The 144,179-nt window shown below is 39.4% G+C and overlaps 1 protein-coding gene across 3 annotated transcripts; it reads right to left on the bottom strand.

Annotated features, from left to right (window-relative positions):
- Window positions 1-58,498: 58,498 nt before the first annotated feature.
- On the bottom strand, window positions 58,499-140,051 carry LOC134527647 (xylulose kinase-like). Of its 3 annotated transcripts, none has more exons than XM_063360511.1 (13): window positions 139,541-140,051; window positions 131,252-131,334; window positions 125,294-125,444; window positions 123,216-123,395; window positions 117,533-117,634; window positions 99,450-99,581; window positions 97,473-97,626; window positions 95,843-95,987; window positions 70,817-70,932; window positions 62,860-63,033; window positions 60,812-60,909; window positions 59,381-59,521; window positions 58,499-58,796 (listed from the first exon to the last, which is right to left on the bottom strand). In XM_063360511.1, exons 1-13 carry the CDS (start codon window positions 139,589-139,591, stop codon window positions 58,734-58,736), a joined length of 1,590 nt encoding a protein of 529 aa, XP_063216581.1. In that variant the 5' UTR covers window positions 139,592-140,051; the 3' UTR covers window positions 58,499-58,733. The 3 variants fall into 3 exon arrangements, with proteins under 3 accessions (XP_063216581.1, XP_063216582.1, XP_063216583.1); XM_063360512.1 differs by having other exon boundaries at window positions 139,438-140,033; XM_063360513.1 differs by lacking the exon at window positions 139,541-140,051 and adding an exon at window positions 131,832-132,466.
- Between the last annotated feature and the right edge of the window lie 4,128 nt (window positions 140,052-144,179).

The following is a 144,179-nucleotide window of genomic DNA, read 5'->3' as shown; positions in this document are numbered from 1 at the left end:
CGAATTTAAAAAAAAAATAGTAATTCAGTAATGTGGTAAAGTTGTTTGACACATAATTATCTGCAAGTTCGGGTTCAATTCCCACTGGATTTTTTTTTATTTTCATTATTTTATTTCTCGCAATATTAAAGAATTAAGTACAGAAATTAAAATATATTGTTACAAACACAATCAAACCGGCGACACATGCCAGGTTTGGAGCTGGCTGGCGGCCCGGCCAGGCCACTGGAGTCATGCATGTGTCACATGGCCTCCACTGATGTAAGCCATACCACGCGTGCCTGGCCGGATAACAAGGGTCGTCGCTATCCCCTCCTCCCTCCACATCGCATGCATCGTCCTGCCTCGGCAACGTTATCTATCGCTGAGCGGCCTTGGGAATTCCGCGTGCCGCCGCGCGAAGTGGTGTGAACTTGCAATGCCCTTCTCAAATGTTCAGGCGTCGAGTCGGCCCAGGATGACGCGATACTTTACAGCTGCTCTCGTCGGTTCGAGAAGGGCGCCTGAGTACTTAAGTCGCGACATAGGCCTCCGCGGGAGTTCTGAGTGAGTCTCGCGACTTTTCCGAGTAGATTCCGAGTGAAGGAAAGTGCGACATCGGCGAAAAGGGTGAGATACCCCCTTGATAGTGGCTCGATGCGGAGTTCGACTGGTACATGAGAGTGCAGCGACTGAGTGGCGCATAACTGTCTATGTGGATAGACATGAGGTAAGAGGCGAACCACTGTTTAGCCTAGCTCCAGTGAGGAGTGCAAACTGCAGAGCTTGAGATATATTGAGTGACTTGATAAAAAATTTAAGAGCCAATGATTTGTGTTTTATTTAAATATTAGTAATCTATAAAAATGTAATAAAACTTAATTGGCTATCCCTTACCAACCCAGTCAGTTCTCCCCAAATTATAAGGTAATGCCGATATTAACGCCAGAGTGAAGTGCAAACGTTTAGGGCAGGTAGATACGTCAGCAGCAACGAAGCAGTGTGGAGGATCTTGGTATTACTGCTGCACGATGTTACAGCATTGTTCATTAATATTAACCAAAGCAGATAGAGAATTAACCTCACTAAATGCTACCATTTTTGTTACAGCTTAATTCATTATTTTCATTTTTTTACTTTGAGGCAGTATAGTTAAATCAGATTAAGTATATAAATAATAGGGTTTATATTATACTCTGCTGTAACGGTGGATCTTTAAGTTTCACAAGGATATGAGGAATGAACAGAAACAAGGTGTGATTCCAATCTGAATATAAATACTCCATATTTATCTAAGGAATTATAACAGATATTAAAACTTGTTAAAATACAATTTCAATTACATAATTAATGAGCTCTGAGATACATTAAAAAATATGGGCCGGCCATAAATTAGATTATAAAGGTTTCAGTTAATATAAATAAACAAACTCAGTTGAATTAAAAAAAGAAATACAAAGCAATATAACAATCCCAATACTGATTGTGAAAGTCCAGAACGGATGTTTTATATACTTAGTTAATTTCTTCGAACTTAATCAATTTAAAAAAAGTTCCAAAAAGGGTTCATAGATGCTGGAGCATCGGAGGTCGGTGGTTCGCTTCCAGGAGTTCAGTAGTCAACCTTGTGCCAGGGCGCCTGTATGTTGAAGAGGAAAAGTGGGGAAAATGCTAAGCCTGCATCCAGGCTCTTGGACCCTGTCTGTGAACAGTCCAAATCAAACATGATCAGAACTAGTACACAGACAGTTAGCAAACTGGGCAGAAAATGCCCGCAAAAGATAAGGGGAGGTTGGGGAATAATGCTGATAGTAACTCACCAGACAGGGAAGTTGGCTTCTCGTTTCTGATGCATCGCCAGTACGGATCTGGAACTCGCGAAAACGCGGGAGGCTCTAACGTTTCCATTGTTTAAAAAATAAATTATTTAAAAGAAATTACTAATATGCTGAGTACTGTACAGACGGACTAAACTACATAAAGAAATTTACAGGGATAGCATCGCTTGTCTAATTGACTACATTGTCGGTTGCGGCCAGATGGACGTCTTGTAGTGCGTCTCGTCGATCAGCCGATAATCCCGAACAGTCCGTCTGGAATCGCGACGCGAAGTGTCCGCGGAGTAACGCTCAATCCAAAGGGGGGGGGGGGGGGAGACTAGGGCGTCCGGACCGAAAGGTTCCGAAGTTCCCCGAGTGGGAATCACAAAAAACTCTGACTTCGATATCTCGAAGTTGGTAGCACTGGCCAATTTTAGCGCTACCTGTTAAGGGGTGTCTGAAACAAATAGGGATCGACTCGCCCGAGACGTTTGCTACAGCCTGGGGCTAAGGGCGCAGTCGGTGCTGCTCTCTGGCGGCCTACAGGGGAAGGTAGCAGGGAGGTTAGCAAAGTCACCACCAGATGTCGCGGGCGTCAGCTCTACGAGCTGGCAACAAGAGGAGAAGTTACTATTTCTGCCGCTAGATGTCGTGTGTGGTCCATCTTTGCACATATTTTTTTCCATGGCAAATCGTCCTTGAAATCGGCCAACGCCTGGCGGGGTTCACGTCAGGGCAAATATCCTGGGCTAAATTCTGAGAAACCGGAAGGAGCTGGGAGCAACGAGACTGGGAATGAGCATCCTAACGTGACTTTCGAGGAGAGAACCTTAGACATGTGCGTGACAGGAAAAGCTATGGTAAGCTCGTCTCTGAGAAATAGTAACAACTCGTCCAGAGCTGTTATATGCAGTTTTAGCCATGCAGGGAAATAATGTTACAGGCCCCGGACGTAACTGTAAGCGGGAGAAATGTCAAACGGACTGCCAAAGACGTCTTAGACTTGCAAAAGATCAGATTGGTCCCTGAGAAAAGTTGCCTCGGTCCACTGGCACAAAGTTTAACTAAGTGTAAATCACCCTTTTTTAACCAAATTATATAGAAAATAAAATTTCCAAAAATAATTTAAAATTATAATAACAATTTTTAAAAAAAGTGCCGAAATACCTCATTTCCGGCACAATGAGAAACACCCCACTGTCACCCACCTGGCAGTCCACTTACTCACTCAATGACGAGAAAGTGTACTTGACTGAACAGAATTTCCGAGACAGAGTGACATCGCTTCCGAAAACAACACTGACTGCATTCTTCCAACTGTGCGAAAATGACATATTTGCAAAAACCCTGCTCTATTCTGAAGTATCACAGTAATATACATGGAATGCATCTAGGAAGGAATGGAAGTGTCGTATAAAGGTGTTATGTTTAGTGTTGTTGATATGTGTCAGTTGGCACCCGGCATGAGAATTGTGGAGACAGAGGTTGGCACGCGTGTGCAGAGAAAAGGACGAGCATCATATAATAGGACTCGGTGTGTGTAAACAAGGTGATGTAATGAATGTGATGTGAGTGAGATAGTTAGTGATGTATTAGGTTATAGAGCAATAAAGTGAGAATTTATTACTGGCGACGAGGATGGGATACAATAGATAGGTTTCACAAACAACCAGCATCATGACTAACTTGGGTAACATCGAAGAATTTGATGTGGCACATCCACAGACCTGGGATGCCTACTCAGAGCTCTTAGAGTTTTTTTTGAAGCTAATGAAGTCACAAGTAACGAGAAGAAGTGTGCTGTTCTCTTAAGTGTGTGTGGCCCAAAAAAGTACAGTGTTGTGAGGTCGTTAATCTCGCCAGCTGCTCCAGCCACTAAAACGTACCAGGAGATAGTGGCGCTGTTAAAAAACCATTTCGCGCCTACACCATCGGAAATCTATCAACATTTTAAATTTCACCGTCGCAATCAACAGGAAGATTAAAGTGTGGCGGAGTACATTGCCGAATTGAGAAGGCTGGTCGAACATTGTAATTTTGGCATTAACCTTGACCTTACTCTACAAGACCGTTTTGTTTGCGGTATGAAGGATGAAACGGTGCAGCGAAGGTTGTTGTCTGAATCTGTTTTGACATTCGCCCAAGCCCAGGAGGGGGCCCTTGCTGCCGAGGTTGCATACCAGAACACTCGTGACATTCGTGGTGCATCGGCAGCCGTTGTGAGTGCCGATTATGTAGCACAGGAAGCAACTTGGGGGAAGGAATACATCCTTGTGAGGGTAGACCAAGTGAGTAACCGGAACATTGCACCTAGGCGTAACCTAAATTCTAAGACACCTAAGTGCGCATGTTGTGGTGGTCATCATTTCAGGGCGCATGGTGGTTTTATAAATGTAGAATGCTATTACTGCAAGAAGATAGGCCACCTTGAAAAAGTCTGCAGAGCAAAGGCGGCTGATAAGAATAAGGGCAATGTAAATCAGGTGGAGCAAAGGCAAAAGGAGGAAGTGAATAGCATTCCAAGCTCTACAGAAGACCAGGTGTATCATCTTTGGAACGTCAATGTGCAAGGGGCTGCTGAGTTTGGTACAACAGTGTTTATTGGAGGTTATCCAGTGGAAATGGAGCTAGATACAGGAGCAGGAGTGTCAATTGTTGATGAATCCACCTTCTCAAACATCTACCCCCAGGGGTCACCGGCACTAAAGAAGAGCACAGTGATTTTACAGGATTACAGTAGGAATCCTATAGAGATGCTGGGTACTTGTGAAGTTGACATGATGTATGGATTGCGGAAGAGTAAACTGCCATTAATTGTGTCTAGGGGGCACCACCGATCGCTCCTGGGTAGAAACTGGATGAGGGTGCTAGGAATAGAAGTTAGAGGTGTTCTCGCAGTAAGTCATTCGGTCTCCGACTTGGTCAATGATTTTCCTGATGTGTTCAGTGCAGAGTTGGGAGAGTACAAGGGCCCTCCCATTGGGTTTCAGTTAGACGAGGAAGTCAGACCTCTGCGACTGAAACCACGGGCTGTTCCTTTTGCACTCCTGCCAAAGATTGAAAGTGAGATTTACAAGTTAGTAGAGCAAGGGGTCTATACACCTTTCATGCATTCTGAATGGGGTACCCCTATTGTTCCAGTATTAAAACAAAATGGGGAAGTGAGAATTTGCGGGGACTATAAAAGCACCATCAATAAGGCTTTGAAGAAAAACCTGTACCCTTTCCCTCCCATTAACCAACTGCTAACCAAGCTTTATGGGGGCACAGAATTTGCTAAGATCGACTTGGCTCAGGCATTTCAACAGCTGCGAGTGGATGAAAGTGCGGCCATGGCCCAAATGCTGGTTACGCAAAAGGGGGCATTTAAGGTGAACCACCTACAGTTCTGTATTAGTGTATCCCCTGGTAAGTTTCAGCGGTTCATGGAGGACTTGTTGGCGGGCATGGATGGTGTTTTGCCATATTTTGATGATGTGTTGGTGAAGGGGACATCCATCGAGGATTTATATAGCAGGGTAAGGCAGATCCTATAGCGTATTCGAGCAGTAGGAATCCATATGAAGGCACAAAAGTGTGTATTGGGAGCATCTGCGGTGACTTTTCTTGGATATATAGTGGATCAGAAAGGAATTCGTCTAACCACTGATAAAATGGCTGCTATTCATGAAGCTCCGGTCCCCACCAACTGACGTCGTACCGACCATGGCTGTTAAGCCCGTGCTCCGCACCGCCAGTACCGTATCCCGTTTTTGGTGCGCGCCCCTCGCCCAGCCGGATTGAGTCAAGCGAGCGCCCTGGGCGTGACCTCAATTAACTGAATTAAAACAACAGGACACGAAACCCCGGGGGCTCGACTACGGAAAACAATGCCCAAACGAGGCATTAGGATGAAATTAAGTAATCACATGCAGTGAGCAAGTGCGTCGTAGAGACTCTGTGCGTGCGCGGCTCGCACGGAACATAAAACAACCCTCGTTACTAGCCGCAGCGGCTACGGGCCTTGATTAATTGGCCTGTGATAATGGTCTAGCCAAACTATGGGAATTTAAATCCAAAAAGTGCACATTGAGACAATTTGTAGTTAAATTTACAGTCGCCAACTTGGTGCCGCTTTTTAAAATAGTTATTCAAGTAAAACAATTGCTAAGCCTTAGGCAAATATTTACCAGGTGCAAAGTTTTAATCAAGCACCTGGAGCATGTATTTTACTCATCATATAACCAATTAAATTATTATAAGTTTTTGGTGCCGACTCACTAAGAAGAGAAAGTTTCTCTTCCTTGCGAGGCGGCCATGTTCGGCAGTCTCCAACCACTCCGCGCCGGGAACAGACGTGTGTCCATGGGCAGCATTCAAGTTTGTTTCATTGATTATTTTTATTCTGTACTACATCTTCAAATTTAAAACCTTTTATTAATTCACCGCTGCCCACGTCGACTCGGCGCGTATTTTGCGTAACTGGGCCTATCCCGACCGTCTTCAGTGTGAAACCGCGCTACGTATCGTATCACAGAACGTACGGTACTGGCCGACTCCAGCGAAAGTGTTTTTACTTAAGGACACCATGCATATGCCTGCCGGCTGCACACACGTAAGTGTTTCGCCGAATTTAGGAGCCTGCTCATAGAGCCCCCCCTGCACCCGTTAACTTTCGGCGCTGGCTGTCTCCAGCGAGCATCGACCCACGCTCTGCGAGACTGCTGTGGTAACCATTAGTGTCGCGTAGTGTTATGTTTTCTTTGTGTTAATTGTGTAACGGCTAGACGTCGCCAAGTGTTGGTGAGAGTGTTTTGTAGCGGGACTAAATTAAAGGTAATTCTCACCAACTCGTGTACAACACTATTTTTCCGTAGTCTCCCGTCCTCCACACGGCCGAGCGGCCTTCACAGTCAAGGGAGAGCCATTCAGAGTAGATTCGAGCCGTGTACCTGGCGGGGCACGCGGGGGCAGAGTACCCACGACCCAACACCAACGGCCTAGCAGCCCGCTAGCCTGGCGCCCCTCCGGACAACAAGAGCATCGCGACGCCCTTAGCGCCCGTCAGGTACCCCCCGGGCCTTTCACAGAGGTCGGGTCACGGCAATATATATGCACCATTGTATAATTTCAAAAATTTTATGTCATGCAGGATAAAATAGACCTTTTTTAAGGTATCCTATACTATTTTTTGTTTTCATTCAATTTCTGAAATGTCTGGATTTAAGTTCGATGTATATTTTTCTTTATAAATTTATGGAAACATTTCTGACATATTTAGATTATTTAATTATTTAGGTTAAGGGGCAATGCCACTAGAACAGCAGAATATACCAGCAGGCAAACTGAGGAAGGTCTAAATTACATGGGCATAAAACATTACAATTAATTACCACAAAATTAAGAAATGCTAACAGTCAACCAATGTGAAAAAAAACTTAAGTTCTGTTAGAATAACTTTCCTACTCTTTGAAGAAAATCTTTAATTTAATAGAAATTAGAGGAATATGACTGTGATTAGTTTAACCTGATTTATAACCAATAATAATTATACTCAACTCTAAAATATCTACTAAAATTTGCTTTATGAAAATATGACCGTCATCTGGGTTCTCGTGTTCGAGACTGGGCGTGGATCCTAGCGGGAAAACTGGCTCTTAATGGAAATGTGTCCGGGAGGGCGCCAGGCTAAATCTGTGTCTAACCAAATTTGGGTTCTGTGGGTGCGTTGCCCTGGGTGGCCCGCTAGGACCGTCGGCGATGGTTGCGGTTGGAGGGATCCCTGGTTGTTAACATGTCACATGCCCTGTGCAGCATAACACGCTGATTCCTGGCTGGGTAGGGAGACTCAATACAATAACACACACGAATTCGAATTTTGTACTGTAGATGACATGTCGCGCACAGATTGTGCGGAGTGGACGTTTAATCGGTTCGAACAGTTACAATTACAGTTTACACTTACATCACGTACATTGAATTACCCTACGAAATTACATTGAATTAACACTGAGTGCTCTGACGCACTGTCACTAATTAAAACCCTCACGCCAGTCGAGGTTAAGGGGGAGGTTGATTGGAAACGGTCAATCCCGAAAATTGCTAATGCGGTGGTATCCGGGTCCACCTGTGTGGACCGCAGCCCGCAGTTAAATTAGATGCCAGTTCTATGCGTAGTTGTCGTCGGTGCCTGTGCACTCGACGTTTAACAAAAAGTCACTGGTAGCGGGAGTCGGCCCGTGCCGTATGATGAACTGCCCCGCGTAATGTCTAGTGCGGGGAGTTTATAGTTAAGCGGCTGGGTTAGGCCCTACACCGTAAAAAAACCGGGGATGCATGGGGAGTTATTGCAACGAAAAAAGGTTTTGGTTTAAATGACTATAGTTTTCAGCAAGAATGTTCAGAGGAGACAAAGGGTGATGACTCCCCGTGGAATGCACGTCCGCCCCGGTCCGCGAGTCGCTCAGTACTGGCGTTTGCCCTTGGCGCGAAGGAAGGTCTCAGCGTTCTCTCGCGCCAAAGTTTCTAAAGTTCCGTTATTTGGAAATTATTTTAATAACTAGAAACTGAGAGTGTCTGTAAATTTGTAAATTAATTTTTAATGATTAATCTAATTGGCAGATACTCTCTAAGAATTAGGTTTAACAAATTTACATAAATTAAGTTTAAATAATAAGAGTCACACCAGAGACTGTTCGTCACTTGTTGACTGCTCCAGTGGCGAGTCATACACAAAAATCGTGGAGGTAATATTTATGTTACACAATACTCTAATTAATTTAGGCTGAAGGCCGCAAGGGAAACACTCACAAACGTATTAACGTAATTTCACACGTGAGTGACCCGGGTACTCCTGTGTCGCACTTTCCTTGGGCGGGGTTTTTAATAAAAAGTGGTGTGACTATTAAATTATGTCTGATTTATAATGAACTGGGGTCGAGGTGTTTGATTAATTAATAAATTGCCCTTGGTTCTACCTGGTACTCAGGGGCTCGCCTGACATGGGTGGGCCATTACTAGGGGTGCGTTCCGTTAGCGGGGTCGGATACTGGTGGTTTCAGGTCGGGCTTTGGGGTGGTCTTCGGTCGGACGACGTCACAGTTGACTGCAATATTTAAGCCTATAATAGAATGCTGCTGGATCGAGTAGTGTGTGGAGTGCGGGATAAAACATTGCATCATGCAATGTTAGCCAAAGATAATCTAACATTCCACCTGGTTATTAACATGGCCACTGCGGCAGAATCTACTAGTCGGAATGTGAGTGATTTACAAGGTGAGGTACATGAGTTAGCAGAGACTGTAAATCAAATAAGTGTTTCGAAATGTCAGGCTGTTCATGAAAGAGCTCTTCCATTGAACAGGTCAAATCCACTTCAGGATCAGAAACCCTGTTGGTGTTGTAATGGGTTACAAAACCCAGAGAGCTGCAAAGAACACAGAATAGTGTGTAATTTCTGTTATAAATCAGGTCATCTGGAAAGAGCATGCATCAACAAAAAGCACAATACTCATTACACAGATACACATAGGAAACTAAAAGATTAACCAGAGTAATGACAATTACAATATTGTGGTTGAGGGAGACTCATCCGAAGAGGAGTCAGAGTACAGTTTATTCAACTTCCAGACACAATCATCTAAGAGCCATCTGCCAATAAGAATGACAGTATGTGTTGATGGAAAGAAGCTAGACATGGAGGTTGTCACAGGAGCTGGGTTTTCGATTATTAGTTAAGATGTATTCGAGCTGTGCTGGCCGGATAAACCATTTATGCAGGAGGCCAAGTTACTACTACACACATGGTCCCAAGAAAAGCTGCGAGTGCTAGGGGTTTTGGCGGTGTGTGTGCAAACCAAGTCTGCAACTGCAATGTTACCGTCATGAATGGCCAAAGTAGAGGTCCAAACATTTTAGGACGTGATTTTTGGAACCTCTTTAAATTTACATTGAAGGGATATTTGAACTTCGGCCTGCAGCGGTGGCAGACATAGTGAGGCAAGATCCAGGAGTGTTTGCTAGCATGGAATTGGGTCCCTATAAATGACCACCAGTATAATATATAAAATAGGAATCTGATGCAACACCAGTGTTCTGGAAATGCAGTTCGGTAGCATTTGTATTATGTGGAGCTGGGTATGTGTGAACCTGTAACTTATTCGCATTGGGCTACTCTGCTTCACATAGGTAGTGCATAAAGCAAATGGGACCATGCAGATATACGGAGACTACAAGGGCACAGTGAACACTATGAGCAAAAATAATGTTTACCCACTCCCAACTATAAATGAAGCTTTCTCTGACTTCGCAGTAAACACACTCAACCACAACACCAAAATTAGTCTAATCATTTCCAGCCTAGCAGGCCTAATTTTAAAAATGAACAGAGGCAATATTGCATGTGCTGTCAGATCAGGGCATTCAATAGAAGACTGTCGGAATAAAAACAGACAACAAAAATTTTCCACCCAAAAAAACCAGTAAGTAGGTGGCCCCGAAAACAGTTCTCTGGGTCACCTAAACCAACACACACAGTTTAATCACTCATTCATATTCGCACCCGAACATATAATTTACCAATCCACCAACAATAAAATAAAACTTTGTAAACTGAGAACACCTGCCACCACCAAATTTTACAGAAAACATAAGAAAATAAAAATGAAAATTACACAACAAAACAAAAGGGCCCCAAAGGGTCGAAAAGAAAAAAAAATTATCTAGTCCCCACACAATATTTCAACACATGTATGAATCCTAAAATTGCTGGCAAAAGAATCTGTTACAATACTTTTGCAAAACTACCCATAGTTTTACCCTATGTTAACACTTTAATCTGGATTCATGAAATACCAGGACTTATCGTCACAGGCTCTGTCCGTAGTTTTATTTCAGGACATCTGCTTACGATTTTGCAATAAGACAAGTTAGTTCATAAAACTGAACCCATATAAGCATACAATGCTTTACTGCATCAGAACTATCATTAAAAGTAAACACGGTAGCTTTCATACAATTAAAATTGATTTATTTTCCTGAACTTTTCCATTTCTAGTATTGCAAGACTTAGAACAGAACTCATTTTCGGATCCGATTTCATAGCCAAAACAGGGTTGATATTTGATCTGCAAGCAGCAAATTTCAAATTTAAATTTAATAAACACGTTTTCATTTCTTTTGTGTCCCCTGCAAGCATCAGAGTAACGTAAACACAATTGAGACTGGAATGGAGGATGGAAATGAGTTGTCCTTGGACCACATCAATACAGACCAGAGAAATAGATTGAAAATGTATGTCAGAATCTTCCAGATGTTTAAACAAAACAAAACTAGGGCGCACACATTTAGTACAATAGGAGATAAAACTTTTGGACAGATCTCCAGTAAAATGACATCCTTATCAACTATTAGGCCCCAGATGCAAATTATGCGCGAACACATACAAAGTCTATTGGACAAAGATGTGATCGAATACTCAACCCCCAGCTTTGCCTTTCACCGGCATGTTGGGTGTCTAAAGGTTGACGCCGTCCCCGTTGCCTGATCTGAATTTTACGTGAATTAGAAATGTTTTGATTAATTTTGGTCTCAAGGGCGGGGTTCCTGGCCTCGTGGCTGCAGGCAGGGACGCGTCGACAAAGGACTCCCCGGGCTGTTATGGCCTCCCAGGACGCCTTATTAATAAAAACACACACGTACTTTTAGCTGGTTTATTCCGTCGCACACTTTACACGTTACACGCTCACGTAACTGGCCGCTTCATCGTCGACCTAAGCTCCACGCACGCCACCCTCTATTGGCGGACTTGTTACGGCCACAAGGTAACCCGGTGGCAAGTACGTTGATAGGGGTTGTTCCCGGCGAATTGCGAGTGGGATGCTCTGGCGAACGATAAGTCTGTTCCTACCTACATGAAAGTCTGCGGAATGCAACGTGAAATGCGTGGGCGATTGGTCATACAAAATTACTTAATACAAAACACTACACTACAGTCACTGTGGTTAGTCCCGGGTTCGGACCAGGCCTGGGTGTCCCACACAGGTGGTTATACAAAGGCGGCTACTCCGCGTGGTGGCTGGGGCCACGTTACGCTGGGTACGGGCGCGGTGGAATCCGGCAGGATATCGCACTCGCGACCATGGCACGTCCCAGTTAATGACTCGTCTTAACACTTAGGTTCGCGTTTGGCGCAGTGCCGCCCCGCGTGGGCGAAGAACTATTTCCCGAGATGGGATTTCACTAGCGTGAGGCGCAGGTGCCACGAGGGGTCACCTAATTGATTACGTATCACACGAAAAGCCCGGTATCGGGCTACACATTATATTAAAGGACCGTGCGAAATCTCGAACGGCCGATTCGGGCCGACCAGGGAGCTGAATTAAATGGTTTGACTATATTTACCTATTGTAGTGACTGGTGAAGTTGGCGCGAAAGTTGAGAGCTCCCCGTGCGTGGGCTGCCGGCCCTGGCGAGTGCTGGATGGCGACTGACTAACCTCCCTGGCCGCCGTGGCCAGGGAGGGGGGAAATTCCGCGGGAAACTGCGGAGCGCGGGAAGATGATTTCGGCCAGTTTTGTGAATGATCCCAGTTTACAAAATGATTATTAAATTAACATTAATTATTAGTTATTTTACAAGTATTAGTTTTTGTTTGTTTTATCGAATGCATGAACCAATTATTTAGTTGCGCAGTGCCACACCCGGCCGGGCGCTTTGCACATGTAGGGGGCCGTGACTGACGTCACGCCGTTCGGAGCACTGCACTATGTTGCACGCACGGGCGCGTTCGAGGCGTGGCACTAATTAGGTGTTGAGGACACATAACGGCCTGTGCTCTCAGAGGGAGCACCGACGACGGCGTCAAGGTCAAGGTCACTGGGTAGTTGTTTATTTTACAAAGGTCAACCGGTAGATAGAAATATAGATGGTGCCCATACCAGATTTAAGTTCAGCTTGTCATTGGTTCAATGAAGCCAAATTCTTTAGTGTTTTCCATCTTAACTCTGCATATCACCAGATACCACTAACTCCTGAATCAAAACACATCACCGGATTTTGCGTTACATGGAATTTGTACCAGTACAAGGTAGTTCCTTTTGGTCTAGCCACAGGTGCACAAGTATTAACATGCCTACTCGACAAGGTTTTCGGCGATTTAAAATTTAAATTTATATTCAACTAGAGTCAAACGGGGCTACTTTGGTCCAGCACATAAAAGAACTTATTATTTTGTGTACAAAACAAACAATACGAGATAAATAATATTTTTTGGGCTTGAAAAATAGTTTTTACTCTGTTTGAGGGTAATTCAGTAGTTTGGAGTAAATTTAATTTTTTGTTATTGGCAACACTGCAGTTTTTTTTAAACATTTGTTTGAATGCAGTGTTGCCAGATCGTACCATAATTATCGTTTTGCACCTTATTTGCATGCTTTGTACCATATACGATACATACCTGCCGATAATGGCTAATTGTACCATAATTTTTCACAGCATGAAAATCCTTTTTTTCCTCCTTTTTAATTTTTTTTCCTGGCTCAATTACGCAGCGTAATCATTTGCCGAGTGAGTGATAGCGATAACTATGTATAAGTTACTCCTCATTGATCGTCGTAAGGATATAGTATTACGAGGAGACCTTGGAGTAAGAAAGAGTATTTGAAGATTACAGAGTTATTTTTTTTTACAAGTAAGGACAATATTGTTGTCCTCTGCAGATAAAAGTGAAATAAATACATTTTTTTACTGTTCGTGTTCCATTACAAAAGTCACTCTTAGATAGGAGTTCATCGATCACACCACAGTAAGCTTTGGTTCGGCATCGGCAGTTAGTACCGCGATGATGTGAGCTGAGTACACAGTAGAGTCGGGCTTGCGCAACGGGATTGTTCTGTTTTAATGCCACGGTTTATATTAAACACCAAGTGCGATTTTTGTCGGCTTTACTACACAATTCGTTGAGGGGTGAATATACTTTATGGATATTTTTGGTGAGTGATTATAATTTATTTTACTTATTTTTTTTCCTGCATTGCTGCTTTACAATGGAGGATTCATAAACAGTTAAAATAAGTGCTTGTGGTTCATCGGGTGTTAGGAAAAAATGTAACAGGGCCTCAAAAATTGTTGGTGCACTAACAAAACGAGTACAACATTACAGAAGAGAATGGGAAGAAAAATTGGAATTCCGAGGATGGTTACAGAAAGTTAAAGACGATTCACAAAAAGCTTCTTGTTAACTTTTTAAAGCAGTATTTAAAGCAGAAATTTCAGTGATAAAAAATCATAGAATTAGCCAGAAACACCTTGAAATTTGCAGAAATGTTGGTTCTGGGTCGTCTCAAAAAACTATCGAAAATAGCTTTTGTAAACTTGATGCGTTGAACAGTTCCGAAACACAAGTGAAAGACGCAGAAATTTGCTTGACAGGTTTCATTGCTGAGCATAACATTTCGCTGCAAATCACATCGCATCTTGCTTCTGCGAACAGGAAGTGCTATCCAGATTCCAAAATAGCTCAACAAGTTTCTTTAGGGCGAACGAAGGCAACAGCTATAGCTAAACAAGTTATCGGGAAGTGTCATTTTACAGAACTGAACAAACAGCTTATCCAGAACAAATTTAGTGTGATTATTGACGAATCAACTGGCATAGGTACAATCAAAACTCTCGCTATTTGTGTGCGCTATGCTACTCTGAAAGAAAACGTAGTTACTAGATTTTGGAAGATGGTACAAATTTTTACGAGCCAAGATGCAGATGCAGCGAATGAGGGTGCAACAGCCGAACGATTGTTTAATATTTTGATTCAATCTTTCAGTGATGCTGGGGTTCCTGTAAACAATATCATGGGTTTCGCAAGTGATGGTTGTAATACTATGATGGGGACAGAAAACTCAGTAGCCCAGCGACTGTCAGAACTACTGCCGGGAATTATTATTCAGAAGTGCATCTGTCATTCACTCCATCTTTGTACAAGTCAAGCTTGTACAAAATTGCCAAACAGATGTGAACATCTCGCTAGGAATATTTATGGTTATTTCATACATAGCAGTAAGCGACAGGCACAATTTAAAGAATTTAAAGAATTTTTTAATGTTGAATCACACAAAATTTTGCGGCCATCACAGACAAGATGGCTTTCACACTTAAGTGTTGTCCAGAGAATAGTAGAACAATGGCGGCCACTTAAATTGTTTTTCTGTTCACGGTTATTTGAAGACAAGTTAGGGACTATCAAAGCTATTTTAGATACAATGAATGAACCTTCCATAGAGTTGTATTTTTACTTTTTGGAATGGGTACTTCCTAAATTTGTACGACTCAATGAACTATTTCAAAGTGACCGAACGTTGGTAGCAGCTGCACATAGTAAGATGAACAGCACATTTAAGGAGTTGCTGGATACATTCATGAACAGAGATTACATTACTAAACGATGCTTGAGTGCAGTTGACTCTGCTAACGAGACACAATATAAACACATTGAGCAAATTTATCTTGGGGTTAAAATACACCAGAAAATCCTGGAAAATGTGTTATCCAGAGATGAACTACGATATTTTTATTGCACTGCAGGAACTTTCTCGTTGTTGCTTGTCAAGAAATGAAGAAAAGGTTTGATTTTTCACCACAGTCACCTTTTGCAAAAAATGTTATGTTTGCAACCAGCAGTAGCTCTATCGCATGATTATTCTCGACCATCTACACTGCAATCCCTAGCAGGATGTGTTCCACGAGTGTTGTCACCGCAAGACACCTGTAAACTGCATATTATAGATGACCAATGGCGAGGTATGGTACTCTCCAATTTTTCGCCAGAACTCATATCTACGGAAGCTGATAAGTTCTGGACCCAAATTGGTTCATTTACAGACTTAGGCGGGAAAAACGAATACAGAGAGCTATCGGAATTTGCATTAAATGTATTGGCCCTTCCACATTCGAGTGCTGTATGTGAACGAGTTTTTTCTAAGGTGAACCTTATAAAAACTAAAAGTCGCAATATACTCATGACAGACACTCTGAATGGATTATTGCTCTCATCACAGCATGTGTCCCTTAATGGAGGTTGCGACCAGTTCCAGCCAACACCGGCAATGGTCGCTTCGATGAGAGCCAATGTCCTCTATCCCCAAAATTTCTCTTCAACACCAACAATGTTAGTGGAAGTAGAAGATGGATTCAGTTTTGAAGATTTATGAATCGTGGACCCTAAGGTTACCCAGTGTTGGTTGCAACAACAAAATAAACTAGCGAGTTTTTTTGTTATGTGCTAAAATTGGAAAAAAAGTTAAAAACAGTGATTAGATTTGTTGCAATGTGATGGTGGACATGTATGTGCAAATGAGCGAATGCAGGAGTGAAATCGTAAACATATTTATTGGAGAATGCAGATGAAATCATTCATAATGGTGAGTAAACTCAGTTGTTACTCAGTTTTGTTTGATATGACTTAATTTGTATAGGTATTTAGAAAATTTTACAATTTGTTTTGCAATATAATTTTATATGATAACAATTTTGTGAAGAGTTAAAGTCTTAAAAAAATATTTTGCAAAAATAATAATTTACCATAATTTCTTTCGAAAAACGATAATTTTGAGCACTGAAAACGATCATTCGTTTAAAAAGACATGGCAACACTGTTTGCATGTGAAGATTTTTATCCTACAAACTTTCTCCTGTGAAGCAATCTTGAGAAGAGTTTAAAAGAAGGTAATCGTCAATATATAACCTTTAGTAACCTGTTACCAATGCTTGATCGTAGTTTTTCCTGAATTTTTGTGTTTTGACTGTAAATTTAAAAGTTTTCACAATCATAACCTAAAAACTAGGTTTTCGGGGTTACTGTGTGCCAGGCCTAGTTTGGATCAAAGTTACCCCAGCTACTTACAAATAACATTTTTTTACCACGAAATATTTTAAGACATGTTTTTAATAACTTTCTTCAAATGTTACTGTTGTAAAATATTATTTTAGTCATTTTTGTTCCAGCTGCTGATGGCATCATAGCAAGAAATTACAAAAGAAAGGCAGGTTCAAAAAAATATGCCGATTGCAATGCTGAGACCTTGCAAGCTTGTTTAACGGACATAAGAAGTGGAGTAAGAACACAAACAGATGCAAGTCAGTATTATAATAATACCTAGAAGTACAATAATAAATAAGCTTAAAACAAATAAGGTGAAAAAACATGGCCATCCTATAGTGTTTTCTTATGAAGAAGAATGTTCATTTGAGGCTCATATCAAGAAGTTGGCTGAATTTGGATTTCCAATTACTGATTTTGATTTGAGATCTTATTCCATGAAATGCTTTTTTGACAGAAAGGGCGAATCCTACTAATATTATAAACGCGAAAGTTAGTAAGTATGGATGGATGGATGTTTGTTAATCTTTCACATAAAAACCACTGAATGGATTTGAATGAAATTTGGCCTACAGCTAGCTTATAACCTGGATTAACACATTGACCCCTTATTATTATGAAATTATATCCCTAAGGGAGTGAAAAAGTGATAATTTCATTTTATAACAGAAAAAATCATAGGTCATAGACATACAAATAGTGAGTGTCATTTATCTATGTCTGACACACGATCATACACATAGTAAGGTCTGGCAAATTAATATCTTTCTCCTTGGTGAGACCTGTCCGCTTAGTGGAGCTCACAGCGGCTAGCAAAATAAAGGCGCTAATAACTTTTTTGTTCTTAACTTCGTCAATAGATAGAATTGCCTTGAATTTTAAACGCACCATCGTTTGATACGTTTGTCATGTCTTTAATTTTCGTTTGTTTGTGCCGTATGCGTTCCTATACCAATCATCCGATTGCGACGAAATTTTGGTGATTTGTTATGCACATGCCCATGAAGGTTACTGAGACGGTATAACTATTTTTCAATAGTTGGAGCACGAATCGTGTCAAAAAATGTGTTTATTTCATTTTATATAGTGGCACTTCATCTGTTTTTGTTGTGTAAGTGTGCACGCATGACACAATTTATTTAAATATAAAAGAGACAGAGATAGAGACAGAGATATCTCTGTCTCTCTTTTATATTTAAATAAATTGTGTCATGCGTGCACACTTATACAACAAAAACAGACGATATATATATATATATATATATACATGTATATATGTGTGTATATATAGTGAGATAGAGACGGAGAGATAAGTTGAGATAGAGCGAGGTATAGAGAATGAAATGGGTTAGATAAAGAGATATACCTATAGATGTATAGAGCTATATAGAGACATATATAGAAGATATAGAGATAGTGGGAAGTATATATGTAGATATAAAGAGATAGAGATAGAGCGATACATAGATGTATATAGATGTAGATAGAGATATATATATATACAGAGAGATGGATACCTAGATGATTTGTATGTGTGGAACTACTTCAAACATATTAAAAAACAAAACTGAATGAGGCATTGCAATGCATTAGCTAGATAATGGAATCTTTTCAATACTAGTAATCTCTTATTTTTCAGCTTTTTTCTATATTGCTTTATAAAGTCTAAATTACATACAGACCAGGTAAATAACTATAAACTGGCAGAACGTCTGTCGGGATCTGAAAGTGATATAATTTAATTTTCACACTTGACATTAAAATTAAGAAGACAATTACTAACTACACCCTGTTTTTAGCCCGGGCAATGCCGGGTATTGCAGCTAGTATTAAATAACTTTAAAAACAATTTCCCGGATCTGATTTGGCAGCATCGTTTAGGAAACGCCACCCAAACTTAACGGTGCGCACAGCAAGCAACATAAAACAAGTAAGAGCTGCTATTGATGAAAAAATAGTCAATGATTATTTTGACAACTTAGGAACTGTTGTCAGAGATGTTCCAGATGAAAATATCTGGAACTTTGACGAAACTATTCTAAGAGATGACCCAGGGTCAAGTAAGGTTATTTGTAAAAGAGGACAAAAGTATGTAGAGTGCATTATGGAGCCTAAAAAATCTTGTACTTCACTAATGTTTTGTGGAAATTGAAGTGGAGAGATGTTATCTCCTTATGTGGTGTACAAGTCAGAACACTTGTGGTCTACATTGACAGAAGGTGGACCTGTAGGTTGCAGATATAATAGAACCAAAAGTGGTTGGTTTGATATGGGGATGTTCGAAGATTGGTTTTTCTCAACCCTGCTTCCTCGGTTGAAGAAGCTTCCCGGAGACAAGGTTGTGATGGGAGATAATTTAACCTCTCATATCAACATAGAAGTTTTAAAAGCATGTGAGGAAAACCATGTAAGGTTTGTGTGCCTACCCCCAAATTCCACTCACCTAACCCAACCATTGGATGTTACCTACTACGGTCCGATGAAGAGATAGTGGCGTAAGATATTGACTTTGTGGAAAGAAAGAAACAAATCAATGACAAACTTGCCCAAGGAACAGTTTCCTAAACTCCTAAAACAGCTGGTTGATTATTTGTATGTAGAGAAGAAGAAAAACATAATTTCTGGGTTAAAAAAACAGGTATCATACCTCTTGACAGAACCAAAGTTCTTGAACGCTTGCCTCAAAAGGACATTAGCAGCCCAGTAAAGAAACTGATAGGAGACTCTTTCTTGCAAAACCTTGAAGAAAGAAGGGAGGAGTTGACGAAAAAAAATCCTAGTAAGAAACGAAAGAAACTAAATGTGCCAGCTGGCAAAAGTGTCTGTTCAAAATTGTTTGGTGAATCGAGCGCAGATTAAATGGACTTGGAATGAGTACAGACATCTACTCCTAAGCCGAAAAGAGGGCGCCCACGTATAAATCGAAAACCAGAAACTCAATCTGAACACTCCAGTTCTTACAATCTCCACGACGATATTCGTTCTGATGACGGCTCGAACTTTTATGAAAGTGAATCGGAAGATTTCAGAGATGTTGGTACCAGTAGGCCTAGCAAAGAACATCTAACAGAACCAGAATCTCTAAAAAGTAGTTTAGAAGAAGGTGACTTTGTCATAGTCAAATATTCAGGAAAGTATTATCCTGGATTGATAACAAAACTACCGAGTGAAGAAGAGTCAGGCCCTACAATAGACTGCATGAGCAAGACCAAAAAGTCCTTGATATGGCCCGATAAGAAGGATCTTCTTGTTTACGAATGGGCTGACATCAAGAAAAAAATCAACCCTCCCAAGATAATGAAACGAGGACATTTCAGTGTTGCTGAGATGGCTGATTATTATTTAGAATGAAAAGTTTAGCACTGTATAAGTCATAAGGACAAAGGACATGATTTGAGAAATTGTTTTTCATATTTTTCATAACTACAGCTGGTTTATTGTGTTACAATATGATAAAAAAAACATATTCTTAGCTAATTTGTAGTGTCAAATCATTAACAGATCCTTAAACTAAGGGCTACAATTGTCCAACATATGAAATCTATTCAATTTGTATGAAATCAAGTGAATGGACCAAAGAAGCCCCAAGCTACTTTGATCCAAAACTTTAAAAATACTAAATAATAATAAAAAAGGAAAAATATATATTCTAAACAATACAGTTAGTTTCTTAATTTCACGTTAATTGGTTAAAACTCAATTTGGACGTTGTTAGTCCAATATTATATTTTATAATAACAGAAAAGTTAGTGAAAACGTGAAAAAGTGGCCCAGAGTAGCCCCGGTCGACGGTACCTTGATAATGTGGTCGTCTATACTCTATTCAGAGTCTTTCGAAGAGCATATTGTTCACCTGTCTGAAGTCCTCAACCGGCTGCATAAAGCCGGGTTCACTGTCAATACCAAAAAGGTCAAATTTGCAGTCTCGGAAATTTACTTTCTGGGACATTTAATTTCTAGTAAAGGTTTAAAGATTGACCCGGCCCGCACACAAGCTTTAACTGATTTCCAACCACCTAAAAGACCCAAAAGGCATTGCAAGGCTTATTGTCATGGCCAATTTCTATTCAAAATTTATTCCCAATTTCGCAGAACATGCAGCTCCATTAAATGACTTCCGCAAGAAAAACACACCATTTAACTGGGATCCAGAACAAGACAAAGCTTTTAATTATCTAAAACCAGCCATAGTCAGTCCCCCTGTACTTTGCATGGCTGATTTCATCAAACCTTTTATTCTACAGATTGGCACCTCGAGTGTCGCCATTGGGGCCGTACTGTCCCAATAATTCGAAGGTCACAGACAACCAATAGCTTTTGCCTCTCGTACTCTAACCAATAAAGAGAGGAAAGCCTCATCCATTTACGAACTCGAGTGTCTCGCTGTTGTTTTTGGAATAGATAAGTTTCGCTAATAACTTGACTTCTATTAGAAACTGACAATCAGGCACTTTCTTGGCTTCTGGTACACCACAAGCAACTAAGTAGGTAAACTTGGCAGATGGATCACGAAAATTTCTTCCCTAAAATTTACGATTCAACATATTCGGGGATCACAAAATATCGTGGCGGACACTCTCTCTCGAATGTTCGAGAATTCCTCTAAATCCAATATTCAGGAGGAACCTCCAATTTCATGCAAATCACTTCTCACAAATTTCCTGTTGGCATTTTCAGACATGCAGTCTCATCAAAATTCAGACCCACAACCTTCGTACATTATCAAACAAGTAAAATCAGGATAAACACCTTAATATTATAAGTTTCTGAAGGGACTCCTGTATAGGCGAACACAACAGTGCAAAACTTACAAAATAGCACTTCCGCAAAATTTTGGGGGCATGGTATTTTGGTATTACCATTCCTCGCCAATTGGAGCTCATTTAGGTGCTTACAAAACAATGCAAGGCATACGTCGACATTTTATCTGGAATGGAATGCACAAAGTCATAACTGAAAGAGTAAAATTATGCAAATTATGTGCCCTTAGTAAACCAGCTCAGAAAACACAATTTGGGTTTTTAACTTCTGATGTAGCTGAAAGGCCCATGCAAAAATTATTTATAGATTTGGTGTGACCCTTTTCATATTCAAAAACTGGACACTCCATGCCTCTGGTCTGTATCAATGCATTTTTAAAATTCGTATGGCTCATATCCCTTAGGAGAGCCACCACTCAAACAAAAATAGAAGCTTTGCAAAATCAAATTTTTTACATATCCAGACTGTCATCAATCATTGTCTCAGATAACGCGACTCAATTTACATCAAGAATATTTAAGAATGTGTGTTTTTCACATGGCATCTAACATGTAACCACATCCCCATACTATCCACAGCCTTCACAAGTGGAGCTCTTCAACAGGAACCTCCGATCTGCTCTAATAGCATATCATGTGAACTCACAGGATAAATAGGACACCAACCTGGTCTGGTTACAAATGGTATTTAATTATACCAGACCTGAAGGTCATAAAACCACACTTACAAACCCAAAACTCCACATTCAAATCTCTGGTCCTTACATGAGCTGCTACCAGATGACCCCCGCAACATAAGAGAGGTCTGGAGAAGAGCTCAGAGAAACCCGAACCTAGCCCACGAGGTTAGCAGGAAAAAATACAACCAGAAACGTTCACCCAATCCCTACAGGGTGGGTGATATGGTTTTGTGCAGAGCACACACCCAACGCAAGCCATCGATAAGCGATCAGCCAAGCTAGCTTATCGTTGGAGTGGCCCATGGCAAATCCAACCCTTTTTATCACCAGTAATGGTCACACTAGCTGAACCCATTTCTGGTGTGTATGTTATACATGTACACATTTCTCACCTGAAGAAAGTGTACCCAAATATGAAATAGGGCACCCTTTTCTTCCCTTCTATTCAAGGAGTGACAGTCTAAACATCGGCATGGCATGGCATGGCATGACATGGCATGACATGGAATGGCATGCCATGCCCAACACTTATCGTTGAAAACATTAAAAAAATCCTAGGTCCTAATTATAATAAAAATCCATGGTATTAGTTGGTAAGAGTAGTAGCACATGTTTAAAATATGTTACCATAAAATGTTTATATTAAGATGATTTAAACTACTATGTTTTATAGTAAGAATTTAGTTTTAAATGGCGCCACTTAGTTATTAAGCTTGTTGGTAAATCATTACCACCTATTTCAGTCTGTTAATTAACTTTAATATGAAATAGCTCAGTTAAGCCATTGACATAATAATAATATATGATTACCTGTATTACCTTTCTTCCTCGTTGGGTCACTTACCCTGGCTCCGCCTTTCAGAGAGGGAGTCTGTGCCGTAAATTTGAAATATTTGGCACAAATTATATTTTTCACCTAAATTCTCTAACATCAACTTTGTTAGACTATTGTCCATTCTAATCAAATCTTTCCTACTAGAGTCCCGCGACTCTTTCCTAACGCTTCAACCAATACCCTGATATGATTTCGCTTATGCTAGTATTAGCCTGGTATTTTAAATTAACAGAGTTAAATATTTATACCTTCGAGTTGAGTAGAGTACAGACTCAGGGGCGCCAGCAGGATTTTTCCCAGGGGGGGGGGGGGGGGGCAAAGTCAGCTGTTTCATAATTTTAAACGCTAAATATAGGGATTGAAAAAATAATACAAACAATTTTCAATGAAATCTAACTGTCTGTTTATTACTATTCTTCACACAATCACACATTTTTCATTTTAACAGGAACTGAATGCGTCTGGAGTCAACGGGAAATGCGCCAACTACTTTTTCAATAAAATTGTCATTGTCTTCTTTAATTTGGCCTCTGTGGACAGAGAGAAGACATAGTCCGCTCAGGCGACTATTTGACACATAGGCGTGCGCAGTACTTCAGTAGTGGTGGTGCCAGATTACACAACAGCCCTATCATTCACGGACCGAGCCTAAAGCGGGGGGTGGGGGTGGAGGGTTTCTCCCCCGGAAAATTTGGATTTGAAAGCGCAAAATGGTGCTATTTAAGGTGTTTCCGAACAAAAACATTAAATACACAGATGTAAAAATTTTAACATTTTTTATGACAAATTATGGCTTTGAACATTATAATCGCCAGGAAAACTACTAAACTATTTACAGTTTTAAGCTTTGTTGAGCCATAAAGTAAATTACACAAATTGTTTGCACGGAATTCATGCTGGTGGCTTTGAAAAACCGTACTTACATGTTTTCTGAAGATGCCAAATAAATGCTAGAAAAAACATTCTCAAATGTTAAGTTTTAAAATCAACAAATCAAGGGAGTTTTTGTAACATACCTCAAATATGTAAAATATTAAAATAATAAAAATACACAAATAAGAATGGGCAAAAGTTTTAACTTTTGGAATACAACAAAAATTTTTTTGTCGGCGACTGCATATAAGTCATCGAGTAAGCCTATCCGATTAGTATAATGTATTTTAAGTAGTAGTATATGTTTAGGTACAATATTGTACAAAATTTCTTTTGAAAACAAGTTTACAAGTTCAGAACTAAAAATAAAAAACCTAAGGGAAATCCGCTGAACATAATACTCTGTATTACTAAAGGGCCATTCGTCGATGAAACGGAACAATGTTTTTAAATTCGTCAATGATAGCATTCGTTTTTGCACAAGCACCCAGTTTTTGCTCCACAAATGGAATCATCAGGTTTTTCAAGCGTTCCTGGCGCATTGGAGACCTAAGCTTTGAAAAAGTTATTTCGCTTGTACAGCTAGTTACAGGCATTGTTGCAAATGTATTCATTACTGCACTGAAGCTTTTGTAGGTTGAACTTCGCTGAAACTTTGACAGCCAATCAATTCAGTCAGAAACAGTTTTAGGTAGAAAGTCGGTGTCCATATCTCTCTTTGTCTTCAAAAGCTTCACTTCTGCTTCTAGTTCCGTAGCATTCACTCTGAACTGTTTTGAGAGAACTTCAAAGTCACTATTTTCACACTTCTAAGGACCCAAATTTAACCCCATTAGTTTTCCTATGGCAGAGATCACTTTCTTGGTTTCTTGTGCAAACCTAGAGTTGATACCTTGAACTAGACTGTCCAAAACCGGATGAAATGTAAACAGTTTCAACTCATCCTTTTTGGTTTCTGCGTAGAAGGCAGTAGAAGAGCACGAACTGACAACGCCTTCTAAGATGACTGAGACTTTTCTTTTTCGAACTGCAGGGATTTGAACATCCAGTAAGTTACACATTTCCTTAGTTTTGGTGAAAATGTCCTCAAATTCTTCTTCGTTGTTTCTCATTTCTACCAAGGCAAGGGCCAGGCTTTCAACATCTTCAACTGCTTGACAAAGGTCTATTTTAGGATTTTGCAGGGCTTTGCTCACTTTCACCACAAGCTGAAGGATTAGATGCATGATTTGCAAAGACGCGATGAAGTTGAAAGATTGCATTTGTAGCAAAATGCCTTTACCTTTAGCCCGGAGTTTTGAGTCGGAAGTAGATTCTGTACACTCTTCAATGGCTTTTACAATGTCAACCAAGTGAGCATGAATAACAGACACAGCTTCTGAACGGCACGCCCAACGAGTATCTGAAAATGATTTTAGAGTCTTGATTCTGATAGTAGTTTCTTTTACAATATCCTCATAGATAGCATGTCTCTTAGGACTACCTTCAATATAGCTGAAAATTATCTGGACTATTCCAAAGAAATCAAATATGATTGGATTTTCCTTGTAACTAGTGCAGGCGCTTACTAAGGCAAGGTTCAGACAATGTGCATAACAATGCACATACATTATCGATGAATTGACCTATTTGCATCTTGCCTGTACGCCGGTAAATTCACCTGTCATTGCCGACGCCCCATCAAAACACACACAAACTACCTCTTTCCACAGAACACCTACTTCAGTCAGTACACAGTTTATCGCTTTGAATATGTTTTCGGCATCAGTTGACTTCAATCGCTGTAAGGACACCAATCTCTCGACAGGATATTTATCTCCTTTAGGTATGTAGCGAAACACGACTGCCAGTTGCTCGTGATGGCTCACATCAGATGTTTCGTCGGCAATAATTGCTAATGGTTGACTCCTAATTTCATCACTTATAGTTCTTAGTATTACTGTGCTAAGGGACGCTAATATGTCGTTCTGAATATGGTTGCTGAGATAAATACAGTTCTTAGGAGTATTTTCAATGTAACTCTTAAAAATAGGATCGTATTTTTTCAGAAGGCTAACGATTTCCAGAAAACGACCTTTCTCATCACTCTCCTTGCTCTCGTCATGACCTCTAAGGGGTTTTCCACCTTTTAGCAATAGACGGACAATATCAATAAGCCGTGACATGTACTTATGATTTTCCAGACGTTTTTTCTCTTTTCCTTTTAATTCATCTTCCTTAGCATCATCCAACATAACATTAACTTGTTTACTTACATTAAAATTTTCCCAGCCAACCATACATGACATCTACTCTTTTTATGTGTTTTGAACATTTCGTGAGCTTTATGCCATGAAGAAAAACCCATTGTTGTGAATGCATTTTCATTTGACCCAGGAGCTGAACTGTCATTAAGTGTGAAACAACGGCATGCAAAACAATAAGCAGCATCTTTCATAACGCTATACTCGAGCCATTTGTAATCTTCAAATCATGTAAATTTGAACGATATATTCCTAGAATATTTCCCCTTCCCAACAGTTTTTACAGGGAGGCTGAAAGACAAGGATGATATGGTCCACGAGAAATTCTAGCCAATTTCTCTAGTCTGTTCTTTGGTAGGTCTTGACAAGGATCATCAAGCTCAGCTGGTCTTTTCACAGGTTCTTCATCTGTTTTATCGTCTTTGCAAACAATCTCCGTACTGGGACCACCAACAGCAGCTGAAAGGAAAGGGTATGTACAGGTAGTTTCAACTTCAACTTAATCATTATGAATTATGATTAAGGTACTCGCCTACCCATGCCCAAACTGCACTGTCGTGGAGAACAGGAGAAGCCCTGTAAAGCCTGCCCCACACGATGCCCAATTTCTGCTACACATTCTGTTATACCTGTGGGCATAAAAGTTTGTTTAGCAGTACAAAAGAAAAATTTTATTTCTCCAAATACACGAGACATAGAATGCGAACAGAAAACCAGCCACGTAGTTGCCGACCAAAGCAAGCATAACAGAGTAGAATAAATATGCTGCTGTGCATTTTACCAAATACTGAAAATATATTAAAATTGCAGTTGTTTATTTTAAAAATTATGTAATCTAAAAAAAGTCTTGCAGGTTCATTTAAGCCAACACGTGTGGCGTTTCTAAGAAACATTAAATAAAATGTAAAAATACATGCTACTTGGAACAATTTATATAATACAATAATCATATTACAAAAAAATATTGGTTGATTAACACCGTGGTTTGAACCACACCACAATTCACATTCTGAATCCTAGCTGCGCGCTCTACCACTACACTACCGAAGCTATTATAGTTCGGTCGAGATACAGTGTATTATCAAGAAAGTAAAGCCGGTTTTCTAATGTATTTTAAAACTTCTGATTACTTTTTTTATAACTATTTTAGTTTAAATGATATATTTCACTGTAGTTTCACACTTTCACTATCATATAGTTTCATTTGACACACAAATACGTTTAGTATCTCCCCTAATGCTTACGAAAGTGACTAAGGGTTTTAGTTACTGCACGTGGGTTCGTCATTTTTATGACTCTGGCACGTTCTATTACAGTTTTGTTTAAGACTTCTGTTATGAAAACTTTCATACCCGAAGGCAGACCCGTTGAAAGGGTGCAAAAATGTTACCCACACGAGAGCCAGGCACGCTAACAGAAAAAAGGTATGAAAACTGCTAAGGAAATGGGTATCGTGTAGGGCTGGTCTAAGCACACAAAACCAGCAAATGTGCGTCCAATGTGTTTATCTACAAGAGGAACGCAATTTTCAAACAACTGCCCTTAACGCCTTAAGTACTTTCAAGAAAACGCACATTCAATAACATCAATTTTTAACAGCCTTCAAAACAGCTAAAACTGGCTTATTCAGCAGGCAGCTATCTCTCAAAATATAGGTACTTACCTTGCATTGGACTTTCCACCCCATTTTACGCTAATACAATTAAAAAAGAAATATTAAGTACCACAGATTAAATATAGGAAAAATAACTTACTGTTTTCAGGCTGAACATCTGTACCCTCCGATCTGGAACTGGAATCCTTTTCGGGATCGGGCTTTTTACTTTTAATCACACATTTATACATCATACAGACAAATATATACAGCAATTAACTAACCATAACAACTGTCAACTAGTGAAAATAAAATGATAATTAATTAATGAGTGATCCACGTAACAAACACAGGCTGTACTCGTGTACTCATTAGAACAGTAAACTGATGAGTAAACAGTAAGAGTAAACACTACACAGTAGTGCTACCTGGCGGACGGCGGCTATTATTCCGTGCGCCTGCCGAGTGGAGTGAACAGTGGACACCGAGCGCGCATTCTATGTAATTCGAGGAGAACTAGGAGAAGTATTTACATTTCAGAAGTTTCGTAGCCGCGGCCCGCGTGTACAACACAAGTAATTGCACCTGGCTTGTTTCCGTGTGTATAGTTGGTTCGATTGATAATTGATAGGTAAGTGTTATGAGCACATATCTGTAACACGTCCCGATTGGAAAACATATTTTTTTTTGGAAATAATTCGGTTTTTTGTAAGTATGTATTATTTCTGCTTGTAAAAAACTAAATAACGTTAACCCTAATGGTAGTGCTAAGGCACCTGTGGCACCTACAGTGTGCATGCCTATGATTTGACATCGTGCTTCTTATCCACGTCTTTACTCGTCTGAGAGTGCTGTGGATCAAACATTCTAAGATTAGTTATTGCCAAGAGATAATAGAGCAAGAACAATCCATATGAATTTAAAGTACATTCATAATGTAGGCATATGTAGGCCTATTTGCTTTTTTCTAGTTACTACCAAAAGTAAAAGTGCATAAAAATGTAAAAATTATAACTATATTGTGCTGTTACATGACTATCCCATGCGCAGATAGTGGATTGTTTTTATTTTTAATAACATTTTAATATATGTATTGTTATTTGTTTATTGTTTCATGTTTAATGCTCTATATTTGTAGTTGGACGTGTCTAAGTGTGCTACACTCTATGACGTAGCCCGAGCTGACATGCAAGCAACAATTGGCAAGACTCCTCTAGGGCACTATTGACTTTAACGGCAAATGAAACTTTTTCCACGTATTTTATATAAAAGGATTTTCATTGTTGGAAATTAAAATTTTTAATTTGTGACATTTTAATGTTTTCAGATATATTGTTGAAAGTCAGTATTTTGTTTTGAAGTGTAAATAAATTACGTTAAGGGTCTATGCACTCTGGCCAATGAGAGGCCGAGTTACTTAAGTTAAGCGTTTTTAGAAGGAGAGTTAAGCCCTTTTCACAATACCGCGATGCGACGCGACGCGGAGCGATGTGACGTGACGTCATACCAAACCAGCCAATCACAACTACATCGCCCGCGATGCGCGACAGCTCACTTGGCGACGAGGCTGTTTCGTCGCTTCGGCGATGTCGCTGATGACGTCAGAAATAACAGCCAATCAGAAACAAGATTGTTGTAAAGAAGAAGAAGAACTGAAAACAAGAGTTAAGAAACGATGTATTAATGCATCTAAGTAATGTTAGTAAACAACACGTGGATTTTGTTCAATTGAAATGAGTTTTGAAGAGCGTCTGATTGAAGAAGTTCAGAAAAAGCCGTGTTTGTACGATGTTTCTAGTACCTAACAAATATTAAAATTAGACTGAGAAAAATAATGCTTGGTTAGAAATATATTATGGGCTTCGCGATTCATATCCATAATTAAATGCTTCTACCAGTCAGTCAGTGTACAAAATGCTTCTACCAGTCAGTCAGTGTACAAATATAATAACAATCTGAATATTACCGCCAAAAACTTTTGTTTACAACCATGTTGTAAAATATCCCCAGCAGAGTGCAGGCTGGTTCGGTTTTTTTCGCCAGCTGCATGGCGATCGCGTCGCGCTATTATGAAGTGCACTAGCTGGCGACATATATTTACGTCGCTGCCTTCGCTACATCGCGTCGCCAGATCGCGTCGCATCGCGGTATTGTGAAAAGGCCTTTAAGAATAAGTATTGGAATGGTGACGGCGTTGGCGATATAGCCCGGGTTGAAATCCCTTATAAATCAGATAATCTGAAAAGCTAAATTAGATCATCCAGGTGTAAGGATGTTTGAATCGTCGTGTATTTAAATGTATGTGATTAATATAGGGCACATCCGCACAGATGTGTAATTAGGAGTGTATCCTGACGTGAGTAAAACTGACTCATAATATTCTCCATCGTAAAAGACCGTTTTCCTGCACCGAATGTAATTCAATCCTGCTAACCACGAATAAAAACATTGATTATTTAGTCAAAACTAAGTAAAGCATTCAGAGACAAACATTTTAAACCAATTAATATTCTAGTTACATATCCCAGTTCAGACCCAAGAGGTGAAATGAGATAGGGATCTCATGTTGTTCTACCCACCCCACATACTGAATTAAGCCGAGGTATATTGTTTTAAATTAAATGTTAATGGTAATAAACTATATTTTACATATTTTCTTCGATCTAAGAGTGAGAACAACGGACATAATAAACTGAATTAATGAACTTTTGTTGGATTTTCATGTGTGCAACATATTTACTGTTTGTTTGAGAGACATAATTATATATCTACCACTTCCCAAGCCAAAGATTACATATATTTATTTTATTAAAAATTTCTCCATGTTTTCACTCTACTTAAACATTAGATCTGAAGTGTTATTTTTCTCTTATGTATTCTATTTCACTTGTTTTCTTTGATAACAAAGTTAAAAGTCTACGTAGGAGTGGCGCCCAGTAACAACTACCAATTCAAAGAGCCTCCACTATATAACACTAGTGAGACTCAACCAATAGGGACCATAGAAAGTAGACCCCTATATACACAGAATAGCTACTCAATATAATTATTTATTTGTAGAACTAATTTTTAAGGGTACAAGCTGAACTGTTTAAAAGTTAAGTTGGTTTTTAGAATTTAAAAAAACATTTGTTTTATAACCTAAATAGTTCTGCCGCAACATTACTTGTTAACACTATTACTTCGACGCTTAATTTATATCTAAAATTTTATTTTGATTGTGTTTGAAATAGTTCCATTTTAATTCACCTCAATGTTTAAATCGATTCGTTCATTCATACATATATCTATCAAATATTATTTTGTTGACTTACCTGAACGACCTTTCGACCGTGCAGGTTGTTGGTGGTAAGCATAATGCAATCTGAAGACATTTTGCCACTGCAGGCAAAAAATAGGTGTGCTCATGTTGTCGTATGTCTATAAAAAGCATATTTTTCAAGTCTTCATCATTGGTCTGCCGTCGTCCGGGGTCTCGGGCTCGAGTCCCGGTGTGGCTCCTAGTGGGAAAAGGCGGTTCTTGCTACGTATTGTCCGGGTGGGCGCCAGACTAGCTCGGTTCTAGTCGTGAGTTTGGGGGTCGTGGATGTATGTGCCCCTGCGTGGCCCACTAGGGCCGGCGGCGGTGTTGCGTGAGATGATTTTAAATAAGAGGCGTGGAGTTAAGGTGGTGGTGTCGTACCTTTTATTCATAGGAACGAGTCGTACACAATACAACACTCTACAGAGGTCCCCGGGGGGGGTTTACTCGTTATTCCGTGGCGCCGTATGGTTTGTGTTCCGCGTTACGTGGCCTCGGACGCTGCTACGTCTCATACGTCTCACTGGTTACACGGGTAACGTAATTTCGTAACACAAAGGCGGGACACAAAATACACTGAATTAAGGGGGTGCGCACAAGTTACGTGGCACTCGTTACTCGGGTAACGTAAGTTAGCAATACAAAGTACGGGACACAAAAATACACTGAATTAAGGGGGCGCGCACAAATTACGTGGCACTCGTTACTCGGGTAACGTAAGTTAGCAATACAAAGTACGAGACACAAAAATACACTGAATTAAGGGGGCGCGCACAAGTTACGTGGCACTCGTTACTCGGGTAACGTAAGTTAGCAATACAAAATACGGGATACAAAAATACACTGAATTAAGGGGGTGGACGATTGGAGACGGCCAATCCCGTATGCAAATGTCTCGGCGCGGGTGTTGTGCCCACTGTGGTGAAACACGCACCGCAATTAAGTTTGTCCAAGTTCCCTTGCGGGTTTGTGGTCAGCGCCGTGCGCGTGACCTTAAATAAAGTTCTGTAAGTTGCGGGAGGCGGCCCGTGCCGTATACTGAAGAGCAGCCCCGCTGACCAAGTGTGGTGCGGGGTGTCTTTAAATTGATGCGGCCGGATTAGGTCCTGGACCGAAAAAAGGGACCGGGTACTCACGGAGAGGTCAAGTAATAAAAGGGGTTCTGTTAATTAGTGACTATATTTACCGGACGTTACTTTCGATGTAGACAAAGGATGTTGCCTCTCCGTGGGACGTAGGTCCGCCCCGGTCCGTGAGCTGCGCTGAACTGCCGAACTGGCATGGCGTCCGAGGGAGGCTCGGCCTCTCTCGCGCCAGGCGTGACCTTATTACGCTAGACTCCAAACGGGTGTGTCTGGAAGAGATTTTATTGTCGCTAAAATCCTAATTTAATGTTTTAGGAGGAATGGGTACGGTTCTTCTCTTGTCTACTCAGGTTTCCGCGGCTTTGTCTTTGATTGCTGTTCGGGTCGCCTGACTCGGGTGGGCCATGGCCAGGGGTGTGTTCCGTTAGCGGGAGCGTATACTGGCGGGTGCAGGTCGGGCTCTGGGGTGGTCGTCGGCCAGACGACGTCAGGTCTGAGAATTTTTCCAGAGAGTGTACCATACAGTGACCTCGTTCTGGAAATTGTCCAATAGCTTGGAATATATTTTACCAACATCTTCCATGGATTTTTCATATTATTCCTTTGATATTATTTTTATTTCTCTTGGGTGCGACTTGAAAATTTCAAATGCAGCCCGATGACAGATGGAGAATCTGTCTTTCAATGATTGTATCAAGCAGTCCAAGTAGGGAAGATATATTGATAATCTGTAGTACTCATTGATTGTTTCGGCAGGCTGATTTGCACGATGTGTTTGCTTTTGTACTACTCGAGGTTTTGAAAGACTAATGCTTAGAACTTCAGTATTTTTTTCAAATATCTTCATTATTTTGTCAAACTCTTGGACACTTTCTTCTCTGTGAGTTTCGAAGGTGGAAATTAACTGTTGAATATGGTTTGATACTCTCAACAAATCAACTCTCGGACTTTGAAGCAATTGAATCACAGTCTCAAGTATGCTAGAATACTGGGCTATGATCTGCAAGCAGATTAGAGATGTTGATGCTGTAAATGCACAGTAAAGCTGGAAAGCCTTCTGCCTTGTATCTTTGTTTCCATCTGTGGACATGGTTTCAAGTGCTTGCATAATGTCCACAAACTTGTTATTGAACTTTCTAATTGACTTATATTTTTCTGTCCACCTGGTCTCACAGAGCGTCTGAAGTATACCAACAATTTCTCTTCTCTGCCCATTTTCTCGAAAAAACTTAATTGCCTCTTTTATTGTCCCTACAGTATTCCTAATCTGTGGCAAGGTGTTTGAATTGTGGACAGCTAAATTGAGACTATGGCTTGAACAATGGAAAAATAAAGCCATAGGATACTCGTCGTTTATTCTTTTGACGCCGTCCCCGCTACCTCCGATTATATAGACGTGATTTTGTTAGGTTCGTGTTCTCAGGGAAGGTTCGGCCTTGTGGCTAGAGGTAGGGGTCAACGCAGTAGGGCCCCCCGAGCTGTTTAGGCCACTCGGGACGCCTGAATAATAACACAAAACCTCTTCAGATAGTTGGTGAATTTAATACAGCACAGCCCAATACATGGTGCTGCCCGTTCTGGCCGTAACGGTTTGCCCGACGCGATTCGTCACACGCGCAGCTCACTTCCTCAGTGGCGGCTCACGATTCTTATGCGCGTGAGGGGCAGACTCGTATACGTGACGCGAAAGTTACAAAAGACACTGACATGGCACACGATATTTTGAAGCACAATACACTACACTAATACCTAGCTCTGGATAAACTGGGCTAGCAACACGTAGGTCCGTGTCTCCGGCGACTCTACGTGGTGACTAGGTGTGTCCCAGGGACTGAATCGTTATTGTTTGGTGGCGCACTGCCGTACGACGGTGATACATAAGACCTGACATGACGAATTACACTTAGGCGAACAACTATTCCACTAACACATTACACTTGATAAACTGGGCTAGCAACACGTAGGCCCGTGTCTCCGGCTACTCTACGTGGTGTCTAGGTGTGTCCCAGGGACTGAATCGTTATTAAGTTGGATGGCACGTGTCGCCTGCTGGCTGCCCCGTGCGGGCCAAAACTAAGTAGCCTGTAGGCTAGGTTGGGCGTGAAGCGCCGACGTAAAAACACATACTCTCCCCACAGTACTTACGTATGACGTAAAACACTCATCTCGGAGCACTGATTGAATTAAGTTAAGTACCTCATGGTAAATTTAGGCCGACCGCGGAACTGTACAAAAGGTTGAAAATAAATTACACTATGGAAAACTACATGTCGGTGAATGCAAAGGTTAAAGGTTCCGCGTTGCGCGCAGGCTGCCGGCCTGGTTGAGCTCTCGAAGGACACTAGCGGTGTCGCCGCGCGCGACCCCCCTCCCCCGCCAACCCTCCCGCGGAAACGTGTGAATTTCGCGGGAAACTGAACCGGCCAGGTTCGGGACAAATCGCACATTGAAACATGATTTTGCAAAGACTTAATTATTAATTAATAAAAAATAATGTTTAATAAAATCCTGTGGAAAAACATAATTATAACAATTTGTTGTAGTGCGGCGGAAGGATATGCCACACCCGGCCGGATCCTTGCGCCGGTGTAGCACTCGTTGTATGGCGTTCGCCTCGTCGCACGAACTGCACTTTGCTGCGCGCACGGGCGCATTCGGTGCACACGCTTTTGCGAGACGTTGATGAGGCATAGCGGTCTATGCGACAGAGGAGCATTGGCGGTCGGCGTCAAATGCCCCCCCTTCTCTGAGACCGCTATGTGCATCAACGCCTCGCTTCACACGCTGAGCACTTCACTGACGTTCGCCGCACTGCGAGCCCTACACTACGCGGCGGAGTGGTGGTGTGTTGTGATGTAAACATTCTGCCCTGAATACCTCTCCCACTCAATGAATGATAAGGGGTTACGCCCTGACCCGTGTCCTTTCCCCCCCTGGGACTGGGCAGCGACGTGCGCCTCTTCTAGCTCAATATGGTGACAAGTGGGTGGGGGGGTCAGTGTGGTCGGGGTGTGGCAGGGTGGTGGAATGGATGACGTGGGCGGGGGGAATGATAGGGGTCCGGCCACGAGTGTTGGCACACCTGGATCGCCCCTTACGGGCCGCGCCCGGGTGGAGTAGCTCGACGGGGACCTGGACCACTCGTAATCCGCCAGGTAGGCCGGGGGTCGGCGGGCCCTCTGTGGTCGTGTGGTGGGGACTGTGCTGGTAGGGGTCTCCACTGTGCAGAGTGTGGTAGGTCCCCTCGTGTCCGGTTGGGTGGTCGGGCAGCTCGCCTCCATGGCGGGGACAGGAGCGAACTCTACCGGCTCGCTGTCGTCCGCGCAGCACGTCCTGACCGGGGCCCGACGTCTGCGGGTGGGGCGCCTATCCCTACTGTCCGGCTCCTCCTCCCCCTCCTCGGGCTCGTCCACGGACACCCGGAACGTGGCGTCCGCCAGGCTGAGGTCCAGCGGCCACAGTGGCTCGTCGTCCTCCTCCTCACAGACCTCCTCCCCCTCCTCGTCAGGAAACCAGACCAACGGATTCCCCACCTCCTCGGGGACGTGCGGAACTGTGGCCAGCGGCACCGGGGACCTGCTCGGGGTGTCCCGGAGGTCGGGTTGGTTGCACTCATGTGCCTGATCAGGGCTACCCACGTCTGTGTCGCCCGTGTATATGTCCCCCCGGGTGGTGGGTTCAGGTGCTGCTCCTTCCCGCGGCGTATCTGTGGCTTCCTGGAGTGTGGGGGGTGGTGAAGAGGGGGTCGTTGGGCCAACTCTGACCCCGTGCGCGACTACGCGCAGGTCGTCCCGGTGCACTTTAGCGGGCCGCCCCCTTGGCGTCCGGACCGCATAGGATGAGGGGCCCGTCATCCACAGGACCTCCCGCGGCTCCGACCATCGGGGCGCCAACCCCGCACAAAAGTTACGCGCCCCGGACGACAAGTGGTGCTGCCTGACATATACCAGCTGACCTGGCTGGATGGGGGGTGGGGGGTGACTAGTCATGGGCGTGTGGGCCGCCAGGAATTGGGCCTGCCGTTGTCTGGCGTGCTCCCTCCCCTCCTCATGATTGGGGCACGCCACCGTGCCCATGGCAACATCGGCCACCCTGCTTTCCCCGGGCAAAGCCAAGTTCTTCCCGTACAGAAGCTCGGCAGGGGAATGACCGGTGACAGCGTTGGTGCGGCGCCGGAGGCAATACAACAGCTTCGGCAGGTGGATGTCCCATTTGGAGTGGTCGTCCCCCAACCTCAGCCGCAGCTGCGCCTTGACCTCCTGGTTCCGCCTCTCAGTGGGGTTGGCCTGGGGATGGTAAATGGGGGTGGTGTGGTGGTCGAGACCCCAACGGCGACAGTCAGCTCTCCAGCGCCTCCCGCTGAACTGACAGCCGTTGTCCGTCAACAGCACGCGCGCGAAACCATACCGCGGGAATATCTCGTGGTCCAGCAGGGCGGCTATGGTTCCGGCGCGCACGTTGGACACCGGGAAGGCCTCGACCCACCGGGTGAAAATGTCTGTGATGACGACCAAGAACCTCCTTCCCCGGGTGGTCCGCGGGTAGGGCCCCATTATGTCCAGGGCCAGGGTGTGAAACGGGTCGCGGGGCCGTCGGGGGCGCTGCTGCTCCACCCCGTCAGACCGCCTCGTCTTCCTCTGCTGGCACTGCTGGCAGCGCCGCACCAGGTCCCGTACGTCCCGCGTCACCCCCGGCCAATGGAAGGTCTTACGGATGTCTAACTGGGTTTGGTGCGCACCTGGGTGTCCCGCCAGCTCGTGCGTGTGGTGGAAGCCCATGACCTGCTCGCGGGCACCGAGCGGCACATGAAGGCGCCAGGCGTCCATGTCCCCTGGTACCCGGGTCTCCAACACCCCGTCCACGCACCTGTGGTAGGGGTGAACCTGCTCCCCACATGACCGCACCTCGGCCTGTGTGGGGTCGTCTGTCCGCTGGGCCTGTTTCACGAATTCCACTAATCCGCTCAGGGTCTCCACAGGCAAGACGGCGGGATGATCGGGGGCCCTTGGGATGTGGAATAAAGTTGCGGGCGCCTCCCCTGGAGTGACCGGCGGCGCGACTCCCCCTGGCGGCAACAGCCCCTCCCAGTCCTGGTCGTCCTGAAACGTGTTGTGTGGGTCGGGATGGCGCGACAACTCGTCGGCGAACTGGTTGTCCCGTCCAGGGACGTGCTCGACCGCGAAGTCGAAGTTCTGGAGCATCAACGCCCACCTCGTGAACTTCGACTTGCGGCCCTGGGCGGAGTCCAGCCAGCGGAGACACTGGCTGTCCGTCCGCAGCGTGAACCGGCGGCCCTCCAGGTGGTGGCGGGTAGCGGCGCATAGCCCAAACGACGGCCATGCACTCCTGCTCGTTCACATGGTACCGCCGTTCGGGCTGGCCGAACTTGGCGCTGGCGTACTCCACCACCCGGCGCACGCCTTTGTCCCCCACCTGGTATAGGACGGCCCCCATCCCCTCCTGACTGGCGTCTGTCTGAAGGAACAGGGGAAGGTCAGGCTGCAGACGGGCGAGCTGGTGGCACTCGCGGAACTGCCGTTTCACCGCATCCAGGGCGGCGTCCGCTTCGCTGGTCCACTGAAACCGGAGCTTGGGTGACAGCAAGTCCGTCATCGGGGCGGTGACGCTGGCAAAATGCGGAATGAACGAGCGCAGCCAGTTGAGAAGGCCCATCAACTTCTGCAGCTGCTTGCGGGTTCGTGGGGCAGGTTTGGACTCAATAAGGTTCAGGTGCTTTGGCAGAGGGCGGCAACCTTCCGCGTCCACCATGTGCCCTAGGTACTCCAGTTCAGCCGCGCCCACGTGGCATTTCTGGGGGGCACACGTGAGGCCGTGTCTGGCCAGCCGCTCAAGGACCAGGCCGAGGTGCCGGGCGTGGTCCTCCCACGACCGTGACCAGATGACGTCATCCAGGTACGCGGCGGCGAACTCGCCCGCGTACCCGTCTAACACACGCACCATCATGGCCTGGAAGGTCGCGGGGGCGTCCATCAGCCCGAACGGCATGGCACAGAACTGGAAACGCCGGCCGTCAGGGGCAGTGAACGCGGTCTTCGGGCGGTCCTCTGGACGTACGGGCACCTGCCAGTACCCGGACTTGAGGTCCAGGGACGTGAAGATGCGGGCGTCGCCCAGCCCTGCCAAAGCGTCTGTTATGTTGATGAGCGGTGGTGGGGCGGGTATGGTTACTGAATTGACTGGTTTGAAATTCACACAAAAACGCATGGAGCCATCTTTCTTGTTCGCCATGACAATCTGGCAGTTGTATGGCGACTCACTGGGTTCGATGACTCCATCGCGTAACATTTCCGTGATCTGGGTCTGGATGACGTGCCTTTCAGTGGGTCCGAACCCGTATGGTTTTACGAACTGGGGTTGGTGAGGTCGGGTGGGGATGGTGTGTTCCGTGGTTGTGGTACGGCGGAGCATATCTGTGGCCGCAAACACCTGTGGCTGTTGCGACAAGACATTGTTTATGAGCTCTACATGGGCAGCGGGCACACCGTTCCTCAAGTCCGCGAGCGTGATGGGTGTCCCCTGCTCGGCGGGTGGCCGATAGCCCAGGCTGTAAACTGTGCGCCGCTCGTGGTGGCCAACGTGCAACCTCCCCTCCCTGACTTCCACAGTGGCGTCCTCCTGCGCCAGCCAAGGCAGACCTAGGATCAGCGTCTCCCGTAGTCCCTCTACTACTAGTGCTGTTGTGTGACTAACATGGTCCCTGATGGAGAGGGTGATGTTCGAGCGGCCGACAATACGCGCTGTCGCCCCCTGCGTCGCTAACTGTACCTCCTCCGCCCCTGAGTCAATGTCCCGTACGCTCGAGCATTGAGCCGACACATACGTGTGGCTGGCGGCCGTGTCGACAAGAGCATGCACCGGCTGTCCATCCATCCTGACGGGAATCCGGAGTAAATGCCCCGCCCCAGGTCCCAACTGCCCTAATTGGAACGACTCACCGCACTGCTCTCGGGGCGCTGCCGCTGCCGTCAGGCGGTCCGCAGGTGCTGCCGGTGTCGCCGGGGTCACCTGGTGTCCGCTACTGCTCGCCGACGACCCGGTGCAGGCCGCTGACGAGTCAGGTGCGCCGCGCCCGTCCGTCCTGACGGGGCGTGCCGGTGTGTCAGCGGACACCGCAGGTGCTGCCGGTGTCGCCGGGGCCACCTGGTGTCCGGTGCGGCTCGCCGACGACCCGGTGCAGGCCGCTGACGAGTCGGGTGCGCCGCGCCCGTCCGTCCTGACGGGGCGTGCCGGTGTGTCCGCGGACACCGCAGGTGCTGCCGGTGTCGCCGGGGCCACCTGGTGTCCGGTGCGGCTCGCCGACGACCCGGTGCAGGCCGCTGACGAGTCGGGTGCACCGCGCCCGACCATCCTGACGGGGCGTGCCGGTGTGTCAGCGGACACCGCAGGTGCTGCCGGTGTCGCCGGGGCCACCTGGTGTCCGGTGCGGCTCGCCGACGACCCGGTGCAGGCCGCTGACGAGTCGGGTGAGCCGCGCCCGTCCGTCCTGACGGGGCGTGCTGGTGCGTACGTGGGTACCACAGGTGCTGCCGGTGTCGCCGGGGCCACCTGGTGTACGGTGCGGCTCGCCGACGACCCGGTGCAGGCCGCTGACGAGTCGGGTGAGCCGCGCCCGTCCGTCCTGACGGGGCGTGCTGGTGCGTACGTGGGTACCACAGGTGCTGCCGGTGTCGCCGGGGCCACCTGGTGTACGGTGCGGCTCGCCGACGACCCGGTGCAGGCCGCTGACGAGTCGGGTGAGCCGCGCCCGTCCGTCCTGACGGGGCGTGCCGGTGTGTCAGCGGACACCGCAGGTGCTGCCGGTGTCGCCGGGGCCACCTGGTGTCCGGTGCGGCTCGCCGACGACCCGGTGCAGGCCGCTGACGAGTCGGGTGCGCCGCGCCCGTCCGTCCTGACGGGGCGTGCCGGTGTGTCAGCGGACACCGCAGGTGCTGCCGGTGTCGCCGGGGCCACCTGGTGTCCGGTGCGGCTCGCCGACGACCCGGTGCAGGCCGCTGACGAGTCGGGTGCACCGCGCCCGTCCGTCCTGACGGGGCGTGCCGGTGTGTCAGCGGACACCGCAGGTGCTGCCGGTGTCGCCGGGGCCACCTGGTGTCCGGTGCGGCTCGCCGACGACCCGGTGCAGGCCGCTGACGAGTCGGGTGCACCGCGCCCGTCCGTCCTGACGGGGCGTGCCGGTGTGTCAGCGGACACCGCAGGTGCTGCCGGTGTCGCCGGGGCCACCTGGTGTCCGGTGCGGCTCGCCGACGACCCGGTGCAGGCCGCTGACGAGTCGGGTGCACCGCGCCCGTCCGTCCTGACGGGGCGTGCCGGTGTGTCAGCGGACACCGCAGGTGCTGCCGGTGTCGCCGGGGCCACCTGGTGTCCGGTGCGGCTCGCCGACGACCCGGTGCAGGCCGCTGACGAGTCGGGTGCACCGCGCCCGTCCGTCCTGACGGGGCGTGCCGGTGTGTCAGCGGACACCGCAGGTGCTGCCGGTGTCGCCGGGGCCACCTGGTGTCCGGTGCGGCTCGCCGACGACCCGGTGCAGGCCGCTGACGAGTCGGGTGCACCGCGCCCGTCCGTCCTGACGGGGCGTGCCGGTGTGTCAGCGGACACCGCAGGTGCTGCCGGTGTCGCCGGGGCCACCTGGTGTCCGGTGCGGCTCGCCGACGACCCGGTGCAGGCCGCTGACGAGTCGGGTGAGCCGCGCCCGTCCGTCCTGACGGGGCGTGCTGGTGCGTACGTGGGTACCACAGGTGCTGCCGGTGTCGCCGGGGCCACCTGGTGTACGGTGCGGCTCGCCGACGACCCGGTGCAGGCCGCTGACGAGTCGGGTGAGCCGCGCCCGTCCGTCCTGACGGGGCGTGCTGGTGCGTACGTGGGTACCACAGGTGCTGCCGGTGTCGCCGGGGCCACCTGGTGTACGGTGCGGCTCGCCGACGACCCGGTGCAGGCCGCTGACGAGTCGGGTGAGCCGCGCCCGTCCGTCCTGACGGGGCGTGCCGGTGTGTCAGCGGACACCGCAGGTGCTGCCGGTGTCGCCGGGGCCACCTGGTGTCCGGTGCGGCTCGCCGACGACCCGGTGCAGGCCGCTGACGAGTCGGGTGCGCCGCGCCCGTCCGTCCTGACGGGGCGTGCCGGTGTGTCAGCGGACACCGCAGGTGCTGCCGGTGTCGCCGGGGCCACCTGGTGTCCGGTGCGGCTCGCCGACGACCCGGTGCAGGCCGCTGACGAGTCGGGTGCGCCGCGCCCGTCCGTCCTGACGGGGCGTGCCGGTGTGTCAGCGGACACCGCAGGTGCTGCCGGTGTCGCCGGGGCCACCTGGTGTCCGGTGCGGCTCGCCGACGACCCGGTGCAGGCCGCTGACGAGTCGGGTGAGCCGCGCCCGTCCGTCCTGACGGGGCGTGCTGGTGCGTACGTGGGTACCGCAGGTGCTGCCGGTGTCGCCGGGGCCACCTGGTGTACGGTGCGGCTCGCCGACGACCCGGGGCGGGCCGCTGACGAGTCGGGTGAGCGGCGCCCGTCCGTCCTGACGGGGCGTGCTGGTGCGTACGTGGGTACCGCAGGTGCTGCCGGTGTCGCCGGGGCCACCTGGTGTACGATGCGGCTCGCCGACGACCCGGTGCGGGCCGCTGACGGGCTGTGTGTGCCGCGCCCGTCCGTCCAGACGGGGCGCGCTGGTGCGTACGTGGGGACCGCATATCGAGCCAGCCTGTCCCGGTATCGCTGTAGGAATTTTACGGGGTCTTCGTGCTCCTGCCCTCCGAACATCGTGTCGCAGGTACAGGTGGCGAAAATCCCTGCCGCGGCATGAGATGTTGGCAACCCTGGCAGAAGGCATGCGTGGCATACCCCTTCCATGTCTATGCTTACCGTTCTGTCACGGCTCATGTTCATGCTCATGTTCGGCGCGTAGCAGCTGCGCAGCTGCGCCACCTGATCCGTGTGCGAGGCGCGCGGACTTCCGCTCCCACAGCCGTTATCTCGCCTGGCGCGTAACTTGATGCGCGTCTGGCGTGTAACTTGACGCGCGCCTATCGCCAGGTGCCCGCTCCTTTGGCTGTCTGCGCGTCGCGTCCGTTTCCGCGCGATTCCCGACTTCCTACGCGAGCCCTTACTGGTACACTAATTTGAAGTATAAAATTTGAAAAATTTGAGAAAAAATTTGAAAAATTTGAAACAAAATTTGGAAATTAATTTTTAGAAAATGAAAGCCACACTAGTCGGGCGCCAATTTGACGCCGTCCCCGCTACCTCCGATTATATAGACGTGATTTTGTTAGGTTCGTGTTCTCAGGGAAGGTTCGGCCTTGTGGCTAGAGGTAGGGGTCAACGCAGTAGGGCCCCCCGAGCTGTTGAGGCCACTCGGGACGCCTGAATAATAACACAAAACCTCTTCAGATAGTTGGTGAATTTAATACAGCACAGCCCAATACATGGTGCTGCCCGTTCTGGCCGTAACGGTTTGCCCGACGCGATTCGTCACACGCGCAGCTCACTTCCTCAGTGGCGGCTCACGATTCTTATGCGCGTGAGGGGCAGACTCGTATACGTGACGCGAAAGTTACAAAAGACACTGACATGGCACACGATATTTTGAAGCACAATACACTACACTAATACCTAGCTCTGGATAAACTGGGCTAGCAACACGTAGGCCCGTGTCTCCGGCGACTCTACGTGGTGACTAGGTGTGTCCCAGGGACTGAATCGTTATTAAGTTTGGTGGCGCACTGCCGTACGACGGTGATACATAAGCCCTGACATGACGAATTACACTTAGGCGAACAACTATTCCACTAACACATTACACTTGATAAACTGGGCTAGCAACACGTAGGCCCGTGTCTCCGGCTACTCTACGTGGTGTCTAGGTGTGTCCCAGGGACTGAATCGTTATTAAGTTGGATGGCACGTGTCGCCTGCTGGCTGCCCCGTGCGGGCCAAAACTAAGTAGCCTGTAGGCTAGGTTGGGCGTGAAGCGCCGACGTAAAAACACATACTCTCCCCACAGTACTTACGTATGACGTAAAACACTCATCTCGGAGCACTGATTGAATTAAGTTAAGTACCTCATGGTAAATTTAGGCCGACCGCGGAACTGTACAAAAGGTTGAAAAGAAATTACACTATGGAAAACTACATGTCGGTGAATGCAAAGGTTGAAGGTTCTGCGTTGCGCGCAGCCTGCCGGCCTGGTTGAGCTCTCGAAGGACACTAGCGGTGTCGCCGCGCGCGACCCCCCTCCCCCGCCAACCCTCCCGCGGAAACGTGTGAATTTCGCGGGAAACTGAACCGGCCAGGTTCGGGACAAATCGCACATTGAAACATGATTTTGCAAAGACTTAATTATTAATTAATAAAAAATAATGTTTAATAAAATCCTGTGGAAAAACATAATTATAACAATTTGTTGTAGTGCGGCGGAAGGATATGCCACACCCGGCCGGATCCTTGCGCCGGTGTAGCACTCGTTGTATGGCGTTCGCCTCGTCGCACGAACTGCACTTTGCTGCGCGCACGGGCGCATTCGGTGCACACGCTTTTGCGAGACGTTGATGAGGCATAGCGGTCTATGCGACAGAGGAGCATTGGCGGTCGGCGTCACTTTTTTGTACCCCTGTAACACGTCCAGCCATTGTACTGCATCCATCATATCCCTGGTCAACAGCATTATTAAAGTTTAAGTCCCATGTTTTTAAGGTAGAAGTAATCGTGTTTGCCACGTTTTCGGCATCTAAACGACCTTTTAAGGGTGAGAAAACCAGAAAATCTTCCTAAATACAATTTTTAGTCTTGTCTAAATATCTTACTCCCAGTGACAACTATTCTGTTCCTGAAGTATCCATAGTCTCATCATCCAAAATTGAGAATATTTCATTTCTCTTTACTTTTTCAATAAGATCAAAACTGTTGCGCTGATTTCAATTAGTTCATTTTGAACTATGTGTGAGAAGTAGGTGGCATTTTTTGGTGCATTCTTCAAGTGGTCTGCCAAAAAAAGTCCCCTGACTCTTCCCGAAAACTCAGCAAGTCGTTAAAAACAGCGTGCTTGTCTGTTTTTCCTCTTAACGGAAGATCATGGAGAGCACAAAAAAGGATAGATGACAGTATTGGTTTTACCTTTTTTCGGTTTGCTTCTATCTGTTGAGCTAGCCCTTCATTTACCAGAACATCAATACTTTTCTGTTCACATTTCATGATAGACAAGAAATTAGTAGACTTTTCCATAGCCTCCTGATTCCATGCAGAACCTGCATGTGATTTTGCACTTTCATGAAATTTTTTGTAATTATTAAAGGGACGTGTAATAAAACCACCCTGATAACTATCATGACTCACTCGTGGCTTAAACAAAACACACAACTTACAAAATGCACCTTTGGCAATTTCAGAGTAAGCCAACCAATTGTATTCGTTTAATCACTGGTGCCGCAAAGGCCATTTTTTTAATCAGTTACATCATTTTTAAAATTGTATTTAACCTCAGGTTTACATAAATTCGTATTCGTTAAAAACAAATACTTAAGGTCATCTTTAGGATTTTCATGGATAGCTACCAATATCAAATGAGTTATCTGTTGTTGATTGTGTTTGCGTTGATGATGACGGTAGGGAAAAGGGTGCTGATAGATTCAAAGGAAATTCTTAACAGCCATTATTTGATTCACTTGAAGTAGTTTTGGGTTGTTGAGAATCACTGCTGCTTGATGGTAAAGCAAGAGGTACGAAATCACCTTCAGTTTCAGCAGGTCCACAACTTTTTTTAACACATTCGATCATTTAATGGTTATGGTTTTCAACTTCACTACCATCATTAACTTTCTCATAGTCAACTTCTAAACGCTTGTGTAAAAACTTCCTAATATCCATTACAAATTAAAAGTTTATCAATAACAACTGTATGATTAATCAAGGCAATAATTCTATTCTGAGTTTGACATTTGGTTGTGAATTACAGATAATGTGCCGCAAAAGAGCTGAAAATGGGAAACAAAAAAGAAAACATTAATTTAAACTTAAAAATCTAAATATTTTTGTACAGTAAAAGTTACAATTAACAGTAAATATTTTTAAATGATTTTAATTATAATATTTTACTGAACAATTAACATACAATACATTTCAGTAATGTAAACATAAAAGTGCTTGGTACTTGCTTCGTTACAAGGATACAGTACTGTAAGTACTCAGAGACATAATTAGACACTGCGTGAATTCCGAGAAGGCATGTGGCGTTTTACTGTATAGGTACTGCACACAATACACTCATCAGTAGAGTTCAAATTTACTCACTTGTAATAAAATACAGATTTACATGTGTGCTGTATTTTTTCGTATCATGCGCGGATAATAGGGAGTTTACTGTATCTATGTTTACATGTTTTTGTTGGTTCCTGCTATAATTTTGCATGCTTGTAAAAGGTAAGATATTTTCAGACTTTTATTTTTCATGTAGTTTTACTCCAATAGTTCTAAAAGTATGTTTTGTCAACTAATCTACAAGAATTTTAGTTTATATATTTTAAGGAAGGAAATATTTTCAACCAATTTTTTTTTGTGAAACAGTCTGGGGCTAGTGTGGAAAAGGTATGGGGGGACTAGTGTGGACACATCCAAACCTTGTCCACACTAGCCCCTTAAGCCTCTTCTTAATTTTCATTGGAACTAACATTTATTATTTCTTGCTTTAAGGGTTTTTATCACTTTGGAGATAAGAATATATTTTCTTGCCAGTGAACGGTAACACTAGCCTATTTAAGATAATGTAACCTAAAAATTTATTTTTGTTACAGATGGTGCGGACATATAAAAGAAAAACAACTCTGTGCGACATTTCAGAAGAAAATGTTCGGAAAGCATTGGATGAGGTTTTGAAGGAGAAAAAGACCATTAGAACAACTGCTGAAAAATATGGGCTCAAAAAGTTAATGCTATCGAAGAGGCTTCAGTTATTGAAGTGACAGTTGTTCGTTATCAGTGATTCTGGTAATTCCTCAGAGGAGGACACTCTAGGTGCAACTCTTCGAGTGAAAGGTAGAAATAAGTACTGTGTTCACCAAGTATTTTTAGATGATCAAGAAAACATGTTAAGTGACAATTTAACCACAGCTTCTGCAATGCATTATGGACTTACGTATAAATCAAGCCAGGTGCTTACGAATATGCTGCAAAACTTAAAATTAAATTTCCATCAAGCTGGGAACGAGATCAGACGGCAGGTCTTGACTGGATAAAGAGCTTCATGAAACGTCATCAACAGCTAAGTCTACGCAAGCCTGAGAATACAAGCCTTGCAAGAGCAACAGCATTCAATAGAACAAATGTTGCAGAAATTTTTGATAACTATAGCTCTGTAATGGATCGATATCATTTTCCACCAAACAAAATTTTCTTCAACTTGGATGAAACAGATTGGACAAGTAGTAGCATGAGAGCGAGGTGAATTAGTCACAGTTTGTTGTATAATTGCTGCCTGTGGGAAAAGTCTGCCTCCAGTTTTTGTTTTCCCAAAAATTCGTCTCAGGGACTGCTACCTTGCTGGAGCACCAACTGGAAATTTGGGGCTTCCATCCTCATCTGGCTGGATGACTGCAGACCTTTTGATTAATGTCCTGCAACATGTTCAACAGCAAACAAATTGTGCATCTGATAACCCTATCTTATTGCTGCTTGATAATCACGCCAGTCACATAACTGTAGAATCGGTATCATTTGGCAAGGATCATGGCATTATACTGCTCACCCCTCCTGATTGTTCTCACCGGATGCAACCATTAGATATCTCTGTGTTTGGGCCATTCAAGGCTGCTTTACAGGTGGCTTTCATTGACTTAACCCGATCTCTGGCTTCCCAAAACAAAGTAATACGTGTGGAAAACATTGCCAGCCTTGTAGGAGTAGCATACATAAACTCATTCACACCAAAAAATATTCTATCTTCTTTTTCTAAAACTGGAATTTGGCCTTTCAACCGCCTCATTTTCTCAGAAGAGGACTTTTTGGGTAGTTATGTCTCAGACAGGCCACTGCCTAATGAGGCCACTAATGAAATTAATGGCTACTATCCAGAAGACGACCCAGGTGCTGTTGCTATCTCTCCCCAGGTTTCATTTGAAAATGTGGAGGGAAACAAACTTTCTGTTGCAGATGTGACAGCTGAAGGAGCCACCACTAGTCACAATGAAAAGGAGTCTATTGGTGGAACAGTAACACCATCTGCAAGTCATGTAAACGTTTCAACTACAAGTAGCTCTAATCAAAGTATTCTACATTAGAGTTCTTCTGCAGTAGGCCTACCAGAAGTTTTAAGACTAGAAAGCATTTTGCCTTTTCCAAAAGCTGGACCTCGAAAAGAAGGTACAAGGGGAAGGAAGCAAGGTAAATCTCGAATCTTTACTGATACCCCACAGAAAAGAAGATTAGAAGAATTATAAGAAAATAAGAAGATAAAAAAAGGAAAGAAAAATGATAAGCAATCCCAGAAATCAAAGAGTAAATCTAAGAGGGAAGTAAAAACATGCTTATTTAAATCCAAAAAGCAAGTCAACAATAACACAGAAGAAAAATGGATCCGAAACCGAAGAATCTGATGGGAGGAATGGAACTTCTGTCTGAAAATGAAGGTTTTGATTTTAGTGATAGTGAAAGTGAGCTCAGTAGACCAGTACCTTTGATTGACAGTGATCAAATAGAAATTGGACACTTTTTAATGGTCAAGTTCACAAATACAAAGGATAATGCTGTGTTTTATGTTGGTCAAGTGCAAGTCAAGGGCAACAAAGAATTTGAAGTAAAATATTTGAGGAAAAAGGGTAACAAATTTGTTTTCCCAGACATGGATGACATTTCTATTGTGCCAAGGCAAACAATTTACTAAAAACTCCCCAGGCCAAAAGAAATGAGGGGAACTAAACGAACTGCAAATTATTTGACATGTGAAGTAAATTTTTGTGATTTTTATATGAAGTAATTAGAGTGCAGTATGGAAAAGTATTTGGTAAAATTGGAACTAATGTGTTTTTAAGGCCATTACACCTACTTCATAATGAAAGATTATAAAACTATCAGTTTTTATAGCCTTATCTCAAATTTGTTAAATTTTATATTTTTGTAGGGCCTAACAATATAATTTTACGATTACTTACCTATTATATATGTTGTACTTACCAGTGCTTTTAAAAATAACTGTCACAATTTCCTTTGAAATAAATTATTGCAAACACACAAAACTCTTCCTGTCTACACTAGCCCCATGAATAATTTTCATTTGTCCACTTTAGTCTCTAGATGGGACTAAAGTGGACGAATGTAATGTAATCACAAGAATAAAAATTTTCATATCTAAATAAAGATAATTGGGCAATGCTTGGATTGCAAAATGTACATGAATATAGCCTCTATGTGTTGCTACATCAAAAATGGCTATTTATTTGACGGTTAAGAACTTAACGGTAACGTGAAAAAAAGTGTCCACACTAACCCCCCTCTCCCCTAATATAAACGGCTGGTAAGGTTGTGTCAGCCACAAGAATCACATATTACATATTTATTACAGATTTAATACATATTATTAATGTAGCTTAGTAACATAACAAACCTTTCACTTTGGTTACTTTTCATTTTACTCCTAAGAATTTATATATTGTTTTTACTATTTAATAACCTAAAAACATTTTTACACCATTCAATGGACATGTTAATAAACTGTCAAATGACTAAAATTACTAAAATTGTAAACACAACAGTAAGAAATGACAGCTCTAGAATTATTTCTTCCACTTTCTTCCATTTCCTGGTAAACAATGATTTCTCCTACTTCAAAAACGACTACTCAAGCATTTTTAAAACTTCATGTTAAGTCCTTAAAAAATAAAATTAAAATAACTCTAGATGCAGAATGCATGATAACCTCTATAATAAAGTAACATAAAGCCATCATAATATTGTTACGATCGCGCTTGGCTGCAGTGCTGGCGTCGCCACGCTCGTTCGGCCTGTCTGCGCCCCCTTCCACCCGCATCCTCTCCCTGGTATCTCGTGTCATACTATCGCGCGACATCCTGACCGTCGCAGCGCGCACCTGCCTCAGATCGGGTTACTTAAAAGAGGCCGCACTGCGGAATAAAAGGACTCAGACGCCTTTATCGGCGTTCTTAGAGCAGCCACCGCGTCCTTCGAGGACTCACGACGCGTTTCTGGGCATTTCGACGGCGAAGGTCGCGAGATATCTCGGAGACATGCCCAATTGTTCTGGATGGGAACCTAAGGGCTATTTAAGGAGGTTGGGCCGACCTTCGAGTCAGTCAGTCAGTCGGTGACTGAGTGAGTTCTCCCGCGGCGGAGTTTCCGGGCGATAGTGCCGCAGGTGCGGCAGAGTGGCGAAGTCCTTGGACGAAGGTTCCAGGGCAGGGAGTGAGTAAGTTCAGTGGAGTCGGGAGTTTTCCCGCGGCGGAGTTTCCGGGCGATAGAGTCGCGGGCGCGGCGGAGCCGAGTGAGGCGTCGTGTGGGATCTCGGCGAAGGGTGTGACGGCGGCGGCGGAGTGCGGCGACGGAGTCCCGCGGCGGAGACCCACGAGGGGTGCTGCGGTCAGAGTTGCGCCGGAAGTGCGGCCCAGCGAGGTGTGTGAAACGAGTGACTGGGGAATTGGCATTTCTTTAAGTGTAGTTAATTATTTGCCAATTTAGAAGATTATTTGTAAGTGACAAGTAGTGGTAATAAATAAAACTGTGTGTGTGAAATAAAATCTATTAATTGGGCTATCCTTTACGAACCCCCACGGTAAATCGTAACAATATATAGATATATATATATATCACTTGCTATGTTCATGCAAAAATTGATACTATCGATTGACACTGTAGTGGGAAAAAGTATATGGGAGACATTAAAAAACTTTCTTCTTGAAGTTAGTTAGTTTGTTTTGTTGCAAATCTAAGGCACACTGCAGGCCTTTCATTCCAAAATGGCATTGATTTCTAGTGTTTGTTGACATAATAGCAAGATAAAAGTTTTCTGGGTAGTAATTACATAAAATACAACATACTTAAAGAAAACTGCTTAAATCACAAGAAAACGTAAATAGATTAAATTTAAATACAAAATTTCACTGCAAAGAGTTTACAATATGGAGGTACGTGATTCTATGTTCGTCATGAGAAATAAGTATTGAGTTTTACCAAAAATGCTGTTGAGTTTTGTATGGTCAACATGATGAATTCGACTTTTGAACTTAATGGAACTGAATCTACAAGCTCGACTTGGCTCGCGTTTTCTAATTTCAGCCCGTCTCTACATCGCATTCTTCAAATCGTGCCACTGTGATTCCGACATTACAGTGTTTCTCAAGACATGACTGTAAATACCAACGATAGTCAGACACCAACAGCAACAAAATCAAACCTATTTTAAAATTGATTTTATTGCACTTAGAAACACCTTAAATACACAACTGGAATTATTAAATTTTTTAAATAATAATACAAAAATATTAATGTATATATTATGAAAAATAATGCTTGAAAAAACCTCGTATACATGCAAATTTTATTTTGCACCAAGACTAGATGCTAGTTCATGACACTCCCTAGGTCTTACTGAAGGAACTGAGAACAGTAAAATCTCAATATGACATACACAACTGTTTGAAATAATGCAAAAAAATACATTAGGGACATGACCATTCTGGATAAGTGACAGGGTGTCTACATAAGTGACAAAATCAATTTTAGTGACTTTTTAGTGACCTTTTCAGTGACTTTAACTGACCTAAATGGGAACATTTTTTATCCAGATTTTTTTTTTACTTTGTACTATTGACTAAACTAATTGACCCTTTTACAAAAAAATTACACATTAGGCATAACATTTATGCCTAAAAACTACCAATGACCACCAAAATTTAAAAGGGCATGTTATAATCAATGAGAGATTGTGTATTTACTATACTTATATGGACGCGGAGGCAGAAAGCATCGTTATCGTAAAAAGTTGTACGTACTAGTATACTGTAACATCTATGGTTTGAAAACCTCTGAGTCCTCGTACAAATACGAGATTTTTCATACGTCAGGCAATGCCAATGCTAGAATCGTACGGCCTGTATCCTAAAAAACGAAACAACGAAAACGAACATAGCACGACAATCAGCTTGGCATTGAATTTCACCACTGCGTTTCATGGTATCTTATTTCAGCACTTTGTTCTTCTATCGCAGACCAAACCATACTAAAGAAAGAAAAATACGGCTGTGCTGATTACACAGTCACTTAGTGTCCAATAAATACACGTGAAAATACGTTAACAGAAAACATTTTCGTGAGCTTGTATCAAATTCCGTGACTTTTTAGTGACTTCGTGATCTCGCATCAAAATTCGTTACTTTTTCGTTACTTTCGGGACTTTCGTGACTTGTAGACACCCTGAGTGACTTTGTATTATTATTGAATATCAACATAGTTTAGCAGGAATACACCTATCCCTCACTTAGCACGTCTTCAGACTGCGCGGATTCATTTAGCACGATGTGAATTTTACTGCCCCAGTCTTGATAGCACGTCTGTAAATTTCAGTTAGAACGAAATCTCAGCAGACAAAAAAAAAAGTCTGGCACACCACGAAGTCTGTTTCAACTTCTGTAAACAACAGATGTGCCGTGGGATACAGTTAGCCAACCAAGGGGGGAAGAGATGCGCGCGCAGGTCTGTCTACGCTATCGGCTGTTGTACAAACATCAGCTATGACAAGTTAAATTGCGGCTATGGAGTGTAAAGGACCAAATGTTTTTACGTACGCGTGTATGCCGCCGTGCCGTGCTGTTGTCGCCTGGCCACAAACCGGACCATGAACTCAGTCTAGCAAGTGGCAGGGAATTCACTGAGATAAAAGAAACGTCTGCCCATTCAGTGCCGGTAACCGTATGTGCTTGATCACTCATAATGCATCGTGTTCAAGTATTTGAGACAAAACTAGAAGTATTACGGCGCGCAGATTGTCCTGAAATCCACGCTTATGTTGGTCGCACTTTAGTTTTAAGCAAGTCAACTGTGCGCACAATCGTACAAAATAAGGACTCTTACCAAAAGTTTATATGTCTGATGCTGTTGGTTGTTCTAGTGGGAATATATTTGACATTAGATACCGGAACAGAAATGAACAGACGATTCACGTGGAAAAGGTTGTTAAATGAATGTTGCAATGAAAAAAATAATCATTGGCCTGACAGGATTGGTGTGAACTAAATGGTGATACACGAATAAGCACTTTAATTTTTGAAAAATTAAAATGTAATTATCCAGTCAGTAATATCGGTTTCATTGTCAGTAAAGGATGGATTGGAAAGGTATGCGACGTGAGTTGAAGGTCACGCCCAGGCGGGCATGTCAGCCAGCCGACTGATGATAAAGTACACGACCACGTTATCTCCTGTTACGCGGTGTCGTATTTGTCATACAAAGTGCGATGGGAGGCATATAAAGATAAATGGTGTGACATATTTATAGTTCAGTGTTATTCAATGCATTTATATTATGTAAAGTATATTTTCCTAAACAAATTTGGAACACATTAAATAAATTAGCCTTGCTATTTATTAAAACTAATGCTTCAGAATATGCAATTTCAAATAACACAAGCATTTTTAGGAACGAATTAGTCATGCTAAGTGAGGGATAGGTGTACCACCAAAAATTTAATATACTTAAGAGTACAAAGATGTTTAAAACATTTTATAATCAATCTGTCTGTGGTTCAGATATCTTCTTCCCTAATTTACTACAGATTATGCACAAATTTACAAGTTCCCCAAAGTTATTGCTTTTTCTGGATTGTTGCTGGATTACAGAATGAGCCAAACAAAAAAAATACTGGATTAAAGTGCTGACTGCACTTTTAAGTGAGAAATCCTTTCAAGTACATGTACATATAACATTACATCTATACGTACAAACATAAATTACCATGAGAGATAGAAATCCCTCCCCAATCCCAACCTTTCCCCTCCTGAGTGGATTCAATCCTGGTCAAAGTTTCAATCACAGTCCTTGGCATGACACATCTACGAGCACAGTGTCTGCGATTATTTGAGAAATATCCAATATTTTTAATAAATCTGATATTCGATAATCATGAAAAATTTTTTATTAAATTCCTCATTTCAAATCAAATAGATAGGTATGTTCTATAATGATTCATGCAATGGGGAATTTCGATTTAATGTAGTTTTTTGGCACGACACCACGAAGTCTGTTTCAACTTCTGTAAACAACAGATGTGCCGTGGGATACAGTTAGCCAACCAAGGGGGGAAGAGATGCACGCGCAGGTCTGTCTACGCTATCGGCTGTTGTACAAACATCAGATATGGCATTTGTCATGGAAAAATTTCAACAATAATAATAATAATAATCATAATAAAATTATGAAGATAAAAAATTCTCAGACTAAATCAACCGATGTCGAACAAACGGAACCAACGATAAAACTAAACAAATATTATGGACAACACAATAATGACAGCATGGACAAAAAATGTTCAACTTCAAAATATAAGATAGCACAAGAATTCTGTTTAAGGAACTTAGTCATGAAAAATGATATAACACAGACGAATACAGTGGCCTAACAATGATGAGACAGAATAAAAGCAGGCAGGCAACACATCAAACATATAAACACAACGATGAAGATAAACAAGTACTATGGACAACACAACAACTCTTCTTACCTGGACATTTTTCGCTCATGTCCAGTAGTTTTTTTTGCTTGCATTAATGCATGATTAATTGAACCCGTATGACCCGGCCCAGGGTTTTCTCTGAGTCTATGAAGGATTTACCTGGGTCACTTTAGTTAGCTTTTATGCTAGGCAACCTAAAGGGTGTCAACCATGGCGCTAATCGCAGCCATGACTGGCCAATAAACTCCAATAAACACATGATGCACGTACCCTTATTCTGAATGGTTAAAACCCTGCATGGTACAGTGTATAGGCTTCGGCCTGAGACACACTTAGGTCCTCCCTTATCCTGGACCCCTCCCCCACACACACACACATTTAAATTAACTTAGTCTAGGAAAATATAAAAACAATCGTGCCCATTATCAGTCTGCTTGTGCCTGATGACGGGAACAGATGTCCGTTTCCGAAACATTGCAACTGTTGTCATTGGAAACCTTCTGTTTTCGTCAGTGCTATCGTTGTTGTGTGTTGTCCATAGTACTTGTTTATCTTCATCGTTGTGTTTATATGTTTGTTGCACTTTCCAGGTTTGTTGTCTGCCTGCATTTATTCTGTCTCATCCTTGTTAGCCCACTGTATTCATCTGTGTTATATTTTTTTCATGACTAAGTTCCTACAACGGAATTCTTGTGCTGTTGTCGTTATGTTGTCCATAATAGTTGTTTAGTTTCATCGTTGGTTCCATTGTCTGACAGCTGATTAAGTCTTGTTTTCTGAGATTTTTTTATCTTTGTATTTTTTAATTTTATTTTCGGATTTTTTTCATGAGAAACTGCAATGGTGTATGTTAAAAAAAACTGCATTAAATAAACGGATAGGCCTACATCATGTGAGATGCATTAAAAAAAAATTGAAAAAAAAAAAAAATGAAAAGAAAAAAAGTCTGAGGCCAAGATGATTTATTGAAATAAAGACTTATTTTTTCTGAAACATTATTCACACTTTGTTTTTAAATTAAACAAATACTGTATTTACCCATGTATGGATTGTATACTTTATGTTAATTTTTAGTGTAAAAACATTTACTGCTACCTGTATGCAAATTTTTTACTTTGGGTTAAAAATTAATAATAAAATTGTAAAGTATGGTTGAATGTGTGTGTAAATAAGTAACCTGTGTTGGTTTTTAATAAATATAACGCCACGAGTAAGTATAATATCTTTGATCACAATATCTCGGCAGTCACGTGAAGCTCCGTGAACAGCACAGTTACTGTACATGCACTGTGCCTGCCGCCCTACCAGTCAGGCCGCCCGCAAGTAACATGCCTGCTGCGCTGCGATGGCTGAGCGAGGAGGGGAAAATCTACAAATAAACCAGTCAGAGAGGGAGAAAGAGTGTGTGTAAGTGTGTGTGTGTGTGTGTGCATGTGCACGAGGGCATGTGGCAGTGTTGACGGTTCTCCCTCCCTCTCTTTGTTGTAAATATTACAACGTGTCTATCTTCACAGGTGTTCATGATGCAACTGTGTGCAATCATTATTGTTTTTGAATTGGATTTCCTACCTTTCAACTGAACATACCGTGACAAAACTGCAGCCATTTTTGGTGTTTGTAAGAGCACCTTTTATATTCCTGCAGCCCCACAGTAACGTGAGTGCAAGTTTTTATAGAAGGAACTAACAAAGAGTAGCTTGTTGCCTCTCTTCTCTCTCTGGATGGGTAAAAAAATAAAATAGAAAAAAATGGAAACAAAGGTATAAAAAATAGCAGTCTTCTCCTTTGTCTTTTTGTTAGATGGTGTGGGAATGGAGGGGTTGTAAATATGAGAAGGGGGGAGGAGAGAAAGAGAGACAAACACTCCAGCAGTAAACAGACAAAGAAGAGCAGGGAGTAAGGGCAGTGCCTTATTTCTGATGCACCAATAAGCTGAGAAACGGAACACTTCACTTGTATCCTTTAACTCTAGTGAAGACAGATGTATGGTGCACCCCTCATTTGAGGGCAAAAATGTTATATATTTTTTCCCAAGATTAAAGGTGTGACCCATACGCAGGGGTGACCCTTCTGTGGATAAATACGATAATCAGTGATTATGATGTAAAAATTATTAACAATACTTAATTTCATGCATATAATGATAGTCAGATCATCAAAACAGCTTTCAAACTTAAAATTTATTGGTTTAAGAAAATGAATTGCTAGTTTTTTTTTAAATTTCCTTCATTTTACATTTCTTTATTTTGGCTCCATGCTCCCTTAGTTATTTTACTTTGTTTGGGATCAATTTTTCTTGGACTTATGTAAAGTGTGGGAAAAAAATTTCACTGTACGTATTTTAAAATTTGATTTGAAAAATATTCAAGATTCATGAATATTCGTAATTCAATTTGAATAACAGAGCTCTATGCAACAAAAGACCTTAACTTTCTGCCTGTTGTGTGATTTACAAACTTATTACAGTGAAATGGCTTTAAAGGCACGTTCTTGACCACGGCCGTGCTGGATCAGTAGGGACAATATTATATGGTGAATTGCAATAAAACCAAAACACAGACAAGCACGTCAATAACCATATAGCTCCAAAATTCATGTTATATCATGAAATTAAGCAGTATTTAACTAAAACCTAATACAAATCACACACAAAAAAAAAATATATGTATGTAATTAAAGGAATGTTATTATCGTACCACTATTTAACCAATTTTCATAAATCAGAAAAATTAATTTAATGTGTTCATGTATCTCTTATTGCAGCACCTTTAAACTACAAATATTTGACTATTTATTTTTATTCCATATGTAGGTATCTGTTATATACAAACTTATTACGAATTATTTTATCGTAAAATGCAGCATGTAATAATTACACAATTTTTGTGAAGTAAGTATATAAAAACTAATTTATAAAAATTAAAACTGTAACACCTAAATATGTTTTAAAAATTTCCCCTAAAAATTAATAAAAAATCTTGTCTCTAGATTAACGATATCGCCGGATCATTTAATATCAATAAAGTCTATGGGAATACCACATAAAAATTAATATACAGTACAATTGTATTTAAAATAAGAAAAAAGTGCAGATGAGTGTTAATGTTAAAAAAAGTCACTGATATTGTGTAGTGCCCATTAACCATTATTCATCTCTTCTTCAAAAAGCAATTACCCGCTAAAAATAGGAAACACTGTACTCAATGAAATCAGACAGACTATAAACTCTCAGATAACTAATAATATTCAAACGTTTGGGGATTTGAATGGCCTATCTCTAGCATTAAATTCTCCTAAAACTACTAAAATATGTAATCAGCTCCTTCAGTTCAGTCATTGTCACAATCCACAATATAGAGATACAAAACATTTTGAAATTGTTATATAAAAAAAAGAGGAGAGGTATATGGTTAAGCACCAACTGGAATGAACAGAAACAGTAATAAATAGCACAACTGAAATTCCATGCATAAACTAATCACCAGCCCCTCGAAGTAACGTGCTAATTCGTTTCAGGTAAACAGAGCGCTAATCAAAACTGCACTAATAAACGTCCCCCCCCCCCCCCCCCCATATGAGAGTTTAATTACAATAATTCATTTTACGGCTACTGAAGTGTGTTTGCTGACTACCATTTAAATCAAGATACTAATCCCACTGAAATCAATTTATAGTATTAATTATACATCTAAATACATTCAAACCAATGTTTCAATTGCATTTTGGGAATAAAAAACCAAAATAAAATTACAATGTAAAAATAATTACGAACTGCATTGTTTACATACAAGGCCTTGGCATAACAACATTTCCGAGCTACAAAAAAAATTATGTTATTAATATTGCTAAGAGGACGTTGGCTAGCCAGCATATGCACCTGCCTCGGGTTGGGATGTGACGTAGGTAGTGCTCATCCCTCCAATACTTCTACGCACCTAATCCGATTAGCAGCGATGCCTTCCCTTTCCCCGCGCTTTGCCATTTAGCATGAAGATTCTCTGCATCTCACGAGGGTTCGGCATGTTTCTAGAGCCCCATCTACGTGAGGTGACATAACTAGGACACCACTGTTCTCGAAGCTTTCAGTGTTAAGTTGGATATTGTCATGATGTGATGCTTCAGAGGGCTACATGACCTTTCCAAGTCGGGACTCGGCAGGTATTTAAGACAGAGGCCGGCCTGTGGCGAGTAATGTGAGTGTGTCAGAAGCTGATGGTGACACCGGCGGATCCTCAGAGCGACCTGTGAGAGCAGGGAAGTAAAGAGGGCGGGTGACCCCTTGACGAGCGAAGTGGGCGACGAGCGACGAGCTGAGTGTGTGAAGATTGGTGTATTGGGAACCAAAGTATCCAAGACTGCGTTGTGTGTGTAATGGATGAGTCAGTATTGCGAAGCAGTATGTTGGGACCGAGGTGTGAGGTTAAGAGACGAGCAGTAGAGTGAGCCATATCAAGCCAAGCTCCAGTAGGGATTCCGAATAGTAGACTTCGTAAAGTTTTCCATTAACAAGAAAGAATATTTAAACTGTAATCGTAATTCCCGACTTGTGTATGAAATGCATGAATTCACACAAATCGCCAACTACATGACTGGCCACTAGTGCATCCTGGTTTATTGGAGTGAAACTAACCCTGAAAGTTTCTGACATTTCTCAGTAGAGTTGCTGATAACTTGCGTGATGGCATGAAATAAAAATGACTGATCACTAACAGGTGTCTGTGCTATTTCTGCATACCATTTCAATTGAGTTAAAAAAAAGGGAATAAAGGATGTGAATAGTTATTAAGGAAAATGCTATCTATGGTTTTAAGACTCGTCTTATTATTAATTTTTTGCATTGTGTTTGATGTTACACAAGCGTTGTTGTCATTGCGCATGGATGTAAATAAAAAATTAACATTAATGAAAATGAGCTCTATTTCAAATTTATTAAGTGCTACTTCAAAAAATGACATAATTATTGACTTTGTTACCCCAAAACTGCTCAAATCATTACTTAACGTTACTTAGAGAGGCAGGTGTGTGCAAAGCTACTACTACTTCTCATTGGCGATTGTTGCAATTATTTTCCTGTATCTCTTGACCATTGGGGAGTACACCTGTAAACAAACAAAAAAGTAGCATGAATTAAATTTTACATAACTCAGAATGTTAGTACTGTTTTAATCAAACTGGTTAGTTAAAATTATTCTAGATCTTATAAAATTTTATGTTATAAATTTTTCATGTAACCAAAAATTCTCTATTATTATATTTTTGAAACTAGAAAACATGTTACAGATGACAAAAAATTTGCAGTCCCCCCCCCCCCCCCCCCCCTTCCCAACAAAGATTTAATCAGAACTACTTATCTACCTTGTTCTATATGCTGTTATTACATGACATAAACACTCACAGCATAGCACAACTACATAACAGTAAATCAATTAAAACATTCTAGGGAAAAAATGTCAATAGCACTATATATCTTTCCCACAAATACTACTTTATTACTATTTATTTATTAGTAAAGTGAAATGTATTCATTTCACCAATTTACATTTTTGATATTTTTCTACTTGGCACTGAGGTTGTCAGAGATGGAACACCTGCACTGCAGATCAGTGCCAAGGCAGTAAATGATGGTGAACTAGCCAGGAGGGGCAGGAGCCTGAACTGAGAGCGGGACGGCAATGAGGCAGACCTGGGCTGCGTCAGCGTACGGGCAGCAGGCCTGCTGCGGTGGGGGAATGCATTCGGTCATCTCCTGGAAGGTCATGTTATCGGCCACGAGACCGTACTTGGCCTGGTACGCCGCACCCAGCACAGCAGAGTTGGCAGACTCCTGCAAACACAATGTAGAGCCGCTTAGGGACAACTTTCATGGTAAATTAATTTAAATATATGTTTATCATTGCCTAAAATTATTCTAGTTCATTTTATTTTTTTCACTGTGTATTTTCTATTAGTTTTTTTTGTCTTCAGTTTTTTTTTCCTTTGTTCAACAATTGTTTGGGACACTCTTTGTCTTATTTTGTTATTACTTTGACAAGGATTAGCCATCTTAATCTATAATTTTTTTTTAATGCAGCTGGTTTTTGTGGTTTTGTGATTGTCTCAGACATTTGATTGCTACTGACTCCTTGTTTAAATTCCTAGGTCTACATCGCTTGTGGGTTTTTGTTTACTCATGTTAGGCAACAGAAAATTACCATTAAAATTCATAGAGTATTAATACTTCACCACTGACATTGGACATTAAGATAAAAGATTATGCTTTTTTTAAAGGCTCAATATTTTTCAAATTATATTTTTATAGTTTTTGTTGATTTATGGAGTAATATAATAAAGGTATCATTATGATTATATTATGATGGTTATTATAGTATTATGTATTAGTACAGTATTATGTATACTAGTATTATTATTATTATAGTATTATTTATTGAACTCTGCTCGAGACGACTCAAAAATTTGCAGATTCGTTCAATTATAGTTTTTATTTTATTTTAAAGTATCGTGAATTTAATATATAAAATTATTCAAGTATTGAAAACAGAAATGGTATTATTTTAACTACTAAAGCTAAATAAATTTTTCAGGGGTAAAAATATTTGATTGTGTGGTTTAGGATTATTTTGGGTGCTAATACATTTTAAAATTAAAATTTTACTTTTCATCACTATATTATTATTTCAGTACTATTAATATGAATCACAAAATCAATACAATGTTAAAAGTCCAATTTATGATACTTCTCATACATTTCTTTGCAATGTTTCTCTGTATGATTTTAACCATGTCTTTAGAGTATCAGCTATAGACTGCTTTTATTTTCTTTACTCCACCATATATTCTTGCCTCTACCTATCTGTTACAAATGATCATGTCAAAAAACTTAACTTATCTGAAACTCACGTTACATAACTAGAAAAAAAACCTATCTTGAAGTACGTGATTACAACTTCAAAGTAGTAGGGGTTAGCTTCCGATCGAGGTCGGCTTCTATCAAGTAAACACGGTATTCCCTGATATTTACTGAAATATCCAATTCCCTGCCTATTTCAGGTTTTTCCTGATGTTGAAAATCCTGAAGCAGTTACAGGTCCTAGCTTCTACACAAGATTACACTCACCAGGACGTAGACAGGAGCGTTGAACACATCGGAAAGCACCTGCAGTATAGCCTTGTTGTTCGATGCACCTCCTGTGGCTATTATCCTAGAGTTCGAGTCTACAACAACAAAAGATAACTCTCTTGTATTTTGTGCTTCATCACAAGTTTTGATTATCATTTGCTATGAATATAAAGATGTGACAAAAAAATTACAAAAGATTGAAATTTTTACAAAAATATGTAAAGTAGTAAAATACGACAAACAGAACACATTAGGAAGAAGCACAGAAATTTCTAAGCACTACCTTACAAATTTCTTAAAATGGATTTAACTGTACTAACAAACTGTTATAAAGTTGGTAGTTATGGATTTTTGATTCAATGTTTTATATGATAAAAGAGTTTTACGTTGCACTGTCTCAAACAGAGATGGGGCCTCAAAGATTATAGTGGGCTTTGAACCCCTTGAAAACCAACCCCGTGCTTGTGAACTGGAGTCATGATGTGGTGTTGGGATGGAACTCCAACTCACACCTTGAGAGAATGCTGCATTAGCAGTTGCAGTCACAGAGGACCCAGAAGCTACAGCACAGTGGTGAACCAATATCAAAACTTTTTCAGTACTTTTTAATAAAATTCTCTTACAGTTTTACATCACAAGGTCCTTTTTTTTAAGTAATAAGGACAGTGAAACATAATTTCAAATACATCTACAATTTGTAGAAACATGCAAATTTTGTATGGGAAAAAACAAAACCATTTCAGAGACAATTTCCATATTATTTAGGTGAACAGTGCAACTGTAGATTTTTTTTTGTGACAAGGCTTGATATTACATGCAATGATGATTTTTTTTTATCAAACCTTTTAATTAAGGGCTTTTCCTAAAATTGTGTTCTTATGCCACAAATATTTTCAACATAATATTCACTAAGTGCAATACATATAATATCACCAATGTTAAAGGTACTCAAGTCTTCATAATTATTCTCAATTGCACACCTTTTACACCTATGCAGGTGGTGCCTATCTACATGCAGTACTTTCATAATCATCACACCGTAACTTTAGGGCATAAAAATTTGTAAAAAAAAAATTCTTGCATGAACATTGGATGAAGTTTTTGGTCCTGCTGTTAGATTATGAATGCTTTGTGTATGTATGTGATAGGATAAAGCACCGTGCAACAGCAATCAGTTTTGAAGTTGCTGTCAGGCAATTAGGTAGTTATAATGGGAAAATACAGTAATTACAATTACAGTAACAAATGTTTAAGATGTATTCGCACAATACGAATTCCCATCCAATGTGGTCAAATGTTTTGGTCCCACCATTTTCTCAATAAGATATATATATATTTTTTAACCATGTAAGATGTTGCCCATAAAATTCTTTTCCCGTATAAAACAATGTTTTAAAGTTAAAATCTATTATTTGTTAGGATATTAACGCTTAAATATTTAATTAACAAAAATGTGAAGTTGTCTGATATGTAAATTGTCTTTAAAAACACAAGATTTTTTTTCAATAGTTATAACATTTATATGTTCCTCTTTGTCGCCACTGTGTATTGCTTATAAAAATGCAGCCAACACTAGTTGGCATTACTCATGTTAGGTTATGTTAATGCCCGTAAAGAGTATGCACACGTAGTCAAATATCAATATCAATAATTTGCTGATTGCATACAATGTGTTCTTTCGTGGTTAGTGTGCACTACGACGATAGTTATGTGTTAGTTCCGGCTCACATTGGGTCATGGATTTTGTTTTTCTATTTAAAGTTGAACAAAATATGTTTTTATTGCACAATTTATTAATTTTATTTATTTGGTGTGCTTTTCTATACTCTATTTTTTGAATAAAAGTACTTTCCATTCATAGGTTTTGTTTTTATTAATAACTTTACCTCAACAAAATGCTCTTTTTGGATAAAAATTGCACCCCTACTTTACAAACTTTATGTTAGTATAAAATGTGCAATGACTATGCGACAAAAAATGTACATGGCATGTAAGACCAAGCCATAAGCGACCAGTCCGTGACCGGTAGACAGCCTATACCGTACCGAGGTGGAAGCCCATGTCCTCAGCGTGGGCGCGCTTGGCGACGAACTGCCCCTCCACCAGCGCCCTGATCTCCACCTCGTGGCTCGTGAACCTGCTGAGTGGCTCGTCGTGCTTGTTGAACCGGTACTCGCCCATTGCGAACGGGATTATCTCCCGCACGTCGTAGAACAGCGCTGCGGGGAAAAAAGAAATGGAGTTAGGAGTTGCCAGGAGATGGGGCATGCTGTGACGTGGTTGACGTCCCTTTTTACCTCAGCATCGCCATATTGCAACACCCAAAACATGCTTAACCATACCTGATGATGGTTAATCAGTGTAAATGATCATCTGTGTCAATAAACATAGTCTGTTCCATAAAACAAGAGTCCCTTAAAACATTTTCCACAATACCAAAACTATACTTGAAACAAATTTTTTGGGTGTCCCACAAGCATGGCGCTGACCTTCGCTTGACGAAAGCACTTCAAACTGTCCGTGTAACATGCAAAAACTACACTGGATACAACATAGTACATAGAAGTTCTGGCTTTGTAACAATAAAATGGTTGGTGGAAGTTATTTTTAAAAATGTTTTCGAGTGGTTAAGTCTGCCCTCAATATGACAAATTTTTGAATTTTTTTTTATTTGCATGTATTTAGGAACCACTAAAGCTGAAGAGCAGAAGTATGTGATCAATATTGAAATTATTTTGTGGATTGAACTCAACACTTGAAAATATATTACTTCAAGATAAATAATTTACAAATATATCAGCTCATACACAATAATTTTAAATTATTTAAGAAGGTCCAGCCTGAAATAATTCCCAAATGAGTCCTAAATCAATGCGGAAGGAAGTACGTCCTGTGTTGCTGCATTCAAGGTCTCATCGATGTCCAGTCGGAAGTAATTCCCGAATGAGGCCTGAATCAACCCGGAAGGAAGGACGTCCCATTATGCTGTCATCGAGACTTCATCAGTTGCAGCCAACAAGATTCTCTATTGACTCCCGAACCAAAACATGAAAGGAAGGATGACCAAAGAAGTTACGCTCAAAGGCTGATCCAGAAGCTGTGTTAAACAACTGGAACAACACCAATCTATAACCTGCGATTAACATTTTATTCAACGCATCAAAAAGAGGTTGGTTTGTCCATGTGTGTTCAAAACCTCCCGATACATATTTCAGACGATCAGACGTTATAATTGCCTTTATACCATTTAATTCAATTCCCGTCACAAGTTCGTACTCCATGTTTAAAATTAAACTACAGAACTGAACACAAATGTTTTAATATTGGATCTCTAATGTACATTATTCTGACTTGTCCAAATCTTCATGGTACATCTATGAATTTGACTGTTGCCAATTTTATCTGTCACCAAGATTAAATGTTGTTATAATTTCACTTGGACTTTGTCCCCTTAATCAGCTTTAGTAATTATACCCAGTGGTTGTAGCTACTACCGTTGAGAATATCTATTTATGGCTAATATAATTAGTTTCTTTGAATGTTACTAGGATACTGTTTATGAATATCAATAATTTTGTTTATTCAATATTAGAATATTTGGAATATTACTGGTTAACTCATAGTTTGAACTAATATTGGTTTGGTACTTGATGTGAATCATTGTCCGAAACTATCAAATTCATTTGTCTTATGTAAGGTAGATTTCAAAGAACTACTGGAAAATTTTTATACAGTTTTTCATTTTATGGTTCATAGACCCCAAAACCATAGTCAATTCAAAAGAGTATATATGTATCTGTGTCTGTGTGTGTGTTTGTGTGTGCATATTTGCATGTGTGAATGTGAGTGAATGTGTCTATATAACATTTTTGTGGACACAATAACTGTCACAATTTTTCACAAATCACTTCCAAACTGATACATAAAATCTAGAAGTGAAAAATAAACTAGTACGTTAATGAGCAATGTCCAACAAAAGAGGGAGAAATGGGGAAGGTTTTTTGAAAAACATAAAAATTGATGTAAAATCAAAATATGGAAAATATCACATCTGTTTGAATAGATTATAACTTCTAGGAGTAATATAAAAATCATATTTTGTCTGAATAAGTTTTTGATATGACCAAACATAACTCTGCAACGGGGTGAAGAAGAAAAGAAAAGAAAAAAAAAAGGGTTGGAGGACAAAAAAAAAATCCTTACTCCCTCCATAGGCACAACATCGAAATCATACAGATTATGTATACATCTTATTATTTTTATCTAAAACTTTTGTCTGAAACAATTTTTGATTAGACAAACCATTGCAGCAAAGGGTAAATAATAAGGGGTAGAATTAAACGAAATTCATAACTCCCTTAGTAGGTAGTAGGTACACTATCAAATCCGTTCAGATTGTGTGTAAATCTTATTATTATTATTATATAAAACTTTTGTCTGAAACAATCTATGATAAGACAAACCATAACTGCAAGGGGTTTAAAAAACAAGGGTGGAAATTAAAATAATCCATAAAATCCATACCTTTTACACTATTAAATCCATTCCTTTTTATTGTAAAACATAAAAAGATTATCTACAACTTTCAGCCAAAATTATTTTTATATGACCTACCATTACTGCAAGGGGTGGAAAATAACAGGAGTTGACAAAAACATTTGGATCTCCCTTAGTATGCACACTTTTAAATCCATTAGAACTGTTAGTAAACCATATGAATATCATCTAAAACTTTATTCTGAAATAATTTTTCATACAGCCAAACATAACTGCAAGGGGTGAAAAAAATAAGGGTTGGAGGACAAAAAAAAAAAATCATAACTCTGTTCGTAGGCAAACCATCAAATTCGTTCAAAGTGTTCAAAGTGTTGTAAATCTTATAATTTTTATCAAAGACTTTTGTCTGAAATTTTTTTTTTATATTATGAGCCATTGCTGTAGGAGGTCGAAAAAGACGAAGGGTAGAATTTTAAAAATTCTTAATTTTCGTACCACAAGCACACTATTAAATTTGTTCTAATTTTGTTGTAAAACATTTAATTTTTATCTACAACTTTTGTCTAAAATCATTTTTTAAACGGCCTACCATGACTGTAAGGGGTGGAATAAACAGGGGTTGAAGAACAAAAAATTAATAACTCCCTTAGTAGGCACACTACCAAATCCGTTCAGATAATTTGTAAATCTCATAATTTTAATCTAAAACTTTTGTCTAGAACAATTTTTGATAAAACAAACCATTATTGCAAGGGGTTGAAAAAACCTGGGGTTGGAATTAGAAAATAAATAAAACTTTCCTACCCAGTACACTATCAAAATCCATTCTTCTTTTTGTTTAACTGTCTAAATATTGACTAAAACTACTGTTAAAATAAATTTTTGTTTACCCAAAAATTACTGCAAGGGGTGGAAATAAAAAGATTTGAAAGTAAAAAATAATCATTATTTTTTTTTATAGATATACTCTCATATCCATTATAATTTATAGTATGATTACCATAAAAACATGGGTTGAAATAAAAAAAAATTCTTAACTTTCGTAGTATCAAATTTGTTTGAATTTATTTTAAACCATCTTAATAGTATCTTAAAACTTGCTACAAAGAAAATTTTTATACAACCATGTTATTAGTGCAAGGGATGAAAAGTAGTATTCAAAGGTAAAAAAAATTAAATAATTACCTTAGTTGACATATAATATGAAATTCATTCTAAGCTATTCAATGCTGCGTACTAAATTATTCAATGCTGGATACATTGTGAGTTAAATTTTCGCTGAATGAAAAATAAGCAAATATTTAATTGATCATTTTGTAATATTGGAGAAAATAAATATGTTATGTACATTAAGTTATTAAAATGTTCCAGATGTTTATAGAAGATACCAAAATCTACCCATGGCTGTAGGCTGTGCCGAAAGGGGTTATTTTTTTTGTGTTGTACTAGATTATTACTGGTTATGATACCATACACATACTTAGAGTAATGTAAAAGTGTTAAATGAGTTGTTAAATGAGTTTGATTATTATATGATATTCACAATACACAACACCATTGAAAATAAAGCAGTTTATGAGTTAACTTGTATGTTATTTAAACATTTATTTTTTATACAGCAACTAATGATCTATTCACACTATAGTAACAAAGAGGTATTTAACGTATCACACTATAGTTTATCCATATTGTTTTAAAATACTTATTTAAATTGTAATTCATTAGTACAAAATTCAAAATAAGTACTTTATTAATTTTGAAGGTGCATGTGCGTGTGTGCGTGCGTGTGTGTGTGTGTATAATACATATTTTTCGTGTGCTTGCTGATCCTATACTCAAGTTCCATTTAATATCTAACTTGTTTACTGGTGTTCAAATTATCACTGTTATTGTATTGTTATGATTTATCTGCGCTTGAGCATTTGTGTCACGTTTCTGCTTTGTCATCTGTTGTTTTCTCTTTAACATAATAATAAAATCATGTGCACCGACACTCATGATGCTTGTTATTTTTCAAGTAATTACATATAAATAAACATTGTCTCTGCGTTGTGTAATAAAACACGGTTTCATTTTTGTATGGATTCGTTGTCTGCTTTGTTTGATCAGGGCAGAATTGAAACCTAATGGGTTCAGATTAGACCCGGTACGTTGCAAAGATTTTTTCAAAGAAAACTTTGATCTAATAGTTGAACTAAAACAATTGCAGACGTAACTTAAAGCACATAAACATGAATTCTGAACAAATCATATGTATCATCAAACACCACAAGAGAAAATGTGATTGTACCTTTATTTGTAAGGAAATATATTATAATAAAACATAACTTGTAAATTAAAGGATGTTTTGCTTTATGTACACAGTTCACAAAATTTAGCACATAAATTGTGACAAATGTATTCCAATTCTGGAAATCAACATGCCTCAAGAGACAGCTGCTGGAAACAGTCTCTCTCATTGACGTCCGAAACATATGCCTGTACCATACCACTGACGGGCACTAAGTACATAGTGTGTTTATGTTGTTAAACGTGCCGCCCGACTTCCATATTTAAAACATAATCTTCAGATTTTAAGTGCTATATTTTATGAACTGTGGTACCTAACGTAAGAAATTCTTTAATTAAGAGTTATGAATTATTACAAAATATTTCCTCCTAAATAAAGGAGCAACCACAGTTTTTCTCTTGTGGTGTTTGATGACAACAGCATTCACATATATTTGCTTTAAGTTATATTTGCCGTTGTTTGACAAAGGGGGATAGGGTAGTACAACAAAGCAACCTTTTATGTTACGTTCGACATGCAGATTAATAATCAACCTTTTAAAATACATTATTCCTCTGCATCACAAAAATTATATGGCAAATAAGGATGCTACGCAAAATTATTTCCATAAAATAATTTTACTTCAGCGACAAAATCTGCAGTGTTTGTAGAACTGTTCAATTAGACATCATACAGATGCTTGGCGTTTCAACATAAAAAGTTGTTATTTTTTTCAAAAAATGACCAATTCAGCGTATACCAGTCTTGAGCAGTACCTTAGACCATATGTCATCATTATGTTTTGAACTTATTTCTATGTGATGAAGCTGCAACAAAAGTTTGTCGGTCAAATTCAGACCCACCCTAGTGGAAACTGTCCTTAAACGAAAAATTTTTGTCTCTATAAATTTTAATGAAAGTGCTAGAACCTAAAAAAATTAGACTACAGTACACCATGAAAAGTTTGGTTCAAAGCAAAACTATTGTTTCATCACATTGGAGATAAATGTGCATGTAACAGATGCTAAGCACAGTTTGGGGCCTTAAACAACACTCAAATTGCTTTAAAATGCTGTGAAACAAAATGTCTCTCTTTCAGTAGAGCTGTGCCAATATTTTGTTAAATTGGCATTTCTGCCAATTCACAATACACTTATTAATTTTCAGCCGATATTACTAAAAAATGGAAGTGTCTGCCAAACCTAAAAATTCACGAGTACCCTTTTCACTTTTCTTAGTACTACATATATACTTTGAACTCACATAATTTCTTAGCTATGAATGCCAGCCGTTTATATCAAACTTAAACATTCTGTGTGTAAATAACATTCTTGAATTTAACATTGTAAATAAATATATCACCATTACTGTAAAGTTAAATATAAATAAAAACTTGATATATTTAGAGCTTGGCTACCACTGCAAACAATGGAAAATACCAACTGCTGGAACTCCAAAGAAATGTTAATAATATTGCGATGGAGACATTTTTTAACTAACTTACATCAAGTATGAGGCATCACATAATGCAAATTACCTTTACTGTTTCCCTTACAGTGACCACGTGAAACACATTTCTGTATTAATGTTTGGTACTATTAATTTTCGCCGCCGCACGTATTAATTTGGTATTGAAATTGCTGTTCTTGAATTGTAAACAAGTACTAAGTGTAGTTATCTTGCACATTTTAAATTCTCTTTTAAACTTTGTATTTCATGAATCAATAAAGTTCATAGTTACCTATCATTAAATTATCTTATTTTATATAATTATATATTAAACAATTAAATTTTCCAGCTTCCATTTGTAAATTCATGTTTCATTAAGCAAACAATGAGTTAGTTGCCAACAAACACGTGAAAAACAATCTGAAAATAAGAGTTAAAAAATGAGAGGTTTTTTTCAATTTATAAACCGAAAACTGAGATTGTTTGTTTTGACTAGACCGAACGAACACAAATATGCAGTTGTGGATATCAGTTTTAGAGAAGTTAATGCAAATAAATAAGAAATTTCTGTACAACAGATATTATGTCTTTTTGCTGGAAAGTACTTGTGAGTACTTGTTTACTGTTTACTAGTGTTCTATCCGAGACTTTTTAGCACATTTGGAATTTTTTATGGCACTAAAAGACAAATTGAAAAATTAAGAATTTTTCTTAATAAACATCTAGGAATTCTTAATTGGTGTTAGTTTAGTTAAATTTTTTCTATAATTGTGTTGGATTCTTTATTGTATAATGTTTAATGACAGCGAGCTTTAGGCAAGCACTCCTCGTTTTTGTAATTAAATTACTGCTGGTTTAAAAAAGAAATCCCATTCAGTTCATCTTAGGTTATCTTTACTTTTAATAAATTTCTTTTACTCAAACTAAAAAAACATGTGCATGCTTTTCTACAAATACGGTAGAACCTCATTAAACCAGATCAACTGGGGCCGGGGCCGATCCGAGTTAAATCACATCCACTTTAGCATTAGAAGCTCGTTTGACGATGTTTTGGCTTGGCTCTAGGAATTATCTATGTTTGCTACTGCTTCTGCGTGGGTCATAACCACAGCTGGTTCATTAACACTGGCTGAATCCTCTTCATTATCATTTTCTGTAACACTTCAAGATGCAATAATTACTTCCCCCGTGATCGCTACCTTCGTCTTTGTCAATTTGCAACCTATTGTCAGTGTTTTCTTCATTAACATCGGAACAGCTACAGATATTTAAAAATTTCTATAAAATTTTTTTCCACACATGTGTTTTTTATTCTACTTCAATCTTGTTTTCTGGCAAGTCAAACACACTAGGCCAGAACTTTTTTCGTGACTTTATCAAAATTTCTCTTACAACCTGGTCCCAAGCTTCCATGATCATATAAATAATAGTCTTCATTTACTAACAACATAATATTTTTCCAAAACTGGTTGGGATACCTGAACGTCTGGGTTAAAGAGATCCGGGTTAATGAGGCTCTACTGTAAGACATTTAGGGTTATTTAGTAAATTTATACAAATTTTAAACCAAAATTTTTTTTCAGCCTGTACAGTTCAGAACTGGTGAATTGGCAACAGTTTAATCAGCATATTTTCTTGTGGCATAAATAACAGGAATGGAATGCTTTGTTAACATAGGGTGTGAGTCAAGGCAAATTATTAGTTTAATTAAAGGAAAAGTTACAAGGGGAATTTTGTTCTACTGTATTGAAGTTAATGTAAAAAAAAAAAAGTTTATTAACACTTACCCATGTTTCCAAAGTTTCCACGTGGGGTATTTTCCAGCAGTTCATCGAAAATTGTCCACAATCCATCGGCAAATTTATCTCTAATTCGTTCCCGTGTCTTTGAACCATTCTTGAAGCTGTAATTAAAAACATAAGCAGTTAACTTTACGGGAAACATTACTGGATATTGTTACTCAAAACTTCAGATATTTCCCAAAATATTTTTAATTACTATGTAATATAATCAATACTGCTTTAAACAAAGAATAAATTCACTGTGCAATGCAATAAAAATGTGGCAAATCAAGAAAGAGTACAAAAAAGGTTATTATAGCTTTCAATGTTCTGAACATTTAAAAACTGCAAGAACACCCATGAACAAATACCAAAAATCAAAAATAAATTATAATTTGGTTTATTTTTGATAGTCATGTTCTCTCTGCAGTTTGGTTTTTGTTCACAACCAAAATTATTATTTTTTTCCTTGTGTTCACAGTCTTTAAGGCAGCGAGGTCATTAGAGACAGTGAGTAACAAACAACTGCACAGAAGAAGGACATTGAAAAGGACATGGCTAAGGACCAGGAAAATTAGCATCTTATGCTAGTGATTGTTAATTTACAATTAGATGCTGTTTATTGATGAGTTACAAAATAAATGTTTTTTTAACTAATTTTATAAATAATAGCTTTTTTCAACTAAATAATTTTAAAATTCATTTGTAAAATTGTCTTTATAAAATTCCAAATAACTGCTACGTATTTATTGACAGCTTTCAAATGTGTTGTACAAGATGTATCTTCTCGCACTTAGAAAAACCCATTATTGCAGACTTTCAGTGACCTGACTCACTTTATTTTTGTACTTTGCAGTTTGTCTGTAACACATGCACATTTATATGTAATTAATTATTTTAATTTATGTATGTCACGTAAGACTTATCAGCACATCAGTTAAGGGCTCCGCCTACCTGGGCACACACACGGTGTGCAGAGCTTCAGGAAAAACAAAGCGATTTCAAAACTACTCGAGATATCCGAGTGGGGTCTGCTTACGAAAAGCATTTAAGAGTTTGCTGAGGCCCGAAAAGTACTTTTAATTTTGGATCAAGTTTTTAAACTGTATTTCTAGAAGAGTTAAAATGGCCAAAACCCATGTTTTCATAGTAATTTTTAGGCGTAAAACAACCAGTACAGATTCTTGAAAGCACTTAAGGGACTTATTACACCTTTATCTTCATTTCTCGACCATATAATGTTACGGTCACCGCTAAAATTTCACAGTTATCCTGTGATGACGAGAAGACTGCGCGTCAATTTAGAGCCTTACGCTTAGAGGCGATACCGCGCTAGAAATACCATAGAGCGTCGCGCTTATCATCCCGTCTAACTAACACACATACACCCCTGATGAGGCGGGCCCCTTAATACACACATACAACACATCCATAATCTTTAATGTAGATATTCTCATATCGCAGGCAGAAGTTGTATGGTTGGCTAATATGATGAAAACCAAACAGGCTTGCATTTTGCTTTACTGTAAATGTGAAGTTGACAACAGCTGTTCTACAGATACTTGGCGTTTCCTCAAAATGTTACACTTGACATATGTGGTGATTGAATGGTAATTGTTCTCTACACCAGCATGATTTGTAATATTGCCATGTCTCTGTGATGCAGTTCCAGGTATCCAAAATATCTTCAAAATATAAGCACCACTTGATGAATCCAGTTAATTAGGGTATTATTCTACAAATTAAACATGCAACTTAATGTTTGTTAGCATACTGCACTAACTATTTTTTTTTAAAGTAAAATAAGCATTAATTATTTTTTATGGGTTTTAATCTAGAAAGGCATGATAAAAAGATTTTTTTTTCATCACAAATCTGAACTGGAAGGTTATCTGTAGGTTTTTGTATATGTGAATATTTATATTACAAACATTTAGAATGTAAAATTAGTTTCGAATAAGTAGCATTAAAAATTTCACAATATTAGATGCTTTGCTTATTTACAAAAAATATACTAATTTTTCCAGCCCCTAGCCATGGTTCATTTAGGGAACCATACCAGCATTTATCAGGTGTGATTTTGAGAAACCATGGAAAACCAAAGTCAGGATGGCTGAATCCAGATTCAAACCCAGGCGTTCCGGCTTGCAAGTTCAGTGTGCCACCGTTGTGCCACCTCACTCCATGCAACATTGTCATAAATGAATTGTTTCTAGTAGGTCTCTCTGCCAATACTAGATTTTTTTATACAAAGCAAATATAAAACCGCATGTTTAAATTATTTGAAAAGTCAAATCGAATTACAAATATTTTTCTCAGCATGACTGTGTTACACTTATTTTATAAAATACTGGAATGAAGAGCGAAAAAAAAATTTCTAAGGTTAGTAATGTTTGTACTCATCATAAAATTTGATGACCACATAGTAGTCAAAAATATGAAGGTGCAAAATGTGTCGCTTTTAAGTTAAAATGTTTGCACCAAACATCAATACTATCAACTGACACTGTGGAAAAAAATTTTGACATTTGAGACTTTGAAATATTTTCTTTTAAAAGTTTGCTGTGTTACAAATTTATGACGTACCATTGTCCTTTTATTACAATATGGTGTCGCTTTCCAGGGATTTAAAACAATAAAAGCATTGAATTAATTTATTGTGGCAGTGTAATTAAGTAAAATAATTGTACTTTAGTAAAATTGCATAGCGAGAAATCATAAACAAGAGGTATCACTGTAAAAAGCTTGTAAAATACAATCACGCGGTTTAATGCTCGCTGTACATGTCAAATATGTTTCAAGTTTCAAGTTTCAAGTTACTGTTGACTCTCGTCCCGTTCAGTGAAAGAACTAAACTTTTAAGTTGAGTAGAGACGAAGCTAATCACTAAACTCGACTTGACTTCAGTTTTCGAGTCTTGGCCCATCTCTATAAGTTTTGTTAAATTTCAGATTAATTTCATTTAATTTTAAGTTGCATTTAGTCATTTATGGCATATTTTTTATGTGTAAACATTTCTGCTCTCGGTATACAGCATGCAGTAAGAGATGTATCGTGAATGGAACGGAAATTGAATGAACGGAAATGTGTGACAGCGATGCTGCCATTTACGGAAGTCTCAGAAATCTCAAAAAGATGGCAGACCAGTGTGATTCATCCATGTATGTATATGTGTGTGTGTGTGTGTGTATGTAAGTAAGTGTGTATGTAAGTAAGTGTGTATGTAAGTAAGTAAGTAAGTAAGTAAGTAAGTAAGTAAGTAAGTATGTATGTACGTAAGTATGTATGTAAGGATGTCAGTAAGTAAGTAAGTAAGTAAGTAAGTAAGTAAGTAAGTAAGTAAGTAAGTAAGTAAGTAAGTAAGTAAGTAAGTAAGTATGTATGTATGTATGTATGTATGTATCTATATACAGGGTGTATCAAAATTCATGTTACAACGCTTGAGGGTAGAAAGCTCTTATTATTTGCAAACATTTTTGTCAATAAACATGTTGCCGGAAACACGTAATTAAGCCCCTGTAGCCCCAGAAAGAGTCAGCGTAGGCAACCCGTTGTAGAGTGTTATGTTGTGAATGTGCGGGCGTTCGAGTAGAGAAATAACCTTTTTAATCGTGGCACAGATTTTAATTTCACTCTGAAATCAATCACAGCTTAGGCTTTGTTTCACAACATTGAAATTGTTGCATACGTTTTAACAACGTGACAGCCTAAAGCAAAGGCTCAAAAACACGCCCACCTTGAGCGACACACAGGTGGCAACGACGAATCATGTTTTCATGGATATGCTGGAGCATGTGTGGAGTCGACCTTATGATTTTGAACGCTTCAATGATTCGCTGTGTAAGCTCATCTACCCTTTCTACTGGCGTAGCATAGATAAGCCCTTTTACGTAACCCCACAGAAAGAAATCTAACAGGGTTAGGTCCGGTGACCTTGGCGGCCATGCGACAGGGCCCGCTCGTCCAATCCATCGGTTTGGAAATGTTTGGTTTAAATACTCTCGCACTTGCAGGGAAAAATGAGGTGGTGCCCCGTCATGTTGGTACCACATCACATGTCGGACATGCAATGGAACCTCTTCAAGAAGACCTGGTAGTTCGTTCTGAAGGAAGTGGAGGTATCTGGCGCCGGTAAGCCGTGGCGGAAGAAAAAAAGGCCCGATGAGTACGCCGTCAACAATACCGGCCCACACATTAACTGAAAAACGTTCCTGGCGAGCTGTAACACACGTTGCATGCGGATTGACATCATTCCAAACATGACTGTTATGCGAATTGAGAATAGCGTCTTGAGTGAACTTGGCTTCATCGCTGAATAAAACCGCTAACTCGGGGTTCCTCAATACTCTTCGAATGTACCAACGAGAAAAGGTCATGCGAAGAGGATATTTCGCCGGACCCATGTGTTGCACTTTTTGAAGGTGGTACGGGTACAAGAGTTGCTCATGAAGAACTCGCCAAACAGCCATTATGTCAGCGTCCATATCGGAACCTTCTGCCCTTGTGCTTGTATCCGGACTCTCCTCAAATCTCTGAAGTACAACTTCTTCAAAACTGGGAGTACGAACCCTGCGTGGAGCACCAGCATTTGGTCTTGTGACGGCACATGTACCAGTATCACGAATTCGCTGAGTAAGTCTTGCAAACATGGTGTGAGCTGGAATCCTACGACCCGGATATCGTTCTTCGTACAGACGGGCGGCTCGTCCATTTTGTCTAGCTTCCCCGTAAAAAAGAAGCATATCCGTGTATTCACTAAACGTGTACTCCATTGAGCTCCACTGAAACGTCGCCCTTTTCAGAACCACAGCGAAAGAAATGACACCACGAGTTTGCTTGTACGACAGAACAGTCAACGACAGACCACCAGTGATATCAAAACACACTGCGACACTGCAATGTCACGCTGCGCAGTGCTATGGTATGGCACGAACGGAAGAAAAGAGGTGAGGGCGCCACCAACGGAAGTAAAAAGGGGCGGGGGTCAAAATTTGACATCGTACAGTCCTCTCGAGCGCTGCCCGGCGTCGTAAACACGTAATTCACCACAGCATCGTCAGCCTCGCACAAAGCCCAATGGGTTGCCTACGCTGACTCTTTCTGGGGATACAAGGGCTTAACTACGCGTTTCCGGCAACATGTTTACTGGCAAAAATGGTTGCAAATAATAAGAGCTTTCTACCCTCAATCGTTGTAACATGAATTTTGATACATCCTGTATATAGCTTTGGTGAACATCAAAGAACATAGGAACATAGGTACATAGGTACATAGGTACATAGGTACATAGGTACTAAAAAATAAAACTTTATAATAGTAGAACTACCCTTTGATAATTTATTTTATAATTTATAGTCATAAAAAGAAATAATGTCAACTTAAAAAAATATGCTTTACAATTTTGACAATACTTAGTTAACACCAATTGAAATATAGAGACAGCGCAGCATTCGTCATACTGTAGAGACACAAGAAATTGTTTGCCTACATATATACAATGCCATGATAAATATAAAAAAATTAGTGATGAAATTTTTGCTGTTAAATTTTAAATGTTTAATCAGCTCAATAAGATTTAAGGTTTGTTTGAAAGAAGTATTTACGTACTGATTTCAGTCGTTAAGCAAAAACAAATACACACACATATACTTATTGTTATGATGTCTGTTTCAAAATGTTTAATGTTAATATTTTATTTTTAAGAATACTATGTTAAATTTTGTGTCTGAGATTTGTAATAGAAGTAGTTTCGCAACACAAGAACACTAACATTTTTTAAGTCTTTTTCGCTTTTATTGAAGCAGTTTCATTACCCTGTTTTATCGCATAATTGTCGCATCGCATAATTGTCGCACCAATATTTTAGGGCTCCAAAGTTTGGATAAAAAAAACCTCTTGCATAAATGTCGCATGATTTTTTTGGTCCTACTATTAGATTCCGAGCGCTTTGTGTTGGTATTTTTTTTATTTATTTTATTTTATTTTATTTATTTATTTATTTAATATTGTAACATGCCCACCAACAGCCGAGGGCTTTAGCGGTGGGCACAACACATATAAACAAGGACAACATATAAACAATACAAACAAAATACAAACAAACAAGTAAAGTTAAAATAAGTAAAACTATTAAAAATAAACATCAAAATATAAAATGCATAAAAAGAAATACAAAACATAGACATTACATTATAATGAAATTACTAATTGCAGGCTTATGTAAAAATTAATTAAAAAAAAAAAAATATATATATATTATTACCTAGCTACACTTTCACAGATTAAGATGATCAATTTTATTGAAATTAGAAATGAGTCGAAAAATTATATCATTCTTTTTATGGTATGTACATAAGGTAGAAGTTAAACGGCTGTTAAATTGGGGAATTCTAATGCCAGTATTATCAAGAATGGACTTACAATTTAATTTTGAACAGTAACAGTTTTTAATAAATACATAATCAAGATAGATACGGCGTTCAGAAAGAGAATCCATAGTAATCTGAGAGAAGTTTTTAAGTTTAATTATTTTATCAAATTTATTCTGAATGGATTCTAATTTATTGCTATCGGAAGGATTAATTGAATTCCAAATAACTGAACAATATTCTAACTTAGATCTAACAAGTGATAAATAAAGACAAAGAAGAGAGTCACTGTTTGTAGCATAGAACGTAATATATTTGATTAATGCTAATGTTCTATTTGAACTAGTAACTAAGAAATTTACATGCAAGTGAAAATATAATTTTGAGTCAAGTAGTATACCTAAATCTTTTATAGAAGAAGTGATTGGGATTATTTTATTGTTAAGAACATAATCATATTTTACAGGATGATATTTCCTAGAGAAGGAGATAATTTTTGTTTTACTTGTGTTAAGAGTTACTAAATTTAATAAGCACCATTTATTAATTTCATGTATATCAATTTCAAGTAACAAGCAGTCATTGATAGAGTTAATACTTCTGGAAATTTTAAAATCATCGGCAAACAATACACCACTCGAATGTTTAGGTACAAATGTAATATCATCAATGAAAATATTGAAAAGTAATGGAGAGAGAGTGCCACCCTGCGGGACCCCAGATGGAACATTAAAATATGAAGAATAACTGTTGTTGATGGAAACAAAAAAACATCTATTATGAAGGTAGTCGGAAAACCAGGTTACAAAATTGCCACATAAACCAAATTTAGCAAGTTTACTGAGTAAAATATCATGATTAACAGTGTCGAATGCCTTCGCAAGGTCAAAGTAGCAGGCATCTACCTGACCCCTATTCGTTACCTCATAATAAATAGGATTCAGAAAGGACACAAGGTTGGTTGCTGTGGTCATACCAGTTCTAAAACCATGTTGTAAAGGAGATAGTCGGTTTTTAATTGGGAAATTTAAGAATTTAAAGATATTTTTTTCAAATATTTTAGAAAAACCATTAAGGATGGAAATAGGACGGTAGTTAGATACCTTTAATTTAGAACCGCTTTTGAGAATGGGAATTACCCTTGCTATTTTCCATTTGGTGGGGAACGTTTGACTTTTCAAACTTACGTTAAATAAATGTTTAAGAAGTGGTATTAATACGTATGAACAGCCTTTAAGAACAAAGTTAGGTATTCCATCAGGACCGCATGACATAGAAGATTTTAGGGATTTAATACCCCAAAGCACAAGACTATCAGAAATAACGGGGACCAAAATGGTATCATTGTATGTAATGTAAACAATGTATTTTAAAGTAGAAATCTAATATTTATTCAGACATTACCACTTACTTATTTAATTAACGGACATACGAAGTTGTCTGGTGTGTAAATTTTCTTTTAAAGACGATTTTAAACGTTCTAACCTTTATCTGTTTGTCTGCGAACTTTACACTTGCATACTTGTGCAACAGCATTATTTAGCGCTGACATTCATGCATAATTTTTTTTTTTGATCTGCAATCACAGTCAAAGAGAATTATCTTTCCTATTCCTAACAATATAATAAGGAAGTAGTTTCACTTCTGTCGCACGTGCACTACATGCACACACTTTTTTTTTGGGGGGGGGGGGGGGTATTTATAATTTATAGCAATTGATTTACCATAAAATCTTGTCCCAACCAATATTATAACTACCAGTTTGGTCATTTAAATTGTACTTCTAAACCCATGGAAAAAATGTACAATAATAGCCAAAGCCAATGGGTGCCCATTTGGCCTGGAGTTCCCACCAACCAAAACTTACATAGAATATCATTACACTGTGATTCTAAAAATTATATACTCAGGCCACACGTTTGTGACAATCATTACTTTAGACTAAGTGATTTAAGGTGAAATAATTTTAGTCCAAAATGAGTTATAGGCAAATATCATTACACTAAATGACAGTTCTGGAGTAGCTTAAGGCCGTTTATGCAGGCTAGTAGGGGGAGCACGCCGGTTCTGGGACAGTGTCAACAAAGCGACAGGTGCACCTGCACCTGTCGTGCACCTGTCCGACAGGTGCAGGTGTGACAGGTGTTTTTTTGACAGGTGTTTTTCTGACAGGTGCATGTGTGACAGGTGTTTTTCTGACAGGTGTTTTCCTGACAGGTGCTTGTCTGGGTTGGTGACGTCACGTGGAGGGTGGTTCGGTGTATTGATCGTGAGCCAACTTCGGTAGGATCGATATATCTCGTCATCTAACTTCGGGCGTGTTCGTTGCGGAGGGGGGATGGAGGGTGAGGGTGTGTGTGTGTATGTTTCTAAATGAGGGAGCTAGGTAGCGCTAGTGTCGCGCGCCGGAATTATTTTTTACAAGTATAAAAATGTGAGGGGTGGCGACGGTTGGATTCGAACCTTCGTTTCTGGATCGTTAGTCCGTCATGCTAACCACAGGACCACGAGACCATATAGGAGAAAATAATTTCAGATGTTGTATATATTTTTTTATAGTGCTAGTCAGCAAATTTAAAAACGGGCGGCCGCCATGTTTATTTTTTTATAGTGTTAAGCGGTAAATTTAAACGAGGCGCATCGGCTGCTATGCGGCCGCCATGTTTATTTTTTTACAGTGCTAGTCGGCCAATTTAAACGGCGGGAAATTAAAAAAAAAATATATGTATAGTGTCGGCTGCTAGTCGGGCGCCATGTTTTATATTTTTTTTATATTGCTAAGCGGGAAATTTAAAAAAAACGGGCCGGCCGCCATGTTTATTTCAACATTGAAAAAAAAAAATAATAATTTCGACTGCTAGGAAGTAACCAGAACAGCCAACCTTAGAAAAAAAAAATTAAATAATATTATATATATATGTATGACAATCGATTGCTGAAAGTCGCCATCTTGTAGTACAGCATACCAGGCCGCCGTCTTGTAGCATAGCACACCAGGCCGCCATCATCTTGTAGCACAGCATACCAGGCCGCCATCTTTTTTTTCTTCCCCATTTATAGTAATTGTTTTTGTTTTTTGCATTTCTCTCAAGTTTGAATATAAAAGAAAGTATTATTTCGTCAGCCACTACTCTATGACTATAGTAGTAGTAGTAGTAGTAGTAGATGCCAAATTTTGAAGAAACAAAACACACACTGAAGTGTAGCCATGTTTTCTTATAGTACTAGACCAGTATAGTTATAGTATTCTTAATTTGGTGTGTAGCATGTCTGTCTATAATAATAATAAATAAAAAAATTATAGGCATTACTTATGCTTATAGCGTGACGATAAAAAAAATTATACTTTACGTATTTCAGCGAATTAAAACTAGGATGGGGGGTGTGGTGTGTAGTAGGTGAAAAATATTATAGTATGTATGGCGCCACCGGTTGCCGGCTCAAGATTGGGATTGACTAATCGATTGTGAGCCAACTTCGATAGGATCGATAAAAAAAAAGTATGCTTATTACGTAACTTGTCATTTAAAAGAAAAGGTATTGTGCATTTATAGGCAATATATATTTAAAAAAAAAAAATTAAAATATATGTTTTCCCAAGGGGTGTTGGAGCCGCGCAGACGACGACGATGGCGCGTACTCCCAACGACCCTTTCGTTCGTCCCCCCCTGTGTAATTTGTTTATTTAAATAATGACTCGGACAGCCAGGTGTCCGCATAGGGGACGCCGCTCGCAGAGGGGTGCCGGCTGCAACCGAAGACCGCTTCGAACCCTTCCTCCCCCATTGTCAATTTTTTTATTTAAATAATGACTCATACACTGGCAGCTGTCCGCTCGCAGAGGGGTGGCGGCCGCTGCAGCCGAAGAGAACTGTATACAAATGTAATTTCTTCCAAAGTTAAAATATAAATTTTTGTTTCCCCAACACTTAAAAAAAATATTACGTCTATCTGGTGTGTTAGTTACCTGTACCTGCCATTTGATTAATACCAGGTAAAAGTAACTTGTAATAATAATAATATTTTGCCATAGTCTCGTTTACGTAAATGTTTCTGTTCAACTATAATGTATGTATGTATGTATGTATGTATGTATGTATATATTATTTTTTCACACAGCAGTTTTTTTTTTACGAGTAGCGCATTGCTACAAAAATTATATTAAATAGTACGTTTATTTTTCCAAACAAAAACAGAGTTTTAAACATTAACAGCAGTCTACCATGACCGCATAGTTCTTTACACGTATTACCAATTTTCTGCATACTAAGTTACCAGCCACAAGTAACACATAATGGGTATTGAAATAATGTAGTCAACACAACGATATTACTTAGTTTAAAAAAAAATGTTATTTTTTACCCCCTCCCCTACCCCGCTGGGCGTCCATTGCCATCAGTTTGGCCACGACTTCGCCGCTAGGCAGAGCCGGCACCTTCTGCTTTGTAGCGGGTAGCCGGACCCCTCTTTTTTCGTCGGCTGTTAGCGGCCGACCCCAGGGACATGTCCCAGAGGGGCCCGCCACCAACAGCAGCGGCGAAGTCTTGGCCGGCGGTGTTGGAGGAGGAGGGGGAGACGACGGCCCTTCCAGCAGGTCTTCTGCGAAGAAGGCCGCCGCAATGTCGGCTGGTACACTGGTCCCCACACCCTCCTCCACCTCTTCCTCGAAGAAAGAGGCCGCCAACGCTGATGGTATCCTTTCCATTTGTCTTGGGGTTGGGGAGATCTGTAGAACGTCACACAATTTCAGGCATCCTATCAAGAGGACGATTTATATAAATTTAAAAAAAAAACAGGGGAATATTTTATTTTTACATTTAATCAGGATAGATTGAATATACTTTGAGAGGCAACTTGAAACAAACTTTTATTTTTATGTTAAATCAGGATAGATTGCATATACTTTGAGAGGCAACTTGAAACAAACTTTTATTTTTACGTTAAATCAGGATAGATTGCATTTATTTTGAGAGGCAACCCTAATACATTGCAATGTAATATGCATAGTAATTACGATATCAATTTTACAGGAAGCGATACGATCGGAAAAATGCTTGGTTTTGAACCTAAAATTTACGTGGCAGGTCGAATGCATGAGTCAACACAACCGGTCAATATTTTCCCTGTATCGGTCATACGTATAGATACAAATATCGTGGGCTCCAGCTATTTAAACGGACAACCTAGCTTCAGCATACACGAGTTTTACCCCAGCGTCCCGCCTGGTTATAAGGTCATCGAAGTACCTAAATCTGTCATATACGTTCCGGTGATCGTTAAACGAATACATGAGTTGTCTGTGAGGATAGTCGACCAAAACGGGAAGCTCATCGATTTTAGAGGCGAAGAAATAACGTTACGTCTGCATTTAAAAAAAATATGGGAGTGAATTACTTTGGCATTCATAAAGGCTCCGGCGGTTTCGAAGGCAGACCCAGTAGACAGCGAGACGCCAAGCGGTCAACACGTAAAAATATACGCTTTCTCAAGAAACTAGGATTCAAAGTATTCCAAAATGGATTCCAGCATTCTCCAAGTCGACCAGCCAATTCAATTTGAAAATGATATCACGAAAACGGAAATACATAGCTACCGGCCATTATGATTTAAATTCCGAGATACGTATCGCAATCCAGAATTCTGATATTTATTGTCTGCCTTGCAAAAGCCTGTTAAGAATCCGCGGAAAATTCGTCAAACCGGATGGCCAAGCCGCTACATACGCAAAAATTGTCAGAAATGGAATTTTACACATGTTTAACAGAATTGCGTACGAGGTAAATAATTTACAGATAGATGAATGTCGCGACGTTGGATTAGTCACTACGATTAAAAACTATCTTTCGCTAACGCCCAGTGAAAAAGCCGTTTCCAAGATGGCCGGCTGGGGCTTGACTGAAGATTATAGTGTACCCATTAATGCAAACGGCGATTTTGAAATATGCGTGCCTTTGAGTAGTCTCATGGGATTTTTCGAAGATTATAAACACGTTTTAGTTAACGTTCGACAAGAATTAGTGTTACTTGTTTCAAACTCTCAGAACAACGCGGTGTTAGACACGGCAGCGCAACCGTTGCCTGTGACACTAACACTCACGAGCATCGATTGGCTAATGCCTCATGTAACCGTTTCTACCGCACAGAGGATTCGTTTGCTTAAAATGGTTGAAAAAGGAAAAAACATAGACATTGCTTTCCGATCCTGGAGCCTCGAAACGTATCCGGCCCTGCCGCAATCTCTCTCGGTACATTGGTCCGTGAAAACATCATTTAATACGGAAAAGCCTAGATATATAATAGTCGCATTTCAAACGGGTAGGCAAAACAACGTCGCCGGTGATAAATCAAAGTTTGATCATGTTGACATTAAGAATGTGAAAGTTTTTTTGAATTTGGAATCCTATCCGTACACAAACCTGGATAGTAATTTTCCTAATGATAGCTATCTGCTGGTGTATAACATGTACGCGGAATTTCAAGACTCATATTACGGTCGTCAATCATCACCACTTCTCGATCCGGAGAAATTTAAAGATATGGCTCCTCTCTTTGAGTTTGATGTGTCTAAACAGAACGATAAGATGATTGGAGGAGTCGTGGATTGTAGAATAGAAATTACCACAACGAGAAATATTCCCGTCTGCACTCAAGCATTCGCACTAATTCTGCACAATCGATTGGTTTCGTATAACCCGAGAGACAAATCTATTAAAATTCTAATGTAATGTAAGTGATAACGCAGTCTTCCCTGGGACGTCATGCTGTATGCCAACCTCCAGGGATGCTACTCTCAGCACAGTTTTGTCTTAAAAGAGATAAGCCTGGCTAATGACGAAGGGGAGATAATTACGAGAACATTTCAGCCGCCATACTCGTGGAAGTACCTCCACAGAAATTACCAGAGAACAAATTCTTGGTTAACTAGACATTTCCACGGCATCCATTGGGATGACGGTCTGTTTCCGTATACTTCGTTGCAAAACATCCTGTCAGGACACATCAGCGGAACCGTAATGGTGGCAGGCGTAGAGCAAAAAAGGTGGCTTGCAAAGTTGTGTAAAAAACATGTTAATATTCAGGATGCTCAGACCGAGCTCGGATGTCCGTCACTGAAAGAACTGAATAAAATGTATACGCAAGATAATAGCCGTGCACGGCCCATTACGTCACGACATAACGCCGCGCTGCTTAGGGCTTGGGCGTTGGAGAATTGCCAAGCGACGCCAGACCCTGCTTGCTTCCCCCCCCGATACAATAAATTGAAAGCGTCGCTCGTGGGGAGGGGGAGCCCGGTGGGGTGGGCACCCTCGGTGTTATAGCGTCGCTCGTAGGGATGGGGGAGCCCGGTGGGGTGGCCACCCTCGGTGCTATAAATGTAACGCGTCGTTCGTAGGGGAGCCTAGTCACCCTCCAAGCCACTCTTCGTACAAATGCAGTTTAATCCGGAAACGCTGTATCGGGATGTGTTGCTCGGCTGCGGTCGCGTGAACTTCGAGACGGCGGACGGTCGGCAGTGGTTGCACGTGTGCACAGCGTTGGGACACCTGGTTCGCGAGGACGCAGACAAGGAAGTGATAGAGCAGCCTTGCACTCAGCAAAACTGCAGCGTAATACTCCTACGGCCGGACACACACCTCCCATGCTCTCCGGAAACTCTGCTCGTCGAGGCCGCAGATGAGGTGGTGCAGGTGTGGCCCGGCCAGGAGCAAGGTTTTGTTGAGTTCGAGGTGCTTCGTCCCAACGGCACGGTGGTTGCCTGGAGTGAATCGTGTGATTCGTTCATACACGCAACATTCCTCGACGGGGGCAACCACTCGTGGAGTGTGATGTGCAACCCGGACATCTGCGACCTGCACACCCCGGACGGCTCCGACGACGAGGAGGAGGAGGACGGCCGCCGTCGCGGCTAGACATCTGCCGCAAGCCGCCAGCCGCCAGCTGCCACCCGCCAGCTGCCACCCGCCCGTCTTCGCCAGTAACAGCTCCGGTGAGTGACGTCCGCTATGTTCCCACTCATCTGGGGCCGAGACCCCATCAAGACCAAGAGGGAAAAGTCTAGACACATCCGCGGGCTGTATCCCGCAGGCTTAAGACTAGCTTCCGGTGAACATCTGGACGTTCCCATGCCGCTGTTCGAGGATGTTCGTTATTTAGATACGAACCCAGAACAATTGTCAGATGATGGTTTTAGTGATAATCAAAGTGACCGAAACTTCTATGACATTCCTATTTCTTTGGCTTCACGCCGATGGCGAGAAAAAGCGAAGAAACACAGAATAGCGGATCCTAGGTTAACTCACACTTTACCGCAGCTAATGTACGACTGTCAAGAAACTAGATATCTTTACGTGCATTCTAGCCCGCACTGTGTCGAATACCGTGTTAGATATTACGACATTGAGAAGGATTGTGAACGTCTGCCTGTATACTTTGAATCGTGTCGCGATAATATCCATTATCACATGTGTTGGGATAAATCATTCCCATATACTACCATGAGACTGTTAACATCGTTTCACTGTGAAGATAAGAACTGTTACGTGCACTTATGCCATCCGCTGGCTAAACATCCAACAACCGTTGATGAACTCAGGACCTCTAGAGTTAAAAATGATGAAACTTTCATAGAGCGCTGTACCGGAACCGATCATTGTCGGAAGAAAACGTACGATGTTTTGTTGGGAGACGATGACGACCTGAACACACCGTGTGTAGGACACCTATGTCCTATTTACCGTGCAAAAGTAATAAAAGAGTCAAACTTTTCAGTGTCTAAATCATTACCTCTTGCGCCATATGTCCGATTCAAGCTATCGACGAAACGTAAACTTTTCTAAAAAAATTAAATAAATAAACAAACCATGAACTGTTGTGAGTCAGCGTGTTGTAACACCCTCTGTGAATACATTGCAAGTTTATTTATGGAAGCCATACGTATAATTGCTAAAAGACAAACAGAGTCTCAGCTCAGTGTGGAGTATAAGTAATTTTGGACTCTGATTAAAGATATAATATTTTTTTAATTAATACGTTGTTTTGTGAAAAAACGTTTCAATGTAATTTTATTGTTGTAATTTAAAACTCTTATAAAACTGTTCATAATAGACCACACTTATGTGTGTTTTAAATTAATACAAATAATTGATATGAAGAGGTTTTTTCACAAAACGACGTATTAAATTAAAAAATATATATTATGACTCTTTAATCAGAGTCCAAAATTACATATAAAACTTTTCATATTATACCACACTTATGTGTGTTTTAAATTACAACAAATAATTGATATGAAGAGGTTATTTCCACAAAAACCACGTATTAAATTAATAAAGCACAAGTCATAAAACTTACAGTTTGTTATACATTTCTATGAGTACAGTACGTAGGGCTATTTTGGCATTGCTTAGGTCTCTTTCGTGCTGGTTCTGCTGAACGTTGTGATCACCATCTTGACTGACGGGTCCCAGATGGCTGAGGTCTCGGGTTCGAGTCTTGCGCGGTGCATACGTTGCGGGCGCTCTCCGCTGACATTTCTTGCGCGCTGGTTTCGCAGGCTCGATGATAGCTGATGCACAGTCGGGTGAATGCAGTTCTGGCATTTGCAAGGCGTGATTGTAGACTTCGTCGACACTGCAAGGCAATGGCGTGTCTTTTCGCATGTAATTAACTGCACAACGTCCGTACGAATTGCACTGATTAACTTCCAGGGGTAAATCGTTAGTGTCGGGGTTTATAATCTGAACAGTGTGAAAGTGACCGTCACAACTCTCCACATAGTTCTTCAGGATGCCATTATTCCAGATTGAGTACTTCACCATTGATAAACCACGAGACAGGTTTTCATAATGGTTACCCGGATTAAACGACATGTTTACTCGACCGAGGCTCACTCCACACTGAGCTGAGACTCTGTTTGTCTTTTAGCAATTATACGTATGGCTTCCATAAATAAACTTGCAATGTATTCACAGAGGGTGTTACAACACGCTGACTCACAACAGTTCATGGTTTGTTTATTTATTTAATTTTTTTAGAAAAGTTTACGTTTCGTCGATAGCTTGAATCGGACATATGGCGCAAGAGGTAATGATTTAGACACTGAAAAGTTTGACTCTTTTATTACTTTTGCACGGTAAATAGGACATAGGTGTCCTACACACGGTGTGTTCAGGTCGTCATCGTCTCCCAACAAAACATCGTACGTTTTCTTCCGACAATGATCGGTTCCGGTACAGCGCTCTATGAAAGTTTCATCATTTTTAACTCTAGAGGTCCTGAGTTCATCAACGGTTGTTGGATGTTTAGCCAGCGGATGGCATAAGTGCACGTAACAGTTCTTATCTTCACAGTGAAACGATGTTAACAGTCTCATGGTAGTATATGGGAATGATTTATCCCAACACATGCGATAATGGATATTATCGCGACACGATTAAAAGTATACAGGCAGACGTTCACAATCCTTCTCAATGTCGTAATATCTAACACGGTATTCGACACAGTGCGGGCTAGAATGCACGTAAAGATATCTAGTTTCTTGACAGTCGTACATTAGCTGCGGTAAAGTGTGAGTTAACCTAGGATCCGCTATTCTGTGTTTCTTCGCTTTTTCTCGCCATCGGCGTGAAGCCAAAGAAATAGGAATGTCATAGAAGTTTCGGTCACTTTGATTATCACTAAAACCATCATCTGACAATTGTTCTGGGTTCGTATCTAAATAACGAACATCCTCGAACAGCGGCATGGGAACGTCCAGATGTTCACCGGAAGCTAGTCTTAAGCCTGCGGGATACAGCCCGCGGATGTGTCTAGACTTTTCCCTCTTGGCCTTGATGGGGTCTCGGCCCCAGATGGGTGGGAACATGGCGGACGTCACTCACCGGAGCTGTTACTGGCGAAGACGGGCGGGTGGCAGCTGGCGGGTGGCAGCTGGCGGCTGGCGGCTTGCGGCAGATGTCTAGCCGCGACGGCGGCCGTCCTCCTCCTCCTCGTCGTCGGAGCCGTTCGGGGTGTGCAGGTCGCAGATGTCCGGGTTGCACGGCACACTCCACGAGTGGTTGCCCCCGTCGAGGAATGTTGCGTGTATGAACGAATCACACGATTCACTCCAGGCAACCACCGTGCCGTTGGGACGAAGCACCTCGAACTCAACAAAACCTTGCTCCTGGCCGGGCCACACCTGCACCACCTCATCTGCGGCCTCGACGAGCAGAGTTTCCGGAGAGCATGGGAGGTGTGTGTCCGGCCGTAGGAGTCTTACGCTGCAGTTTTGCTGAGTGCAAGGCAGCTCTATCACTTCCTTGTCTGCGTCCTCGCGAACCAGGTGTCCCAACGCTGTGCACACGTGCAACCACTGCCGACCGTCCGCCGTCTCGAAGTTCACGCGACCGCAGCCGAGCAACACATCCCGATACAGCGTTTCCGGATTAAACTGCATTTGTACGAAGAGTGGCTTGGAGGGTGACTAGGCTCCCCTACGAACGACGCGTTACATTTATAGCACCGAGGGTGGCCACCCCACCGGGCTCCCCCATCCCTACGAGCGACGCTATAACACCGAGGGTGCCCACCCCACCGGGCTCCCCCTCCCCACGAGCGACGCTTTCAATTTATTGTATCGGGGGGGGAAGCAAGCAGGGTCTGGCGTCGCTTGGCAATTCTCCAACGCCCAAGCCCTAAGCAGCGCGGCGTTATGTCGTGACGTAACGGGCCGTGCACGGCTATTATCTTGCGTATACATTTTATTCAGTTCTTTCAGTGACGGACATCCGAGCTCGGTCTGAGCATCCTGAATATTAACATGTTTTTTACACAACTTTGCAAGCCACCTTTTTTGCTCTACGCCTGCCACCATTACGGTTCCGCTGATGTGTCCTGACAGGATGTTTTGCAACGAAGTATACGGAAACAGACCGTCATCCCAATGGATGCCGTGGAAATGTCTAGTTAACCAAGAATTTGTTCTCTGGTAATTTCTGTGGAGGTACTTCCACGAGTATGGCGGCTGAAATGTTCTCGTAATTATCTCCCCTTCGTCATTAGCCAGGCTTATCTCTTTTAAGACAAAACTGTGCTGAGAGTAGCATCCCTGGAGGTTGGCATACAGCATGACGTCCCAGGGAAGACTGCGTTATCACTTACATTACATTAGAATTTTAATAGATTTGTCTCTCGGGTTATACGAAACCAATCGATTGTGCAGAATTAGTGCGAATGCTTGAGTGCAGACGGGAATATTTCTCGTTGTGGTAATTTCTATTCTACAATCCACGACTCCTCCAATCATCTTATCGTTCTGTTTAGACACATCAAACTCAAAGAGAGGAGCCATATCTTTAAATTTCTCCGGATCGAGAAGTGGTGATGATTGACGACCGTAATATGAGTCTTGAAATTCCGCGTACATGTTATACACCAGCAGATAGCTATCATTAGGAAAATTACTATCCAGGTTTGTGTACGGATAGGATTCCAAATTCAAAAAAACTTTCACATTCTTAATGTCAACATGATCAAACTTTGATTTATCACCGGCGACGTTGTTTTGCCTACCCGTTTGAAATGCGACTATTATATATCTAGGCTTTTCCGTATTAAATGATGTTTTCACGGACCAATGTACCGATTGAGATTGCGGCAGGGCCGGATACGTTTCGAGGCTCCAGGATCGGAAAGCAATGTCTATGTTTTTTCCTTTTTCAACCATTTTAAGCAAACGAATCCTCTGTGCGGTAGAAACGGTTACATGAGGCATTAGCCAATCGATGCTCGTGAGTGTTAGTGTCACAGGCAACGGTTGCGCTGCCGTGTCTAACACCGCGTTGTTCTGAGAGTTTGAAACAAGTAACACTAATTCTTGTCGAACGTTAACTAAAACGTGTTTATAATCTTCGAAAAATCCCATGAGACTACTCAAAAGCACGCATATTTCAAAATCGCCGTTTGCATTAATGGGTACACTATAATCTTCAGTCAAGCCCCAGCCGGCCATCTTGGAAACGGCTTTTTCACTGGGCGTTAGCGAAAGATAGTTTTTAATCGTAGTGACTAATCCAACGTCGCGACATTCATCTATCTGTAAATTATTTACCTCGTACGCAATTCTGTTAAACATGTGTAAAATTCCATTTCTGACAATTTTTGCGTATGTAGCGGCCTGGCCATCCGGTTTGACGAATTTTCCGCGGATTCTTAACAGGCTTTTGCAAGGCAGACAATAAATATCAGAATTCTGGATTGCGATACGTATCTCGGAATTTAAATCATAAGGACCCAAAATGAATGGCCGGTAGCTATGTATTTCCGTTTTCGTGATATCATTTTCAAATTGAATTGGCTGGTCGACTTGGAGAATGCTGGAATCCATTTTGGAATACTTTGAATCCTAGTTTCTTGAGAAAGCGTATATTTTTACGTGTTGACCGCTTGGCGTCTCGCTGACTACTGGGTCTGCCTTCGAAACCGCCGGAGCCTTTATGAATGCCAAAGTAATTCACTCCCATATTTTTTTTAAATGCAGACGTAACGTTATTTCTTCGCCTCTAAAATCGATGAGCTTCCCGTTTTGGTCGACTATCCTCACAGACAACTCATGTATTCGTTTAACGATCACCGGAACGTATATGACAGATTTAGGTACTTCGATGACCTTATAACCAGGCGGGACGCTGGGGTAAAACTCGTGTATGCTGAAGCTAGGTTGTCCGTTTAAATAGCTGGAGCCCACGATATTTGTATCTATACGTATGACCGATACAGGGAAAATATTGACCGGTTGTGTTGACTCATGCATTCGACCTGCCACGTAAATTTTAGGTTCAAAACCAAGCATTTTTTCGATCGTATCGCTTTCTGTAAAATTGATATCGTAATTACTATGCATATTACATTGCAATGTATTAGGGTTGCCTCTCAAAATAAATGCAATCTATCCTGATTTAACGTAAAAATAAAAGTTTGTTTCAAGTTGCCTCTCAAAGTATATGCAATCTATCCTGATTTAACGTAAAAATAAAAGTTTGTTTCAAGTTGCCTCTCAAAGTATATTCAATCTATCCTGATTAAATGTAAAAATAAAATATTCCCCTGTTTTTTTTTAAATTTATATAAATCGTCCTCTTGATAGGATGCCTGAAATTTGTGTGACGTTCTACAGATCTCCCCAACCCCAAGACAAATGGAAAGGATACCATCAGCGTTGGCGGCCTCTTTCTTCGAGGAAGAGGTGGAGGAGGGTGTGGGGACCAGTATACCAGCCGACATTGCGGCGGCCTTCTTCGCAGAAGACCTGCTGGAAGGGCCGTCGTCTCCCCCTCCTCCTCCAACACCGCCGGCCAAGACTTCGCCGCTGCTGTTGGTGGCGGGCCCCTCTGGGACATGTCCCTGGGGTTGGCCGCTAACAGCCGACAAAAAAAGAGGGGTCCGGCTACCTGCTACAAAGCAGAAGGTGCCGGCTCTGCCTAGCGGCGAAGTCGTGGCCAAACTGATGGCAATGGACGCCCAGCGGGGTAGGGGAGGGGGTAAAAAATAAAATTTTTTTTTAAACTAAGTAATATCGTTGTTTTGACTACATTATTTCAATACCCATTATGTGTTACTTGTGGCTGGTAACTTAGTATGCAGAAAATTGGTAATACACTAGAGTCCCGTTATAGCGAGGTGTCACGGTTCCGGGTTTGATCCTGGCTATAACCGTGTCCTCGCTATAACCGAATTGGACAAATTTTGGCCCCCAAAAAATAAAAATTAACCGAAAATAGCATAAAAATTGTGTTTAAACCTGTATAATTGGAAAATAACAGGTTATATTAACGAAATCTTAATTTCTGTGAGTAGATGTGTGAATTCTCTTTAAAACGATACCCCATAAGTACGGATGCGATCACCGATTGCGTCAAATTAACCAGAATACCCTACCACGCCACGTAAGTATAGCATCTCAGCCCGCGGCCGACGCAGCATTGTGCTGCTATCTATTGTCGACGCGGGCTGTCTGCTGGCGGCGATGTTGGTTCGGGTTGTTGCTAACAGGTGGTGCTAGCGTAGCGCGACGATTTAATTCCTTACAAAAAAAAGCAGGAGTGCGGCAACGCACGTACGCCTCAAAGGAAATACTCCCTGGAAAACTATACTTTTTTCATTTTAAGAAACTTGTCAACTTTTTTAGAATATAAATTTGGGATTAAACTCAAATCACCACCACTCCTTTCCCGGACAGATACCCCAACAACTGACCAAAACAAAAGTTACAAGAAAACTGTCCTAGCGATTCGGAAATAAATACGGTAGTGCCTACTAGAGGTGTAAAAGTAACGAAAAAATGTGTACCCGTATGTATTCATTACTATAACAATTAGTACTAGTTACTATCGTTACGTTACTCGTTACTTCTGATACCGCATAAAATGCTATGTTACGTTGCAGCAACGAATCCAGTCGTATTGCGTACGCGTACAGTATGACATCGCGTAAATAATAAATAAAATATAAACAATTAACAATATTTGATAAATAATATTTTTTGTTAACAAAGAAGTAATTAAATCTCACTGGAACGGCTTTTTAATATTATCTCTTTTAAGATAACAACCAAAAAAACGTGAAAATACGCGATTATAAAAACAAAAACATACATATTTCTAATTTGTAAAAAAATACTTGCTTACGTTGTTTCTGTTCCAATCTCAAACTTTGTCTACACACACAATACCTTTAATAAACAGTAAAAAAAACTTGGACGACGAATTTCCAAATTATACTTTACTTAATAAACAAACCTCGTTCTTTGTAACGTAAAATCATCTAATATGCGCGCGCATGCGTAAAACATACGAAAATTGCGAGTAACGAGATGCAGCCGTGTGTAACGTTTCGTTACTCGGTACTAGATGGCGCACCCGTTACTCAGTTACTCAGTACCGAATGCATACTGTTTGCTACAGCTCTAGTGCCGACGGAAGTTTAATAAAAGAAAGAAAGGACGGGTTTCTATTTTTAAAGCCACGCACTTAGGTGGCGACTGCAAGGCTGAAGAATGTGACAGGCGTCAACGGCAAGATGTCTATCGGCGAACGAGAGGGGTGGAGATAAAGCAGACATAACAAAAGCGCGCTTCAAGCGATCACGCCGTAAATTCCTCAAAAATACGTCGTTATAGCCGTGTTCTCGCTATTACCGTGCTCGCTATAACGAGATTCTACTGTACGTGTAAAGAACTATGCGGTCATGGTAGACTGCTGTTAATGTTTAAAACTCTGTTTTTGTTTGGAAAAATAAACGTACTATTTAATATAATTTTTGTAGCAATGCGCTACTCGTAAAAAAAAAAACTGCTGTGTGAAAAAATAATATATACATACATACATACATACATACATACATACATACATACATTATAGTTGAAAAGAAACATTTACGTAAACGAGACTATGGCAAAATATTATTATTATTACAAGTTACTTTTACCTGGTATTAATCAAATGGCAGGTACAGGTAACTAACACACCAGATAGACGTAATATTCTTTTTAAGTGTTGGGGAAAAAAAAAATTATATTTTAACTTTGGAAGAAATTACATTTGTATACAGTTCTCTTCGGCTGCAGCGGCCGCCACCCCTCTGCGAGCGGACAGCTGCCAGTGTATGAGTCATTATTTAAATAAAAAAATTGACAATGGGGGAGGAAGGGTTCGAAGCGGTCTTCGGTTGCAGCCGGCACCCCTCTGCGAGCGGCGTCCCCTATGCGGACACCTGGCTGTCCGAGTCATTATTTAAATAAAAAAAATTACACAGGGGGGGACGAACGAAAGGGTCGTTGGGAGTACGCGCCATCGTCGTCGTCTGCGCGGCTCCAACACCCCTTGGGAAAACATATATTTTAATTTTTTTTTAAAAATATATAATGCCTATAAATGCACAATACCTTTTCTTTTAAATGACAAGTGACGTAATAAGCTTACTTTTTTTTTATCGATCCTATCGAAGTTGGCTCACAATCGATTAGTCAATTCCAATCTTGAGCCGGCAACCGGTGGCGCCATACATACTATAATATTTTTCACCTACTACACACCACACCCCCCATCCTAGTTTTAATTCGCTGAAATACGTAAAGTATAATTTTTTTTATCATCACGCTATAAGCATAAGTAATGCCTATAGCTTTTTTATTTATTATTATTATAATAGACAGACATGCTACACACCAAATTAAGAATACTATAACTATACTGGTCTAGTACTATAAGAAAACATGGCTACACTTCAGTGTGTGTTTTGTTTCTTCAAAATTTGGCATCTACTACTACTACTATAGTCATAGAGTAGTGGCTGACGAAATAATACTTTCTTTTATATTCAAACTTGAGAGAAATGCAAAAAACAAAAACAATGACTATAAATGGGGAAGAAAAAAAAGATGGCGGCCTGGTATGCTGTGCTACAAGATGATGGCGGCCTGGTGTGCTATGCTACAAGACGGCGGCCTGGTATGCTGTACTACAAGATGGCGACTTTCAGCAATCGATTGTCATACATATATATATAATATTATTTAATTTTTTTTTCTAAGGTTGGCTGTTCTGGTTACTTCCTAGCAGTCGAAATTATTATTATTATTTTTCCAATGTTGAAATAAACATGGCGGCCGGCCCGTTTTTTTTAAATTTCACGCTTAGCAATATAAAAAAAATATAAAACATGGCGCCCGACTAGCAGCCGACAATATACATATTTTTTTTTTTTAAATTTCCCGCCGTTTAAATTGGCCGACTAGCACTATAAAAAAATAAACATGGCGGCCGCATAGCAGCCGATGCGCCTCGTTTAAATTTACCGCTTAACACTATAAAAAAATAAACATGGCGGCCGCCCGTTTTTAAATTTGCTGACTAGCACTATAAAAAAATATATACCTTCTCTTTAAAAATAAATAAACATATTTTATAAGCATATATATACAACATCTGAAATTATTTTCTTCTATATGGTCTCGTGGTCCTGTGGTTAGCATGACGGACTAACGATCCAGAAACGAAGGTTCGAATCCAACCGTCGCCACCCCTCACATTTTTATACTTGTAAAAAATAATTCCGGCGCGCGACACTAGCGCTACCTAGCTCCCTCATTTAGAAACATACACACACACACCCTCACCCTCCATCCCCCCTCCGCAACGAACACGCCCGAAGTTAGCCGACGAGATATATCGATCCTACCGAAGTTGGCTCACGATCAATACACCCAACCACCCTCCACGTGACGTCACCAACCCAGACAAGCACCTGTCAGGAAAACACCTGTCAGAAAAACACCTGTCACACATGCACCTGTCAGAAAAACACCTGTCAGAAAAACACCTGTCAAAAAAACACCTGTCACACCTGCACCTGTCGGACAGGTGCACGACAGGTGCAGGTGCACCTGTCGCTTTGTTGACACTGTCCCAGAACCGGCGTGCTCCCCCTACTCAGGCTTATTCGAAAATTAAACATAAGAAACTACATTCCAATGGTAATTTTGTTAAGCTCTTTTTTTTTTTAAATGTTTATTTTCTCAGTTAAAAATTCGGAACCCTCTTAGAAAAGTAGTACAATAAAATTGTGACTGTGGACTTGGTGCAGTCGCAATATCTCAAGAACCCTGCTTGCAGCTGTCGAAGCTCACCACAGGAGCGCCATGAACGCATCATGCTCCAGTGGACTGCACAGCACGTGGCCTTCCAGCAGCGTCTTGGGAGCCCTCAGGGGCAGGAAAACAGTGTCGCTGGTGCCCAGGCTCACCGCCACATCTCCCTCCCTCAGCCGCATGCCTGCCAACATCCACATTCATACGAGATACACACAAGTTTACTCCATTCAGACACACGCACAATTTGTCACTTTTTGAACTCAGGAATTGGGGGAATCTTCTGTGTTGCACTTTTTTTTTTACCTGCAACTCACCATTAAAAGTTCCAATCTTGATTATCCACTTAAATAACCACTGCATCCGAAATGAGGTACAGACGTGCTTCTCAGCCTAGTCTGGTAGAGCCATTGGCATGAGTTTTAAAGTTCTACCAATCCAACACATTTTTTTATAACTTGTGAGTCTTACAATCAATGGCATCTCACATTCGTCAAATTTATTTGATTTTTAAGATATGCCAATTTCAGTTTCTGAGGTTTGAAAAAACTGGGTAGGACTTAGGATATTGATGACTACTTACATTTGCAAGAAAAATTATAAAAATTTTGACAAGTATATGTAAGCAGGGGCTCCTGTTTATTTTTTTAAAAAAAGTCATTGAGGCAGGCCTGCCAACTTCAATGATTTTATCAATTTTCACAAATTTAAAGTCCGTCAAATGGATTACCGGTTTTTACTAAACTATCATGAATTCTTGAGTTAAGAGATGTGCATGTAGAAGCATCTCAAAATGTCCACATTCAATGGTGAGCTTTTCTTATACAATTCTTTTTGAATTGCCAGAAATCTTAAAAAATTATTGAATTGGTTTGGGAAAGACAGTATTTATTTAAACTAAGTATTATTCCAGGTTAGCAGTCCACAACCATCGTCATGACCACAAACAATTGATTGGGTAGAAATACATATATCCTTTTCATTCTGCTAAATTTGGATGTGTTTGCCAGCACCCTGGTTTTTTAGGAGTAATGTCCGTTATGCGCACGGGTAATTTAAATTGTTTGTTTGTTTTGATGTCCACATCATGTGTGTGCAGGACTTAACTCCTGGGAGGGTGCCGGAGATGTCTGTTGTCTCTCTGGTTAAGGGGAAGCTGACAGCATGTTAACAAAGCAATATATTAGGAATGGTAATAAGATCAGTACAATGAAGAAAAACACAAATAGGCTTAGAAGACTTCGGACTTGTCAGTGCTGAATATTTGAAAGTAGTAAATTTCTTACAGAATTTTTATTGAAATATTTTTCTAGATACTCAAATATTTCAAATATTACTGTATTCACACAAAATCAAGCACACACAATTTTGTCACAAATGTTCCCTGAAGTGCTAAACAAACACTCCCAGAGCACTGTAGCTGGTGGCAGACACAGGCATTTCTTAGACAGCTTCTGTAGAATGTCCTCATCAACTACACGGGTGTTAGTGTTAGTGAATTTGCCTTCCAAAATATTTTTCTTCAAATCTTTTTAATACTAATAATTTGATGGTATTTTAGGAGTTTATTGTCCCATCCCTTCTACATTCATGCTAATGCTGTTTTCTACCTAGTACTGCACACACGCACAACACATCTGACTTCATGACGAATGGATATTTTATTTACCTACGAGGGAGGCTGGGTTGTCTCCCGTGAAGGACACCACTTTGCAGTCGGGGCTGAAGTCGAACCGCTCCACGAAGTACTTGGACACAGTTCCCTGGACGCTGTAGCTAGGGACCGGGTACCCGAGCTTCGACACCAGATCTGGGGCCGTGGCCTGCAATGGCGAGGTCGTCCACGATCACACCTGGAGAACCACTATAGTAAAGAATCTATACACAAAAATTCTGGGTAGGCTACACCAACCAGGGGTTTGTTTCATGAATTTACATTGCGCTGAACGGGAATTTTGTGTATGAAAAAATAAAATAATTTTAATAGTTTAACAAAATTGATGCTGCTTTATTTTTTGATATGAACTTGAATAACGTCTTACTAGACGATCGGGCAACCATGCCAGAAAAATTGCGACAACAAAAAAATTGTGACACCAAACTGCGACCAACTTAGCCCATCATTCACAACTACTGGCTCAACTGACTTGATATCAACATCATAATGATCAGAGAGCATATCTATGTCCATTATCGAACAATGTTCAGTTTACACGTTGCTTCTTACGAGGTCGATGGCTGAGAATCGCTTGAGCGCAAATTTTGCACCTCGTTTGGGGGCTACTTTAATCCCACTGGCTCATTTCTCTCTGCTACCTTTTGTCTCATTCAATACCTATGAAACTTCTCTGCATTTTTAATTGCTTCTGCTCTGGCGATTTAGCCTTTTTTCTTTCTTTTCTCCAAAATATCCTGTTTTTTGCTTAGGAATTTTGCGATTAATGACTCCAAAACCAAAGTTAGTAACTTAGTAGTTATTCCACTCAACTTGCACCACTTAGTGCTCGTATGAACAACTTAAAGATTAAATCATGCAAATCGGTCTATTACTATCACTGACTTAAATTATACGCTCCCCACCAACACTCATTACATCATCACAGCAAATGTTAACCTGATGAGTTCTACATAATGACCAAGAGCAAAGTGTGATCTACTAAGCTATATTTACTTCAATTCTAAGCTTTCATAGTTTACGGGTTTTAAGCAGTGTTGAATCCTCAGCAAGATTAACGACATTCATATTCCTGTAGGAAATTCATGTCAAAAATGAAGAGCCCACTGGCTGCACTAGGCACCTGCCTTTCAACAATTAATCCCAGCTGAGGCATAGTCATTGGTTTAGCTTTAAATTTTTATTTCACATTTTTTATTATGTAATTTTTGGTAAACTTTAAAATATTTTCTGCAAGATGGAAGTAGGGGCGTGAGAAGCCTTGAAAAAACAAATCAAAGACTAATTTTCAAAAAAATTAAATTCAAAGTTTTTGTTAATAGCAAATTACAGTAAATGCCCAATTTCTTGCGATTGTTCGGGGAAGGTTGGACATAACCAACAACTGCGTTATCCCTTATCCGGGAAGATTACCAGTCATTGAAAATACATTAGAACTGTCAGCACACTGATAATGTGAGGAAGGACTCAATTATTCTCACATGCTAGAACATGTTTTTCAGGTAGTTAACATACAACAGCTGACTGGATTATTTGTTGGAACAATAATTAAGTAGCAAAATATTACCTTCATGAATAATGAAATATTAAAATTTTTAGCTTTGTTTACAGTTAATAATGTTGTAATAACCAAGATCTAAGGAGCTATATGCTTATGGTCGGTATTTTTCACTAAGACACAACAACACACATTTTTATTTTTAAACTGATTTATTTTGGGATAAATTGGCTTGGTTTTCAGCCGATAGCCATTGCACCCGCAGCTGGATCTGTGCTTACAGGAAACCTATCGCTGTCTGTCCTCCGATCCTGTTTTAGTCTGCGACAAACATTACGAGCACGTAATATAAAGATGATGGTATTTTAAACCTATTTAAAACGCCCTTCAGAATTTTTGCGATTTCCGAGTTTTACCCTCCTACATGGGAGCCACTCTCAGCTCGGCAGACCCTGGTGCCGGGGGTAACTCACGTCCAGGAGCGTGTTGCACCACTGCTTGGAGTGGATGTCGAGCAGGTTCATCCCCGAGCCGTCCGAGTGGTCGATGTCCGCGTAGTCTCCCAGGAGCAGGGAGCACGCAAAGCTGCTCACCAAGGAAATGCGCTGAGAACAAAATGTGCATCCATCCAACCTGCTGATTATCTGTTGGTATTTAAAAATTGAATCAGTAAATAATAACCAATGTTCTATATCAGCGTGTAATGATCAATAATGGTAAATTATTTATATCTGTAAACACTGCTGCCAAAAATTACGGATATTCCGTAATTACTACAGATTTAGACTTCCAGTTACAGAAATATGGAGTATTATTTACTTATAGGAACAGAAAAACTTCATGACAAATCTGAAATGATGTACTTTTTGTAAAGTAATTAACATAAATACAAATCCTGAAACTTAATTTAGCTGCATGATTTCAAAATTATTTAATGTGCGAAATATCTAGGAATGAGTGTTAATTATTCTCGAGAATCTGGTATTTGGGATTAAATTTATCACCTTTTTTTTTACTTTATGCATACATATGATTACAGACAGTTGAGCCTTGAAGTTGGCTGCAGTGTTTAAATAATGTATTTCTGTAAAATAGGGGCCACAAATAACCTTAAAATCATGACTACAGATGGTATTAAATAATCTAAATGTTGAAAACAAAATTTAAAATAAAACAATTTTGATCTAAAATTCAAAACTAATTTAGGTAATATCAGAAGTAATGAAATAAAAATTACATTCTTAAAACAGTAATTTTTTAATTTTGAATTGTTAATGCTTTAGATTTCACAAAATAATTTTTTTTATAACATTTTGATTTTCGTTTTAGAAGTGGTATGAATATTATGCTGTGTCTGAAGAAACTAGACAGATCGTAGCAGCATTAATTCATCAATATCTGGATACTTGTTAATTACTGAATTAGAGGGTTACTGTTTCATAGACAGCAAGGTCTCTAAATTTGGAGTACAACCAGCAGGGTGGCCATCCAAACCCAAAAAACAGAAACATATACTTTTTCTAGATGTTTTATAATTTTTCACTGATAAAAAAGTAATATTTACATAGAAACCAACCAGTATTAATTGTTACACTATTTCTAACACTGCGGTAGTCACAATGCACTTACGGGTCAAAATCATGTAGGTGATGAATTTGATTTGGAGAGAATTTTCTTGATTAAAGCTAAAATAAATTATTATTTTTTGTTTAATTTACCAATTATTTTAACTGATAAGTCATCTCCACATATAATCACTTTAATTCAAAACATTCTTAGATAAAATTTTATTCCATCTTACATACAAGAAAAATAATTTCGGGAACGCGTCCATAATGCATTGAGGGAAATTCAAATGCCCTAGAAACACATTAAATCAATTGATTTTAAGTAACTGTATTCTGAACACTGCTGAGACACAGTGTGCTTTTTTAAAGATTCTTACATGCTTTACAACAGATTGAAAAAAAAAATTGTTATTTCTATTAATTAGAAATTTGTCAAAGGAAAAATTTGTAATTTAGTGAACGCAACCATAAAATTACAAATTTCAGGGATAGGAGTGGCCCTTGGCTTTAAAAAAAGGTAAAATGTAGACTAAATCTTTAAAAAAGTAGACTTTGTAGACCATCAAATCTCTATAAAAGATACTTCAAAAATCAAGCCTCAATCATCAAGAACGACAAAAATTAAAAATGTTACGAGAAGATTTCTGTATATACCCCTACCAATTTGCCGGTTAAGACTAGAAATAATGTAAATGCACTTTAAAAAAATAGATGTCAGATAATTTATTAATTTAATAAACACTAAAAATATATTTTATTTTAGAATAGTTACAAATATTTTTTGTGGAGTTTAAGCTTTGATTTTCATTCCTCTCACTGAACAATTCATTTTTGGCTTTGGATGGGGATTGGCTGCCCTCCCCCCTCCCCGGCCCATCCGAAGAATCACTATTATTAATCTTAATTTCACAAGCACTAAGAAAATGGAACGGGAACATACAAAAAATCAAGTTCATTTAAAAAAGATTTCAAATACTTACAACAAAATAAAATATATAACTTGAGCACAATTTTGCATTATTACATCATATACAAATATTCATTTAACATTTAAACATAATGCTTTAAGCAAAAATACAAAAGGAAACACTGCTTATTTTGCTTAGCAGCACATATCTTCTCGTAATGTTTAACTCTTTTTAGAATGGGCAGTAAAGAACGTAGTGATGAGATTATTTGTTTTCTTTCCAACAGATTTCTAAAGAGCCTGAATATCTTTGTCTTCTTTGCTTTCTTCCTTCTTCAAAGACATAACACCTTCCAACATTCCTTGAACAACTTGAGCTTCCTTAGGGTCACCTTTCTTCAGAGCCTTTCGAAGACGTTCTGTGGCTTCACTAAGCAAAAAATTTGTTGATTCTCTGGTGTCACTAAGTTTCCTATTCTTTTCTGTTAGCCTACTTTCAATTTCTTCAATGCTTTTTGACTTGACATCTAATAAATTGATGAATGCCAGATGCACGCACAAAAAAGTGTCCCATTATGCACATTGTCCTGTTACGATGTGTCCCGTTACACTCATTGTACGCTTGCGCTGCATCTATCTATCTTCCACTCAATTGGAACAACCATTGATTTGACTTTGAGTCACATTAAACTTGAAACACTCCCATTCGTTTCCTACTTTTCCTATCATCGTCCTATCCTTAATAGAATAACACAGATTGGAAGAAGTTAAATAGCAAACGTGTATTAAAGTTATAGTTAAAATAATCTCTTCGTTAAAGTAATAAACATAGTTGAATTAATGAGTGCAAATAAAAGTAAATTTAGCAATTAAATTGTAGATTTCATTTCACTCCTTCTTTGTATCCATACAAAATAGTGATAATTCAATAAAAATGATTCAATTTTATTCATAAAAGTATGCAATCATTTCATCAATGTTTTGTTATGACGTCACGTTAAACTATCGTCCGTAAACCGACTTTACAGACAACCAATTGTTTTAGGTGGAGAATCTTCTTTCGATATCTGCATTCCCATGAGACAAACAAAGTGCAGCTTTAATTACTTTGGATACAAGAGGAAATTTTGGTGAGACATCCATCTTCTTCAGTTCCATGTAATAAGCCCAATAATTATCAACACGTGAAGATGCAGCTTCACTCTCAGAAGGTTCATTTTCAAACTGTAGGCATTTCCATTCATCAACAAGCTGATCATCTGGAATATCCATGGATAGTGATTTTGCTACTTTCCTCAAGTATCGACAGCTTCTTTCAGATTTTCTTCCCGGTGGATTAAGAAATCCAAGTGCTTGTTTTAGATACACTGAGTCAGTCATTACTTTTGCCACAAGATATTTAGCACCTGCAATATAATGTACTTGAACACTTTTCAAAAATACAGAACTTCTATTTACTATTTCTGCTAACTGAGAAAGTTTATCTCTTACTTCCCCTGAAAGTACTATCTGTTGTAACGGCACTAAATTAACTGCCTCAACTTGCTACTTGCCCAATCATATGAAGATGACTGTTTCACTTACAGCAGAACTTTTATACACTCTGCCAGCGAGAGTTCCAATAACTTCTAACAACTCTGAATGCAAAACATGAATTAACGGAGCTTCACTCTGGAAACACTTGGTGAATTTTTTAAACAATTTAGCAGAAGACATTATAAAATGAAGTTCAGCTAAGATCCCTGGTTGTTTGAGTAAAGATGTAACCTTACTCACACTCTCCTTCTGTAAAACATCTTTACTTTTCTTAGATGGAATGTGCTTCAAAAAATATGTTTCTAAACCAGCACATTGTTCAGTTAATCTTTCACCTGTTAACCATCTAGTAGAAGTGTGTTTCAAAAATCTGTGTGCTGGTAGATTCTGCTGCTGTTGAATCATCTCATATTCTTCCCAACTTGAAGGTCATCCATGAAAATAGCAATACACGCTAATCACTAATGTCATCACATCTTCACCAAACACATCCATAGCTTTCAAAAAAGCATTATGCACAACATGAATGGGACATGTTCCAATATCTACCAAACCTTTATCAAGTTGTTAAATGTTAGGCCTATAACTATTTTTACTCAAGTTTTCAGGTTGGCATTAACTACTTAAGTTAAAATAAAAATAATATAGATAATGCTGTAAAAAATTGAAAATGTTTATTACAGCAAGCATTGACTTGAAGAATAACTCCATGTAGTTTTTTTGTAAAATTTTACTTTCCCCTCAGTTACACTTTCCTCTGAATTGCACCATTTTCAGTTTTCCCCTCGAAAAGTGTAATTCAGGGGTTCCACTGTAGTCATAAACTTACAGTAACAGAGAAAAATCGTGCTTAAGGTCAACTAATGCCTATCTCGCTATCTCCATCAAATGTTACCATCACTGGTTAGAAGGGATCTTCTCTAACCGGATTATAATCCCTCCAACACATTATGTCATGTGAGATACACTGCCTGCTAATAATGAATACCACAGCCAGGACCTCAACCAGAGGGTAAACTATATTACAATAAATGCAATTTCTCTATAATGTAACTTGATATGAACAAATTTATTTAGATTTAGATTGATTTCCATACAGTTATTGGTACGAAAGGTCAAGCATGCTCTGCATTCTGCAGTAATGTAGTATTTTGCAAATTAGTAATGAGCAAATTTATGAATATTTTAAAAATTCTTCAGTTTAAGAACAAAAAAAAGAGACAGTGTAGACTGATTTCAGAAAAATAGAGACTGATAGAGGCTGTTTTAAAAAAAAGATACTTTTAGCTAGAAAAGAGACTCACTCTGATGCCTGAAATTTTTGTCATTGGATTGCCAGATGGCACTGCAAGCAGTCTTTCCAAAGTGTTTTCAAATGGGTTGACAGCGTTTAATTGTTTGTCTGGATTAACAATTAAATTAAAGTGGAAGGAAAGTTTCAATTTGATATACGAATACCGTACATCAATTCAGCATCATTTCGGGAATGCTGTTGTAATATGTGTTTAGCGTAAAATTATATATTTTTGTCAATATAATGATAAACATTCGAGGCGACTACAAAATAACCTTAAAAATATTTCATCTGAAATTGTGACACAAAAAAACTAAGACAATAATGGAGGAAACGTCATTTCGGGAACGTTCTTGGACTAAGATGGGCATTCCCGAAATTATGTTTTTTTCTCTCCTTGAAATGACTATATTAGTCTATTTTTATCGTTATTTATTTATATTTTTGTCAAACCAACAGTCGGAAAATAAAGTCTAATGATGAAGCTAATGAAAACAAACTTCAAAACAGAATGTTAAAAAAAATTGTGTTGCATATATGTATTAGACAAAAAGAGAAGGCTAAAGAAAGGAAATGGAAGTTTTTTAGAGAACATGACCATAGAATAAAGAGAAAAGAAGAGAGCAAAAGAAAGAGGATAATACTAGAAAAAAAAACTGAAAAGAAAGCAAAATCTATAACTGACATGACAGAATGAAAGAAACGAAAGCAAAGAAAAATGTGTAAAAAGGAATTTAAAAAATACAGACAAAAGAAAAAGTTGTTGGCAAACACAATAATACCACTCCAGATTCAGAAAATGAAAACATCCCTAATTCCCAGTCAGTATCACACAAAAAAGTTGATAGGAAGATAATTAGAAAAGATAGAGAGAAAGCATTTAGAACTATAAAAAGTAAAAGTATTCAAATAACGAGATTGTAGCATAAGGTGGATAGATTGAGAAAGAAATTAGAAAGGTGTAATAAATCTTCATAAAGAACTTCAACAGCAACCACCAATAATGATACTGATGTGACAACAAACCCTTAGGTCAATGAATTAGTTAAAAACCATGATGTCCCACGTGTAGTGCGAAAAAAAATTACTGTTTAGCGAGGTAATTTCAAAACAATTAGAGCAAACTACTCAAAATTTACCAAAAAAATTCCAAAGAACGGAAGTGTTAAAAATAACTGAATATTATGAAAGTGATGAATGTGCCCCAGAAAGAAGAGACTACACTATCAAAGGTGAAATGAAGAAACAAAAGCTTATTTCATGTAATTGATTTGCATTCTAAATTTGCCAAACAAATAGGAATCAAAATATCCTATCCAACATTCTTAAGACAGAAGCCATTCTGGGTAGTTCTACTTGGAAACATCGTGAAACATGCCTTTGCGGCAGGCACAAAAATGTTGGGTTTATGATTAGTAAACTCAACAGTTTGAAACTACTGACTGCTAAGATTACACCAGAATCAATACCACAACACAGTTGTGAAGTCACATTGCATAACTGGATGTTTGGCTTTTGCATGGTGTGCAAAGACATTGATATGGATCTGGGAGACAAAGATGATAAAATAAATTACTGGCAATGGCAATCACATAACAAAAACAGAATCATAAAAGGAGAAAGCAAAGTAATAAGAATCACAAGGAAGATATTGGTCTCAAGAACAGCCAAGAAACTTAAAATTGCATTAGCAGCATCCATTCAAGATATTAAGAAGCATTTATATGGCATTTATGCAGACAAGAAAAGAAAGAAAAAAGAAAACTTAATTATCAATTCATAACCGAATCTATTACACAAAAGATGACAATGATGATACGACACAAACACAGTTGTTTGCCACTATAAGTGATAACCTTGACCATAGCGTTTGGACTCATGTAACACCTGTTTTACAGAAAATATTAATCAAAAGACCATGAGCTGACAGGTACATATTTTCTGATGGACCTACCAGTCAATACTGTAATTGAAAAAAACATTCATTTATGGCTAAGGAAAAGATTTTATAGTTTTATTTTTACACCAATTTCATTTTTTTAACAAAATGTTATTATTTTTATTTTTTATTAATTATTTTTATTTATTAATATAGCATATTATCTAACAATTATGACACATAACAAAACAATTTCATTTTGAATGATGGATGATGTATACTCATAACAAAAATAAATCTGCAAGCACTTGTATAAAAATGTACCAACATCATAATGTCGAAATGAGTTACTAATAACTGTTGTAAGATCAAAAAAGAGTAAAATAAATTAATAAAATCTACTTAGTTTATTAATTTTTGTAAAAACTAAATGCACAAAACATTACATTCAATGAATTTAATATATTAAATATTATGTTTTAGTGATTTGAGTAAGTTTTTATTAAAAAATGTTGATAAATTTCATTCAAGATAATAATACACCTATCCCTCTCTTAGCAAGTCTTCAGATTGCACGGATTCATTTAGCACAATGTTTATTTTACTGCCCCAGTCTTGAATAGTACGTCTGTAAATTTCAGTTAGCGCAAAATCTCCACAGGAAAAAAAAAAAAAAAAAAAAAAGTCGGGCATGACGCCACGATGCCTGTTTCAACTTCTGTAAACAACAGATGTGCCGTGGCATACAAGGGAGGAAGAGATACGCGTGCAGGTCTGACTACGCTATCGGCTGTTGTACAAACATCATCTATGGCAAGTTAAATTGCTGCTATGGAGTGTAAAGGACCAAATTTTTTTACGTCCGCGCGTATGCCGCCGTGCTGTACCGTTGTCGCCTGGCCACGAACTCAGTCTAACCAGTGGCAGGGAATTTACACAAACAAAAGCAACATCTGCCCATTCAGCTGCCGGTAACTGTACGTGCTTGATCACTCATAATGCAACGTGTTCAAGTATTTGAGACAAAATTATAAGTATTACGGCGCGCAGATTAACATGAAGGCCACGCTTATGTTGATCGCACTTTAGTTTTAAGCAAGTCAACTGTAGGCACAATTTTCTTTTAAAACATTTTTAAACGTTATAACCTTTATCTGTTAGTCTGCGTCGCCGTGGTGTACCGTTTATAAAAAGGTAGCTAGCGCTAGTTGGCATCATTCATGTTTGGCTTTGTTGCTCCCCGTATAGAGCGCGCACAGGTAGTCGAATATCGATATTGATATCTCGCATGCAACTCGCGCTCTCTGTCTTGTGCCGAGTTTACTACATTTAATAGCCCGCACTCTTTTGAAGTAAGTGTGTACTACGACGATAGTTATGTATTAGTTCAGGCTTACATTCGGGTCACAGATTTAGTTTTTCTATTTAAAATTGAAGAAAGGTTTTTGTTGCATGACTTATTAATTTAAATTGTTTGGCGTGCTTTTTTAAAATCTACTTTTTAAATAAACGTACTTTCCATGAATGGGTTATGTTTTTATGAATAACTTTACCTAACAAATATTTTTTTTACGCATAAAAATCGCACCCCTACTTTTGAAACTTTATTTTATTATAAATTGTGTGACGATTATGCGATAAGACACAGTAAGCACTTTAATTTTTGAAAAATTAAAATATAATTATCCGGACAGCAATATCGGTTCCACTGTCAGTAAAGGATAGTTTGGAAAGGTAAGTGACATGAGTTGAAGGTCATGCCCGGGCGGACGATAAAGTACCCGTTACATGGTGTCGTATTTGTCATACAAAGTGCGATAGGAGGCATATAAAGATGAATGGTGTGACATATTTATAGTTGAGTGTTATTCTACGCATTTATATTACATGAAGTATATTTTCCTACACAATTTTGGAACACATTAATTAAATTAGCCATGCTATGTATGGAAATAAATGCTACAGAAGAAGCGATTTCGAATAACACGAGCATTTTTAGGAACAAATTAGTCGTGCTAAGTGAGGGATAGGTGTAGTTGCATTTTGGAGTTTCTGGTGTATTAACTACATTTCGGTGTAATATCGTGTATTGACATGGTTTTCGGTGTTATTTCGGTTTTATTTCAATTCACCATATAATCTTAAGACACTGATCAATGAAACCCAAACATTGACAGCTATATGGACTTTTAACATGCAGGGTCATGGAATAGACGAGTGCTAAAACACATGCCAGAAAAACAAGTTTTGATAGGCAGAGATATTAGACCAGCTGAAGATTTTGTTAACCGTTTTCAAATTCAACAATTCAAGTTAATCAGATTTCCAGATTTCCACATTGACTCAATGAAGATGTTGATTCCAGAGGATGTAAGTGATACCTGGTAAAATGAACATTACTGAAATCACATGGTAAAAAGCAAATAGCTGTTTTGTAAAATTATTTCAAAACAAACAATCCAAAGAAAGATATGGTTGGTGTCTTAAAGAGGGGATCAGAATGAACTTGAGACAATTTATGTGAAAACAAAACTTACCTTTAGGACAAATACATATTTACCAGCAGTTTATGGATAAAGTAGTTCTGATAATAAGATTTACAGACATATCTGCACGTCTGCCAGATGAAAAAAATAATATAAAATGTGGAGCTGAAACCAGTATATCTCATTATTTTGACAAAGATAATGAGATATACCGGTATACATCCATATCCTGCTACCTTTTTGTTTATTGATGTACCAACTCAAAAGAACAACACATACAGTAGGAGAAATATTATCACAATTTTAAATTATTATTTAATTACTTTTCTTATTTCTTGTTAAAGCTCAGGTAGCACTACTGATATGCAATAGACTTTAGAGTATACTTTCTCCATAAAAACTGTAATAACATGCTTGTTATATTGAAATTTACTTAATTTACTTGGACCTATACAATTTTTTTGTTGTTAAATTCACTTTCTAATATAATTATGTCACGTAAAAAAAACCGCTGTGAGCAAAATAAAAAAAAAAATTCTGTTTGGAAGCTTTTGTTTAATTCTAACTTCTTGTGAACAAGAAGTTTTGCTCATTTTGATAGAGAATTTATGCAGTTATGCTTATAGTTTTTAGAAAAGAATCATAATGAAAGAGCACGAAAATTAATTATAGCAACTACGTTAAAAAACCATCATTGTTCGTAAAACAAACTTTGAGTGAATTATTCGTCGGTAGTGGATTCACCAACTAAATTCTACAGGACATGTGGATAGTCAAGTCAAGAACCACATTGCTATCGAAACTGTAAGTTTGATACATTTTTTCGATACCGGAATGCTTGTTCATTTGTATTGAATTAATTTTTGAGTCGCCATCGTACAAAATACAACTACAGTAGAACCTCGATGATACGTTCCCGTTTCATACATTTTCCCGTGTCATACGCCGATTAATTTTGGTCCCGCCGAAAGTACAATATTTACAATGGTTTACTTTCCCGGAACATACACTTATAATTCATTAATTTCCCGTTTCATACGTTTTTACGTAGCGGAAAAGTCCTAAAAAGCACAATTTTTTTTGTTATATTCCTCCTGATAAACTACGTTTTAATGCTTTTATTTTGAAAAACGTTTATTGTTTACCTTTGCAAACGTAAGAAAATAACTTTATCACATCATAGATATGGATAGTATCAGGAAGACTGTGCACTTCGCTAGTAGCGTCCATGGCCAGCACCAAGCGAGACTAGTGGCGCAAACTAGCAATGATTATGAAAATGGCGCACGCGCTTTACCAAGGCACGGATCTCATATTTTGTGCATTCATTAATCTTTGAACTGAATATATCCGTTTGTTATTGTTTTTTTACGATCAGATTGTTTTGTAATTTACGTTTATCAAGTTAAAATTTTATTGAAAATTGTTTTGTTGCATAAATTTGTTTGTAAAATGAAACAAACAAGCAAAAATTTCTGATTTTCTTTTTATAATAGCCTAATTTTTTTAATTTCTAATTTAGGCTTGGTGACTTTGCCCCCCCCCCCCCCCCCCCCAAAAAAAAAAAAGGACTTCATAACATTTTGTAAGGCCACTGTTTCTCATTTTGTATTTCACTTCTATTTTTTATATTGATTTTTATACTCAAGTCTTTAAAGTTGTTTGCAGTTTGTATTTTTGTAATAAAGAGGGAATTTATATAGTTTAAAACTAATTTATGTTATTTGTAATAATTGTTACTTAATGGGAAAATATTTTTCCCTGGAGTATCAAAAGTATCGAAAGTATCGAACTGAAAAAACAATATACAATCGAGTATCGAAAATGTGGTATCATCCCACCTCTACCGGAAACGCTAATAAATATTTAGTTTATGATAAAAGATTACATAGTATATAGACTAATTTACCATTGAATTAATGTGCTACTAAAGCCAAATACCAAGTAGATGAAACAAGTAATTTAAACCTTGGGAATCAGAACAAAAGTATAATTTCTCACACAAAGTTGAAATGCTAGTGAAATAAGCAAACAAATATGCACAAATATTACATTTAAATAGATAAGAGATTTTTCTTGTTAATGGTTATAGTTCTTATTATTTTTAACAAAATCAATGGAAATAAGCTACTTTTTGATTAAATCTAGAATTATTTTTAATGTTTTAAAAAAATGTTCCCAAAATGACTTATTTACCCATTCTATGCATTAGTTTTGGTGATAAATAAAAAAAAAGTCATTATGTGTTCGGCCCTGCTATAGACATAAAATTATGACGTAACCCAACATTGGAGCACAAAAAACCCAATGTAAAACAAAGTTCAACATTTAATAAATGTTTCAACTCCATGATTTTGACCCAATATTCTTCAATGTTGAGAGTTTTTTTTTAAAAAGTAACAAATATCCTGGAATCTATGCACAAATATATATTTGTTACATCACACTCTGAGGCACCATGATAGATGAAATTCAGCTTGTGCCCAAAAATACAACTGCTAAAAAAACAACTTAATAATACCAGCATTGAAACAAAGACTGAACATAAAATACAATACACAACACAGTTACTGGGTTATGATACAAAATTAGAATTTGTATAGCATTAATTTAAATCCCCAGACTTTGCTTCTCTTTCAGACCACAGAGTGTTCTAAACAGTCAATTATTGTTAAAAATAGTTACAGTTCTAAAATAAATTGTAAATATATCCTTGATAATTCTGGACTTATAGTTCCCCAATTTCACAGTCGCTTAGTTTAACTGTATGTACACTTAACAAAATAATACTGTGTTTTAGACTATCAAATTTCAATACACTTGAAATTAAACTTAAAAATAATTTGTTCACTTATCCAGTTACTGTTAATTAATACTAGTGATGTGTCGGTCCTACTTTTTTCCCGGTTCTCGATTCGGTTCCAGTTCTTAAAAAATCTGTTCTCTGTCTCAGTTTCAGGTTAACCTCCACACAATTTAAAGTCGCACCAAAAATACAATATACCCTAATAAATTGTGTATTTTATTAACATGACTCATCAGCTACCTACTGTAGCATAATTTAGAGAACTAACAAGTCACTTAGCCCTTACGTAACACAGTTGCTTCTCGGGTCACTAGATGCTAGCGCAGCACTGAGCCAATATCTAGTGATGCAAAATAACAGCTCTTTTTTTTTTTTGCTGGATCAGTATTTAATTTACACACACCAATAAATAATTGCTTGAAAAAAATGTACATATTTGTTCACAAGATATTAGTAAATTTATAAAAAATAAATAATAAAAACTAATACTGGAGTAGCAAGTACTGTAGGTAAGTATTATAAAGGGTAAGGAATGGAACACACAAGTAACAGAGGTCTATTTAAAGAGTATATTAATACATGATATGTTGGTTGTATTAAAAATGTAAGTAGAGATCCAGAAATTTCTTGAGTAGCAAGTTTTAAAATCTTTAAGTGACAAACATCAAATCTTAGTTGAAATTGGAGGAATTCTTGAGTATAAAATACATTTCTTTAGTTAAATGACATACATAACCAACCACGTGACATGTTATATATATATATATATATATATATATATATATATATAAAAATAAACATATAAACATTACATTAAAAATTATATAAAAAAATTAGTCCACTTACAAAAAAAATATTTTAGGAAAGCTATTTTTAATACTTATTTAATAAAAATAATAAAAGAACCCTTTGTCTTGCAAAACCCAACTTTTCAGAATAATGGAATTACCGTATTTACTCGTGTATAGCGCGCCCTCGTGTATAGCGCGCACCACGATTTTTGCAACTAATTCCAAAGAAAAAAAAAATTGAAATTTTTTTTTCCCCCATAAATAAATTTTACTAACATTTTGTGGTACCTGATTATTTAAATTGATGTGTGGTGATGCGTCAGGAAAATACATAAACTCTGCTGTCTAAACGGAAGATAATGAAGCGCTATATCGTCACAACTGGTACCTGGAAGGAAGGAAGGGAGGGAGGCGTGCCGCGCTACGTTGCTAAGCTGGCGCGGAGAACTTGATGACTCACCGGTGAGGAATGGTGGAAGCGAAGAAGTTGCCGGGGGGGGGGGGGGGGGGGGGGGGAAACTGGTGACAACATTCTCTCTTTCTCTCTCTCTCTTTTTACTAGCTTCTGAGCTGGCTTTCTGTAAAGGGGGGAGGTCTAAAAATAAACAAGAGACCATGATGTGCGAGCTTGCGCGCGCGCGCGCGTGTGCGTGTGTGTGTGTGTGTGTGTGTGAAACAGAGGCCTTGTTGCTTGTGCGTATGTGTGGGGGCAGGCCACCCGTCACCCGGCAGTTAACGACTTCCACTCCTCCCCGCCTAAAAATTTTTTTTCCCGTGTATAGCGCGCATCCTTATTTTTTTCCTTTACTTGAGGGGAAAAAAGGGCGCGCTATACACGAGTATATACGGTATTATAGACATTGGATCATTTGGCTTGACAATCTGACTGGGGTGGAAGTGCTGAAGACAGGAGAGACATACAGGCATGTCAGAAGGGCATATGAAGGGAAAAACATCCTATGGTGAAGGGGGTGGGAGTGATGTAAAAACTTGGCCAGCTATTACTAGAGGAATGAGAGAGATGGTGTTAAGTACCAATCTTGTGTTCTTTAAGGCTTTTAGAGGTAGGACAAGTAGACAGAACAAACAAATATTTTGTTTTGAGTGCTGAAAGACAACTTTAAATCATATCAGTATATTTTTGATAAGTTTTAAAAGTATATCGAGCCTGTGTTATTTTTCTATAGGTCTACTTTCAGTTGAAACTGTCATCCCTGTCTGCTACTGAAAAGAGGAACAAAAAAAGGGTCAAATCTTCCTGCCGGTGGTATCTTTCCATGTCGGTGGACTAGCGTCAGCGCAAGAGGGTGTAGAGAGGGTAGAGGAGACTGCCCTTAGTCGGTGTCGTCGCCTGCAATTTTCAAGGATTTACGAACCATTCACTTGTCACATAGGGCTTGAAGTGAAGTTAAAAGAAGTGTGTGTTAGTCGCTGCACCCTGCAATATACCACAGCGTTTTACCGGGGAAATTATTTGCTGTTATGCTTTCAGTAGTTACTGGCACGGCACCCACATGGAGACATGAGTTAATTTGTTGAGAACCGGGACTGACCCATCCCTACTTAATACTAAAAATAAATAATTATTACAAATTTACTTTATATAATACATGAAAACAACTTACCATATTTACTCTTACATTAACCATATTTATATTGTTACATTTTCCCGGGCAGTGGGAAGTATACTTCCCACAGAGTTAGTTTTGTTTAAGGGCCGCGGTAAATTATTTTACCACCTTAGACTTCGTCTGCCATCTGTCGGTTACTTCAGTAAACTATAAATAAACAGTTGGTAACTCTTGAAAACAAATGACAGGCACTGGGAACGAAGGAGAAGGCGCCAAAAGCTGCACTAAATACAATTTTACTACTTTATTGACATTGTGTGATCGTAAAAGTAAGTTATGATTTGAGTGAAATTCAGAAGCACCAAAAATGAATGTTACATGTTATGGTAAGTGAAATAATGCTTTGAGTTTATTTTATCATGTAATTGGAGTAATAATTTTTTCCTAACCTCACATTTTTGTTTTTACTTGCAGAAAAATGTCCAGCAAAAAAGTGAAGTTGCGCTAAGAAAAATAGTTTGCAACTTTTAGCCCCCAATTTTACAATTATTGACAATGAATGAAGAAAATAGTAACAGAAAGTTTCATTGAGTCCATATTGACACTTTTTACGACATTGTGTGATCATAAAAGTATTGTTGGATTCAAGTGAATTTCAGAAGCACTAAATATGAATGTAATTTTGTTCTGGTAAGTGAAGTAATGCTTTGAGTGTATTTGATCATGTAATTGGAATAATTTTGTTTTCCTAACCTCACGCTCTGGGTTTTGGTTACAGAAAAAAATGTCCAGCAATATTTCAGTGAACTACAAAAGACAGCAATTTCACATTTTTGTCTTCCTGCAGCAAAAATGTCCAGAAAACATCAGAGAATTTCCACCGAGGAAGCCCTTGAGTTATATTTTGCACTTCCAAGTGACACTGATGATTCCGACAGAGATCCGGACGAAGGAGCAGAAGAAGAATTTTGTTTGATCGAGAATCAGGAGAGTAGTTTTTGGACGTCTGATCTGCAGCCAGGCACCAGCACAGAACCAAGTAGTGTGCACATTGTAGATCAAGTGAGTGATAGGCTTGGCAGATCTATTACACAATGTAGCACCAGTAGGGCACCCAGTAATTCATGTAGGGAAAATGTGGAATCTAGAAATGATGATAGGGATAGCTGTGACACTGAAGTTGAGCAGATGGATGAGAACTGGTCTCAGGATGCTAGTCAGTTTGATTCGCTAGCTGTCAATATGGATGTTGATGGAGAAGTCACTCCTATGCTAACTCGAACAAGTACAGAGAAAGACTTTTTCATGCAAATATTCAGTAAGAAAATCACAGAAGACATTGTTGAACAAACCAATTTGTATGCAACACAAGTGAAAATGAAACGGAGGAGCGGCAGTGATATTAGTGAAACAACAAGCAACTGGGACAAAACATATGTAGAAGAAGTCCAAGCGTGGATTGGAATGAACATTCTGATGGGTTTGATAATACTGCCACAAGTTGATCAGTATTGGAGTTCTGATCCTGCACTCGGCCAACCTACGATATCGCAAGTAATGACATGTAAACGTTTCAAGAAGATAACTGAAACAATTCACATCAATGATAATCAGACCATCCTTCCAAGGGATCATCCAAATAATGATAAACTTCACAAAGTTAGGCCTCTTATCACAAACCTCAATAATACTATTGCTGAGGCATACACTGCATCTAGTGTGTTGGCTGTTGATGAGAGTATGATACCTTTCAAGGGGCGCTCATCACTCAAACAATACATGCCCATGAAACCTGTGAAGAGGGGCTACAAGGTGTGGTGTCTAGCCGATTCTAGAAATGGGTATGTATTGAAATTTGAAATATACACTGGCAAGTCTACAAATGGAAGGATGGCTGATACACTTGGTGAAAGGGTAGTACTCAGCCTAACGAGAGATCTAAAAGGAAAAGGATGTGTCGTGGCATTTGACAACTTCTTCACCACTGTAAATCTGATGAAAGCACTTCGGAAGGATAACATTTATGCCATTGGCACTGTAAGAACAAACCGAAAAGGACTTCCTGCAATGTTGAAAGAGAAAGTGCCACTGAAGAGAGGAGAGTTTCAGTTCCAGTGCAAAGAAGGTGTTGCAGCCATCAAATGGATGGACAGGAAACCAGTAACCATTCTCACAACCTCAAACAACCCTATGTGCACCACGACAGTCTCAAGGAAGAACAAGGATGGGACAAGTTGTCATGTGAGCTGCCCAACTGGTATTGCTACATACAATGAGATCATGGGAGGCGTTGATCACTTCGATCAACTGCGGGAACGTTATGCAATAGGTCGACGTTCCCGAAAATGGTGGCACAGAATCATGTATTACCTCATTGACTTAGCAATCGTAAATGCATTCATCTTGTGGAAGATCAGCAGAAGAGAATGGGCATCTCATGACCAGCTTAGTTTTCGGCTACGACTAGCAAGACAGTTGGTAGCTAATTTCTCAAACAGAAAACGAAAAGGAAGACCTGTCAGCTTCCTGAGCAACAAAAAGATGGTTCCAAAAGAGGTGAGGTTGACCAAAGTAGGTGACCACATGCCTATTTTGGAAAAAACATACAGAAGGTGCCGTCTCTGCTCAACGAAAGTGCATGACAAGAGAACAAGGTATATCTGCAAAACATGCAATGTTCCATTGTGTATTGAACCATGTTTCAGGAAGTTTCATGGAAAATAAAATGTGTTTGACATCTCAGGGGGTCATTGTGTAACTATGGAAGAAAATAGCTTTTCATGGAGGATGTAAGTTTGAAGGACTAGTGAAAGACAAAGAAGTGATGTTACATATGTTTTGTTACTGCTGCGGGCCATGGGAAGTATACTTCCCACCATTAGAAATTAGACAAAATGTAAAGAAAATATTTTATGCCTGATATTGATGTATTTTAGTTGTATAATATAAACTAAATCCAAAATTTAGTTTTTGTACCATTGCTAGAAATAAATGGCCTGTTAAAGGGTTAATGTATAATGCAAATGGTGTCAAGAGGTAGGAAATTTTTTACAAAAATTTATGTTATTCTTCACCAATTCTGTAGAAGGGTTGATGTGTTTACTTGTCCACTGTCCATTGTGTTTGTCCCTAATTATATTGTCTATTTATACATGTATTTGTTATTTGTTTAATGTCATGCACACCCTAGAAGTCTCTTGAATGTTGGTGTGCATGGAACAAATAGTAAATAAATAAAATAAATACAATAATTTGCAGACTATACCCTGATTTTTCTAGAAATTAAAAATTTAATGACAATTCAAAGTGTTCCTTGCCATCCCTGATGCAAGGAGCCCTGGAGCTGGAGAAGAGTCAACCTAAGAAACAAGGGCGGCTCCAGAGAAACTTCTCTGGAAGGGCTATCATAAGAAGAAAGGATACTTAAATAAGCCAAAGATTGGCGCTGAATATTTACCCATTTATAGTCTCAAATACAGAACTTTATATTCCAAATTTAGTTTCAAATACAGAACTTTAATAGTTTCACACAACTTATAATAATTATAATGAAAAAAATGTTAAACACATGAATTTAAGTGTTTAAGTAAACATAAACATACCCTCCAAACTGAAAAAAATAAATTTGGGCTCAGAAGGGCGTATTACCACCCCATCCCCCTCCCACCACCCCCTCTGGAGCGCACTTGCTAAGAACCTCCCTTAACCAACATTTTACCTCAGTGTTGTTGTAAATAGATGGTCTCTTCTGGTACAGCTTGGCTATCTGCGACGCGGTGAACCTTTCGTACGCTGTTGAGCCGGTGATCTCAGCCATTCTCTGACAGAGTGCACCACACACATCAAACATGAATAACACAGGCTTTGGAATAAATAACTTTTATTTGGGCCACACATCTCGTCGAAAGCGATTTCATTAGAAACTATATCACACTATGATGCAGAACACAAATATTAGATAAATATATGCAGTTTAAAAAACTAAAGAAACATGCTTTTAAAGATTATCAAACTAAAAAGTTAAAAATAATTTTAAAATTTAATTTATGACAATAGTATATAAGCAATACTAGTATAAATGAGAAAAAGCTTGAGGCGCTTTGTGCCATATTTTTTGTATATTAAGCACCTCATGCTTTTTTCTCATTTATACTAGTATTGCTTATATACTATTGTCATAAATTAAATTTTAAAATTATTTTTAACTTTTTAGTTTGATAATCTTTAAAAGCATGTTTCTTTAGTTTTTTAAACTATATTTATTTTTAACTTTTTAGTTTGATATTCTTTAAAAGCATGTTTTTTTAGTTTTTTAAACTACGTATATTTATGTATAATTATCATAGGGAAATGAGTTACCGACACTACCTATTACCATCTGAGATAACTATTTGGAGTTGCAACGTCACAAAGAAATGGTAAAGTCTCTCCGAATCATTTACAGTTAATGTATGGATATAATCTTAGAATTTACCGGGAAAAAAAAACTTTTTTTTTTTTTTTCGGCGTGGCCGGGAGTAGAACCCTCGATCGCTGAATCCGAAAGCTGACGTCACAGAAGTCGCGCGCCTTAGACCGCTCGGCTAACGAACGTAATGAAATTGGTGGGACATTTTACAGTGATGAGCCACTCACTCTTAGTCGAAAGATAAAACTGCTTACTAACTTTATTAATCTTATTACAAAGTAATCTGATGTGTAAATCGTGTTTTAAAGACGTTTTTAAAAGTTAAAAACTTCATCTTTAACGTCTCGGGAGTCGCTTTATACCGCTTAAAGTAACGTAAGCAGCGCCAGTTTGGTTTTTGGTTGTGTTGATTCCTGTATTACCTTATAGAGAGCGCGCACGTAGTCTAAGATTGATATCGATAGCTCGCAGACTGCATGCACGCGCACGCTCTGTCAGGAACCGAGTTAACCCGCACGATCGTTATGCGTATAGTTACAAATCACGTTCTTGTTACGGGTTTCTTTTTTTTTTTACGTTGAATAAAATGGTTTTATTGCATCACCCATTAATTTAAATTATTTAGCTTGCTTTCACAAAGTCTACTTTTTAAATAAACGTACTTTCCATGAATAGGTTTTGTTTTTATGGATTACTTTACATTTTTTTTGTTTGCATAAAAGTATTCTCCGTTCACATTTACCTGAGTTTTGGAATAAACAAAGCCGCTTGTAAACAAACATTTTCATTGGCTGCCGGCCGCTGCGCACATTATTTGTGCGAAAGAAATAGTTCCTTGGTTACGTACCATTTGTAAGTATTTTTACACTGCCTTTTTTATAACAATTGTTGTTATATAGCATTATAGCGTTTCACCATTAATATCCAATACAGTTTAATGTGTCAGCAAGTATTTACTTACAATTATGTTAGCAGACGCCGCGTGTACAGTTGATGCCCGGCGCAACAACTGTATTTAGGATTCGCGCGCGCACGGTTTGTTATGGCTGACGCCGGACTGAGTTTTGTAAAGCACAGAACGGAAAAGCCTTTGAAAAGTGCACAGAAAACTATTGTGTTGAATGTTTTTAAAACATTTTCAGACAAATATCCGGATTGTTGTGTGCACGATATCGCGAGTTTAACTGCGGAATTTACGAGTGTTTCGAAGAGCAGTGTGCAAGGAAAGAATTACAGGACACTGGGACATTAACAACTCCCGGGAAAAAAAGGAAACTTGAGTATCCTGTTATCAAAACTTGTGATGATTTTGTAAAGACGGCTATTAGGCGTAAAGTGCATAGTTTTTTCTTCGCAAATGAACTACCTACGCTGAACAAAGTGCTACGGTGGCCGGTGCTTCTCCGTTATTTTATTAGCACCGACTGTACTGAAGTTAGTGTGTTGCAACTAGTGCTTGGCGCGCAAGATTAATTCAGCCTATCACTTGCTGACGCGGCGCAGTGATACGATGGTGTGTGTATATTTCAAAACTCAGCTAAGAGTGAATCCACGGTCTCACCCCTAAATTATAAACTTGATTTTAGAATAAAATGTGCAATGCTTACACAATAATTTTTATTTTTTATTTTTGTACCACTTCCTTATGCTGTGAAATTTTTATTAATATTTTTATCCTTGAAAGTAAAACATGCTAAATAAGGTGGCAAGTGAGAGAGTTTTCTCTACAGCAGGCAACATATTTACCAGCCGCAGAGAATTGTTGTTGCCGCACCATGTCGGTGAACTCACATTTCTCCATGACAATTTGAAATAATTTGCGAAGTGATTTATGTTAGTGCTATAGACATATAATTTTTAATTTTTTTTTTTAATTTTAGAGAATCTGGTTGTGCACTTCAATATAGTCTCACTTTAATTTTAGTTACTTGATTTAAACTGTGAATTATGTGACAAGGTGGTATGTAAAATTTTTTAATGATCTATGTTATTTTAATAAATATTCCCAAATTCGATTCGAAAAAAATTCGAAACTCGTGAATTTTTTTGAAATTCGATTCGAATTCGATTCGAACAGAAAAATCACAATTCGCAGATGTCTAGTGCCATCCTGGATGAATATATAAGTAGCATTTTAATACACCAATTCTTGCTTTTCAAAGACCTAACACAAGAAAGTTCCATAAATCAAAGAGGGATGCAGCAATACGTGTGCATCTTGCGGAGCCGTTGCTGCAGTGTTCGCCATGAAATATTGCAGTTGCACGCATTGGAAATAAATAGTATGAGAAAACGCTATCATGTCGTGATAGAACGTGAAGATCGCCTTCACGTACATAGCTAGTTCCAGCTCATTTACAATGACCCAACTAGAAAAAGTTAAATCAACACTGTTCAAGATAAGATCTCACAAGCCATGCACACACTAATTCTGGCAAGCTGCTAGGTTTATTTTGTGTTTCTTCCTCCAGCCGAATGCCAGCCAGTCACGACACTTGCTGGGCACATGCCGGGCCACCAACGCCAATGGGTAGAATGGTTGGTGGGAAGTGGAAGGTGGCATAATGACATGTGACCATGACAAGACAGAGTCTGGAGACATGAAGTGTGATAAATGTGGCAGTTAGAGGTGAAAGATAAGAAGGGTTGGACCAAACAGCTTTCAGACAGTAACAGGATGGTTAAAACTATGGAACAGCCAAACGAAGAATTGTGCTGGAGGGATGCCATATTATTTTTTTTACAGCATCAAAATATAACAAACTAATAACTAAACTAAATCTAAGCACAGACAACCCGAGAACCAAATACTCCGGGCCCGGATAATTGAGAGTTTACTTTACTTACGGCCAGAGTCCAAAATAAGACAATAAATAATCCATGCAAAAACATTGTGTTTCAGGATCTGTGTTATGTGGAATGCCATGTCTGCAAGTCGCACAACTAATTATGTGTATGGTATGTTATGTCTTGTGTGCATTAGCGCTGATATGGTATTCCACATAACAGGGGTCCATTCAGGGTAACAGATCTAGCAATAAACAGAAGCACATAGCACATTCGGATCTATATTCACATTTTTGCATCCTCTACATATTCAACACATTTACACAGTTTTGAAAATTTTGGTTACATGCTGTTTAGAGCTTGTCCATTCACATTATCTCCAATTAAATTACCTGTAATCCCTTACTGACTGAAATAAAACTTTTAGCAAGTGTTTAAACAAGGGTTTGGTTTAGCTGGAATCCACAAACCAAGGTGTCAAACAAAAATTGCTAATAAACTTCCCTGACCCAAACATATATGTGAATTCTATTCATACAGAACAACCAATAACTACAGATTTTTGCACATCTTACCCACACTTCTACAGTCACTAAATAATTATGCAAGCTACAAGCATGGAATTCAAATATTCTCTGAAATGTTCAGGTTTTCCAGAAATGAGTCAACAAGTTTCCCTGATGTTCCAGTCATGAATAATCCCGCAGTGCCTCTTGGTGTTAACCATTTTCCAAGAGAAAAAAAGAGGCTGTATATCCCATTCAAAAGTGTGAATTGTAATCTTAAAAAGTATTACTGATAAATTTGTTCTGATCGACCTTACATTTTATTAAACTCTTTCTTATGTTCTCAGGGCCTGCCTCAGGAGGTTGACTCTTTTATTAATCAAACTGAAACCCTGCTTGCAACTTTGACAAAGTGACGGTATCTTACAGCCACGTGGATGCACTGGGCCTTAAGTAATTTGATTCATGGTACAGGGAGTTTTATTTGTTTTATTATTATTTTGTTTTTTGTGTTAACTGTCGTGAAGTACGGAAGTGTGAAGCAGGTAATAAATGGATCTTGCTGGAGCCACATGACTCTCTTTGACCACATGGGAGTGTGTAGAAGTTTGACACCATAAGACCCCAAGTGATTAATAACATCTAGGTATTCGATGCCGAAAACGGACCAGGTCTTTTGCACAAGACATTATACTGTATGGGGTCATGTCTCAATTTTTTTTCCACACTTGAGATATGTTACGCCCTGAGTCGAAAGTCTTAGCTCACAACTTACTCTCCATGACCCCATGTCTAAATATTTCATCTAAATTCTCTCAACTAACATATATGAGGGTTGCCTGAAAAGTTTTTGACTTCAAAATTAAGTTGGCAGCAATCGTCAACCAAAATTGGGAAATGTGTTTGAATATGCCTTGAAACATACCCTCTGAAATTTCAGCCACTTTGGAAGCGCAATTGTTTTTTAACAATCGTTTGCGACAAAAATCTCTGTTATCCAAGCGCAACATTTAGCCTAGGGAACAAAAAAAAAGGTCAATTGGGTTTAGATCTGGTGAGTAAGGAGGGTGGTCAAGCAGTTCAAACAGTAATTCAGAGATTTTCGCCATGGCAAATGCTGAGGAGAAAAAAAAAATTTCTTTCTGCAAATACTAACTTTTTCTGCACTTTCTGCCTTCAGCTACTGCCATGTATTTTCTTTTTCAAGATAATAAAGACAGTTCCATGACTATCCTAGTAACAGTCACCACCACTTTCTCGGTCAAAGGAACAGTCTTTGCCTTTTTTGAGCTGACTCCCCCTTCGCAGTTTTTGGTATTGCAAAAGTTCATCGTCACCCAAGTTGGTACAGTCATGTTTGAATTCAGCAGCCTAAAATATCCCTGTGGTAAAATATGGTGTAGAGTCCCAGTACTCAGTGCCCAACTCATCTTTAATTTAACATTCAAAAACAAATATCCAATAACGGCTCGATGCTCAATTTTCCATTTTCACAAAAACCTGTGCACCGACTCATGGAAACAATTGTTAATAAACAAATGCGCGTTGAAAATGGTTGACATTTCAGACGGTACGTTCCACAGCATGAGCAACTACATACCCCAATTTTTGTTGACGGAAACTATAGGAAACTTTTCAGACAACCCTCTTATTTCCCTGGCCATTCCCAGACAGTTGCAGACACCCTGGACTAAACTCACCCTCCCCCCGCCCACGGCCCGCTCCAGCGCGCGGCACTGCACGGTCGTGCTGGAGTCCATCCACACGGGCGCACAGTGCAGGGAGAAGCACGCTGCCAGTTGCTGGTGCAGGAACTGCGAGGGCTGCAAGCAGCGCAGCACGTCACGTGCCCCGCGCTGCCAGTACACCGAGCCGTGTTGCTGCAACAACGCTCCCACTTGCTTTCTGCGCACTGTACCTCCATTCCTGAGATACCGGGCTCAAATCCAGATCTGGACCATCCCGATTTTAAGTTTTCCATGACTTCCTATAATCACTCCAGGCAACAACTGGGATGTATCCTTACTACACATGGTTCGTATCCTCTTGCAAAATAAAAAAATTAAGGAGTTTTTAAGGACCCATTTACTTATCACGCTTGCCACTATCAAGAGGTAGAAAACTATTTGTAATATCACAAAATGCCTCAAGAAAATAACAATTATAATAGTTAATGCACAAAAAAAAAGTCTTTGGTTAATCAACTCTTACAGATAAGCCTGTATTGTCCAGAATTTATTATCTCTGGAACCCATATATAACCCACACATAGTGTCTATCTGAAATTTTTAGTCCTAATATTTAATTTGATCACTCATTAAATTTACTTTATCAGTTCAAATTACGACAGAAAAACACACTTTTTTAGTATAAAGGTGAAATACAAAATATGAAACACAAATTGAAAACTTTTGTTTACATAAAATCTAATCATATGGCCTGAAACAACATAACGTAACTGAAAAATCTAACTAGTAAATATGTTTTTTTATCAAACTTTGAAAAGCAATATTGACGCTGCTTGTGATCAGCCTCAAAACTATGGATATTTGATTCCCTTCAAATTAATGCACGGTTGCTGGTATTCCTTATGCTTAATTAATGTTAGTAAAAAAAGTGTACATATTAGTCCAATAACAGCACATGAATTTATGATTAAAATACATGCTGTTTTAAGACATTAAGATACTGCACAGTATGAAAAATTACTGATACTGTTTGGTACTTATGTATTTATAATTTCCCTGTGTGTTCCAGGTTTTAAAGACACCTCTGGAATCCCTGATATTTAACAGATTTCCTGATTTTCATTATCTGCAGGAACCCTGCTGAGCTTTCCAAATAAATAATAATAATAAAAATGATAATCATAATGTAATCACGGGATTTTAAACCTTGATGCAAGTACTGCACTCGAGATATCTCACTGCACTTCATAAGGAAAGGTACACTGTTATACTTGCATAACTCTAAAATTGTCAGACCTGTTAAGACACTGTGGTTAGTAGAGAGCCATAGGTCCTAGGTTCGATTTCTGGCCGGATCAGGGATTTCTCACTTGTGGGAATATTTCGTTCCCAGGTTCAGGACTGGGGGTTATGTTATCCCTTCACCCTCGTCCTGTTGGAAGGCAGTGGCAAACCACAGCACAGCCACACTTAGGGATGGTAACAATTTTTTGGAAATTATATTTTAGGTCAAAATATTGTTAATTTGGTAACAATATTTTCATGCATCTGTATTGTCTCCCGATAATATTCAAGTGGAATAAAGTAATATTTTATACGTTCTTCTCCCCCCCTCCTTCCGCCAAATTTTGAAAAAATATATATAATCACATGTAAATTCTACACCTTTACAGTATAAATAGTCGATAATTGGCAACAATATTGATATTGAATCTCAGTCTCAAGAACATCTTTCTTTTTTTTGGTGAATTAATAATCAAGTTGGTTCATAATTTAACGTCAATTTTAAAATTATTAATATTTTATAAATATTTGCAATTAAAAAAAAAACCAAATTGGCTTTTGCCAGTAGGAGTTAAACTTGTTTTTAGGTAATTTCACCATAAAAGTTTAGACATAGCAAGGACTTAAAGTTACATACCTACTTGAATATTGGTTTCATAATAAGCAAATGAAAAGTAAATGTTTTGATATTTCGGTAACATGATATTTTATTGGCATGTATATTATTGATACCATATGGAAAGACAGATATATCAGCAGGTGTAGTCGCCCTGCGATGAGAACCCCAGGCGTGGAGAGCGTCCCACCTGCGCAGTCCCGGACAGCGACGCGACGGAGCTGAAGTCGGCCCCGGCGAGCCGCAGCTTCTCCAGCACCAGGTCCAGGGCCTTGACCCACATCACGGTGGGCGCCGTGACGGTGCAGCCATCCGGGTCCCGGATCACCCCGCTTCTGGTCCTTCACAGGCAGGACAACCACTAGTTAGCGCGGTGCCGCCACCTTCCAGGCACACCCATCAATAATCACACTTGCGCGTGAACTGACAAACACCATGAAGGTTACGCCAAATACTACACTCGACAGCAGTACACTGATGAGCTAAACCATCCATTAAATAGTTTAAAACACAGGTATAAAAACCTTAAATTAAAAAAAAAAAAAAACTAAAACAAGTACCAGGAATTATATTTTAATTATTGAATCTCCTCGAGGGTAAATTTAATTTTGTAGCACATCTAATAAGCTGAACGGCTCAAACCAAACTAGATTCTATTTAAATAATCCTGCCATACATGCAGCCGACAGCCAACCGTCTGTATGTACGACATTTACGGTAAAAAACGCCGACACACACTATTTATAACGTGTCATTAGGTTCCTGTTTCTACAATAAATAAACACTACTATGTAATTCCATAATTGCACATCTAAATGAACAATAACCACGGAAAATCCTTAACGTTTGGCATCACTGTTAATGACAGGGTTCCCACACTCTTACTTCAACCAAACTGTCCGAGATTTCCTTGATTTCTCTGGCCCAACTAGAATTTTTTTTTTCCCTGTATATTCGGCCTCCAGCAAAATAAGAGATACATTATACTATTTTGCACTTTATTACCAAAACACATTTAAACATAATTCATAACATGCAGAATTGACTATAAAATGTTTTCCTGCACTATATACAGTTTGCTCTGTTATAATTTCATTAAATAATATACGAAAATAACACTGCCAGTGTGAAAAGGAAAATCGATTATTGGTCTTACATATGATAGATTATTGTGATCAGGCAAAATAATACATCAAATAATTTGACTGTGCTTCAAATTACCCTAAAACAATTGTTTTATATCCCTAATGTTTAATTCATGTTGGTAAAAACAGAAATTTGTTATCAATAACACACAACTTTATTATTAAAATCTGTACCATTTTGAAGACTACATATAATATTACTGATAATGTTTTGGAACTAATATTGCAATTTTTCCTGTTTTTTTTACAGGTTTTGAAGAAACATATTTCAATTTTCTGAGTTTTCCCTGTTTTCTAGATTTTCACTGTCTGCGGGAAACGTGAATGAGTACAGAACACGACACTGATATCATTAGAAATAATGACAAGCAATGAACCACAAACAACAGTGGAGCACTGACAGAATGTATCAGTGGGGCCAAACGTTTTGCAAGCTGGGCTTCATAGTTGTTTGGAACGGACCAGCAGAGCCAAGCAGCAGGCGGAGAAATTACATTTGTATAATTTTTTGTAGGTTTCCTTAACATTTAATAATTTAGTTAACTGCGCATTTGGCAAATTTTTTATACATGAAAAAATAATTTCTTTTCGCACAGCCTACAGGTGTAGGTAGATTTTGAAGTACCTATTTCTCCTGGAAATATTTTGGCAATTTCTATAAAATTATGGAACATTTTAAGAACTTAACGTACATGACATATTTATTAACTCCAATATTACAAAATGAACTATTAAATATTTGTTCATTTTCCATGCAGCGAAAATATTAAGACTTATTTAAACTCAATGTATCCACCATTGAATAACTTAGAATGAATTTCATATTATATGCAAAATAAGGTAATTATATAATTGTTTTAACGTTTTAATCTTCAAACACTATTTTTCATCCCTTGCAATAATAATGTGGTCGTATAAAAATTGTCTTTACACCAAGGTTTAAGATAATATTAAGATGGTTAAAAATAGATTCAAATGAATTTGATATTAATAATTTTTAAATTTTAGCCACTGTTTTTATGGTATTAATAAGTTTCATCAAAAATTGTTTCAGCCAAGTAAGTTTTAGATGAAGTTAGGAGTCATACAATAAATTATAACAAATTTGATAGTAAATCTATTAAAAAAAATAATTACAATTTTAACAACAGTTTTAGTCAATATTTAGAAAGATAAACAAAAATATAAATGGATTTGGTAGTGTACATGGTAGGGAAGTTTTACTTATTTTCTTATTCCAACCCCAAGTTTTTTCAATCCCTTGCAATAATGGTTTGTTTAAACAAAAATTGTTACAGACAAAAAGTTTAGATAAAAATTATAAGATTTACAAACAATTTTAATGGATTTGATAGAGTGCCTAATAAAGGAGATATGAATTTTTTGTCATTCAATCCCTGTTTATTCTACCCTTGCAGTCATTGTAGGTTGCATAAAAAAATTAATTCAGGCACATGTAGATAATAATTGAAGGTTTTACAATAAATTAAAACAAATTCAATAGAGTACTACATGGTATGGAAATTACAAATTTTTAAAATTTTACCCCTTTTTTTTCAACCCCTTGCAGCAATAGCTTATCTTATCAAAAATTGTTTCAGACAAAAGTTTTAGATAAAAATTATAAGATTTACAAACAATCTTAACAGATTTGATTGTGTCCTTACTAAGGGAATTATGAATTTTATTTTGTCCTCCAACCCTTGTTTTTTCCACTCCTTGCAGTTATGGTTGGTCATATGAAAAAATATTTTTGGATGAAAGTTGTAGATAACTTTTTTATGTGTTATAATAAAATGAAATAGATTTAATAATATACAAGGTACAGATTTTATGAATTTTTTGTTATTGTAAAACCTTTTTTTTTTTCAACCCCTTGCAGCAATGATTCATCTAATAAAAAATTGTTTCAGACAAAAGTTTTCAAAAAGATTTATAAGATTAAAACATAATTAATATAAATTTGATGTTATGCCTACAAAGGTAGTTATGATTCCTTTGTCTTCTAACCCTTGTTTTTTCAACCCCTTGGAGTTATTGTTTGTCGTATCAAAAACTTTTAAAGACAAAATATTTTAGTATTACTCCTATGAATTTTAATACGTTCAAACGGATGTGATATTTTCCCAATATTGGCAGTTACTGCGATTTCTCTGTTTTTCAAAAAACCTTCCCCAGTTCTACCCCTTTTGTCGGATATTGCCCATTAATCAACTCGACCGAGATTTTCCACTACTAGATTTTATGTATCAGTTCGGAAGTGATTCGTGAAAATTTTTGACAGTTATCTTGTATACAAAATTGTGATACACACACACACACACACACACACATATATATATATATATATCCTACTAATCCTACTGATATTTTAAAAGTTAAAGTTTGAGTGTATGTTCGTTACTCCTTGACGCCCGAACTGCTGAACAGATTTGAATGAGATTTGGCATACAGCTAGCTCATAACCTGGATTAACACATAGGCCACATATTACTAATAAAATCCATCCATAATGAAGTGAAAAAGGAATAGCATTTTTACAACAGAAAATCATAGGTCAAAGACAAACTGTGAGTGTGTCATTTCTCTATGTCCGCCACACGGTTATACATGTAGTAAGGTCTGGCAACTTCATATGCTCCTTCTTGATGAGACCCATCCGCTTAGTGGAGCTCGTGGCGGCTAGCGAACTAATGACGCTAATAACAGTTCAGTTTTAATGGCATTGTCTTGAATTTTAAACATGCTATCAATTGGGGTGTTTGTCATGTCTTGAATTTTTGTTTGTTTGTCCCGTATGTGTTTCTATACCATTAATCAGATTGCGATGAAATTTTGATGAGTTGTTATGCGCATGTCCGCGAAGGTTTCTGACTTAATACAACTATTTTACAATAGGTGGTGCATGAATAGTTTCAACAAATGTGTGTAGCTACTTCAGATAGTTTAGCAGCAATTCGTGTGTTTTCAGTGTCTTGAGTGCACTCACATTACAGAACTGAAATGAATTAAATAGAAACAGCGGTAATTCACCGAATAGAATTGAATAAAATAAAATCAGCAACATTTCAGATCATGTATGATATAAACAATAGGTAGCCCCAGAGTCGTTTAAACAAATGTGTTTAATTCATATTTTATAGCTGCAGTTCATCAGTTTTCACTGTAGGAGTGCGCACGCATGACACAATTGAATATAATTAAATATAAAAGAGAAATATACTGATAGAGTGATAAATTAATATAGTGTGAGATAGAGACAGAGAGATAGAGGTATATAGAGTGGACTTTGATAAAGAGATATATGTATAGAGCTATATTGAGGCATATATAGAGGTATAGAGATTGGTATAAAGAGGAGACAGATAGAGATAGTGGGAGATATAGATGTGTATGTATATATGTGTGTTTGTGTAATATATATATAAAGAGAGAGAGATGCTTTGTATATGTGCCACTTTTTTCTATAGTGCTTTATAGAGTCTAGATTACATACAGACCATTAATTTTGAGCTATATAGAGGTAAATAACTATACACTGGCAGAACAAAGTCTACATACTTGTCTTGACATTCAAATTAAGAAGACAATTACAGTCTACATCTGATTTTAAAAAAAGTCCCCTTCACCCTGTGTTCAGCCCGGGAAATGCTGGGTACTACAGCTAGTATATACATACAGTATATACATAAACGTTTGAGTTGATGATGGTTTTGGGGTCTATGGACCATGAAATGAAAAACTATATAAAATTTTTCCGAAAGTCGCACCATTGTAATGGCTACAATAGGTAGTATTTCTGTGAAATATACCTAAAAATTGTCAACACTTCAGTAGGAAAAATGTTGCAATACAGTTTTTTCTTATATTGGTTCGATATGGGAGTTACATGAATTTTGAATTTTATTTGGGATGGGAGGGTCACGCACCCCTAATCTACCAATTAAATACATTCTTACTTTAAGTTACTTTACTAGTGAATGAATTCGTGAAATCAACATGCCTCTACCAACTACTGCTGACCAAAGTTCAGGGTGCAAATCATAGGCAACACTCCTTTCATGACATTACCAACATCTTGTACGTACTTAAAGGAAGAGTAAGGTTACCAACTGATTAATATAAATAATAATAATAATAATAAAAAAACGAAACTGGAAAAATATGAGGTAATTGTTTATTTTGTAACCAGTTAAATTTTAAAATAAAATGTTAAAACAAAGAAAGAAATTGTTTGTGTTCACAAAGCTGTAGAATCACCAATATACAGTTGATTTTGATAATATTTATACAATTTTGAGGAACATCGTTCCCGGGAGCAATTACTCTGTGTAATGTATCCAATTGTATTTTAACATAAAATATTAAAATAAAGTAAGCTGTTAAATGTGTAGTGTATAAGTGTAGGGAAAGTGACTGTGCAGAGACTGTACGGAGGGCCAGGTTGGCAGGACTGTAGAGTGTGGGTAGTAGGCATGATGGCGGACAAGAGCTGTGAATGTGTGTGACTAGTGTATGAAAATAAATAAAGAAAATACAAAAAAAATGTAATTGTTATTTTAAACTGAACAATTACCCAAATATTTTGAATTTTGAAGATATGCATTACAAAGCTTTGATATAAACTGGATATGCAATAAGGAATGTTTACCAAATATAACAACTATATCACTATATCTGCCACGGATCACTGTCAGGCACCGAGTGGTCATGACACTAGCCTCCTGTCAAGGCAATCCATTTTCAGTTCCCAGTTCACTCCAAGTTCCCACAACTGGGAGACATGCATGTTTCTCCCACTTGTTGGGAAATGAACATAAATCATGCCGTAAGCCAGTGGGGTTTTCTTTTACTATGAGTGCCCCCCCCCCCCCCCCCCCACCAAACACAATATATTCAGTCAATGCTCTATCCTAATATAGCAATCCCTCATAATATCTAATGATCCCTAATATTTCAGAGACATCATGCCCTAATTAATTATTAATGCTGATCTGGCTCACCTGAATTCTGGCAGATCCTTGTCAAACTGGACGTGAACCTCATGCAGAATTTTGAAGCTGTCATTTGTGATTACACCTTTCAACTGTAATAAAATATAAAACAAGCTCAGAGTAAGTAAAATTTTTAAACAAATTACAATACCATAAAAATTCATAGGTTCCCTTTGCTGTAGGCTAGAATTCGAATGCTTTGTGCTGCTTCTGAGACTATCAACCCACTCAAATATAGCACTCACTCTGCACCACAGGAGACCCCACAAGAAACAGTCAATCAGCAAGTGACATATGTCCAAGTACAGTAATGGGAAATGGCACTTTAATTTGGGACAACGATGTGCCTCATTAGTGATTTTGTTGGATTACCGAAAACAAGTATGGTTTTAACTGCAATACTAAAGAACAATTAATATACTGTACATACTGTACAGTAATATTGAAAACAAGTTTTCCACAATATCCAAACCAATCTTTAAATAAAATTTCCCTGATTTTCCATGATAAAAATTTTCAAATTTCTCTATAACTTAGGCTACCTAGTATGTGATTTAATAAAAAAATAAATAAATACAGTAAACCTAACCTCCACCAGCCCTGTAGCTGACCTGGTTCAAACAGAACCTTACACACATCAGTTTATAATGTGTGCAACTATGCACTTAAACACCATCTGAAAAAAATAAAAATATAAACTTTCACAGTCTGAGTGTTGGCAGAGAGAAGCATGGCATTTCCCCCCTCAAAATAACCATAAATGGGAAATTTCCAAGACTTTTCCAGGATTTAAAGTAAATTCCCTGAGCAATTCCAACTTCTCCCTAACTTTTCAGAATGTGCACACCCGTTGGTAATAAGCTGCTCTAAAAGAAAAAAAATGTACTAGGAGCATTAAAGTGGCATGATATGGCTGTCAAGATCAACAAATGCCAGAATCCATGCGAACATATCCTAACGCAAACGCCTTCATCAGAACCAGATTACAGAATGTGTCAAACCAAAGAATGCCGGATTAAAAAAAAGGACAACTGTACATAGATGTACATAGGACTGTTAAGTCTAACCTAAAGATCAGTGAACCTGCAGTTATATAAAAAAGTTTGACAGAATTCTACAATTTTTCTACAATTTTCGGAAAAGTTAAGGCAGTATCTTAACCTGGTCAGAACTGGAAAAATATGCAACAACGGAGGAAAATGTGAAATTGGAGAATAAAACCAAGAGAGGTAAAAAATTTCATAAGTAATACAGGATGTATCAAAATTCATGTTACAAGGCTTGAGGGTAGAAAGCTCTTATTATTTGCAACCATTTTTGTCAATAAACATGTTGCCAGAAATGCGTAGTTAAGCCCCTGTAGCCCCAGAAAGAGTCAGCGTAGGCAACCCGTTGTAGAGTGTTATGTTGTGGATGTGCGGGCGTTCGAGTAGAGAAATAACCTTTTTAATCATGGCACAGATTTTTATTTCACTCTGAAATCAATCACAGCTTCGGCTTTGTTTCACAACATTGAAATTGTTGCATACGTTTTAACAACGTGACAGCCTAAAGCAACGGCTCAAAAACACGCCCACCTTGAGCGACACAGAGGTGGCAACGGCGAATCATGTTTTCACGGATACGCTGGAGCATGTGTGGAGTCGACCTTATGATTTTGAACGCTTCAATGATTCGCTGTGTAAGCTCTTCTACCGTTTCTACTGGCGTACCGTAGATAAGCCCTTTTACGTAACCCCACAGAAAGAAATCTAACGGGGTTCGGTCCGGTGACCTTGGCGGCCATGCGACAGGGCCCGCTCGTCCAATCCATCGGTTTGGAAATGTTTGGTTTAAATACTCTCGCACTTGCAGGGAAAAATGAGGTGGTGCCCCGTCATGTTGGTACCACATCACACGTCGGACATGCAATGGAACCTCTTCAAGAAGACCTGGTAGTTCGTTCTGAAGGAAGTGGAGGTATCCGGCGCCATGTGTTGCACTTTTTGAAGGTGGTATGGGTACAAGAGTTGCTCATGAAGAATTCGCCAAACAGCCATTTTGTCAGCGTCCATATCAGAACCTTCTGCCCTTGTGCTTGTATTCGGACTCTCCTCAAATCTCTGAAGTACATCTTCTTCAAAACTGGGAGTACGAACTCTGCGTGGAGCACCAGCATTTGGTCTTGTGACGGCACATGTACCAGTATCATGCATTCGCTGAGTAAGTCTTGCAAACATGGTGTTAGCTGGAATCCTATGACCCGGAGATCGTTCTTCGTACAGACGACAGGCGGCTCGTCCATTTTGTCTAGCTTCCCCGTAAACAAGCAGCATGTCCGTGTACTCACTAAGCGTGTACTCCATAGAGCTCCACTAAAACATCGCCCTTTTCAGAACCAAAGTGAAAGAAATGATATCACGAGTTTGCTTGTACGACAGAACAGTCAATGACAGACCACCAGTGATATCAAAACACACTGCGACACTGCGATGTCACACTGCGCAGTGCTATGGCACGGCACGAACGGAAGAAAAGAGGTGAGGGCGCTACCAACGGAAGTACAAAGGGGCGGGGGTCAACATTCGACATCGTACAGTCCTCTCGAGCGCTGCCCGGCGTCGTAAACCGTAATTCACCACAGCATTGTCTGTCTGGCACAAAGCCCAACGGGTTGCCTACGCTGACTCTTTCTGTGGCTACAGGGGCTTAACTACGCGTTTCCGGCAACATGTTTACTGGCAAAAATGGTTGCAAATAATAAGAGCTTTCTACCCTCAAGCGTTGTAACATGAATTTTGATACACCCTGTATAATTATAACTTATTAAGTCTAAAAAGCTGCAATTTACTAACTCTTATAGGTTTATGTTGTAATTGTAACCAAAATACGTACCTGTATTTTACTAAATATGTATATCAGATGTTACTTTAATATTTATACTTTTTTTTAAAAAAAAAGGCACAAATAGACTTTTAATTTTAACCAGGTACCTTAAACCTGTAAAAATCTGAGTAAAAGACAGAGTTTATTTTATAATGCACCTTTAACCACATCAGCCCATCTCTGAAACAGAGGAAAGACGCTTTCATGAGCTGATTGGATCACAGACAAGATTTAACATTTAAAATAATGATTAGGATGGGTGATTAATAATGATGATTATTATTGATGAATATTAATGATGACTGAAAAAATATAGATGATGATGGATTGTGACTGATTTATGACTGATGATTAATGGATATTTTGACGGTTGATAGTCATGTGAAGATGACCATGATTTGACTGGGACAGACTAGACGAGATGATTTTACAATGGTTATCCACTGCATTCCGTAGTACGCAGGTAAACAGACAACACAATGCCCAATACTCACTCACAAAATAAAAATTCCATAAATAAAAATTTCCAGACTCTGCCCAGAATCATACCAGTGAAACCTAATTCACAGTTCAGAAAATCTAACCACTGGACTAAAGCTCAGACACTCTAAAACCACTGGCCAAAAAGTCAGACACTCTACCAATGACCAACAGGTCAGACAATCTAACCACTGGCCAACAGGTCATACACTCTAACCACTTGTCAATAAGATCAGACAAACTAACCAATGGGCAACACATCACACACACAATTTGTGAACAGGTCATACACTCTTAACCACTGCCCAACAGATCAGACAATCCAACCAATGGCCAACAAGTAGGACAATCTAACTACTGGCCAACAGGTCAGACACACTAACAAATGGCCAAAAGTTCAGTCACTCTAACCACTGGGCAACAGGTCAGACTAATTTATTTCAAGAGGCTTTAATGTCCCAGCCTTAAGCTGGGTGGAGCAAGAGTGGGATCGCAAACTAATTACAATAACATCCCTGTTTGAGACTGGACCCTAGAGCTAATGTCAAGGTGAACTGCACCCTAGACTGCCGAGGATAGCTTCACGGGCAAGATTATGGGGCCAGTGTGCTCGAATGGCTAAATCACTCATCTGGATTGGACTCCCAGTGGGGTCCACAATCGGCGGACGTTGCAGTTTGCTGGTGTGTTTTCCCTTCCAATCATTCCAACATTGCTCCATTCTCATCTCATCACCTTTCATTGTCTCTAATCACCTCAATGTCAATATCTTGAACCCTGATTTATTTGTTCTTTCAATGGCAAGAGAAAGATGAGAATAGTAATGACAGTAAAAACTAAAATGATAATTATGAAAATCAATAAACAGATAAATAAAAAATCAAATCAAGAACTATGATTAAGATGACAATAGCATCTTTGTATAATTAGGTACGTTAAGATCTACTGCGAATTTTGAGATTTAAAAATGCAGAAATGACTGAAACAAAAAAATTTGTAGAAGGAATGCACTATTAGTATCGTAACATATTTTTTAAACTTAAACACAACCCAGCTTAAGCCCATTATGTTGTAACCTACCAGTGGCAAGAACAAGAAACTACCAAAGGTATTTAAAAGTCAAACCATATTGTATTTTCAAATATTCACCCACATCTTGCAGTTCAACTTCCACTTTAAATTGCTTAGCTTTAGGACCTTGTCAAAGTCAACATTTATGGACTGGGTAGTTATAATGATAAGTTGAAGTCACCCTCCACACATAATAATTAGGGAGAAAACTATATGGTGAATTGCTATAAAATTGAAATAACACCGCAAAGCATTTCAATACAGCATATAAAACCAATATGCAAGTTAATACACCATTTAGCACCAAATGTGACTAAAAACATGAAACCAATCAGCAATTTGACGAATTTTAACTCAAATTAAAAAAAAAAAAGTTATCTTTTACTATTATAAATTTATCATATGTAATATATTTAGCATTCATTTTTACAAAAAGTATAAAATAATGGTTTTGAAAATATTAATCTGTTTTTGTTTTTGCATCTCTTTTATTATTTAGTAAATTTTATTGTATAAGTGCATAATGTGTCAGTTAAAAGAGAGACTATTTTGGTGAAACAGGTATTAAGAAATATTTTATTTTCATATTTTTTGAATCATACACTATTTTTAAATTAATAAAGAAAATGTATAAAAATAAAACCAATAATACAGAAAAAACAAATTGATCTAAAATTAAAACCATGAAATCTAGTTCCTAATTTTTAATTAATTTCCTTCCGTCTATTTCAAACTGAGCCTGATAGCAAACACCAGACCGTGACTGATAAAAAGAGAAAAGAAAGGCCAAAGAATATGAGAACGGACGAAGCGTGACAATCTAATGAATGAATTTGGGCTTAAGATCTCATCGGCACTAACGACATTAGAGATGCGATGAGATGTGCATATTTTAAATATGTTACAAAAATTAAAAATTAGTTTCATGCATTATTAAGAGTTTACCCAATAAATCTGATTCAATCTCTTAGAGTAATGTGTCACATGTTGCTTGTACAGGTATGTACATTAACAAAATAACTGTATTAATGTGAATATGTATGTACATAATTTATATACATTTTTATGTAATATTTAATTAATGCTGGTTTGTTTGAATTATTGTATTGTTATGTAATGGTGCTTTTAATCTTCTTAGCTGCCACTCCCAGCTGTTAAATATAATGCAAAGTAATTATCAATTTCAAAGTTCATGTGGTAATAAACATATTTTTAATTGCTAAAAATATTAACATATATTTTAATATGCATATCTGTGGATTTTTTCATGAACGATAGAACATGATAGTGAACCTGTAAAATCATTTGCTGGTGTCACATTAATTTATTAATGATTTGTAGGTTATCAATGATCAGCTGTGATTCACCTGGACTATGTCGGAATCACAGTAGCAAAACGGCGATGGAGGTGATGTGAATGAAACATTTTTCTGACCAATCATGTTCCACAAATTTGTGACATCAGTATGACAAACATGGAGGAACATGTCAGACTTCCCAATTAGAATGCCCCCCCCCCAACCAATCTAGTCATGGGTGTAATCTTACTGAAATAAGAGTGAGGACTTGGTTTTTCAAATTTGAATAAACAGGTGCACTGGAAATATAATAATGGTAGGTGTATATTTAAGGTTATATTTACTAAATCTACTTGGGAAGCATTTAAATAATTTAGGTACAATGACTTTTCTGACTAAATATTACATTTGGCTCAAAGAAAGTTATATTTTGCAATTTTCTAGATTAACTTACTGGCTTCTGCATGACATCGACCAGGGCTTCACCCCATGACCCTGATAAGACTCCGCTCCCTTCCCAACCCTTGCTTTTTCTCTCAGGAATTTGAACTGCAGCCGGACATTAGCATGTCCGCGTTCAAACAGTGCACCACAACACAGGAAGACATCCGGTCATGCAGTGTACATCCCCCTAATTAAGTAAAGTGTTATGTGTTTTTTTTTATCCCCACGTGTTTTTTTCAGCAGACTGGCTTGATGCTGCTTTTTTAACATAATTTAAAAATAATAAATACCTAGCAAAGAACGAGTTGAACAATACAGAGTGGACCCAAAGTTGGCCGAAGCAGGCAGTATTTTAAATATAAATTATTAAATGACTATATATTAATCAGTAACGAGGGCATGAGTGGACATGCCTCATTTATGTAAGTCTTTGTGTGTTCTTTGTCAATTACCCATGGCACTGCTTTATTGTTCGGCATGAAGAAGTAATGATACTCTGAGAAGTGCGCTCTGTCACCTCTGTCTTCATCACCCCGGCCAAGATAAGATGCGCCGGACTTTATCCGTTGCCATCATTGACTAAATTCTGTTTCGCTATTTAATTCAAAATGTTTTTTTTAAATATCTTCGGGACCTGCCTTGGGTGGCATACTTTTTAACAATTACCATTTAATCTTAATCAAGACTTTGACTGTGTTACTTTCTGGTCATGAGCCGACCAGACGTAGGTATCAGGCATGTGGGACACCTTAAGAACCCACTGTAACATCCTATGCTTATAGCAAGCACAACGTTGAGAGTGGGTCAGGCCTCAGTAATGTTGGTAAGTGTATAAAGAGGGAACACAATACGAACACGGGTCACATCACACTCTGAGAGGAGTCTCCACAGGGTCCGTGTGCCCTTACCATACGGTTATGCCCATTTAACAACTTTCCATATCAATACCACCCTCCGAACTTACAACATGCGTTTGAAAAAAAAGGAGATCCAAATGTGTTATATTTCAGTTCTACAACCATTGTGGGGATTTTGTTAATACAGAAGTGCAAGATAGTGAGATTTTAATTACCTGCAAAAGTTTAACAGTTCAAATGCTATATTTACATACATACATTACTAGCGCCATGTTTACTCTGTGTGTATATTCATTTTGTACTAGCTGCATCAGATGCAGTATTTCATTAAACATGGAAATGGTTTTACACATTTTACAGGTATGGATGTGATTGCAACTACAAAAAAAACTTGCATTTTAATTAATTTAAATGTGTACAGTATTTAGTATTATTGAAAATTTGAGTCATTTATAAATTTAAGAAGTGTTTTGACAGACATAGTGATCAAAAATACAATCTTTGGAATATTTTTCCCTAAAGAAAAGCTACCAATTTTGGGAATTACAGTTAATTCAAAAATTAATAGCAGTTGTACATGGCATGTAATGGTAATAAAGATTTTAAATCATTTAATTGATTGATTGATCAACTGACTTGAGATTGGGCTTCTGCCCGGTGGCATGGAGATCCCCCCCTTCTCGTCCAATTTCTGAAGCCAAGTCCTTTCCTCTTCTCACATTCAGTATCTTTCCCTCAATCCTATTCCACTCCTGCACTGTTAAAAATGGGAATGTAAAAAAAAAAAAAGTTGTTACTGTCGTGATACTGTGATTCCAGGTTAACAAGCTTTGTTAGCAGTGGTACCCCTGTGATACACATAATACAGTTAGATTACCAGTGGTCCCCTATGATTCACCCAAGGCAACTAATTATACAACTATACAACACCTCAAATATAGTATATATTAACTTTATCATACAGATTCTCAAGGCAAAATAAGTTTGTAGGACCACCAAAATAATTCACACAAATACCACCCTTTATTTTATGTAGAACAGATACACTAACAATCATACCAATACAAATATAAACAATGTAATCATATGCAAGCGCAGTGCATTGTGCTGAAAGAACCACTAAGAACCATTTATTAAGATTGCATTTTATTTACACCTTACCAGAAAAAAGTTAGCTTACCTACACATGCGTGTTCTCCCAATATCGTGCTTTACGTATCCTTCACCTTCTACTGTGCAGAAGCATTCAAGCATTGTAATGCCAACAAAAATTTACAAATTACCTGTTGCGTACTAAAATCAAATCCTAGGTACGTAATTTCATCACCAGCCATAGCAAGAAAAAAAAAAAAACAATAAAAAGACTTAGCTCCAATTAACTGAATCTGCCTATGTATGCTATCGGTTCTATTGTAGGACCGTACCCTAACCGCAATTCACAATGAACTGACGTTTAACCCAAGAGTTCGTGAATATTACAGTATCTCTTCCTCTGAACTTAGGTTATCAAATTCTAGATTTCAAGTCCTGTGTTTACTTTGATGTTTCTATGTATACATAACCTTGACAGCAGATCGCCTTCGTCATAACTCGTAAATCTAAACTGTAAACACGTCGACAATAAATATTACATCACATACAAACGCGTTGCCACACTTTGTCATCGTTATGATTAATGATATCAAGCTAGTGAGATCAGAGACATCATCACGACTTAAATGCACCAAAATTCTACTTCATTGGAGCCTGCAAATTAAAACGACATAAACAATAAAATTTGAGTTTTAACAATAACAATGAGTTCCGATACTCTCCGGTACCATTGGCTAGAGCCGGGCTATAACATTAAGGAACGACTGATAAAACAGACATAGTAGTTTTACCTTTTATTATTCCGTTTCGCATAATAATAGATATTTATGTGCTCGTCATTGAAACCATTCCTTTCACTTTAAATATGGGTATGAATGTATTATGCTGTTAGTACCACAGAGAGGGTTTACATCTTTAAATTTTAGATTTTGCACCACAATGCCATTTCAGTATCTTATAATATCTTCACATACTGATATAAACTGGATATCCAATAGTTTGAGACATATATTGATTCCGTTTTAAAGATACGTACACTAATCATATGTCTATTTTCGTATAAGTGAAAGTGCATAATCTGTAAACAAAACTCTTGTGTTTTATATGTGCCCTACATATATGTCCAGATCAATAGCTAGAAAAGCTGGTACAGTAATACTATTTTTTTTAAATTTACATAAATTCCTTATTGTAACCAGAAATCGTTTTACTATTTAACTTGACGCCGCCGTCAGTGCTCCCTCTGAGAGCACAGGCCGTTATGTGTCCTCAACACCTGATAAGTGCCGCGCCCCGAACGCGCCCGCGCGCGCAACGTAGTGCAGTGCCCCGAACGGCGTGACGTCAGTCACGGCCTCCTACGTGTGCAAAGCGCCCGGCCGGGTGTGGCACTGCGCAAGGGTATTGTTTCTCATGCATTTTATAATATAAACAAAATCTAAGAAATCTAAACCATTCAATAATTAATGTTAATTAAATGATCATATGTTAAAAGGGTATAATTCACAAAACTGGCCGAAGTCATCTTCCCGCGCTCCGCAGTTTTCCCGCGGAATTTCCCCCCTCCCTGGCCCCGGCGGCCAGGGAGGTTAGTCAGTCGCCATCCAGCACTCGCCCGGGCCGGCAGCCCACGCACGGGGAGCCTTCAACTTTCGCGCCAACATTCTGTAACTGCAATAGGTAATTATAGTCCAATCGTTTTTATATCAGCTCCCCGGTCGGCCCAAACCGGCCGTTAGCGATCTCGCGCGGTCTATTAATAAAGTGTGTAGTCCATGCACGGACTTTCTATTTCCTACGTAATTAATTAGGTGACCCCTAGTGGCACCTGCGCCTCACGCTATTACGTCCCACCTCGGGACATAGTTCTTTGCCCACGCAGGGCGGCCCTGCGCCAAACGCGACCACAAACATTCGGACGAGTCATCAACTGGGACTTGCCACGGCCACGTGTACGATATCGTTCAAGATTCCCACGTGTCCGTACCCAGCTTAACGTGGCCCTCGCCACCACGCGGACTAGCCACCTGTGCATATCCTCCAGTGCGGGACGTACCACAGTGATTTAGTGTAATGTGTTTCCATAGTAAATTCGCGGGACCTACCGCCCTTATAGTGTAATGTGTTTTCATAAGTAAATTCGCGGGACCTACCGCCCTTATAGTGTATTGTGTTTTCTTAAGTAATTGGCGGGACCTATCACTCACGCACCTCGCGTTACGTCCGCGGACTTTCGCATAAACCAGGACAGGTTCATCGTGCGCGGAGCTTAGGTCGACGATGAAGCGGCCAGTTACGTGATCGTGCGACATGTAGAGTGTGCTACGCAATAAAACGACTACAAGTACGTGTGCATTTCATTAATCAGGCGTCCTGGGAGGCCATAACAGCCCGGGGAGTCCTTTGTCGCCGCATCCCTGCCTGCAGCCACGAGGCCAGGAACCCCACCCTTGAGATTCAAAATTAACCCACTAGTGTAAATTTACGTAAATTCAGATCAGGCAACGGGGACGGCGTCAAACTGTATCGTTTTACACTGTTTAAAATTGATACTTTCAACTTGCCAAGATTTTCCTGCTATTAAAAGAATATAATTCACATATTTTTGTTATATTTGGTTATCAATACTCTTACTACTATATTGTGAAAAAACAGTACCTATACAATCAAGGAACCCAGATAAAATGTTTAGTATTAACACAATACATAAAAATTGACATCCCAAGTAGGGCCTTATTAGTACTAAAACTACATTACCATTGTAAGAAAAGTATGTAATTAATTCCAAGCATTTTTACTAAAGAAATATACACAATATATAATCAGGTTTATAAAAACTCATCCACATACACTATCAGTCTGTCACTTATGTCTTATTAACATACACTGACGTCGTCTGGCCGACGACCACCCCAGAGCCCGACCTGCACCCGCCAGTATACGCTCCCGCTAACGGAACACACCCCTGGCCATGGCCCACCCGAGTCAGGCGACCCGAACAGCAATTAAAGACAAAGCCGCGGAAACCTGAGTAGACAAGAGAAGAACCGTACCCATTCCTCCTGAAACATTAAATTAGGATTTTAGCGACAATAAAATCTCTTCCAGACACACCCGTTTGGAGTCTAGCGTAATGAGGTCACGCCTGGCGCGAGAGAGGCCGAGCCTCCCTCGGACGCCATGCCAGTTCGGCAGTTCAGCGCAGCTCATGGACCGGGGCGGACCTACGTCCCACGGAAAGGCAACATCCTTTGTCTACATTGAAAGTAACGTCCGGTAAATATAGTCACTAATCAACCAAACCCCTTTTATTACTTAACCTCTCCGTGAGTACCCGGTCCCTTTTTTCGGTCCCGGACCTAATCCGGCCGCATCAACTTAAGGACACCCCGCACCACACTTGGTCAACGGGGCTGCTCTTCAGCATACGGCACGGGCCGTCTCCCGCAACGTACAGAACTTTATTTAAGGTCACGCGCACGGCGCTGACCACAAACCCGCAAGGGAACTTGGCCAAACTTAATTGCGGTGCGTGTTTCACCACAGTGGGCACAACACCCGCGCCGAGACATTTGCATACGGGATTGGCCGTCACCAATCGCCCGCCCCCTTAATTCAGTGTATTTTGTATCCCGTATTCTGTACTGCTAACTTACGTTACCCGAGTAACGAGTGCCACGTAACGTGTGCGCGCCCCCTTAATCCAGTGTATTTTTGTATCCTGTGTTTTGTATTGCTAACTTACATTACCCGAGTAACGAGTGCCACGTAACTTGTGCGCACCCCCTTAATTCAGTGTATTTTTGTATCCCGTATTTTGTATTGCTAACTTATGTTACCCGAGTAACGAGTGCCACGTAACTTGTGCGCACCCCCTTAATTCAGTGTATTTTGTGTCCCGCCTTTGTGTTACGAAATTACGTTACCTGCGTACCCAGTGAGACGTCTGAGACATAACAGCATCCGAGGCCACGTAACGCGGAACACAAACAATACGGCGCCACGGAATAACAAGTAAAACCCCCTGGGGACCTCTGTAGAGTGTTGTATTGTGTACGACTCGCTCCTCTGAATAAAAGGTACGACACCGCCACCTCAACTCCACGTCTCTTATTTAAAATCATCTCACGCAACACCGCCGCCGGCCCTAGTGGGCCACGCAGGGGCACATACATCCACGACCCCAAATTCACGACTAGAAACACAGATCAAGAACCGCCTTTTCCCACTAGGAGCCACACCGGGACTCGAGCCCGAGACCCCGGACGACGGCAACACATAAATTTAACCTATTACTAAAATTGATTTAATTACACTTAAAAGTGACTAAAGTTTAAAAACCCATTTTATTTTTAAATAGTTAAATTCTATTTTATTATGATTAATTGTTTGTATTATTTATTTTAATGAGAAAACTAAATCCTGCATCGATTAATCAGGGCAATCCTTACTTATTCTGACACCAAATGTTACGAATGGGAAGAATACAAGTCCAGAAAATCTAACCCAAATAATTAAATACTGTTTTAACTATTTGTTAAAATTAACAATGTTAGTTCAATTATAACAATATATATATATATCTATCCACAGGTTGATAACAACTCCGTAAGTCTACCTTTTACTATACCCCCTGGAGCTCGGCTTGACTGTGGCTCTCTCTCTACTGTTCGTCTTTCACCATGCACCTCTGTTCCAACACACTGCTTCGCATTGCTCGCACTGCAGCGCCGCGACACCGTTCCCTGATGCTCTGATACTGGATGATCCGATCTTCGCACACGAAGCCTGTCGCTTGTCGCCTGCTATCGCTCACCAAGGGGTCACTCA

Source organism: Bacillus rossius, chromosome 1 (assembly GCF_032445375.1).
Source record: "Bacillus rossius redtenbacheri isolate Brsri chromosome 1, Brsri_v3, whole genome shotgun sequence".
Taxonomy (NCBI): domain Eukaryota; kingdom Metazoa; phylum Arthropoda; class Insecta; order Phasmatodea; family Bacillidae; genus Bacillus; species Bacillus rossius.
Note: the sequence above shows the minus strand (reverse complement) of the source record. Positions and strands in the feature narration are given on the sequence as shown.

Coding starts and splice junctions, on each gene's coding strand:
- LOC134527647 (XM_063360511.1), bottom strand. CDS start 139,591: ATGGCTGGTGATGAAATTACGTACCTAGGATTTGATTTTAGTACGCAA. Junction 117,635..123,215: donor GGGCCGTGGGCGGGGGGAGG/GTGAGTTTAGTC, acceptor GCACTCTGTCAG/AGAATGGCTGAGATCACCGG. Junction 70,933..95,842: donor GCGTTCATGGCGCTCCTGTG/GTGAGCTTCGAC, acceptor TTTTAATTACAG/CTTCAAGAATGGTTCAAAGA.